The sequence below is a fragment of the Pseudonaja textilis genome, chromosome 2 (genome assembly GCF_049901715.1).
Source record: "Pseudonaja textilis isolate UNSWEBS1 chromosome 2, rPseTex1.2, whole genome shotgun sequence".
Classification (NCBI taxonomy): domain Eukaryota; kingdom Metazoa; phylum Chordata; class Lepidosauria; order Squamata; family Elapidae; genus Pseudonaja; species Pseudonaja textilis.
In genome coordinates, this window is record NC_141991.1 from 172,158,863 (window position 1) to 172,303,041 (window position 144,179).

Below are 144,179 nucleotides of genomic sequence, written 5' to 3' on the forward strand. Positions count from 1 at the left end.
TTCTTAGGTTAATAAACTGTTACAATTAACCTATAATTTCATTTATCTCACGCATTTTGTCTAAAATTCCCATTTTACTGTAATCATAAACTTGATGTATATAGTATACTGAAAAGTTGTCAAATATATCGTGAAAGGTCATAGAATGAGCTTTATGACTAGCTGAAGAATTGAACAAAAGTCTTCCAGTGTTAGCCAGGAAAGTCTGGCCATGATAACACAATGGTCTGAAAAAAAATTCACCTTTGCCGTGACTTATACACTTAGAATAAGTCATGCTGACTAGATAAATGGTCATTTATCCCGTGTCATCTGCAATGAGAAAGTAATATTAATTTAGTTTAGTTTTTTATAATCTGTCTTCCCCCATTAACCTACAGAGTGTGATTCTGGCAGACTACTTTGGTCTCAATATTTCTGGAAAAATGCCAGCTTGGGGGAAAAAAAGACTGGGAAGATTTTAAAACCAAGATACAAGTAGTCCTCATTTAGTGACCACAGTTGGAACCAGCAAATCAGTCAAGAAACAAATTGCTACTATTTCAAACTCAAGGAGGAAAAGCAATTATCATTAGTATCAGTATAAGAGAATTTGCTTAGAAATAAGGCAGCTATGCAAAAATACAAATAGCCCTTCTCTTTGCTGCTCTCTAGGGATCTTCTGAAGTTCTGCATCCCAGAACTGCTAGCCTTATTTTTACCAAACTGTTCTTGGTAAAAGTAACCTAGTTTTTTCCTAGTTAGCTGATTTGTTGACGAGCCTGGTTTTAGAATAGGTAATTTAGAAGAATATTTAGAAGGCTGTATCTATAGAACTATTACCACTGAGATGAAATTGGATAAGTTAATACAACTGACGCTAGCAAGTAAAAATTAAACTGACAATCTTTTCCAACCTCCAACAGTGTAGAATTGAATTCCCATTACACACATTAAATTTCCAACATGGAAAAAAGCTAAGAAGGCTAGCAATTGCAAAATGTTGACAAGGTACTACTGATATATCCAGTGCAAAAAAATATTTTGTATGCATGCAAAAGCATTTTTATAACTACAATAAATGAAAAAATACAGTGTCAGGATTAAACTAACCTCCAGAGTGAGCATCCTTGGGTACCTTCTAAATCTCCAGAACTTCTACAGGCAGTCCTCATCTTATGAACTTGGTTAATTACAGTCATAAGTTGTGATGGTCCTTAAGAAGGTCTCCATGAGATTGTGCAGATTTTATTACCTTTTTTGTTGTTAAGCAAATGCCACAGTCATTAAGTGACTGCGTCACCCCCCCAAAGCACCCCTAAAGCAATTATCCAGGCTGCACAGGAACACAAGGCTGTGCCACCCACATGGCCTGCATGAACACAAGGCTTGCATCCCTTGCATTGCGAACAACACAAAGTAGTGAAGGGAGTGGGGGAAAGGGTGGAGGGGGGAACTTGCCCCACTCACGCTATGCACCTCACCTAGCCCCTGGGCTGCTTCTTTCCCCTTCTTACTTCTTCTGCTTTTGGCTGCACACAAGGAAAGCAGCAAAAGTCTTCTTTCTCTCCCCCAAACTCTGCCAGAAATGAGTCTTTGGGACCCTGCAAGGCATCCTGCTCCAAGAAGCTGCGCCAGCATGACAAGTCACACAAAGACTCATTTCTGGCGGAGTTTGGGGGAGAGAAAGAAAGACTTCTGCTGCTTCTGCTGCTTTCCTTGCATGGAGCCAAAAGTCTCCCCCGCTTGAGAATGGAGAATGGTATCCTGCGATCCCAAATAAAGAATGATCAATCAATAGGAAAACGGGGTAGGGAATTTTCCTGCAGTCTTTTGGGGGGATTTTCCCAGGGTTTCTGGTCCATGGGATTTAAAATTATGAGTTTGGTGGCCCCCGAGGTCCAAAAGGTTGGCGACCCCTGCCTTAAACCAGTTCATACAAGCAATCCTTTCACTTATCATCAGCCATGTAACCACCATTTGAAGTTTCAACAGACTTCAAAAAAGCTCATTATAACCTGTCCTCGAAATTAGTACTGCCACCTCCTCAAAGTCACATGATTGTGTTTCAAGTGCTTGGCAACTGGCTCACATTTACAACCTATTGCAGTGTTCTATGGTCACATGACCATGATTTGTGACTTTTTCCCATTTTCTGGCAGAAAATGGCAAAAAAAAACCCACCACCCATTGGATATGTTGGATTCGCTTAACAGCCATCAAGTGATTAGTTTTACAACGATCATAAAATGTTCATAACATTGAGTTTGGTCACTTATGCCTCAACTTATGACTGCAATGACTTATAACCAAAATTCCGATCTCCGTTGTGATGTAAATCAAGGACTACCAGTTCTTCCTCTCCTTGCAAACCATTTTTGCTTTGCCTACCTCCCCACAATACTTGATAGTTTGCCTTTCTTCTTCATGTCTTATTCCTTGACTGCAAGGGAAGCAAATGTACCTTCCACGTTCATTAAATCCCATTCTTTAATCTTCCATAATTTTAAAAACACAATGAATTATAGCCGTTCCTTGGAGGTAAGGTTTTTCAACTAATTACTCTGGTTGTCTTTTCTCTCTCTTCCTCCTCCAGAAGGACATCCTTTCTGAAACCAAGCAATTAAGATTCGAGAGAACGTTCCAAATAGGATTGAATTTGGGAATTTGTATAAAAATGTTACCGCGTTGAAACTTTTACCTCTCAATAAGATGCCTCTTTTGACCCATCGGCTTCCTCATCTTCCCCTAACAGCCACACAGAGGCACCGTGGCATTGTCTTTTCTTCAACTGCTTCTCTACAACGTTCACTTCTTCATCTCACCGCCCCTCTCCTGCTACACTGTTTCTCCAACAATAAGGCCTCCCCCAATAGGAAGTCCCAGCATGTGTTATAGGCATGAAATGAAATTAAGCCCCTCCCCCCCCCAAATTAAGGCCTATATTAAAACATGAGAAATGGGGGGAATGGTTGCCGTTAGGAAGTACTTTTGTTGCACACCGGGATATGGTGCTGCCTGCGTTGACCCCAATATGAAGTGCCCCACCAACGCTGACGTCAACATCCAAGCCATCGCTGCCCGCCCACCTGAAGATGCAAGGGCGGGGGGGAAATTAAGTCACCCCTGAAAAGATGGCCTAGCCAATTTTTCGGGGCTCAAAAAAAAATAAGACCCGCCTTATTACATGAGAAACACGGTGGAGGAGGGCTGTCAAACTCACGGCCCACGGGCCAGATGCATCACGTGTCGGCCATGCCCATACCCGGTTTAGTGAAGGAGGAAAAAGTCATAATATCAGTCACGTGATGATGCCATGACGACGCAAGTTTGACACCCCTGCACTAGGGGGGCACCTGTTAGAACTTATTACCTATTACCTTGAAGAGAGGTCAGGTGATTGGAAGTAGTCTTTCATACTAGTGTTTTTTGCTTATTTGAGAGTGGGTAAGTATCCCCTTTAAGCCAGCAGCAGAGAAATTAGAAAGCATTCTGCTGTATGCATCAAATCTTTGCACAAATACAAGGACCAAAATTTAGCTCATGTACTGAAGTTTTCTTCTGATTAAACATGTGTAGGATTGCTCTGAAATGTAGTTAACTGGAGGATCTGCTTCTTCCAATGTGCCTCGGTTTACCAGTGAACCCCACTTCTCCATTTATCTACTTAATTTGTGAATTAATTCATGACATGTGGACTTTTAAGAACCTGGGTTTTCTCCACCAGCAAGAGTAATGTGAGGTTCATGCAACCCTGATCACATTCGTCCTCCTTGCATTTATGACCAAGATAAATTACAAGTAAGGCTATGGAACTTCAATGCTCAATGGAATGTAATTACGGCTATCTCTGCTTCTGAAATCATTCTAAAGAATGATTAACTCATAACTCTTCTTATAAATCTCAGAGGCGAAGCGCATTGGCCAGCATTTGGTAAGCCCAATTACATAATTTTAAAATAAGGGATTCCAAAAAAACTGAAGCGCTCAGGCTTCCCTTGCAGAAATCACACTGATACTACCTGAATAGAATTTTCCCTATTTTGGAGACATCTTAATGCTCCTTATGATATCAGAGAAAAACTGGAAAGTCATCTTTTATAGGGAGAACGAACTGCAAAGAGGCATTAGATGTTAATTGTCAAACACTAATCAATTCAGATAAAAATTTCTCATGGACTTCGTGTAAGGGAGGACTTCATTGTTCTCCTACTTGGCTCAGCTTATGGATTTGGTTGTGTGGATGTGGGCTGTTAACTTTTAATTACACAATAAGCTCTATTTGATTAATCATATTCATTTGAATCCTTAATCTTCCATAAATTGATGGACCTTATGCTTCATTTTGCATTCCAGAACCAATATTCAACACGGATTGAGTTCTTTGTGATGGATTAAATACATAAACCTCAATTAAGAAAGAAAAATGTTGCTGAAAAAGTAAAAAAAGTAGTGAGTTTTTCAACTCTTTAAAGTGCAAACTTTAATAAATATATACTATATTAAAGTACATACATACATATATATACGTACATACACACACACACACACACACACACACACATATAAAGTACATACATACATATATATATACGTACATACACACACACACACACACACACACACACACATATATATATATATATATATATATATATATATATATATATATATATATATATATATATATATATATGTTTTCTGAGGTTCTCAGAGGTATTTGTATGTGTATCTTTGTTATGTTTTTCCGCGTAAGATTGGAAGTATCTAGGCAACGTTTGATGAAGTCTCATTCATCATCTTCAGGCTTGTGTCTTCGGCTCTGTGCTTCTCAGAGTGAATGTGCTTCACTCTGAGAAGCACAGAGCCAAAGACACAGACCTGAAGATGATGAATGAGACTTCATCGAAACGCTGCCTAGATACTTCCAATCTTACGCGGGAAAAAACCCGAATAACCAAAGATACACACACACACGCACACCACACACACACACACACACACACACACACACACACATATATGGCAGTTCAGATGTTCCATGTTGTCATTTGAATCTTGATATCTATTTTTTCCTTCAGTTTATTAAAAACATTTGGAAACTGTTTTCACTTCCATAGAAGACTCTGGATATTTACCATCAGAACAGAAGGTCTGTTTTTTGCATTAAGGCTAGGCTTTCAAATGTGTTGGTTTATAAATCCATCATCTCAAGGCAGCAGGGTCAATGTGTTAGTTACAATGATGGGAACTGAAGTCCTTCATATCTGAGGCTGCCAAGTTGAGTAAAGCAGCATTAGGTGGTATTTGTTAAAGGAAAGGAAGATTTGGAGAAGCAAATTATGCTTCTAGATCTGTGGGAGGTTTTTTTTTTTGGGGGGGGTTATCCAATTCTTTCCTCTGTCCCTTTGCCATCTTTCTGTCCCATCTGCTGGACCAAGTTCCAATGGGTGAAAAGAAAAAATGGGCAAGAGTTAAAGATGTCAAGGGCCACAGCTGTATTTTAATTCTTCTGCAGCTGGAGGCTGTGAGAGAGACAGCTTGATTTTTCAGGCTGCAACCTGGCAACCTTATTAGCAATTAACTTAATGCATCCACTCCCACTCTCTCCCCCCTCCTTTTGTTACTGATACTGTGGCTTAATTCAATTTACACTACAGAGTAATTGGATTAAGGGGGAAATTCTGATCAGTTTTTTTGAATCAAATCAAGTGGATCCAGTCCAAGCTGTCGGTTTCAATCCATCACTGTTGTGCTCGAAGGGAAACTGTTGCTGTGTACAATCCTAAAAATGCAAGCTGGCTATGATACTTTTAGCCCCTACCCCCGCGCGCCCCCCGCCCCCGCAAGGAAGCAAAATTTGGAAGATAACTCTTCCTTTTGTATGGATGGGCATTTATATAGGAGATGTTAGCTACTCAATTTCTGCTCATATAAAAAAAAGTGACTCTTGGTAAGCTTCTGCTTGGATTAGGAACAGAGGGAAAGGATAATTCCTTGGGGAATAAAACCCAATTCTCAAGTCCCTGGTCTTCAGTTTTAGATAACTAATAGCCCTCAAGGGACCCAGACTGGTGTAAACGGTTAATGTGCTGTTCCAGCCAGTCTATGGGAATTGGATAGTTACTTAGGAATTATGAGCTGTCCCCTTAAGGGTAAATGTAGTTCAAGGTATCCTGGGAAATGTAGTTCATGTCACGTGGCCGCATCTGTAATCCTGATTGGTCACTAAATTGACCCTCGAGGGGTTGGGGGAGGCTTCCCTCCATTCTTGCCTGGACTCATGAACTGATAGCAGCTTTTCTACCGCGACGAGATGGGTTAGGAGATAACCATCTTTTACTGTCCTGTCTCATGCGCAGAGGTGGATTTGTAGCTGTGCAGATGCAGACAGATAAATTCCACAAAACATCCATAACAAAGTACATTTATTGGTACATCAGGTATCTTCATAACTCACATTTGTGATGAAGTTCTTCTATAATGACCAATCCTTTGTATATCAGCCTTGCAGGTAAAAGATGGTTATCTTCTAACCCATCTCGTCGCAGTAGAAAAGCTGCTATCCGTTCATGAGTCCAGGCAAGAATGGAGGGAAGCCTCCCCCAACCCCTCGAGGGTCAATTTAGTGACCAATCAGGATTACAGATGTGGCCACATGACATGAACTACATTTCCCAGGATACCTTTAACTACATTTACCATGATGCCTTCCCTTAAAGGGACAGCTCATAATTCCTAAGTAACTATCCAATTCCCATAGACTGGCTGGGACAGTACACATGAGACAGGACAGTTAAGGCACCAGACAAAAAACGGTGAGGCCGTAAAACTTCTGCTTCCTTACCGCGCAACAGGACCAGAAAAGATTCCAGTCTGAAATCCTGAAGAATTCCTCAGACAGCGATGACAATGTTGAACTCACTGCATCAGGGCTCCAGCTGTTAAGATCACTTTAAAAAAAAAATCCTATTTTAGAAAATTCAAATATTTCCAGACTAATTCTATGAAGTCATGTTTGTTGAGGGAGGGGAGGGGGTGAGATTTGAGTTTCCCAAAATTATCCACCAGCACGTTTGAAAGAAACACAGACAGGTAAGTTAAAATGCAGCTTTGCTTCCTTCCTCTATTTGTCATTCCACCACCCCCCCCCGCCCACCCCCCGGTTTCTGAAGGCATTTGGGCATTCATCAGCTCATTCGGGCAAGAATGCTGGTATCACGAGCGACGATGGTTTTATGAATGGTCTCAGCTAATAAGCTTTATGATGGCTGACTAGCTTCATTTCATCCTGACTTTATTATTGTCTCCTCCGCATCAGGCTCCAAACTCCTCCAGTTCCCATTGGACCCAGTCCCCAGTCACGGCAGCCATGATTTATTCAATAAGCCATAGTCAGGCACACAAGGGCTTAGCTCTTTAGGCAGCTCCAGGGAGTTGTCCTCAACAGGCAGCCCAGCAAAGACTCAGAAGGGCAATTCCCAGCCTACTTGGCCAATAGCGAGGGAGGCCTCCAGATGTTCCCGCACACCATCTGGAAGGCAATCTGTTGGAAAAGCCTCACCTTCCCTGCTGAATGCAGCAGCGCTGCTGTCTCAGAGACAAGGGCTTGTGCTAACGTGATACCCAAGAACTGAATTCATACTGTAGGTGGGTGTAATGTTTTATAAGTCACTGGGAGGGAAGCGTGGCTGCTTCGTGGAGTTGCAAAGTGGAGCTTTCCCTGAATCGTTGTGGAACTGGGTCCGCAATTGGTCTGCAAAGAATCAGTGGACAGGAGCCTGTGGAAAGGGATCAGCCCATCTTTAAAACCTTGTGTTTCCTTTTCATTGCCCTTTTCCCTCTCTTCGTCCTTTTACTTCTTTCTGCCTTTTCTTTCTTCTTTCCCTTCACAGCAAAGGTTGGTCTCCATCCACCATCTCAGCTGCTTCAAACTCTGCCTGAAGAAGGTTCTTTTAACTGATAAGATGCTCCTAGCTAAATATGCACTCTGCACCTTCTCAGAGACCTCTGATGCTACAAAGGTCAGCTTTAGAACAAAGTACCGTATACCAATGATTTGTATGTTCTGACTTGCTTTCTCATTTCTCATTTACTTCTCTCTCTCCATCTTTCTCTCACACGAACTCACAGTCTCTCTCTCTCTCTCTAATTTCTTCTCTTCTTTCTACATTCACCTCTCCATCCTGTACATAACTTACACTGTAATTTCAATAATGGCTCCAATAAATCATGGAAGATGACAGAGCATGATTCAATCGGAATGGTTTTTAAAAAGGCAGCGCTTCCTTCCTTATCAGAGGAAATTATCCTCCTTCATAGAGTCGGAAAACGAACTCTTAGTTGATTTCAATAGTTCATTCCACTTTTACACGGGGCCTCTTCCACTTTACAGTGTTGCTGGTGTTTTGTGAAAAATTTAAAAAAAAAAACAGGAAAATGTCTCAGCATCATCTTCTTTTTAAAGAAAAGATTTTATTTCGGAATAATCAATGGATTGCCAATATTTGAAAACACGTTCCTTTATCAGATCACAAATATGTTAGGTCTCCTTCTTGGAGAATCTCTCTCCTTGGAGATTGGCCCTATCTCCAATGTCATTCATGTACACCAGATTTAATGAGGCCAAAAATAGGCTGTTGGATGCATATTAATGCTGTTCAAAACCTTAAGGCTTCAGAATAGATTCAGGAAAGTTGTTTTGTTTAAATAGCCCCCAACTATCAGGGGTGGGATTCAATTTTTTTTACTACAGGTTCTTTGGGCGTGGCATGGTGGGCGTGGCAGGGGAAGGATACTGTAAAATCTCCAGTGAGGTGGTATTTGCCAGTTCTCCAAATTACTCAAAATTTCCACTACCAGTTCTCCAGAACTGGCCAGAACCTGCTGAATACCACCTCTGTGAAATATGCTAAAAATAAATTTCTGGAAGCATGTTCAGAAGATAGCCATGAAATCTTGAGCAATGTTTTGAAGAGTTTATATGCTTAAATGTCCTTCTCTGAATTATTTCCATAGCCCTGATGCTCATTGTCCCAAGAAAACCTCTGTTGCTGCATTCGTGGCATCTTAGGGACACCAGAGACTGCGAGAGGAGGCAAAGCTGCATTTGACTTCATTATGTTTGATCTGAATTCTTAACAAACTCTTGAAACTAAACGTCTGTAAAGGTAAGCAAAAGGTTTTCCCAGTCAAATCATGTCCAACTCTAGAGGGTGGTGCTTATCTCCATTTCTTGGCAGAGAGAACCAGCATTGTCCAAAAACCCTTCCATGGTCCTGTGGCCAGCATGACTGTATGCTGAGATGCACTCACTGGAGTGGTACCTATTTATCTACTTGCTTTTGCAGGCTTTCGAACTGCTAGGTGGGCTGGAACTGAGGCAAGAACAGGAGCTCCCCCCATCATGTGGTGCTTGGGTTTTGAACTGCCAACCTTCTGTTCGACAGGCCCAGCCCAACCACCATGATGATCCTAAAACAAAACAAAGTTCCTGCCCTAAATTTGAAGTGAGAGAGATCATTCATTCATAGATAAACATCTTAACCAGGGACCATAGATAACTGTGTGAGAAGCTTCCTGTATCCAGGCATTTTTATAGCATCCTCACTTTCAGTGGGCAGAAGCAATAGCCAAGTCTTATCTTCTACCTCATGGAAGATGTGAAGCCTACTGTATCAACATGTCATATCATATGTATCAGAAACACGACTTCAGCAACAGAGTGGTCAATGTCTGGAATACTCTACCTGACTCTGTGGTTTCTTCCCCAAACCCCCAAAACTTTAACCTTAGACTGTCTACTATTGACCTCACCCCTTTCCTAAGAGGTCTGTAGGGGGCGTGCATAAGCGCACCAACATGCCTATCGTCCCTGTCCTATTGTTTCTTTTTTTTCTTATTCATATCCATTTCATGTATTCATAACCATGTTTATACCTATGCCTGTTATCTAATAATCGCTTGACAAAATAAAATAAAGCAGAGGCAGCCATGCTCGTATAAATTCTCCTTCAGTCGAAATAAACTGTTGCTGTTTCATATCTGAATAGGACTAGAGAACTACATGTACTTGCTTGAAATCAAGAACCATTGACTTCAAAGGGACTTCTCTAAAGTAAGATAATATATAGACCTGGCCATTTTATAGCTTGTGGGCCAGTGGTGGGATTCAAAGAATTTTACTACTGGTCCTATGGGTGTAGCTTAGTGGGCGTGGCAGGAGAAGTATACTGTAAAATCTCCAGTCGGAGGTGGTGTTTGCCGGTTCTCTCAACTACTCAAAATTTCTGCTACCGGTTCTCCAGAACTGGTCAGAACCTGCTGAATACCTCTGCTGTGGGCCACAGGAAAGCAGGAAAGAAGGCTTCCCAGTGGTAACTGTTATATCTGGGAGGACTGTTCAAGAACGGAGGCAAGACTCAGATAGCAACAACAGCTCTTTATTTGTGACTTCAGATCTGAGCAACTAACCCCAGCCGCAGCAGCCCCTTATATAGGGCTGGCTGCGGCTAGGCAGCCAATGAAGGCGATTTGAGTTTGCCGCTCTTGGCAGGGCCAATCGCGGCAGCCCGTTTACTGGCCAATCGCATCAGTCTATGGCGACCAATCACGATCGGCTTTCAGCGGGCCAATCAGATTTGCAGGCTACGAGCCTGCTAGTCCGGAACAGTAACTTAAGTAAGTGGTGTTTCTGACTATGTGCTTATGCACATGACTTCGGCTGTAATAAAATACTGGGTCCTGTGTTGGTCTATCAAATAATGTACTATAGTTTTCAGGACGGATCTGCAGTGAATGATGGGCAAATTTTCATACAGCTCCTTGTTTATGTTTTGTAGATGAGACAAACATGGAAGACAATTGTTTATACCAGTGATGGGATTCAAAATATTTTACTACTGGTTCTGTGGGTGTGGCTTGGTGGGCATGGCAGGGGAAGGATACTGCAAAATCCCCATTCCCTCCCTACCCCACTAACCTGATTTCCAGCTCCATTCTCCTGTGCAGGGCAACAAAAGTAGATCCAGCTGATCTGGAGGCAGGGAATAGATGAGGAGAGGCCAGTTGGAGGTGGTATTTGCCGGTTCTCTAAACTACTCAAAATTTCTGCTACCGGTTCTCCAGAACTGGTCAGAACCTGCTGAATACCTCTGCTGTGGGCCACATTTAGCCCTGTGCCTGTCCCTGTCCATCCTGCAGCGTCGGTTTGGAATTGGCAGGGGGCTGGGAGCAGTGGGTGGCATGGGCAATGGAGCAGTGGTGGGATTCAAATTTTTTTATTACCGGTTCTGTGGGTATTGCTCGGTGAGTGTGGCAGGGGAAGGATACTGTAAAATCTCCAGTCAGAGGGGGTATTTGCCGGTTCTCCAAACTATACAAAATTTCCGCTACCGGTTCTGAACTGGTCAGAACCTGCTGAATACCACCTCTGCAATGGGGGCAGGGTAGTTGGGGAATCAGGCAGGGAGTGGGACAGGGATGGTGGGTGGGTAAGGGAAAGAGCATGGTGGCAGGCCCTCCACAACCGCTCCCATTTTTCATGTGACCCCTGAGGAAACTTATTTGCCCAGTCCTGCTTATATAGATTTAGGTGTGCTGATTGATTATGGGCCACCCAGTCGGTGTTGACTCTTAGTAATTGCATAGGTTTTCTCCAAAGTGATCTATTTATTCTTTTAATAATATTCAAAGCCATCCATGTCATGTTACAAAACAGGGGCAAATCTTTTGATTTAATTAATTCATTAAACATATAAAGTGCAAAGTGGCACTCAATGAACAAAAAAGTGGACTGTGGACCTGAGGGAATATGCTAGGAAGAAACAGGAGGAGGAGGAGGAGGAGGAGGAGGAGGAGGAGGAGAAAAAGAGAAGATGATTAAACATATAAAGTTGCTGCCTCTGGCTATTCCTTCGGTGCCAGAAAACAACAGTGAAATCAGCAGAAGTAAATTATTGGAAGTTTCCCGATGAGGCCATCCAATAATAATAACGCCTGGTTTGGTCAGAGCTCCCAAATCATTGGAGCTTGACTCCACTTTCCATCCATGTTGAGCTACAACCTCAGTTCTTGGGATCAGGACAATTTGCCATCAGAGGAGGACAAAATGGCGGCCCCTCCGCCATTCTAGGCATTTTGCTTTGAGAGCACTGAGGAGACACCATCTCAGGCCAGTTCTCAGGATGACTCAAAGTTTATTCTCTGCCAAAAGTAAATTCCCAAGAGCCTCACCAAAGGAGCCAGGGGGCTGCTGCCCTTTCCAGCCACAAACTAGCACCTGCTGCCTAATGGTCACTCTACTACGTGGCCAGCCTGCTTGTGCTGCGCAGGGAGAACCAGCCGTGGACTCAAAGCTGCAACCTCCAGAGGAGGGAAGCTGTGGGCGTAACTCTTATTAATGTCCATGTGCAGCACCTTATTTCCATGCTGACCTTAGTGCACGTGCCAGAGGTCCATTAAACTGCTGATTAAATAGATCAACAAGTGCTTTGGCAATAATTTGATATTTAATGTTCAGCTTGCTATTAAAATGCTAATTAAATGTTTTAACATGCCACACATGTTTTATGTATTAATAAGCAATAAGCATTCAACTTACACTTCTTGTGTGATTTAGAATTAATTGAAGGGTAGTGAGGGTTCCTCCGTTATATACCTATTAAACCCCTGTAACTGCTGTTTTTACAGTTGATTGGTGTTCATTTAACATACCATAATTGCTCTTTAAATACGTTAAGTGCGTCTTTGAGACAATTTACAGTGTAGCAGTTTCCCAGCAGTATTCCTCAGAGGTATATGCAAAGTGGCTTCTGTGCTGGAATTCTCCCCGAAATGCATGGCAGAAACCCTCCTCCCACTTTGCATTGTGAGCGAAGTGAGAGGGCGGAGTGGGAGAGGGGGCAGACTCTGTCTGTGCAAGCTGAGAATCTCAAGAGGAGAAACTGGTTCCCTGGGTGCTAAAACAATGCATCACACCTCCCATAGGCTGGGGGGGGGTGGAACTAGAGGAGGGGGGTGGGGGGTGGCGGCTAATAGAGATGTTTTGCTGGCAAGCCAATTAGACGGCATGAGATAATGAAGGCATCTGTAAGTATTCTGTGCTCTTTGGGCAAAGCTGTGTCTGCTCGTCGTCTGTGCTAATCTTGCCAAATCTTGAGAATGCCATCATTGCAACAGCCGGGAACTGTTGTCTAACTTGGCTGCTTCTGTTGTTCTTTTATTATTATTGACTTTCCCAAAGGAGGGAAGCACAGAACCAGGTTCATTTCAAATGTCTCCATCAGGCTGATAGTGCTGGACTCTTTCTTGGTGGGGATTTTTTTTTTTTGGGGGATTCTTTAATTAATGTTTACTTGAGTTTTTAATTGCCTTTGTAGTCTTAGCAAAGCAACATTTCTTTAGCAATGGAATAGTGTGCGGTGTTTGTAATCATGGCGTCGCTTTGGAACGATGCCTTTGCAAATGGTAAGGGGGCAAATTTATGTCAGTCGTAGATCCTTTCCCTTCCTCTGGTCTAAAACAGTAATAGATTTGGCTTGCAGTTATGTTACGTTCAATGGGAGTTCAAAATATCCATAGGTTTAATGGTATGTGGGGAAGACCTTGGGGGACAAGGAGAGGAGCCACAGCCAGGAGAATGGATTGGATAAGAGGCAGCTTAGCCCACAGAAGGAACGTGGGCATGGCAATATCTCAATATCTCCCTTGTTTCTTGAGCTAATAAAGATGATGGGAGTGAAATGTACTTTCAGACTTGCAAGATTCTGTTAATGTAGCCTTAAATAAAGGTTACATCAATAAAGTAGAAATAGTTCATGTTAATGTGCTCCTTGTCTGGACTGTTTCCCAAGGTTGATGCAAAGGTAGGTGAGAAAAAGCTTGGGAGATGTGTGGCAAAGACACACTGTCTAGGGAGCAGTCAGGTAAGAGACAGCATCGCCCACAACTGGATAGCGGGTAGAGACTTGGAAGGGACTCTCCTTGGGCTGTAAAGGAGATGGTGGGAAATTTGTATTTTCAGACTTGTAAGATACTGTTAATGTAGCTTTATAATAATGTAGAATTAGCTTATCAATTACGTTTCCTGTCTGGTCTACCTCAGAAAGCTTACTGCTGACGATAGGATTTCTGTGTTCCGAAATCAAAGTATCAGTTGTGTTCAAAGCAAATAAGTAGCAATAGCAATAACATTCAGACTTACATACTGCTTCAGTGCTTTACATCCCTCTCTAAGCAGTTTGCAGAGTCAGCCTATTGCCCCCAACAATGTTTGGGTCCTCATTTTACGGACCTCAGAAGGATGGAAGGCTGAGTCAACCTTGAGCGTGGTGGGATTTGAACTGCCAAATTGCAGTCAGCCGACAGTCAGCAAAAGTAGCCTGCAGTACTGCACTTTAACCACTGCGCCACCCTGGCTCATTAATAAGTAGCTCATGCACACCAGTGACAGGTGAGCCACATGGGGAGTTTTGAAATGGCTGTGTTGCACCATGCCTGGTTGAACAAAACACTAAGATATAAATTGTGGGTTTATGAATAGCAATAACTGGAATCACTCCATATCTTGCTAGTCACCAAGAAGCAATTCACATTTTGGCTTAGTACCTGGTTGTTTTCTCATAGTTAGAATATGTATTTTGTTTATTCATTTAGTAGATTTATACCCCATTTTTCATTCAGGAGCTCAGAATATACTTTTGTGAGATTGAGAACAAATGGGTCAAAGTCACTCAGGATGCTTCCGTGGCTGAGGGGTGATCCTAGACCAATAATGAAAGTTCAGCATTCTTGCCGATTGATTTCACATCGCCCAATTCTGCCAATGATATTTTTTCTCTCTGCTGTGCTATTCCCCCGTAGTACTGGCTTCTTGTTAGTTCAAAGATCAAAAGAAACAGATCACGGTCTCTGACTATGGCATTCAATTTCAAAGAGTCTAATTCCTCTTTTTTTTTTCATTGTGCTACTAAAACACGATCTATAAAGCTTGATACAATAAATTATTTCAGTACAATTATATTTAAATGCTTAAATTCTTAACATTCAACTGTTTAGGCCTCCTAGAGAAAAACCGAGAATACAGAGAAAAACCAAAAGACTGGAGCCTCTTATCAATATCAGTTATAGTTTTTATTGCTTTTAAAATAAAGACCAAAAAGGAAAACAAAACCCCAAAAAACTACAAAAATAATAATGATAAAAATACAGACATTATCAGAAGAAAACACACACGCATAAAAAGTGGTTGAGGAAAAAATGAAGAAAAACAAACAAAAGAAAAAAAAGAAAAAAATGCTTTGGAAATGAGGAGACGAATGTCTGGTTTCTCTTCAGACATATGACTCTTTCACTTCATCAACTCTTCTGTTGATGAGTTTGGATGGCTAGTTGAGGAACTCTGGGAGTTTAAGTCCCCAAATCTTAAAAGTTGCCATGTTTGTAGACCTCTGGCATAAACCAGAGGTGGTATTCAGCAGGTTTTGACCAGTTTCAGAGAACTGGTAGCGGAAATTTTGAGTGGTTCAGAGAACCAGCAAATACCACTTCCGACTGGCCCTGCCCCCATCTATTCTCTGCCTCCAGATCAACTGGATCTATTTTTGTTGCCCTGCATAGGAGAATAGAGCTGGAAATCAGGTTAGTGGGGTAGGGAGGGAATGGGGATTTTGCAGTATCCTTCCCCTGCCATGCCCACCAAGCCACACCCACAGAACCAGTAGTAAAATATTTTGAATCCCATCACTGGTATAAACAATCGTCTTCCATGTTTGTCTCATCTACAAAACATAAACAAGGAGCTGTATGAAAATTTGCCCATCATTCACTGCAGATCCATCCTGAAAACTATAGTACATTACTTGATAGACCAACACAGGACCCAGTATTTTATTACAGCCAAAGTCATGTGCATAAGCACATAGTTAAGTTACCACTTAAGTTACTTAAGTTAAGTTACTTAAGTTACCACTGGGAAGCCTTCTTTCCTGCTAGCCCAGCTTAGTGCATGCGCATGATTGATAAACGCTCTGGACCACTTCTTCCTGCCATATATTCAGCAAGTTAATGTTTTCCTTGGCTGAGAAATGGGACTACAGTTAGTAGTGGGATTCAAAAATCTTTACTACCGGTTCTGTTGGTGTGGCTTGATGGACGTGGTGTGGCTTGGTGGGCGTGGCAAGGGAAGGATACTGCAAAATCCCTCCCCACCCCACTAACCTGCTTTCCAGCTCTGTTCTCCTGTGCAGGGCAACAAAAGAAGACCCAGCCGATCAGCTGGGATGCAGGAGGCAGAGAATAGATGGGGGCAGGACCAGTCAGAGGTGGTATTTGCCAGTTCTTCAAACTACTCAAAATTTCCGCTACTGGTTCTCCAGAACTGGTCAGAACCTGCTGAATACCACCTCTGACTACAAGACTTAGTAGTTCCCAACAGCCAGGCCCGACTCCAGGCCTACCCATCTTGGGATTCGCTTTCAGCCTGGCTGACTTCACACCCAAACACCCCACTTCTACCCAGGAAGACATATCAGCTTAGAGACGCAGAGGCTTAGAACTGCAGAATAACACGGGGCCCTTCCTATTCCTGCTGCTGTGCTGACTGGTGGAAGATTTCCTGCAGGCTGGAGACCTGCTAAAGAGGCACAGCAGCAAAGCCAGAGGGGAAAATCAATCAACGTGCCTAGGATAACAGGTATACTCACAAATCAGGAGAACCCAATTCAGCAGTGACTTGAATGAGATGTAATAGAGGCAACTGAAGAAATTGGCTGTGGCAGCGGATTTACTGGTGACATTTTTGTGTGCCAACACCAAGTGGGTTGATGGCACCATGTTAATTCCACAGTGCAGAAATGACCACAGCTGAAAGACATAACGGTTTAATACAGAGATGGGGAATCTGTGGCCATCGATGTCGCTGAACAACAGCATCAGGCAGCTGATCGAGCAGAGTCAATCCGCTGCCTGGTGACTGACATTGGGAGTTGTTCTTTAGCAACATAATCTCTGTCCTTCGCTTAGATTAGAAGCAGATAAATTTATGCTGAATTCCCCGGCTTTTCACCATCTGAAGATTCAGTTAGCATTGCATATCGGCTGCTGGATTGCTGTTATTTCTGGATGATCTGCAACTGTCCCTGGGAAATGGAATGATGTAATCCGTAAGATCCCTCTGTGGTGGTGATCTTAGGCATGGAAGGCATTGTTGGGATCACCACTGGGTGCAAGCAATGCTCATTTTATAGAGCCCCGAAGGAACAGCATTTCTATGCATCCATGGACATGCCTCCATTTCAATGTTATTTTGATGCAGACTAAGACAATCCTATTCTTCTAGGACTTTTATAGCTTTTTCTTTAAAGGCATACATTAAAATGCCTTCATTTTTTAAAAATTGTAATATTACCTGATGATATTAGTTTCATTGTTTTTACTACTACTACTGCTGCTGCTGCTGCTGCTATTACTACTACTACTACTACTACTACTACTACTACTACAGCAGAATTCTGGTTATTGGATAGAAATATTGGGTTAAATATAGCATCAAAATACACCTTGCCAAAATGGAATCTGCTCGTCCAGTCAAAACATCTCAAAAATGTCTGTTGAGAATATCTGTCCTCATTGCCCAAGAAATATGTGAAGTATGAGACATAGTCTTTTTTTTTTAAATGTGGCTCCAGGGTTTTATGTGGCTCTTAAAAGGAGGGATTAATTTTGCCCCTTACTTGCACTCTGTAAAGAACTAACAGTTACCTCACTCCACTGAGCTTCCAGCTCTGGTTAATTGTGGGGGGCATTTATCTAGGCTGGCTTGATTTGTGTGGCAGGGTTTTTTCAGAGGGGAATGTACACTTAGCTGTATGCTGTTTATGTTTACACTGGGGGGGTGGGGAGGAAGGAAGGAAATCAACTGCCACCTCATGTTTGCTTGTGTTTTGCTCTACTCAGTGGCAGACTGCATAGACTCTGGGGAGAGGGGAAATAGAACAGGGAAGACTTGGGGGAAAACTAAAGTAAGTGCTGTATCTCGTCCAGACGCTGCTACAAGGTTACCTGGAATATCATCTGCATACCAAACTGTGCCTGGATTGTCCGTTATGAAAACATCTTGCCTGAGCCCCATTGGTTGCCCGAAGGTGGGTAATGGGAGGTAGCTAAATGGGAAAAAGTTGAATTTAGGGCTTCTGGCGCATGATTCTCAGTTCTGGCTTTGCATTACTGCAACACACTTGACTTCTACTAATATTTCTCAACAAATGCAGCCAAAGATTGTTTCTACTTAGGAGTTTAAACTATGTCAGATCTGAAGGAAGGGAGGGAGGAAGGAAGGGAGGGAGGAGATGTAAACAAAATAGAGAGATAGAAATATGTCTCTCCACCATTGTGCAAAGTAGACAGCACATAAATGACATATTGGAGCAGTGGTGAAGTGAGGTATTCAAAACAGAATTGTGTGTAATTTGATTACTTTGGAGAGACATCTCACTGCTTCACTGCAAGCCATTTAACACTCTCTATGGCTCTGCTTCTGTAGTTTCTGTTCACATCCTAGGCCAGTTTCTCTCGCTCTCTCTTTCCCTCTCTCCCTCCCTCCCTCCCTCTCTCTCTCTCTTGTCCTAGTGCTCCTCAGATGTGTTCAAGCTACAAGTATAAAATTCTCACTGAAATATAGAGAGTTGAAGTTATAAGGCATATGGTGGGCATTGCACTGGGGGAAAGAACAAATGTGGCCAACAGCTATGCTGGCTTAACATTCTACATTTGGAGAAATTGCATTTCACTCAAGGGAGATTTCCCTTTTTTACTCCACATGTCTGGAAGGCATCAGGCTAGAAAGGCTGAATGAAATCTATGAAGTATGGTCAACTGGGAGTGCTTACAATAATGGGTTCATAGCTAAGCCAAAATATATCTGTCTTTCTTTGCTGTAAGCTTGTACGAAGCAACACAGTCTGGTTTATAGGTCACAAGTTTTGGGTAGCACAATGTAGTAACCCAACCAATTTTGGCTTTATCAACCCAACACTGGTAGGGCCATCACAGTTTAGCATGAACAGAGTCATCATTGAAATAAGCCCTTCTTTAACTAGCAAGGAAGCAAGGTGGGAACGATTAACACGTCTTCTCTGTATACTTTAATGGACTTCTTTAAAGGCTAAAATAGGCTGATCGAACAACTTCCTTTCTATAGGTGTCTTAAAATGAGGACTAATAGATTGAGAAACAGTTTCTTTTCCAAGGCAGTAATTGTCTTGAATCAAACAGTGCATTTGTGATTTAGTCCTGATATTATTATAATAATTATTTTAATTTTTAAATACTCTGTAGTATGATTGTGATGTCGTGTTTGGGGCACTGTGCTGGAGTAGCTTTCAAATTTCATTGTATTCGTGAAATTCAATGACAGTAAAGGTATTCTATTCTATAAGAAATCTACCATGCTATTATTTTTGAAAGAGCACCACTGTTTTATACATAATGTGGCATAATATGGAAGCAATTTGGAATGTCAAATTCCCTGCCTGTGGGAAGATGATTAATGACATATAAAGACATATAAGACCACATTGTGACTGCTTTCATTTACCATTAGGAAACTACAAGGCAAATGAATGAACCTGTCTAAGAGATCAGATGCCCCTGCACTGTCCTTTAGGATTGGCCCAGCTCCACAAACAGCGACAGATCTAATTTAGAAGGGAGCTGCAGGCCCTGAATCTCTCCGCGATGGGGCATTGTGCTCCTTGCTAGGTCACAGCACGCCCAAGGAAGGCAGAGAACCACAGGGAGGTGATTTCTCATCTGCTGGCGGCTAGTGGATCATCGATGACTTTTGGATCAGCGTGGAAAATGCACAGGCTGAGAAAGATTGAAAGAGCTGGAAAAGCGAAACTTCATGCCTTCCAAACCAATAATAATTCCGGCTTGTTGGCGTCGATGTGCTAAGCGCTCTTGTGGCCAATTTGCCTTTCCAGTAGCTCTGTCTGACTTGGCAAAGTCTGAGAGAAGTAGTAGTCGGCATGCAAGCCCAACATGGTGTATTTCAGGGCATCCTTTAGTTGAGGGCCATTTCATCCCTTCACTTCTGGGAACGCTCAAAAACTGATTGAATTGACCTTTGCCTGTGGAACCATAAACAGAACTTTAATTGGAAGGAAAAAGAAGGAATTATTTGGCTTCTCAGTCAAAAACTAATGAAGGTTGGCATTTTCTGTTATAAGGAACCGGTTCCGTGGAGATTGGTTTTTCTGGGGACCGGAGGGGGTGTGGTTTTGTGTGCTACCTGCATCCCGCTGATGGGGCTTCACTTGTTTGCACGGCCCAGCTTCTGGCATGCCGTGGCCCCAGTGCCAGACTGGGGATGAGGGACCCTTGTACTAAAGGAAAAAGAGAAAGGAAATAGCCAGATTTGTCTTTACTGTGGCAAACTTGGAGAAAGGAGTTTGTATAAGAAAACTTGCAGGTCAAGAATTTGGTGTTTTTATTTTTGGCACTTGGGAATCCCCCCTTACAAATCAACGGTATCTGCAGGAGGCAAAGCAGACAATATGACATCCATGGTGTCTACCATCTTGCCTGTTTTGACCTCCATCCAGTGGTGGGATTCAAATTGTTTTTACTACCGGTTCTGTGGGCATGCCTTGGTGGGTATGGCAGGGGAAGGTTACTGCAAAATCCCCCATTCCCTCCCCATCCCACTAACCTGCTTTCCAGCTCCGTTCTCCTGTGCAGGGCAACAAAAGAAGACCCAGCCGATCAGCTGGGACTCAGGAGGCAGAGAATAGATGGGGGCAGGGCCAACCAGAGGTGGTATTTGCCGGTTCTCCGAACTACTCAAAATTTCCGCTACCGGTTCTCCAGAACTGGTCAGAACCTGCTGAATTCCACCTCTGGGTCCATCTCATCTTTGCTCCTGTTTTTTGATAGCTTCTTTCTCTTTCCGAGATTGCCCGCACTTACTGTATTTTCACATCAACTCATTTTATTTGGTTAAAAAGCGAAGATGATTGAGATGGAGCCAGAACTGAAAGGGTTAAATAACCCTGTATTCCCATTTCTGTTTTTCCACAGCTTGTCTCTCTCTCATTTCCTACCTGCATCAACTCAAATCAAAAGGACACTCAGGGAGGGGAAGAACAATGTTAGTTTTAAGGCTTTGAGGAATTTGCAGGCCTTGACTTCTGAAACCCCACCTCAGTGTGGAAGGCCAAGGGGGTGTTTTAGGGAAGTAAGGAAGCAAGGCAAGCAAACCACAAGGCATTCTGTAATTCCTAAAGGGGGAAGGCAGGGTTTTCCTAAGGAGAAACAGGGCATGCTAAAACTATCGCACTTGTTTGGTTTGTGATTAAAACCGCCACTTCCTGGTATTTACGCTTCTCCGATTACTCCCTGTAGTAAGGAAAGAAAAACAACATAGGAAAAGCAATTTGGCAACAGATAGCACTGCCAAAACTTGTAATATTAGTTGTTGCTGTATGATTTAAGGGAATCTGTGTCCCTTTGTAATTGGAGATGATGAATTGGTTGTCTGCATCCGCTAGCTATATCAACAGTAGAAAACTCCCATAAGGCTTCTGTACTCTTGTAGTAGGTCTCGTTTCTAATGGGACTTCGTTATTTATCATATTTATACTTTGTTCTGCTCCACGTCCAAACAGTACAGGTAGTCCCCGACTTATAACAGTTCATTTAGTGACCGTTCAAAGTTACAACAGCCCTGAAAAAAGTGACTGATGACCATTTTTCACACTTACGACCATTGCTGATCCCCATGGTCAGGTGATCAAAATTCAGGTGCTTGGCAACTGGTTCGTATTTATGACGGTTGCCATGTCCTTGGGTCATTTTGAGACCTTCTGACAAGCCAGATTCACTTAACAACCATGTTACTAGCTTAATAACTGCCATGAGTTACTATGGCTAGAAAGGTCGTAAGATGGAGCAAAACTCACTTAACAATTGTCTCACTTAAGAACATGAATTTTAGGCTCAGTTGTGGTCATAAGTTGAGGACTACCTGTATAGCAGTCCCCACACAGAAGTTAGCTGGCAGAAGTTAAGTTAAGGAAGGGTAAAGAAGAAGATAATGAATTTTAGAAGAAGATAATGAACTTAAGAGCTTAGCAAAAACTGGAGTTGAAGTATTTTCATTTCCTGATGCCATCAGAAGCAAGAAATAATTAAGCCAAAGAGAGCGACCTGCCCATTTGATACTTCCCTGTTGTACAATATTAGGTCAGAACCAGTGGTGAGATTCAACTTTTTTTACTACTGGTTCTATGGGCGGGGCTTGGTGGGCGTGGTGTGGCTTGGTGGGCGGGGCTTGGTGGGCATGGCAGGGGAAGGTTACTGCAAAATCTCCATTCCCTCCCCACCCCACTAACCTGCTTTCCAGCTCTGTTCTCCTGTGCAGGGCAACAAAAGAAGACCCAGCCGATCAGCTGAGACTCCAGAGGCAGAGAATAGATGAGGGCAGGGCCAGTCAGAAGTGGTATTTGCCAGTTCTCCGAACTACTCAAAATTTCTGCTACCGGTTCTCCAGAACGGGTCAGAACCTGCTGAATTCCACCTCTGGTCAGAACCAACATATTTATTGCTGTTCAAATTCAGGGTCAGGCCCAAAAGTAGCAAAAAAACATTACAACTAGGAGTCTTTACAGAGAGATGAAAAATAAAGTAAAAAGGAACGGATGAGGTTGCAAAGAAAGATTCTAGCAGTAATGTCTCCAGATATATTTGGAGAGCCCAGAGGCCCAGCCCCTTCTCGTCCTCCTTCCTCCCAGTTCAAATCTTTCTCAACCTGCCATATTAGCTGATTCATACGTTCAAAGACCGCTTTGGTTTGCCTACTCATTTCACCCAGTGTAAAACGACAGGGAGGACCCCTTCCATAAAAATAACAGGATCAATTTTACAATTGTTTCAATTACATTCATTTGATTTAAAATCACCGGTTTTGCTAATTCATTTACTGTATGCCGGCTTTCTTTTTCTTTATTTTTGGCAACCTCTTACGTGAGTCAGTTTTAGTAGCTATGTCTCTATTCAGATGCCATTTTATTTTCCAAGAATTTCCTGGGCTATGTCAAACTGTGGCATTCTAGGAAAATACCCGCTGGCATTTTTTACTTCCAGAATGCCCTGGAGCAAGTCATTGTCCAGAATAATCTGCATTCAGTTTTGGTCACCACGATGTAAAAAAGATGTTGAGACTCTAGAAAGAGTCCAGAGAAGAGCAACAAAGAGGATTGGGGGATTGGAGTCTAAAACATACGAAGAACTGTTGCTGGGATTTGGTACGTCCAGTCTGATGAAAAGAAGGACTAGGGGAGACATGAGAACAGTGTTCCAATATCTCAGGGGCTGCCATAAAGAAGAGGGAGTCAAGCTATTCTCCAAAGCACCTGAGGGCAGGACAAGAAGCAATGGGTGGAAACTAGGAATCAAGGAGAGAAGCAACTGAGGACTAAGGAGAAATTTCCTGACAGTTAGAGCAATTAATCAGTTGAATTAATCCCACAGAAGTTGTGGATGCTCCAACACTGGATGTTTTTAAGAAGAGATTGGACAACCATTTGTCTGAAGTGGTGTTGGGTTTCCTGCCTAAGCAGAAGGTTGGAATAGAAGACCTTCAAGGTTTCTTCTAACTCTAATTAAAATTCTATTCTAATTCTATTCCACTGGTGTCAAAGTCGATTGCGTCCCATGGTGTATTGTGACTTTTTTTGCCTTTGAGGAGTAGGGGTGGGTGTGATGCCTACGCGTGGTGCATCCGGCCCATGGGCTGCCAGTTTGACAGGTCTATTCTATTCTATTCTATTCTATTCTATTCTATTCTATTCTATTCTATTCTATTCTATTCTATTCTATTCTATTCAGACGTGGTATTCAGCAAGTTCTGACCAGTTCTGGAGAACCAGTAGCGGAAATTTTGAGTAGTTCGGAGAAACTGGCAAATACCACCTCTGACTGGAGATTTGCAGGATCCTTCTTCTGCCATGCCCACCAAGCCACACCCACAGAATCGGTAGTAAAATATTTGAATCCCACCACTGATTCTATTCTATTCTATTCTATTCTATTCTATTCTATTCTATTCTATTCTATTCTATACTATTCTATTCTAATCTGGGAAAATAAAATGGCACATGCCAATATTTAGCTCTTACATAGGTGATAAGTGACACAACCAGTGGTGGGATTCAAAAATTTTTACTACCGGTTCTGTGGGCATGGCTTGGTGGGCATGGCAGGGGAATACCACCTCTGACTGAAAATCTCCAGTCAGTGGTGGTATTTTCCGGTTCTCTGAACTACTCAAAATTTCCGCTGCTGGTTTTACAGAACTGGTCAGAACCTGCTGAATACCACCTCTGGGCATAACCCATACAAATCTGTTGAGGTAATTCCCCGTTAAGAGAATGAGCACACATAGGGAGACCTAGTGAGGGTAGTGAAGAATAACACACAACCAGAACACAGATACACCGTATAGTAAAATGTAGGTTTTTACTTCCAGTAAAATGGTTAAGCAAAGTTCAACAAAAAGTCCAAGTCATTCATGGTTAAAGCAGTCAGTTTTCAGTCCAGGGATAATCCAAATATCAAAGTCCAGTATCAAAAACAGTTCAGTAAATAGACTCACATCAACGATCACCAACCGTCAATAGGGAACGGCAACACTCTCCAGAAAAAGGACAGAATAGCACAAGCCAAGTTTCTGGGTCCATCTTATGGCCGTTTGAGGAACCACACCCAATTACAATTTTAGCATTCCCTTAAAGAGACAGTATTAAAATGTGTATCCTGGTTTATATATTTTCCAACCCAACTGTTAGGTGTCTTACATTCCTAACATTCTCCCCTTTAGGTAGGACAATATATACAACCTTACATTCTAAGTCCATAATCCTCACAGCAAGCCTTATGCTTTACAGAGCCTTGGGCTTTCATAAAATGATCTGCGATGTTATTTTCTGACATACAGTATTCCAGCTTAATCATCTTACTTTGCACACATTGTCTCACATTTAAATATCTTAAATCTGTGTGTTTTGTTCTTGTCTTTACAGCAAGATTTGAAGCCATTTGTATTGCTGATTGGTTGCCTTCATAAACAACAATAGAATCTGTTACATCAATTCCCATATCAATCAATAGTTGCTTATAAAAAACTAAATCTGTACATAATAAAGACAAACATGAGAATTCAGCCTCCACTGTTGATGGACTTGAATGTTTCTGTCGAATAGACCTCCATCCAATCAACACCTTTCCTAATAATACTACAGTACCTAATGTAGATTTACGTGTATTTATGTCTGTAGCAAAACTTGCATCGGCATATGCAGTTAGACTTAGTTCATTCTTAGGCTCCAAATACGATACATAATACACTGTTTGTTTCAGATATCTTAACACGTGCATAGCAGCTTGCCAGTACCTTTCAGTTGGCTCAGTATTAAACCTCGCTAATTGGTTAACACAGTATGCTATATCTGGCCTTGACCAATTACTGAGATAAGATAAACTACCAACCAAGGACTGATAAATGTTCTTATCAAAAACAGGACTTTGAACATCACTATGGCTCAACTCCTAGCTCATTGATGTCTTAGCCAGCTTACAAAGTTCCATTTTAAAATTCTTTAGTAATTGGTTAATTTTATATGCCTGTGAGATTTTGCATCCTCCCCTAGTTCTATCTATCTTTAAACCAAGATATTGTTTAATTTCTCCTAACTGTTTTATCTTAAATTTCTTCTCTAACAGTGGTATTATTTTAGTAGCTTCTTGTTCAGTTTTGGTGATTAATGCTATGTCATCAGTAAACAATAGCAACAATGACACTATACCATTACTTTCCTTTTTAAACAAACATGGATCAGCCATGCAAGCTACAAAACCTATCTTAGTTAATTCCTTAACTATACATTGGTTCCACTCATATCCTGATTGCTTCAAGTCACCAAGACTCTTTTTCAATCTCCAGCAATCAGGTGTGTTATCGTTTTTGATACCTAAAGTTTTCTTTAAATATATAGTGTGCTGCAATGGTGCTTGCAGATATGCCGTCTCTACATCTTATAATGTATTATAATTGCCGTCTCTACATCTTATAATGTATTATAATGTATATAATGTATTTCTCCTTAGCTGCCCACATTAATGCTGCTCTTAATGTAGTAGCCTTCAGACTAGGTGCAAACAGCTCATTGTAGTCATTTGCTGTCTGATCGAACCCTTGTGCAAATAACCTGGCTTTATGGGTAACAGTCCCATCTACACTAGTCTTAAGTTTATAAGCCCATTTACATCCTATGGCTTGTTCATCTGGTGGTAACCTGACATTTTCATATACCTCCAGTTTTTGTAAGGATTTCAGTTCCTTATCCATTGCTTCCTGCTAAGCAGCCTGATCCTTAGCAGGATACAGTTTCAGTTCATTATAGTTATTTGGAACTGTGTTCACTTGGCATACAACACTAGCCTGATATCTATCAGGTGGTTGTGTTACTCAGGTTGAAGGTCTTGGTAATACAGGGCTTACTGGTGGACTCACCTGTTCCACCTGCTCCTGTTCTTCTACTTCCTCCTGTGCCTGTTCTTCCTCTTTAATAGCTATTCATGGTTTACTTATTTCGTCTTTAGGGACTACTTTGGTTCAATAATAACATCATTGCTGGATTCCTGTTCCAGTTTATCCCACCCAATGTGCTCAAGAAATTTAGCACTAGCGTTACAATAAACAAGAGCTGTGCCTTGATCCCAGAATCTAAACGATCTATGGCTGGCCTCATAACCTACGAAAAATAATTTCCTAGCTCTATGTTGCCCTTTCAGTCTTACTTGTGAGGGAATATGCACCCATGCTGGAGCTCCAAATGTGTGTAGATAACTTAAATTTGGTTTTCTGCCATTCCAACAAGTGAATGGCAATTCTCCAGTTGTTGTGTTAACTACATTGTTTAAAACATGGTTACTACGCATTATGGCTTCACCCCACAGTGTTTCAGGCAAACCTGAATCAGATAACATAGTGCAAGCCACTTTGCCCACTTCGTTCTACAAATGAGTTATGTTGTGGTCTGTAAGATGCAGAACGTTTATGCTCAACACCAGCCAATTTTAGCATAGTTTGGAATCTTTTGTTAACAAATTCATTCCCATTATCAGTTACTAAAGTAATTACTTTACTTTTCATTTTTCTCTCAGCAAATCTTAGCCAGTTAAAGAAATGTTGGAATGTTTCTGTTTTGCTTTTCATGAGATAGTAGAAACCATACCGTGAGTAATGATCCATTATACTCAAAACATAGCAGGCACCTCCCAAACTGGGTTTCTTAGGACCAATTATGTCAGCAAACACAACCTCTAAAGGTTCTTTGGTCTTAAACCCATTAAGTCTGTTTGCTGGAATAACCTTGCTTTTCTCTTGGCTACAAGCATTACAGTTTAAATACTTGCTACAGGGTTTTAATTTTACTCCCTCTGAAAATTCAACAGTTTGTCCGAGCATTTTGAAAGTAATGTGCCCCAGACGTCTATGCAGTAAATATATACATTCATAATGTGGCTTAACATTGTTATAAACCGAGTTAGCCATCTTCAACTGGTCATCATGTATCACATATAAATCATTCTTTAAATTAGCAATAACACTTCTACCCTCTTTCTCTATTATACAGTTATCTCCCCTAAAGGTTAGTACATAACCAAGATTAACTAAAGCCCTAGCTGCCGGTTCTTTATCTAGTGTTGGCCTTCATATGCATCCAGTTCTTCCCAAGATCCTAGGAAGTCATAATGTACCAGCATATTATATGTGTAGATCCAAGCAGTGTGACTGTCAAGCCTGAAATTGACATAAGTGTAGCCATTTTAGTTTGTCTTAGTATATATATTTTTTCTTACTTTCTCTGTGGCAGTCATGGGGGGGAAGGGTTTCGGGCTTGACATATTCCTAAGTGGGGAGGAGTGGAGATAAAGAGAGTGTTTTGGCTTGGTGATCTTTCTTCTCGTGGGAAACAAGTTGTCTGTGCTTGGCCCCCTTGAGGTGGAGATTCATGATATCAAGCAACAGTTGAATTACTTCTATTGGAGAATGTGACTTTTGGGAGTTATTTCTAACTTCTAATATTGTGGGGTAATTCCGGGTTGGGTCAGATCCAGAATTACCATGGACTTTGCCAATTTGATGCTTTCCTAAATAAAAGAAATCTTTTTGAAGATGGACTTTGTTCTTTTCTTTTAAAATGGATTTCATCACTTGGAAACCTGACAGTGACCTTCTGTAATTGACCAATGGAAATTTGGTCAATGCATATATTTTGTAAATGCCATCCAAAATATTTTTAGCATGTGCTGATAACCACTGGAACTACCATGGCCAGTCTCCCAATGTTAACAGCACACCAAGTGCCGTATATTTATTATTACTGCAGAGGTGGTATTCAGCAGGTTCTGACCAGTTCTGGAGAACTAGTAGCAGAAATTTTGAATAGTTTGGAGAATGGCCAAATACCACCTCTGTCTGGCCCCGCCCCGTTTATTCTCTACCTCCCGGGTCCCAGCTGATCGGCTGGGTCTTCTTTGGTTGCACTACACAGGAGAACGGAGCTGGAAAGCAGGTTAGTGGGGGGGGAGGGAATGGAGATTTTGTAGTATCCTTCCCCTGCCACTCCCACCAAGCCACCCCCACCAAGTTACACCATGCCCATAAGCCATGCCCACAGAACCGGTAGTAAAATTTTTTGAATCCCACCACTGTATTACTGTACTGCAGATGTTGCAGAGGATCAAGTTAGAGGTGATGTAAGATTGCTGTTTCAGTGACAGGTGCCCAAGTTTTGTTTTCTAACCTCTGTGATTTTATGGATTGGATCCCTAAAATATCCAGTGATTGACTTTGAATTTGTAATGTTGTTGGTAATTTGGGACCTTGGCTGAATGATCTTTTTGTACTCCTTCAGATAATTCTATATTGTAGCTTCTGTTAGGAGCTACGTAACTAGCATCCTTTCTCTGATACTGTATATCAGGCATCTCCCAAACTTGGCAACTTTGAGACATGTGGACTTCAACTCCCAGAAGTCCATGCTGGCTGAGGAGCTCTAGGAGTTAAAGTCCACAAGTTTTAAAGTTGCCAAGTTTGGAGACGCCTGCTGTGTATAGGATGGCTAAGGACCTAAACTTCTGCTGCCTTGTTTTGGAAATATGTACCATACAGAAAAAAGCTATCAAAAGATAAAGTCAGAAATTATAAAATAGCGTTCTTGAAAACAACATATATAACCACATTCTAACAGCCAGCTGGCTCATTAGAATATATATCATTACAAATTGGAGCGGAGCTCAGTAAGACAGACCCTAACAGACATGGAACGAGATAACTCATAGCAGCCCCACTAGCAGTGGGACAACTAAACAATTCAGTGCAATTATTTAAAATAATTTTTAAAAAATATTTTAATTTTGTCATTCACATTTCAGTTTGTCCCTCCTTTCTTTAATGATTCTATTCCATCATTTATTGATAATAATGTAACTCTTGTCCTGTGGCGAGATGTCCTGTGGTGACTGGGCTGCAACAAAATGGCAGGGCCGAGTTGGCCACGGTAAGTTGTCCTAGACCCTAATAGGCAACAGGCCTCTCTGACGGGGTCCTCATCATCTGTCACTCAGATTATGGGATTTTTGGATCAACATCTAGGTCACGGGTATCAAAACTCACAGCACCATGTTGCCGTCATGTGACACTTCACGATGTTTTTTTCCCTTCACAGAGCTGGGGTGGGCGTGGTCTGTGTGTGACGCATTCGGCCTGTGGGCTGCCAGTTTGACACCCCTGAGCTCAGTCCATTTCCAGCTGCATTAATGATTGCAAAAATAAAATAAAGCATCTCAATGCTGCTTCCCTATCCTCTTTTTTTTCGAGTAGAGTACACATTAAATATAAATGACGTTGTTTTTTTTTTAAAGGGAACAAAGATCTCTTTTTCTGCTCTTAAATTGGCCCATCCATACTGCATTTTACTCTACTTAAGAATAGACTTGGGAAAAAAATTGCCAAGGAACAATTCCTGCAAGCGTTTTGAACGTATACAGCCCCGGAAGCTTTTAGTAGCTTCTTGCCTTGCTCATTTCGGAAAGTAAAAGATTTAGTTTAGATGACAGCAGTGCTTGAACTTCAAATGGTTTCCATGGGAAGTGGAGTTGGCTGTGACAAGGCAGTGGGGAATGTGCTGATTTCTAGGGTCGAGCATTGCTTGACAGAGAGGAATTCATTAGCTGGTAGAACAAAGGCGGCATTTGCATTATCAATCTGGATGTGCCTTTCATGGCTGCAGACAAGAGGAACACCAACATTTGACACCGTAAGTGCCCTCCTGCCATGCAACCTTTTCATTTGAAATGAATCTCTTTTGAGCTAGCAGGACAAACTGAAGTGACGGGTATCAAGAGGTGGCCCCCATGGCCCCTCTGGCTCTAATTGCTTTCCTGGCAAATCTGTTCGGTTTCACAGGATGAAGCTGTTCGTTTCTTCATCTGCCACCTTGAATTTGGAAACGAAACAGCCCTTCCAGGATTTAGGCGATGTCGAAGGAAGCACCACCTGGGCATTTTAATTTGAGTGAGCGTATTAGGAAAACAAAGAGACCTCTTTAAGAAAACGCATCTGGTCATAGGCCAATAAAACGGCAAGGTTTCTGCAAGGAAGAAGCTTCAGTTAATTGGTAGAAAACCCTGATATTTTTTAACTGGATTTTGAACCTGTTGCTTTCGTGGTGTGGAGACAATAACTTGGTCCTCAACACCAATAAGATCAAGGAGCTTATAGTGGATTATAGAAGGAACAGATCAGACATCCAGCCCTTGCTTATCAATGGAGACCAAGTGGAGCAAGTGGCCAGTTTTAACTTTCTGGGTGTTACCCTAAAAAAAGACCTGGCCTGGGGTGTTCACATTGCAGCCCTGGCCAAAAGGGCCCAGCAGAGATTATACTACCTGAGACTTCTCAGAAAACAACAACTGAATGAAAAACTGCTGGTGACCTTCTACCGCTGCACCATAGAGAGCATTTTAACATACTGCACCTCTGTATGGTTTGCCAACTGCAGAGTGGCAGATAGGAAAGCACTCCAGAGGGTTAATGTCATTGCCCAGAAGATCATTGGTTACCCTCTCCCCTCTTTGGAAGAGCTTTATAACTCCCGCTGCCTTAAGAAATTCAAAACGTTCTCAAAGATCCATCTCATCCTGGGAACCTTTTTTTTTAACTATGTCCATCTGGCAGACGGTACAGAATAATAAAAACAAGGACAAATAGGCTGAAAAACAACTTCTATCCCAGGGCAGTAGCTCTTTTGAATTCTGCTGTATAGTGCAGTGTTGGTGTAGTGTCGGGGGTTTCCGGTTCAATGTGTGAAAGGTGAAGGATGTGAGTTTGTGTTTATTTTCATGGCCATGGTCATGATCATGATGTGCACTGAAGATGGTGTTTGATTTCGTTGTACGAGGTGCAATGACAATAAAGTAAACTAAACTAAACTAAATAGAACTCCAAGCGCTTCCAAGAATTATAAAGTGAGACATGCTTAGAATCAAAAAGACCACGTTTGAGAGGAAGATCTTTGGAAAGGTTGTTGAATACAGTGCATGGATACCCAAGGAACTGAATTATGGATTTATCTACGCAAATCTATCTCAGGACAATATTGGACATGAGAAATTAATCACGGAAGAGATGCAACTTAGAGCGAAGGAGAAATTTCTTGACAGTTAGAACAATTAATCAGTGGACTAACTTGTCTTCAGAAGTTATGTGGGTGCTCCAATACTGGAAGTGTTTAAGAGATGGGACAACTATTTGTCTGAAATGATATAGGGCAGTGGTGGTTAACCTTTTTGGGCCCCTGTGCCAAAAATTGTGTGTGCGCTTGCATGCTTGTGCTCGCGTACCAGCACCCAGAAGGCAATATGCGCCTCCCCATGCCCCCTATGCATGCATACGCAATCCCCACCACCACCCCACCCCCCACCACCCCCTTACCTGCACTGCACCTCACAGTTGATTTTTGGTGGATTTGAGGCCTTTTTCAGCTTCCCAAAGGCTTGAGGAAGGCTTCTGCAGGCTTTGCAGGCCGAAAACTAGCACTGTTTCACCACTTCTGGTATTTCCAGAAAAACAGGAAGTGATGAAACGGGGCTAGTTTAGAGCCTGCAAAGCCTGCAGAAGACTTCCTCAAGCCTTTGGGAGGCCGTAAAAGGCCTCAAACCCACCAAAAATCAGCTGTGAGGCACACACATGCGCAGAGAGGTAAGTTTGCCTGCAGCTCATGTGCTGGCACAAATGTCTCTGTGTACCACCTGTGGTATGCATGCCATAGGTTTGCCATCACAGGTAAAGGGTCTCCTGCCTGAGCAGTGGATTGGATTAGAAAACCTTCAACTGTTGTTGTTGTTGTTGTTGTTGTTATATTTCACAATTTGGAAGGGAAGATGGTATTTTTCAAGACCTCTATTCATGCATAATCTGTCAAAATGAGCTATTATCTCCTCTTTGACAGACAGGAGAATTTATAAATAGGAAGAGTATGAAAAGAGAAATCCGGCTGGAGTCACTTGAACTTTCCAGAGTAGTCAGCTCAGCTTACTGAGTCTCATTTGCTAGAGGCATTAAAAGTGGTTCCACTTTTAATGTAATTGAAACAGGACAGACAAAAGTATAAATGTGATGACTAGAAAGGTATTGAAACTTAGAAAAAGATACATATAACTGAATTTAGAAAGGAATGAGATAATTAAAAGTAAGATTGAGAAAACTAAGGGAAGGGAAAAATTACTGAGAAAATGTTAAAATAGTAATAAGATATGGAATAGAACACAAAGTTGAATATGAAATTGAATTTGTGTCTGTATGGAGAAGTGATAACCCGGGACCATGCTATTCTCAAAAAAAAAAGAAAAAGAAAGAAATGTTACTTGTATTATGTTTTGTGAAAACCCAAATAAAATTTTCATATATATAAAAAAAGTGGTTCAGCTTACAAGAGTTAACATACAAATGTACGAGCCTCTTGATTGTATGAATGTTGTGCCATGCTAAACTAAGTGTGTACTTCATTTGGATACTCCTTTTACTTGTGGGAGAACTGTGTTTAGTAAAAAGAGAGGTAGCTGTGGTTTGCCTTGGAGATTGATGTAAAATGCCACTTTGTCAGAGGTGTCTGACAGGGCTAAACTAGTCAAGGCAGCAGTTGCGATAACACAACTGTGGTGCATGTCAGAAAAAGCATGCCTGACATCCCATCACTGAAGTCTACATCTTAATGTTTTTGACTCTCCCTGCAAATGAATGTCATTCTGCCTTTAAGGAATGTTGGTATTATACCTGAAAAATCGTTCCAGTAGATTTGTATTCTTCCAAAAAAAGGGGAGGAGAGAGGTGGGGAAGGGAGAGAGGGAAAGGAAGAGGGAGGGATGGGGAGAGAGAGGGAGGGAGTGAGAGATAATCCAATATCAAAATAGGCACAAAGAAGAGATTGTTTAGCCAGTTTTCTCTTTGGGTTGTAATCTTGACTTCTATTTCCAAAATCAAAACTTAAAGAGTTCCATTGTTTTATGTGGCTCAAAGTGTATTGTTTACAAATAAGGTAAAGCTTCCAACATGTTTATGAGACCATCAATAGTTTTAAGAAATCTAAAGACAGATGTCTCTAAAAGCAGGGGACAACGACGACAAAAATGCAATACAGTATCAGAATGTGACGACTGATCCTTAAAGAGAATAGCATGTGTTCAGTAGCCATGAAATACTGATTAGTTTGCCCAGTAAGTGATTTTCCAGTGCAAATTTAAACTGCAGCACTCCATGCTACTGTGCAGCTGGCTCCACCTATTTTTTCTACATTAAAAGATCAATATTTCATTCTGACGTTTTTTTAACCCTTCCACCAGGAGTGTTATTATTTCCCAAATGTATACTGCATTCTGTAGGAAGCTCTCCCCTGCCCCCTCACTTAGAGAGAATTAAATATTTGGGGGGATATTAAAAGGGCAGAGTATTATGTTTCCCCAAAGGAGAAATTGAGAAACATGTTCTAAAAGGCAGGAAGCAGCCCCAGTCTTCCTGCATAGTAAAAAGCCTCAAGCAAAAGAATCTGGTCTTTAGGAATGTAGATTTTGTACCCATTCATAAAGGCTGGGCCATCCTATTTATAAACAAAACAGCTTCAGCCACAGCTTCCCCAGGCTGGGATTAAGAATTTACATCCCTCACCCAAATTCTAAGACCAGGACATGATCTGTAGGACATAATAGGATTAACCCACCACCATTAGAATAGCAAAAGGCACATTGGACAACTCCTGGAGCATCTCAGAACCATATAAAAATTTATCCATTCCTAAGTCAAAGGGTCAGCCACCCCAGAAACACTGCTGTTGCCAATGAAGTTTCTGGAAACCAAATAAACTTTCTTTCCTTGCAGCTAGTCAGCCTCCATTTTATTTCTCTGCGCCATTCTCCAGACCAGACCAGATTTTCCTCCTCCTACAGTTCCAAAAGCTGGAAGGTCTCTTTCAGTTCTGACCAAGAAATTATCTACAGGATTTAGCTTCTAATGATGTATGCCTCTGTTACTGTCCATTTTCTGGTTGGACACTGATAAAACTGTTTTGTTGCAAGCTCTTACAAATTGTGCTTCCTTGCCATTGTCTGAAAATTGTTTGTGCCCTAACTCCTACCCCACTTCAGTGGTGGGTGAAATTGGTGTTTCAGCAAATTCCACTCTCTGCATTTGTATCATTTGTTATTTCTTTGAGGAGCCTGTGAGAGCAGTAGAAACTCCAGAGGCAGGACACTCAACAGGGAGAAGGAGAATTAGCTAGTATTCTCTGAGCAAAGTGACTGGCTGATTAATGGTGAGGTGAAGATCTAAAGTACATTATGAATGATGTGTAAACGAGACTGGTTAGTGGCAAGGCAAAGTTTGATAAGCCAGCTCAAGTCTTCTCAGACTATTAGCACATAATTGACATAATAAAAGATGGCCAGGCAACTTTCATTAAATAAACTAAGAAGAGAAAGATAAATAAATAAGCAAATGTAGGTTTATTTGCATGTGAATGTGTGAGAGAAAAATAGTGATCTAGGAATAAAAGTCACATGGGGTTGATTCAATCTGAAATTTGTTCTAAAATAGGTGGAAAGAGCAGGGCATAAATGCTGAGAAAGGATACTGTTCACCTTTTCAATATCCATCAAGACATTGATTTTTTTTCTGGAAAAGGAGGCATAAAAATTTTGTGTGTGTGTGTGTGTGTGTGTGTTATAAATGGAGGACAATGTCACCTGGACTCTTGTAAATTATAGAGGGAGTATCTTCCAGCATTTATTGACGTAATGGCCATGACAGGAGATAAATGATGTATGGGCTTATTGGGAAAGGAAAGAGGTCATTGAGAATAAAAGGATCTCATCTCATCCAACCAAGTCATTAACTTGGAATTAGCTAAAGCAATTTTCATAATCCAGATATATCTTTAATTGGGACTTATGTTCCACTTTGGCAGAGGAATTAAGCCAATCTGAGAAGTATGGCTTTAATTGCAATATTTCTCAGCATCTCAGAGCCTACTGACCGCAAGACAGTGAGATATAGATAGGTTGAAGAATTCCTTCTGTGTTGTTCAATCTTTATCTCCTTCTCTGCTCTTTGGCGGTGACATTCTAATTACAGGATGTTTCCTTCCTGACTGTATTGTTGCAAGCACATTTGTTTTCTTACCTCTCCCCTGAAACTAGGTTGTTTGTGAAGACAGGTTTCCCTTCACTAAAGTGTCACAAAAGATACACAAACTAACACAAACTAAGAAGGAGCAATACAGCAAGAGGGGAAAAAAGGCAAAGTGCAGAAAGCAAGAATGGAAAAGAAGAGAGACAGAAGGACGCTTATGATTTCCCTGGCAGGAAATAGAAGCAAGAAGTTAAGATATAGGTTTTCAACCTATTCTGTGTTCCAAGAGAAGAGAATTTGGTAGCTCATACGTGTATTCTTTGAAACTGTTTCTTCAAACCTGACAGCTATTAAAATGCTAGCTGGGGGATTTGGGGAATGGAACCACACATCTTAGCATTGCCAAAGTTTGATAAACATTGCTTTAAAAGGTATTGTAAGGTCATTTCATCACTGCTGATCTGTCAAGAGCTACAGTTCCTGCCTCCTCTCAGTCCACAGGAAGGAAGTAGATAAATGGTAGCCTTCAAAAGAGTGGAGGCTTTTAAGAAGAGAGACTGGACAACCATTTGCCTGAAATGGTGGTAAATCTATGGCATGCGTGCCAGAAGGGGCATGCAGAGCCATTACTGCCAGCACGCAAGCATTTGCCCAGAAAAGGTCTACTGTGTATGCGCGCGCCTGACCGACAGCTGATTGTCAGATATCTGGCGTGCATGTGGGGGGGCGGCGCATAGGAGACACTCACGCATGTGCAGAAGCTCTGGTCGTGCGGGTTGCACGGGTCGTGTGCGCATACACTGGAGGCCCTGCACGCATTGCCTTCTGGGTGATGGCAGGCAAGCACGCATGCAATTATCGGCAGTTACCTAGTTTGGGTAATGAAACATCTGCAAGAAAACAACCAAGCTCAGAATGTACCAATGACACCTTGTTTCAACCCTGAGTTACACATATTCTCCTTTATGGGCAGACTGGAATAGAGTGGTGCTCCGGCCTCAAGGTGGAGCTCTCGCCTCGCAATCAGAAGGCTGTGAATTCGATCCTAGGGAGTGGCAGGTAGTTCTCTCTCTGCGCACGTTGAGAATATATCTGCTGAATACAACTCTGCATTGGTGACAGGAAGGGCATCTGGCCAGTAAACACTCAGCTCCATTCAGTTGCCCAAACTCCACCCTGCAAGGGATTATGGGGTCGTTAAAAGAGAGAGAGATTATGAGTATCATCAGGAATAGCCGTGGCAGAACTGGTGGGACATTATAGGGGCAATGGTGGCATGGAATCACCAAGCGGTAATCACACCTTTGAATAGATAGGAAGTACCATTACTGCTGTTTGTTCAAGAGAACCACAGGCCAGCCAAAGTTGGCAATGCTGATCATAAGAAAGGTTGGCTCTCTTGCCTCAAGAGTCAGGATAGTTGATTTTGCTAGCTGATACATGATGAGCAGAAAAGCAAGGTGCGCTTCTCCAAGGAATTCCAATTCTTTCCGTTTTTTTACTTCTTTGACAAAAATATATTTGAATGACCCCTGTTAGTATATGTCAGCTTGGAACATATGGAGTGGGATGGAGAAACATACTTGCTTTTTTTGGTAGAACACAGTTGCTTTTCATCACAGTTTTACTTTAATTTGAAAACATAGACATATTTGAGGTAGATTTCTGTATTTCGAAGGCCAATAAACATGACTTCAGAGAATAACCCGGTAGAGAAGAACTCAATTTTGTCAAGCAAAGTCCCTTGAATTGGGCCATTGGAACAGATATATAAATGGGATTATTATTATTATTATTGTTGTTGTTGTTGTTGTTGTTGTTGTTATTATTATTATGCACATCCAGGTTACAGATTAGGGAAGCTTCTGTAAACTGAAAACAGTTCCCTCTACTCATTCTGCCCCACAGATGTCAGTGTGTTACAAAAGGCCAACCCTCACATCTGCAACTATTTTAAATATTTGCTAGCAATTTGATCTTATCCGAGAGTGTGCAATTCACGGGTTAAGCTTAACACAGAATATTTATATCTGATTTGTTTCTTGACAGCTCATAATGACATACCTGGTAGGTTGGGAAGGGAAGAGAAAAAAAATAAACTGATTTGGATCGGCTCAATGTTTCAGGATTTGTAACTGCTTGTACTGACTGATTTAGATTTTTCCAACCTCCTGACCTCACATGTGTTGGGCCTGCTAACCCTCACCACCCTCAAATCTCTTGCCACATCTGGACAGGCCAGGGCAGGGAAGACAGCATATGAATGCCATTTCTAAGCATTTGATAACTCAAGAGTTTTCAAGTGCCTATGGAGGTTCTCAATCATCCAAGTCATGGTTGTCCCAAAGGGACTTTTTCAAAAGCCACCTGGACTTTCTTTCTTGGATAATAATAATAACAACAATAACAATAATAACAATAATTATTACAACCCTGGTGACAGCAGAATTGACGAGGAACAACTTGAAAAAAATCACCAGATATCAGGACTTGAGAATCGAACTGCAGAGACACTGGCATAAACCAGTGCAGGTGGTTCCAGTGGCACTTGGCACACTGGGTGCTGTGCCTAAAGACCCAGGCAAGCACTTAGAAACAATTGGCGCTGACAAGATCACCATTGGTCAGCTGCAGAAGGCCACCTTACTGGGATCTGCTGGCATAATCTGCTGATACATCACACAGTCCCAAATGCTTGAGCAGTGTTCGACTAGTGATTTGTGATATGAAACCCAGCATAATTATCACGTTTGTTGTGTACACTGTCATTTTTTATTATTGTTGTTAATAATAACAACAACAACAACAACAACAATAATAATAATCTATCGTTGTTGTATGTTGTTGTACACAGCATACACATACAATGAAATTCACATAACGCCCAGAGACTAGACCCAACACACACACAGACATGACAACCCCCAAACTTCCCCCACCCGCCAAATTCCCCGCCCCCTAAAAACACACAAGCATCCACACAACAGACCAAGTAATACTGTCCAACAGCTCACCGATGGTGGTCTTTTTCCTTGAATACGTTTCGCTTCTCATCCAAGAAGCTAAGAGAACTGAATCGAAGACGCTTCTTGGACAAGAAGCAAAATGTCTTCAAAGAAAAAACAACAACAAGAAAGTCCTGTTGCCTTTTGAAGAAGCATTGTTGGCTCAGAATTTTCAAACGCAAATTCCATCAACAGCAGTGGGTCATCTGCAACCGCCAGTTATTGTTGCTGGTTGTTGTGGTCATCAAGTATAATCAGCCCACAGGGAGCATTAAACTAGGTAATTATCTCAGTCTGTATAATTCAGCTTTCATTTGGGATGACTGTGAAGTGATTGATTGCCTGAATCTTAACACCTTTAAGATGTATGGATATCAACTCACGGAATTCCCCAGCTGGAACACTTAAAGGACCTTAGATCTCCACATATCTGAATGTTGCTAAGGTGGAGGAACACTGGTCTACAGCGTGTTTTCTCCCAGGCATTCATTTGCAAAACAACCTTCTGATGAAGATGTAGAGTAACAGAGTTGGTAGGGACCTTGCAGGTCTTCTAGTCCAGGGGTCGCCAACTTTTTGGACCTCGGGGTCTACCAAACTCATAATTTTAAATCCCGCGGACCAGAGACTCTGGGAAAATAAAAAAATATTCCCCACCCCGTTTTCCTACTGATCGATCATTCTTTATTTGGGATCACAGGATACCATCTCCAGCTCCATTCTCAGGGGGAGAGAGAAAGAGAAACTTTTGACTTCGTGCAAGGAAAGCAGCAGAAGCAGCAGAAGTCTTTCTTTCTCTCCCCCAAACTCTACCAGAAATGAGTCTTTGTGAGACTTGTCATGCCAGCGCAGCCTCTTGGAGCAGGATGCCTTGCAGGGTCCCAAAGACTCATTTCTGGTAGAGTTTGGGAGAGCGAAAGAAAGACTTTTGCTGCTTTCTTTGTGTGCAACCAAAAGCAGAAGAAAGAAGCGGAAAGAAGCAGCCCGGTGTCCAGGCCAGGTGCATGGGGCAAGGCGGGCAAGTTTCCCCCCTCCCCTCACTATTTCATGTTGTTCGCAATGCAAGCGACACAAGCCTTGTGTTCACATGGGCCATGTGGGCAGCGCAGCCTTGTGTTCCTGTGCAGCCTGGATTAATTGCTTTGAGGGGGGTGCTTTGGGGGGACATTTCTCTGCGGACCACCAAAATTTTCTTGTGGACCACCAGTGGTCCCCGGCCCACCAGATGCCGACCACTGTTCTCATCCAACCTTCTGCTTGAGCAGGAGACTCTACACCATGGCTATCCAATGTCTTCTTAAATACTTCCAGTGATGGAGCACCTACAACTTCTGAAGACAATCTATTCCCCATTGAATAATTGTTCTTAACTTCAGGAAATTTCTTATTTCTGTATTTTCCTGAAGTTTCCATGCATTGCTTCATGTCCTGACTTCAGGTGCTTTGGAGAATAGGTTGACTCTCTTTTCTTTGTGGCAGCCCTATAGATATCAGAAGACTGTTTGCTGGGGAATTCTGGGAGTTGAAGTCCACACATCTTAAAGTTGCCAAGGCTGAGAAATGCTGAGCTAAAGAATGCACACAGAAAGTTCTAGATTGCTACCTGGCTCCTCCCATGTAGTAGATTGTTCTGTCCTCACTACACGTTAGTCTGTGTGCACCTTGACATGCAGCTAAACCTACCTATTCTCCAATAAAACTGACCATGTGGGTAGATCTGAATGCTTTATTGAAAGAACAGGATATGGCAAAACTGGGGAAAATAGGGATACATACAATGAGAACCAAATACAAGATAGACAGTATTAAGTTACCACTGAACATAACAATAAATACAAGCAATTTAAATCTCACTAGCGATGCTCTGTGTGGAATGTCGGTTTGTCCTTGAATGACCCCATGCCACAGATTAAGTTGGATGCTTCTTTGTGCTCCTGCCTTCTCCAAATGCTAAAGGAAATGGAGTCTCGCTTCCCAGAGTGCACTTGGTTTGAGAGTGAAGGCTGATGGGTAAAATGGGTTGGGTCATTTTAAACAATATACTTGGTATTTGTCCTTCTGGCCATTAGATGGGGACAGAGCTACAACAGTATATAAAGATTGTGTGTTGGGGCATATTTGTCCCTCAGGCCACTAGATGGGGCTAGAGAGCAACAACAGTATATAAAAATCTTATGTTGGGGCATGACAAATTTTGTGACAGAAGTGGACTTCTGCATAAGACTTTGGAAAACCTTTGTTGATTTTTAAGCAGACAATATTGGCATGGCCCTGGATGATCAGTTTAATAAATTAGAATAGAATAGAATAACATAGTTAGAAGGGACCTTGGAGGCCTTCTATTCCAACCTCCTGTTCAGGCAGGGAAGCCTATACTAGATTTATAAATTAGATCTACTTCTAGCCAATAGTCTAGAGCAGGGGTGTGAAACCGGCGGCCCATGAGCCGGATGTGTTACGTGCAGGCCATGCCCATCCCAGCCCCATGGATAGGAAAAACGTCACAAAACATCACGTGATGGCAACGTCACATGGCGAGTTTGACACCCGTGGTCTACAGGAATGAAAAGTGGGACTAAAATATGTAATGATGTGTCATCTGGTACAATCTCAGCTAATAGGGGTAATTATGATTCAAAACCTAACTACCCTGCTTAAATAGTGTTATCTCATCGGACTAAGTTTCTCAAGAGAGATTTCCATTTTCTCCCCAGTGGTGACCGCAATGTTGGAAAATTAGAATAGAAATAAACATAAGCTTTAATCTTCATCCTGTTGGTGATATTGATTGAAGTCAAGTCTGTTAGAGTAGAATTATTCTGTGTAGTAGTAGTAACAGTATGAAGATAATGTCACGCCCCTGTTGGAATCTGATTCCGAGGGAGAGGTGGAACGGCTGACAGGGAGTGGGAGTGTGGCTCCAGTGGCTGTGGAGCAAACTGGGGAAGGGCACAGGCCGGCTAGGCATTCAGAGAAAGACCCAGGCCCACCCCTTCTTCATCCTAGGGCACACGGGGAGGAATGGAGAAGAGAGCAACGTGAGTTGTATGGTTTACGGGGGAGGAAAGGACTCTGATCTTCATTGGCTTCAGCTGGGAAGACCGTTTAAAAGGGCAAACTGCGCATGGCAAAGTTGTTGGGAGCAAAGTGTGAAATTATTCTGGTTTGTCAAGTCTTATCTGAATTCTCGCGTGCTCCCAAGTATGTGTATTTCGTTATCTTTTGACGCCTTCAATCCCTTATCTTGCCCTGTCACGTTAATTGCTGCAGTGTGGTTTGTGTTGGTTTTTCTTTTAATTTATATGTACTTTGAGTTTGGACGGAATTTCTTTCCTTTAAAAACTGTTCTTGGGAGTTTTTTCTCCAGCCAATGATAATTGGACATTGGAGGCCAGGTTGGAGGAATTAAAGGGACTTTACCTATTTTTGTGACTTTGTTGCTTTTATGTCATCACAGATAAAATGTAATGGGGAAAATACATTGTTTTAGGATCCTAGATCTTAGATTGAGATATACATGTATGTGAATAATGTATTTTACATTACGTACATGTACAAAATGTTTATTTGATGTAGCCCATTCTTCTGCAACCTTGGGCTCTTCTGATAAAAACATATGGAATCCAAGTTGCAGAAAGCTTTATTAGACTTTGTATGAAAATCTAAGATAGAAAAAGACAAACCTGGTTCTTTTTCTTTAAACTTACTCATGGCTATATCTCCCTTGCCTTATAAATCAAAGATGAGTGAAAAACAAATCATCATGAAGCTAATATAAGATCTGTATGAATTTCTAGGCACCTTTTACTGTAGATATGCTCCATTTTAAGTATTGCCAGTTATAAACATTTCTTTGAAAAAACAACGTTTAATCTCAATATAGTTGGACAGGATTATTTAAGTTTTATTAGATTGTTTCCAGGTGTATTTAGCATTAATTAAATCACTTTTTTGAAATGTGCTGTAAACTTCCTTGCATATTTTTGACCAAGTGATATCTGTTACCTGCATTTATTTTCTCTGGCTAGTAGAGGCCTTTTCAGTGTTGTAAAAGGAAAGTGCTTATGTAAACCTTATAGTCCTTATATTTTAAAATGTGTACAACCTCAAGTGTTTGGCTTTTGAAGGCACCACCTAAGGAGCATGATAATGATGTATATAACCTTATCAAGATTCTTTGGAAGAGGACTGAAATGATATGGCCTATTCATTTCAACTAGGACCGTGCACATTTTCATTATATGTATGTTCCCTGAATGCTCATATTATTGGGCACTAATAAGAAACATAAGGGGTTGATATAGATTTACACACTGCTTCAACTGCATACAACTGAGAGCCTATTATCATAATTACACTGAAACCTCTGGGTAATTGTAGATACCATACGTTCATAGAATTATTTCAAGAATATCTAAGGGAAATAGAGGTTGTCCTTGACCTACAGCCATTCATTTAGCAAATGACTACCTGTCCTCACACTTATGACCACTGCAGCATCCCCCACAGTTACGTGATAAAAAAAAAAATCAGGGTTTTGGCAACCGGCATGTATTTTACAACGACTACAATGTCCTGGGATCACTTCGTTGTCATTTGCAACCTTTGCAACCTTCTGTCTTCTAACCATCGAAGTCAGGAGGGGAAGCCAGCTTAACGGCTGCGTTATTCACTTAGCAACTGCAGGTGATTCATTTTAACAACTGTGGCAAAAAAAAAAAAATTGGGTGTATGTGTGTAAAATTGAGCATGATTCCCTTAATAATCGCTTGCTTAGCAATGGAAATTATGGTCCCAACTGTAGCCGTAAGTCGAGGACTACTATCAGTGAAATTCTGACCTTTAGAATTCCTAATTCTGAGCCTTTGGGTTTCAGAGCGATCATTAGCTTGATCATCTGTCCGGTGATACAGACTGCCAATATATTATACCCGTGGCAGGGTTTCTAATCAGGTCTGTAACCGCCTTTCCAACTTTAGTGCTCTACCAATACAATTGGACCCGCTCCCTGCCAGCATGGCTGAATATTGCAGGAATTTGGAGGCTGTTTATCCCTTGGAGCCTACGGAAGGCTGATACTTAGATCAATCACAAGGATTGTACCCAGCACTTCACTTTAATATAATGGCGTGGGTGGCATTAACATGACACCAGACCATGTGATTTACATCAGATTAAGGGAGAGAAGACGTAGGAGTTATCTGGAAGAATGACACCTTACGAAGGGGATCACGGAGCTTTCACTGTAGGTAGAAATAATGTCATCAGTTAGTAATAGCTGTAGACTAATTAATAAACCCCCTTCTAAACAACGGTAATATATTCCCAGAGAAGGCTACACCAATATATCCGTGTACCTATTACACTCTGCTAAAGGTACAGTCATTTATCTTGCCACAGCGTTCCTCCTTTGTTATTGGCCATACCCTCCCCACCTGGACTCTCCATACCCAGATGGACTATAATTAACTTGAATTTGTGCCTGGATCAGACCTGCTGCCTATTTTTTCTTTTTTTTCATTTCTGCAATTAACCTTTGCCCTTTTGCCCCTCCCCACCTGTGAGAAATTTGATCTTGTCTCAACATTTCCCACCAAATGCAGGATTTTCCAAAAGCTGCTCACAGCTTGACAAAAACCGTGAATGCATCCCCATCCCGGCAAATAATCCCGATCCAAATAATTACACAGCCAAACGGGTGCCAAGTTAAACAACACACAACAGCTTTCGGTGAGATGCCAAAGTGGGTCCTTTTTGTTTCATTCGCAGGGCAGGTCTTACTTTGGCCCCGGCCACTTTATTAACGCTAATATAATTCTTTGGATTGAGTTGCTGACACCTTTTACTTTTCTTTTTTTTCTTTTCCCCCTGCTTGGCAAGGAGTAATCATTTGCTGTGATTGGAACCGAACATGAATTCCAATCGAGGCTAATCCCACCGTGCGATTTGGAAACATTCCCCTCACAAAATGCATTAGCAGCCAAACAAGAACTGGCCTTTGGTAGTTCGAGCAGTTTTGGGAAATTGACAAAGCCAAAGAGCCAGCACTGTCCAAACACATCTCCATGGTCCTATGGCCGGCATGACTAAATGCCGAAGGCGCACGAAACGCTGTTACCTTCCCACCAAAGTGGTCCCTATTTTTCTACCTGCATTTTTACATGCTTTCGAACTGCTAGGTTGGCAGAAGTATATAAGCCTTATTTGTATATAAGCCTTACTTATATACAAGAGTAAATAAGAGCGTCAGAGCAATGTACTGGTGTAGGCTTTCCACAGTCAATATATGTTGGGCAGTGTTGAGCTTCAGGGTTTAGTGACCTCACAACTGTGGCTGGCATCTTCTGAGGCAAAGTGTTCTGTCATGCCCCTGGTGGAGACTGACTCTGAGGGAGAGGAGGAACAGCCGACAGGGAGTGGAAGTGTGGCTCCGGAGGTTGTGGAGGAGGCTGGGGAAGGGCAGAGGATGGCTGGGCAGTCAGAGGAAGAACCAGGCCCATCCCCTCTTCTTCCTTGGACACGCAGGGAAGAACAGAGAAGGGAACAATGTGGTTTATGGAAGAGGAAGCAGCCATGATCCCCCTTCATTGGCTGCAGCTGGGGGGGAAAGTATAAAGGAGGGGCGTTTAAAACACAGCTTTGCTAGAAGCAAAGCTTGTTTTATATCTGGCTGAGATTTATCTTGGTTGGTGCTCTTCCAGCGGACCGTGCCTTGTTATCTTCTTGAAGTTTGTAATTAATTGTGCTGGTCTGTCGTGGAAATTCCATCAGTGTGGTTTGTTTTTGTTTTTTATTTCTCCCTTATCTGTTCTTTGAGTTTGGACTGTATTTCTTTCTTTTGGAGACTATTTTGGAAAGAGTTTAATCTCCAACTGCAAACAATTGAACAGTGAGGCCAAGTTGGAGGCATTAAAGGAAATTTATTTACGTTTGGGGATTTATTAAGTGTGTGCTGCTTCCTGGATCATCACAGTGTTCTGCTACACACAGACAATGGACAGCTAACTGAGCAGGAACTGCCTGAGCACCTGTCTTTATAACCAGGTAATCTGACTTCTGATTGGTCTTTAGCCAAGTTCATTTCCAATTGGTATAAGTCAGAGAGGCCTGGCCTTTTTTTTTTTTTATTGGTTCTTTGTTGGTAACAGGGTCTGAGAAGTTACCTTCTCTGATTTCCGAAACATTTCTGAGAATAGAAGCTTACTTAATACAGGTAGTCCTTGACTTACAACAGATCATTGTCAAGGCTCCATCTAAGGAATACAAGCAAACCAGAACTCTGAGAGTAGGACCCTTCTCAACATTCTTCTTTATTGAGTACATCATATTGGCACAGTTTCAAAGGAAAACCAACTCTAAATCTTTCCCGTGGTTTCAATATAATTAAAATAGAAAATAACCCCATCCCCAAGTGTCACATTGGCCAATTGGGTTAATTGGCGGGCTCTCCAGGCACTCCTTCCCCAACCTTATCCATTGCAAGTAGAGATTACCTTGATTTTCACGAGAAAGCTCTCTGTTGTGTCTAGTAAGGCATTCCAACTTCCTTCCCCGCTCCCCCCTCTATGTGGAACTGAGGGAGAGAAAAATGGCTGCCACCAGGTTTGGTTTGAAGTTGACATTCATTTAGTGACAGTTCAAAGTTACAACAGCACTGAAAAAAGTGACTTATGACTATTTTTCACACTTACGACTTTTCTCATGATCATGTGATCATATCCAGATGCTTGCCAACTGGTTCACACTTATGAACATTGCTGTGTTCCAAGGTCATGTGATCCCCTTTTGCAACCTTTGGACGAGTAAAATTAATGGGGAAGCCAGATTCACTTAACAACTGGATCACTAACTTATCAACTGCAGCGATTCACTTGACAACTGCCGCAAGGAAGGTTGTAAAATGTGACAAAATTCCCTTAACAAACATCTCACTTAACAACAGAAATTTTGGGCTCCCTTGTGGTCATCAGTCGAGGACTACCTGTAGTTTAAAATCTGTAGTGAGAAGAGTGGTTACTGGTACTTCCCAGGGCTATCTTTACTTCCATCCTTTAGATGTAGTTCATCTTGAGTCCTGCCAATGCTAAAAATAATGTTATGTAGATCAAAAAGAGACACAAAGGAAGAAACATGTAGTCTGACGCTTTCAGTGCTAAAATAAAAACAAGAACCATCCAAACTCCTGTCCATTGAGGTCCTGCTTGTTAAGTCTGATTAAGGAGAGCCATTTCCCCTTTCAGGACCTTATGCTTGAGAGCCAAAAGAAAGGCAAATCAACAGTCCTCCCAACATTTGCAAAAACTGGAAAAAAAAAACCTTCAGCCTTTTGTTTTGTAAGTACAGGTAGTCCTTGGCTTATGATTACAATTGAGCCCCACATGTCTGTTGTTCAGAGAAACATTAGATTTGCCCCATTTTGTGACCGTTCTTGTGATAGCGGTTAAGTGAATCACCTCAGTGGTTAAATTAGTAACCAAGCCGTTGAGTGAATCCGCTTCCCCATTGAATTTGCTCACCGGAAGGTCGCAAAAGGCAATCACACGTCCATGGGATATTGGAACTGTCGCAAGGATGAATCAGCTGCTAAAGCATCTGAATTTTGATGTGATCATGAGGAGGCTGCAACCCTTGTGTGAAAAAAAGGCCCTACCAGAGGGAGTATTCAGCCGGTTCGGACCAGTTTTCAGGCGTACCGGTAGCAGAAATTTTGAGTAGTTCGGAGAACAGGCAAATATCACCTCTGGCTGGCCCCGCCCACCTGCCCTTTCCCTTTCCTTCCCTAAATTCCCTAAAGATATAGAGGGGAGCAGGCCCCGAAACGCTGCTCTGTCGAGGCTCACTGCCTGGCAAAAGCCATCCATGCACGCATGCATGCACCCTCACATTTTCGGCAAACCAGTGGTGGGTTTATTTGAAACCCACCACTGGGCCCTACGTCACTTTCCCCCCAGGGCTGTGGTAACTTAGAAAAGTCACTGAATGAACTGTTGTAAGTCAAGGACTACCTGTAATGGAAGATTCTAAAAAGGGTCCATGAAGGGGAGGGTTGCCCCAAGCTTTCTTCAAGAGCTGCAAAAGCTGACAAAGTTCCCACAGAATCTTCTTCCTTTTTTCCCCACAAATGTCAATGTTTGCAGAAGAGCCCCAAAAGCAATGGGACCAGATCACTCTTAGAAGCAAGGGGCTCTGAAGATTCATACAGATCAGGTTTGAGAAGGGCAGTTATTTATTTGCGCAGTGGTGGGATTCAAATAATTTAACAACCGGTTCTCTACCCTAATTATTTCTTCCAACAACCAGTTCACCAAACTGCTCAGAAAGTTAACAACCGGTTCTCCCTAACTGGTGCAAACCGGCTGAATCCCACCAAGGGGCTGCTCTGTCCCACCAATTCTGAGTGACACAGGACTCAAACCTGGAACTGGGTTAGGAACAAATATATAAACAAATTTTTTTTATTTTATTTTAAGAAGCATATAAAATAACACGAAACGTGGGAATTAAACATCCAAGCCTCAAATAAAACTAATCCATCATCCAGGGGGATGGTTGTAGCAGCCCTGCCCTTATAAACTCTGCAGATTTTCTAAAATGCAGGAGGAATGGGGCCACTTGAATAGTTATAGTGCCACGCGGGAATGACGTTGTGAAACAGGAGAAAGGCTGCAGACGGGAGAAGGGTCAGACAAATGGCTACGGAGTCTGCAGAAGGAATGGGGAGGTGGCAACCCTAGAAGTGGCACACATACATACCAGGTTTTTGGACTGCAAAACTGTATTGCTTCCACAAAATGAGTATATTAGAGTATGTTAAAGCTCTGTGGAATGGTATATAAGTCTAAGTGCTATTGCTGTTATTTGTTTCTTAAATAAATTTCTGAAATGCATTCAATTACATTGGATTAATTTACATTTTAAGCACATTTAAAACTGTATTAAAAAATTTTTTTAAATGTATTTGAAGGGGAGAAAGATATGCTTTCAGACTTGCCAGATTCTGTTGATGCAACCTTTGAATAAAGTTAGCACTGGTACTCCTGGATGTGCTTCTTGTCTGGATTACCTCACAAGGCTGACGTTGCCTGAGGAGATTCTATCCCAGAGGAGGAAGCAGCAACTGAAAAGGCTCCTACAGGGGGCAACCCCCAACAAGAAGACACGGAGGTCTTTTTAGAGCAAGTCATCTGGAGAAGATTCAATGCATCCCTCAAAGAAATTGCACAGTCCCATTATCCATCCTAACACGGGATTGCCAACATCCTAAGTTATTTTTAATCAGCAAAGGGAAATATGTTAGATGTGTATCCCTAGCAATGCTCAACAATGCCTGTAATTCTGATTTTTTTTTTCCAGCAATATATATTTATGGGCTAATCAGCTGAAAAGCCTGTGGAGATTTCTCAAAGTAGCAGCCTTGTCATTTTTCTTTCCTTATCCAGGTAACTCCCAACTTCCTTTTGCTTTATTTCCTTTCATCTGGTTTATTTTGAGGGACTGTAAGAACTGGGAAAAATCTGATTGGCACAGAAATCTTTTTTCAAATAGAAGCAGGCTGCAGAAACTGCTGCATCAAGGGAAGTTTTAAATCTATAGGGATCCTGGATACACACACAGACACACACACACAGACACAGACACACACACACACACACACACACACACACACCAGTTTCCTTCTAAGCAAACAAGCAACCAATGCTGGTCTTAAAAGTATTAACTGGAATCCATGGAGAAAACAAGGAAAAGATGATTAACTTCCTTTGGCTTAGTCAGTGGTTTGTGAATTGGGAATCGGGAATCTGTGTTGACATGCAACAAGTTGCCTATGAAACAGAAAAAGAAAAAAATCTAACAATTATGAGAATCACATCCTTATATATTTAAAAATATATGCACTGCTGCTTCTTGATAAGAAACATATGGATGTACTGTAGTTCACTATGCATGCATGACAAAGATAACATACATGGCTTAGATTAAATCAAATCTGGATCAAGATGAATTTGATTTGTGTAGTATGTTCTGCAACAATGTATATTGCCTTCTGCAACAGTTCCCGCGTACATGTACACTTTACATATGTATTTAAGTGAGCCATTCTTCAATATTTCATGCTAATTTCCATTTTATGCATTCCCCTTGATACCTGAAAAACACTAAGAAACTTCTTCAAATGGTTCCTTGCATCCTCTATTTCTTCCACAAAATGAATATGTTATATATTTGTTTCTTAAATACATTTCTTAAATGCAGTTGAATTAATTACATTGAATTCATTCAAATTTTAAATACATTTCTTAAATAGGGGGGGAAAGGCTGAGTTCAGGAACAGTATGATATTATAAGTTAATGGCTGAAACAATTAACTTGTTTTTCTTAACAGATTGTCCATTTATTTTATCTTTTAAACCATACAAAACCCATAGTAAAATAATCCACATGATATAGAAATCAAATGGTATAATATAAACATAGATAAAATATGAACATAAAATATATAAAAGTAACATATATAAAAGTAACATGGGCACTTCAGTTAAAAAAAAAAAAGTATTATTTAAACAAGGATCTAAAACGGGGGTAAAACATAATTTAGACTGGGTGCCAGTTCTACTTCTTTAGTGCAGATATTCCACAAGTAAAAAGATCTTTTCTTGAAATCACCTACCTAGCTTCATTTGTTTGGGCAAACAAAAGAAATCTCTAAAGATGGCTAGAGTCACTAAGCAGGTATAAAGAGAAAGTGATAAGGCAGATCCCAAAGGTGCTTTTTCAAGAAGCAACTGGGCTTTCTTTTTTTTTCTTTGAAGATGTTTCACTTCTCATCCAAGCAGCTTTTTTGGCTCTGAGCCAGAAAGTCCAGGTGACTCTTGAAAAAAAGCGCCTTTGGGGCAACCATGACCAGGATGGCTGAGAATATCCACGTTAAGGCAGATATTACAAATATCTGAGACAATTTGGATAATTCTTAACAATCCCACAATGCAACCAAAAGTTAGTAAACAACAGAAAACGAGTGCCCTGATTATCCATCATCGATCAAACTTGGTTCAGATCAGAATCTGACCCTGATACTGAAGTGAGATGAGTCACATTATCTGGGTCTATTGTGCGTAGTCTTTCCACCAGTTTTTAAAACTAAAACTACAACAGCAATACCGTGTTTCTCCAACAATATGGCCTCCACCAATACGAAGGCCCAGCATGATTTCTAGGCATGAGGTGAAATTAAGCCCCACCCACAAAATTTAGGCCTATTTAAACCATGTGTTTCCCTGCCATTTCTCACATTGTTCTTTTCACAGGAGGTGAAGAGAAATGGGGGGGAAGGGCGGGGGGAGAGAAAACTTGCCTTTAGGAGTGCTCTGCAGGTAGCCTAGGCTAGAATACCCCGATAGCCGATAGAAGCTCCCTGAAGGCAGAGTCCCCAGCTGCTTCAGGGCATGGCGTGGCTACCCGTGTCCCCTCGCCTTTAGGCAGTCTCTTTCGGGCGATGGAAGCTCCGCAAGTGCAGTCACCAGCCACTTCGATCGGCTGGTAGAAGTGGCCTTGGGGTAAGGGGAATGTGTGTGCGTGCTTGCCCCGAGGCCGCTTCTACCAGCCGATCGAAGTGGCCGGTGACTGCACTTGGGGAGCTTCCATTGCCCCAAAGAGACTACCTAATGGCAAGGGGACACGGGCAGCCATGCCACGCCCCGAAGCAGCTGGGGACTCTGCCTTCGGGGAGCTTTTGTTGGCCAATAGAAGTGGCCTTGTGGCGAGGGGAGTGTGTGTGTGCTCTCGCCCCGAGGCCTCTTCTACCAGCCGATCGAAGTGGCTGGTGACTGCACTTGGGGAGCTTCCATCGCCCAAAAGAGACTACCTAATGGCAAGGGGACACGGGCAGCCATGCCACGCCCCGAAGCAGCTGGGGACTCTGCCTTCGGGGAGCTTTCGTTGGCCGATAGAAGTGGCCTTGTGGCGAGGGGAGTGTGTGTGTGCTCTCGCCCCGAGGCCTCTTCTACCAGCCGATTGAAGTGGCTGGTGACTGCACTTGGGGAGCTTCCATCGCCCAAAAGAGACTGCCTAAAGGCGAGGGGACATGGGCAGCCATGCCACGCCCTAAAGCAGCTGGGGACTCTGCCTTCAGGGAGCTTTCGTTGGCCGATAGAAGCGGCCCCGCGGTGAGGTACGTGCATATGGGCCGCTCTAGTTGGGGGAGGAAATTAAGTTACCCCCGAAAAGATGGTTTAGGGGTCAAAAAAAAAAAGGCCCGGCCTTATTTTGTGAGAAATACGGTAGTTATCGTAGAAGTATTCAGTGCAATAATGCACGGTATTGTTTTGTACTGCTAATCAATTCATTTAAATAATTGTATGGCCACCATCTCACAGCAGCGGCTTTGGGAGGCCTGCAATGTTAAAACAGCATTTAAAATAATTCAAACCATGTCTGAGGTTGCAAATGGCAAATTTCAACTTAAAGTAAAACCACATTAGCTGGCAGAGCTCACTTAACCTCCTGGCCCAAACACCTGGAGGAACAGCCAAGTCTTTTTATGCCTTGCAAAAGGCTAACTGGGTCAGGGCCATCCACATGGTTGAAAGGATGCTGTGTTACAGGGCAGTTGCTGCAACAGGGAAATCATGATGCTTGGATCCAACATGATGACATGGTTTAATGGGAGGGATCCAGAGCAACCCCTCTGGGATCTAACAGTGCAAGCAGAATTGATGGGAGACAGGTATGGATATCAGGTTATTTCTATTACACCATATACAGAAGCTAGTCTTTTGCTCAATTCCATGGCTCATAAAGTTCTGTCTTGCTTCCCCTTTCATTTTATACCTATAGGAAACTACGATGTTCAGCCACTCCACTCTTTTGAATGTGATTGTACCAATATATTATTGATATTCAGCTCTACTCTTGTTTGTTATCCAGTATCATGGAAGCAGTCTATATCATTTGATGTTGCTTTTTGATCTTGGACTGGAGAAGGATAAACATGCTAAGTTTAAACTCGGACAATCTGGAGATGCCATTGGTCACCATTTTTAAGATGAGAGCTGAGGTTTGAAGAACTGGGACAAGGTGAAGAGGTATTATCCTAAAACATTGCAATCTATCTTTTTGACATATTACAGATATATATGTGGCTTTTAACCACTAATGCCCTGCAAACGATGACGGATGTGTTCGCTCTTTAACGAATTATTTTTGGGAGGAAGCTCCTATATTAGAGCATGTTATCCTACGCAACTTCATAATGAATGTAGACAGGGTACAAAACCATGCATCTTTTGAGATTACCTCCAAAAGCCTCCCTTTGTGAGACCAAACTCAGATGAATTGACAATCATAATTGGAAGAGTCCATTAAGGCTTCAGTTTCTCTACACTCAATTTTATAACCAAATTCCATCTATGCAGCTATTTCATATTCTGTAAGCTGCAATGAATTATGCAATTGACATCCTTTCACACAGAAATCGCACCATCCCCTTTTCACACATACATACCATTCCCATGCATTCACTATACACTTTGCTACACACCATCCATCTTCCCGCCCCCCTCTCTGTATAGAACAAGATGCTTGTGTTTAAAATCAGCTAAAAACAATTCATGTATCTGACAAAGTAGCCTTACATTTCCCTTTGAGTGCCTAACACTAGAATAAAAATCTCAAAGGATTACGAGGAAGATATTAGATTTTATCAATGTCTATTCATCCTAGATAATTTGGCTCTCTTACACATTCCTTGGTCATCAGTACATGCTGTTTGACTTCTCCAATTTAGTTCCACCTCCTGCCATGTGACATATGAATAAGTAATTCTGATTTGTTCCCTCCTAAATAGCTAGCAAAACCTTGGCATGTTTTGGATTTTCAATTCCTAAAAGGATTTCTGGTTTATTGCAATGGGTGAACATAATCAGTTAGTTGATGTTCTTACAATCACAGGAGGAACTATTTTTCTGCATTTTAAATTCTTTACTTTGAGAGTGGCCAACAGCAGAATTAAATTATCTTCCATTTGTACAAGCCATATGAACATTGCACTCCACATACACCAAAAGATTCCAATCTGAGGAGCCTGTGACATATGCATCTGATTAAAGTAGCTGCTGTTTTCTGAAGTAGTTCTGCTGGCATCTGAAGTCGGAGATGGTGGATGGAGCGTGACTGATTGGCCATGAATCAGCCTCATGGTAGAAACCAGGGGTGATCTGGCCAACACCAGCAAGCATTAAATTTGGAAAGCATGCCCTTCAGTATGAATATTAAATCTGTGTTCTACTGACCCATTTTCCTGTTGCAATGTTACTGACTTCAAAGGAATAATACAAAAGGAGAATGAAGCCCCAGTATATGTTGGAATTTGGATGCATTTCTTTGCCTTCTCATCTCACACTGTTCAATCACATTAACAAATCTGGATAACAAGCCCCTTATTGTACTTTTGGCATGTACACAAAGTTACACTTGTTTGCTGTAATGCTAATTAATACAGAACAATTGCCACCCTAGAAGCCTCATTAGCATGAACTGGAATTCCCTCTTGGCTCCTACAAGTGCATTAAAAGGGTAGAAAAATCTTACCAGGCAGCTTGGTTATTTCCTGAAAACATTGAACAAACATGCAACTGACACTTCTGAGACTTTGTAGCGAAGGGCCTAACCTTAACCTCATCACTTCATATTTTGTGTTTACACTGAGAACATAAAGTGTGTTTTATATCTGAATCAAGGATACCTATTAGTTCTGTGATCCAGCCCAAAGCAAAGATCAAACTTGGAGCAAATGGGGGCAATTCAAGATAGAATCTGACTTAACAGATAACAGATAATCAGAGTTGGAAGGGACCTTGTAGGTCATCTAGTCCAACCCCCCACCCAAGCTGGAGACCCTACATCATTTCTGACAAATGGCAGTCCAATCTCTCCTTGAAAGTCTCAAGTGATGGCGCTCCCACAACTTCCGAGGGCAAGCTGTTTTATTCGTTGATTGTTCTGTCAGAAAGTTTCTCCTTATTTCCAGGTAAAATCTCTCCTTGTTCAGTTTCCATTCATTATTCATTGTCTGGCCTTCAGGTGCTTTAGAAAATAGCTTGACTCCTTCCCTCCCTGTGGCAGCCCCTCAAATATATTGGAAGACTTCTATCATGTCACCCCTGGTCCTTCTCTTTACTAGACTAGCCAAGCCCAGTTCCTGCAACTGTTCGTTGTATGTTTTAGCTTCCAATCCCCTAATCATCCTGGTTGCTCTTCTCTGTACTGTTTCCAGAGTCTCAACATCTTTTTTATAATGTGGTGAACAAAACTGGATGCAGTACTCTAGGTGTGGTCTTACTAAGGCTTTATAGAGTGGTATTAGTACTTCCCTTGATCTTGATTGTATCCCTCTGTTAATACAACTTAGGATTGCATTAGCTTTTTTGGTAGCTGCTGCACACTGCTGGCTCATATTTAGCTGGTTGTCCACTAAGACCCCAAGATCCCTCTCACAGTTACTGCTATTGAGCCTGGTTTCACCCAGTCTATATGTGTACTTTTGGTTTTTCTTGCCTAAGTGTAGGACTTTACTTTTCTCTATATTGAATTTCATTTTGTTAGATATGGCCCAGTGTTCTAGTCTGTCAAGATCCATCTGGATCTTGAGCCTATTTTAGCCAATGCAGGAATGAATAACTCCAAGCCACTCATTCCGATTCAAAAACGTCCATGAAATTTCAATCCTATTTATAAATGTAGATAGTGCTGTGGAAATTGTGACAGCCAGTTTGATGTGCTATAGCTCATCAGGTTAGAAACTGGGAGACTGGGAGTTCTAGACGTGCCTTAGGTATGAAAGCCAGCTGGATAATTCTGGGCCAGGCCTTCTCTCTCAGCCCTAGGAAGGAGGCAGTAGCAAACCACTTCCCAAATCTTGCCAAGAAAACTGCAGGGACTTGCCTAGGCAAACACCAGGAGTCAGCACTAACTAGAACAGAACACACCCAGCCAAGTTTGCCCAAAAAGGTTTAGGAAGATTTACGCAAAAAGTATTTTGGTGTTTTATACCAAATTGAGGTAACTGAATACTGATTTAGGTATCGACAGATCTGCTCTTAGATCAAATATTATTGGTGACCCCAATAACAGATTTTGAATGGGTAACAGGATTAGGAATTCAATAAAAACATCCAGGTAATTGTTGGCACTGAGGAAGCAGGGTGAATATCTGCGAAAGTACATTCACAAAGGCTTACTGAAAACTTTGAGAATGGTACAGAGGTGGTTTAAGTGCTAGTTTAGTCCAAAGAAAGCAACATGAGGCACCTGGATATATCCTTTAATTACTTTCCCAATTAAAGAAAAAAAATACACCTGCATACATCTTTAAAGGAAGGTTTATTTTTTTAAATAATATAGGGGGAATGCTTCCAACAATAAATTCCACAGAATCAATCAGGGATAGTATGAGTTTCTGGAGCACTGTATCCAGCTTAAAAAGATGGCAGCTTTAAGTCTTTGAACAGTGCAAATTCATAAAGTCCAGTTCTGAATATGTATTTAATTATTCCTGTATCAGTGAGACATCAGCCTTCCATTTAACAGATGGCAAGGGCTCGCATGGAAGGCCAAAACAAAGATGGCAAGACACAATAAATGCAGGCATGAAAATTGCCCAGTTGGATCCAGATGTTGCATTTGATTGTGTAAGATGCCATTCATCAATTGAAAAACAGACCCTGCCCCTGCAGGAATAACGCTAGGAAGATGATGTATCAGTGAGACGTCATAAAGGGTTGAATATTGGTACAAAGCTTCATTTCAAGTATTAGACTGAGTCACCTTCAAGATGACTCAATGTTCTGAGTGAATCTCCAAATCAGATACCTGCATGAATTGGATGTATCAGACTGAACTAGGTATCTCTTGAAGGTTTCAATGTACATATCAATGTTTATCCCACAGAACCATTATTGAAGTTACGTTAATGGAAAAAAAATTGGGCTGCAAATCCTAACTGGATCTTGGCTTATTTATCCTTAGCAAATATGCATCACAAATCATCGTTGTTGCCCTGATTTAACAGAAATCTAATTCAAGTGCACAAAATCGGAGATTCCAGAACTACAAGGAGTCCATGAAAACTTCAGGTATATACCCTAAAAACCTCCATAACTAGTCTTTGAATTTTAGTTTTTCATAGAAGGAAAGTCGGGATTTCTAAATAGTACTAAAATGATTAACTATATGTAAAGCAATGAACTCAAATCCAATGCAGCCTTTCTTTAGGCCCCACGTTCTGCTTCTTGGAGTAAACTTAGTATTGCATTCAAAAAACCAAGCGTGGCTCTAAGTCCAGAAAAAGTATTGTACCTTTGCTTTTTAGAGCAGAAGCAAGCAAGCAAGCAAGTGCAAAAATTATTCACAGACTTCTCATATTTGTATATACATATACATAAAAGAAAACAAATATACATAAAATTGTACACAACTGTTTCAATGTATTTTGCTTGTTGTATTATGTTTCTTTATTCAGTTTCAATAAATAAAGGCAAACAGTAGAACTGGAATCAATGATGCCAGAAATTCCTGGGCATAGTTATCGGTGACATCAACCTTCCAAGGTATTCCATATGATTAAAGAAACAGTACAGTAGTTGGAATTGAGTCATGTAGACAAAAGCAATATATGTATCTGATTTTCAGTGCTTGCTATTAACAGAAAAGACACAACCAGGATCTAGTGTATTTTCATTCAATCCACAGGGAAAAAATAGGATTTTGCAGTTTAGAATATTCAGAGGTTTATGTCATCCTAAAATCCATTGTGCACAGGTATATGGACATTAATTCATAATCCAAACTCCACAAAAGCCACAGCAGAGTAAAATATGAAATTAAAAATAAACCAAGAGGGTAATGTGTAACAGGTGTTAAGCAACATGGAAATCTAAAAAGTGAAATCCACTTTAAATTAGACACCCATTAACAGAAAAGTACACATATTTTAAAGAGCTATGTATATCATCAAAAATACATGAATCAAATTGTGGTGAATTTTCTGGTGTGGGCACTTTATAAGCAGGTTTCCACCTGCTGCATATGAGGTTACAGATATGTGCCATTTAAGTATATAGCTAATGGACAAAATTTGTTATCCAGGTTATTGGCTCCAACTATAAATATGCATTGCTATAAACTACTCCAAATTAAGGTAACAGTCCTATTATTGTCAGCCTGACAAATGTTTACCAAAATCTTCTATTTCAACCTTTGCTCTGCTTTAACATTACCTTGTACAATGACTACATCTCTGACATTTCTAACTAGGAGGGGGGGGGGAATCAAGTGTTCATTACAGTAATTATCCCTCAAGTAGAGGAGGAAAATGTGATTATGCAATTTATAAAAATGCGAAGAGTGAAGCTGCTCTGATTATGACTGATTAATTTTGCTCACAAGCTCTGGCATTAATCAGAATAGGCTGACTCTTAGATAATAAGAACAGAGACAGAAACCTAATCTGCAGATCACCTACAAGGAAATCAGTTGCGTTTTATCACAAATTTGGGTAATATCTCCCTGTGTTGAAACATTGTGCATTTGTTTATAGATGTAAAAAAGCTTCCCTGCCTTCTTTGAAGAAATGCATTTATGCTCTATTATACAAAAATGACCATGAAAACAAACTTTTAGAATATTCAAGAGTATTTTTTCTTCAGAGCAGATGTTATTCTTGGACATGAAACTGAACAGCAAACTAAGGAGGGCTCTTGTCACAGGACAAAGTATGGAACTGAAACAGAAATTCCTTATTAAGTACTGTCCTGATTCTGCTTGGACTGAACTATTGGCTACTACCTTGAATCTGGTATGCAGTGCAATGGGATACCCATATTAATCCTTAGGTAGCTGAAGAAATTACATTACATTACATCTCAGGATCAATCTGGGCACAGATTTTTTTTTTTTCTCCATGTAACCCTTGCTAGCAAAAGCAGGATGCATCTCACTGCTTATTTTTCTGCTTTACTAAAGCAAAGTTCAAGTACAGTACCAGAGTAGGCCCATCACACATTTTCAAACCAATCTTAAATCTATTCAGAATCTATTTTCATATACAATTGAACAGACCATAGCTCAACAATTAAAGCTTACAATTCAATGTATATGTTACCTTGGAATCATTTCACTGAATTTAATAGGGACTGACTATATAGCATTAGGCTGGGAGGGGAGGAGGTATTAGGATTTCTAGAATTTCCTTAATAAAATTATTTGGGCTCCTCAGAACTAGCTCAATTATCATACAAAATAATAGATATTCAGGCTCTCAAAATAGTTGAGATAGCAATATGTATTTAGTCTCTGAGCATATCTTCTAATTGAGAACACAGAATTGTACCTAGACTACCATTTAATTGGAGACTTGTAGGAATCCACCCAATCTTACAAAAGCTATAGCAAAGTTCTAATTTTCCCTCTTTCAATCTAAGGATTTTTAGAGCTGGAAGCTGTAAAGGAACTGGAGAGATCAAGGAAAGAACATTATTAGCATTTTCCCCAAATTAAGAAGATAGGAATGCAACTATGTGGTGTCACCACAAAGTAGAATTTTGGGCAAAATTTGGGGGCAAGATGGGGTTGTACAGTATTTTATCCCTATTATCTGGGACAATATTTACTGTTATGTATTACAGACCACTCAGGTATACCAATAACATTCAGACCAGAGTTATTGATTTTTCCTCCTGTATCTATCTCTAGTTATTGTGATAGGTTATTCAGTCTCTTAACTGTCTCAGGTTTAAGGCACTTTCCATTACATTTTCAGAAAATCTCTCCTGAGGCAATGTTTTTTATTAATATATTCTGACATTGCTGGTGAAATGTGTCTATCAATTCTGCACACTATATCAAGTTAGAACTTTTTAGCCATCATCTCTGACACGGCTGCTCCAAAACTATTAATTTAGAAAAAGGTTCAGAGGGATAAACTTGAATCTAAGTGTTTCTGAGGTAGCTACTGCCACCTACAGGCTTAAATATTAGGCTCTGTTGGAAAATTTGGGATGCAACTAAGAAACTTCCTTTCACATTTGGAAGCTGCGGTAGTATTCTCAGAAAGTACAGCCCTCCAATTAATAAGTAAAACTACTGATTTTGGCTTCTGATGACTTTTAGAAACTATCTGCATGTAAAATTATTTCCAGCTCTATCAATATATCATTGGTTTATTTTATCTCCAATCTTTTATTGTCTATTAGGAAATCTATGTAAGGCAGGGTTCCAAACTACTGCTGAATGAACTATTGCTTTATTTTTTCGGTATTCTAGTTTCCTTAGAAGAGCCCTAGGTACAACCTAAAACACCTTATCAGTTCCACAAACTTTAATATTTATGTCTGCAGCCTGTTTCCCATTCTATCTTAAACCTGTAACTAAATAGACCCCCCAAATAAGCTAATCCTTTGCTTCTTCCGTTTTTTGCTGTATCACCTGTAATAATGACGACTTCTACAAAATGCTTTGTTTGCTTGTTATACAACGATGCAATTAGTAATTAGAATGTATGTGCACATAATTAGTTGATAAATCAAAACACTCTGAATCTATGCTGAGAGACAGTAAGGGCGGGAATGTAACTCTCCAAGATAGATCTGTATCGGATCTGGCCTTAAAAAAATCTAGACAACCACTGCAGGGCATCAAAGAGATAAATGAAACTAACTCTTGCTTGCCGCCTGGTGATTATCTAGATTTCTGTAGCCAATATCTGATAGACTTACCTCAATTTGAAGTCCACAAGCTACTTACCAAAGCCCAAAAGAAATTTACTTGCTAGTTTTCTTTTTCCTTTTCTAGTATTGTTAAATACAGGGGGAAACAGGCAGCAGGTAAGTCACATATTTTTGGCTCTAAGTTTAAAAAGTTATATAAATTAACCAATTCTGAATTTCCAGTACAGCTCATTTTGGGAATGAGAACTCTATGGAAAATTAATACACATAACAGGAATTTATAGAACCAAATTCAGAATTTTTGATACACATATTACTTTCTTTTCTAGATCAAGAGTATGTGAGCTGACTCCTCATTTTTAGAACTGCTGGATTTGCATAGTACTTATTCATTCACAGAGCCCTTTTGGCCAAAAGTGTTTTTAAGTGACTAATGACTATGCAGTTAAAGGAGAGTACACCCAACAACCCCCCCACCCCAAATAATTTTTCTATCTAAAATAGTCGTGTATGACATCTTGAAACCAGTGGTTGCTGCTGCAAATACCCCTGTATGAAATTCAGATTTGTGCATAAATTTGAGAAGAGATGCGCTGTTGATAAAAATTGTAATATCAATAAGGGAAGAGGAACCTATTTTGGTCAAAACTGAACTGGAACTGGCTTTGCACCAGGAGCCAGCATATATTGGTAACCACTATTCTCTAATGGCCCTTCAAAAAGACTGCCCTTTATAAAATACAACACAAATCAGGGTGATAAAATTCGATGACTTTTTTAAAAAAAATTAAAAATGATTTTTAAAAAATTTAAATCAGATTTTTAAATTAAATTGGATTTTTTAATTTTTTATCAAATTTATTTTAATAAAATGCTTCTGGAGAAAAATCTATCTAAAGAGTTTTCTATTTAAGATACATTAATAATTTAGTTTATTCAGCATGAAATGGAACTTAGTTATGTAGCATGAGGCTGTATATTCTGCAATATTTACATTTTTGGTAAACTCATTCAATGAATCCAACATGATGCATTCACACAATTTCACAATAACCATGAGATAAATCATAAAACAAAGTTCAGGAATATTTCTTTATCCCATTGTACTGCAAATCTATGTACATTCTTTGAAGAGAAATGCATCCGTACCACCAGGCTCTAAGTGTGAGGAGGAAGGGCAAGCAGTAAAAGTGAAAGCTTCCAAGCAGCTTATAAATATATTAAAGAGTATCTGTCATTTCAGATCCATCATGGCAGTACCTGTTAGCGGACATCCACTCACCTGCTGCCCACCACGTCCCTCACCTTGTTGTGTCACTGCCGCATCACCAGCCATCCCATTAAAGTGAATGGGACTGTTGGTTAGTCAACAGGTCAGAGGAGGAGCCGCTGTGGGGCAGAGATGAAGGTTGCTCCTTAAAAATTATGATTTAAATCAATTTGATTTAAATCAATCTTTTTTACTACCGGTTTCTAATTAGTTGCCTCTGAGAAATCATATTAGGGAAACAGCCCATTCATTTCATGTGCTCCAGAAACTTAATCTGATAGTAGACTTAATAGTTATGATGATGATAAACTTCTAATAGCCTTGTGCCCATGAATATGCCCAGTACTCCTTTAAATCTCTCCACATCGATGGTTGTCTCAACAGCTGAGGACAAATTCCCTAAATTAATGACAGTAATTATATGAAACAGAAAGATGAAATTTTAGTCAGAGTTAAGCTACAGCTCTTAGGCACAGTGAAATTTATCTCTAGAATGTGAAGACATTGCTCAGTTACCATCACCCGTAGCCTATGCCCCTGCTAAGATTGCTGGGCACTGTTATGCAACAACATCTGGTACCATAGATTCCCCATCTTTGTAATGGAAAAGATTTATCTTACAACCACATGGCATATGATCAATTCAATCTTAATGTTTTCATATTGCGACATTTAATATAGAAGAATGTTCAGAATACTATTCTGAATATGTAATCTAAAATAGCAAAGTACTGGAATGAATTTATTTTGGAGATTTGATTCAGCGAGTCTTTGCGAGGATGTGCTTCTAAATATAAGCATAGAGCTGAAAGAATATTGAGCAATTACGCTGCAGAACACTCCATTAGAATTAAAATAATACAGTTGTCTTGGATACAGACTACAGGCTAAGCCCAGCTAACAGTAAATCTAACTTCACTTCTGCCTAAAGTATGTCTGGAAGAGAAGGAAGTACAAAAGAGAAAGACAGGAAGTTTCCTTTGTTTCTTAAACATATAGAAAATAATTACTAACAATGTGCCTGGGGAAAAATAAGACACAAGGACAATCTGTGAAGACCCTTCTCCTTAAGTGGTCTCTTCCCTTTGTTCTTGTGATCAGAAAGGCTCATGAGTTCCAAGAGATAACACAAACTCTAAGTTTACCAGATGACCTGCAGTTGCATAGACTAGGTTGTGGCTACATGGGTACCTTCAATGTAGTTGATGCAATGTCATGATATTCTTGACACTGTGATCTAAAACAGGGAATTATTCTTTATTTAAGTAATAAAAAAAATCAAGAAGCTAATCCTAGATAGCATGTGGTTTTTGGCCTTCCTCCTTACAGCAGAATGTGCAAGTTTGTTCTGGATGCTACATTTTCTTCTCTGGATCAAGGAAATTCAACAGATGATTTGTAATAACTTTTATTTAATTGTGCATTACATTTTCAGATAGAATGTCTGCCTATTTATCTTTTAGTGCGGAATTGCCATATTTTTTGCATTATAAGATGCTCCGGATCATAAGACGCACATAGCTTTTGGAGAGAAAAACAAGGGGAAAAAAATCTGCCTCTCCCTCCCAGCAATTTACCTCCTTGCAGCAAATAGCCTGGTCACCTTCAGCACAACCTGATTTAGCATGAGCAGCTAACTGACGGTTGGATCAGCATCCAGGAATACCACCGATTAGCTATTCCAGGCTGCAGAATCGCCACCGCCCATCTCTACCGCCGCCACTGATCACCGCCTCTGTGTGCCCCATTTCTGGCCTCCAAGCACCCCATTTTTGGCTCATTCCAGGCGGTGGGAATTGGCGGGGGCTGTGACCTCCACCATCTGGAACAGGCTGAAAGTGGGATGCGCGGAGGCCGAAAATGGGGCACACCAAGGCAGCAAGGGAAGGCAAAGGCAGTGAGGGGAGGCAGCGATCCCCACAGCTTGGAATTGGCAGTATTCTGGGAGGCCGATCCAACTGCTCATGCTAAATCAGGCTGTGCTAAAGCTGACCAGGCTGTTTGCTGCAAGGAGGCAAATTGCTGGGAGGCAGAGGCCGAAAGATGGGGACTGGCGGGTAGGCGGGGCTTTGGCAACATTTGCTCTAAGACGCACAGAAATTTCCACCCTCTTTTGCGGGGAGAAAAAGTGTGTCTTATACTGCGAAAAATATGGTAATTAAATCCTGAGTACCAGGTGGTGGAGGTCACAGCCCCCGCCAATTCCCACCGCCTGGAATGCACCAAAAATGGGGTGCTCCTTCCAGTTTAAATGAGGCAGGAGACAGATTTCATAGAAATCATGAGAACAGCCGAAAGAAAATTATGTATATTATTATCATTGTCTCCTATCTTTATTTTATACAATTCAAGGTGGCATACCTGATTTTTTTTCCACAACAGTAACAGTAACAATAAAAATAAAATAAATAAAATGAGGTAGATTGGACGTGGAATGACTGGCTGTCACCCGGCCAGGTTCTGTGTCTATGGGAGAAGTAAAAGCTAATCCATTACACCAAAGTGGCTCATCACAAATTCTTGACAATGAATTTATAATATGAAAGCAGATATATTCATGTAGTCTGGGCTCAGCAAAACTATTTTTAACTCACAGTACTCCCATTCCAGAATCTTCACTCAGATGGAAATATTTTTTCAAACTATGAAATTGCAAAGGTTAAGTTTTTATTTTTTTCGCATGTGTATAGCTACTACAAAATAAAGTACATAAGTATTGCTATAATCCAATTCAAAGCCATAATTAAAAAATGGTGCATCAGTAGTCTGAAAAGGCCAAACAATAAAAACAATAATTATAACCTGTAATTTAATTTCATTCATTTTAATGTAATGATTAGGTATTGCCCAAGTCCAGGATGTTTTTGGGGGGCTCATAATATGAAAAATAAAATAAAAAACAATACAAAAATACAAAATTCAACAAAAACAATGGTGTAGGGACAAAATAAAGAACAAGATGGCAAACCTGACCGACCAAATATAAATCACAGGAACCTCAATGGGCTCCAACCACCTAACCCAAGGACTGAGAGAACAGCCAGGTCTTGAAGCCCCTGGGAATCCCAACAGGGTGGGAACCATCTGGATCTCACAGGGAATTACATTCCAGATGGCAGGCACTATAACAATATATGCTGCATTAATTTTAAATCCAGCTTTACAAAAGCTAATTACAAATGCTTTAAACACATTTTTTTTCAATTTTGTAAACCACACTCCTGGCATAGGGTATAATTTTGGTGGAAGCCGATTCCAAAGGACTGGCACTAGACAGGGAAAGCTTTAAGCTATCATGTGGCTACTTTACTAGGTTGAGATCCAGCTGGCTCTGCTTAGATGATCTGGTCAAATGCAAGGCAGGTAAGATGCAAGCCAATATTCTAAGTCACTAAGTACTCTGGCATGTAACCACTAGCCACTTAAACTGCTACTCCAATATTCAGAGAGGTCCAGAATTGTACTGGATCAGGGACCAGAGAGAATTATTAGGTTAGTACTGTTCCAACAGTCAACAGACTGTTCCAAACACCCAAATATAAGATAATCAAGACATAAACAGCTGCTGTGTTGTCTCTATGGCTAAGAACCAATGTAATCTATGAATGCACATTACACAGAAAAGCTTCAGAATGGCTTTATTAATGAAGGGCTTTAAAGGATCCCCAGATTCCTAAAACCAAGGAAGCCCACAGTTGGTAGCAATGAAGGTATAAAGGGATGGGTTAATCAGAATGGAAGACAATCTCCATTCACATTGAGCTTCAGAGGATAGTTGAATTCAATCAATCCAAAAGCCCACAAAGGTTATTTGGAACAGGATGCTGACAAAACAGGAGCAGAGAGACATATTTGGGACTTGTCAGTATATGTGCAGTAAACTGATGCAAAGAAATCAGATGATCCAAAGGAAGCTTGTGTAAAATAAAGTAAAAGGAACTCGACACTAAATCTTTGGGAATATCTACCTATGATAAAGGGGTGGGAAAGTAATCAGGGGACAAAGATAATAATACATAAAATAACAGTAACTTTATTCTATATTGCACAAAAGCAACTGAACCTATAGAAAATCAGTCCTCCCCAAAACACTACAGTAAAACATATTAAGTTCCTGTTGATTTCTTACAAAGGCTATAAAGCAGATTTTCCAGGCACCTTCTTAAAATTCACCCTTTGCTTTTCCAGTCTTTACAATCCTCATCTCTCTTGACCTGTCCATTGCTAGCAGTTCTAGAAATTCTATCACAAGTTTGTGTGTGTCCCCCCACCCCACTTCCCTGTAACCAAGTTCTACTTGTGTCCCATCTTAGAATTTAAATTACTAAAATATATGCTGGTTGTTATAATCATTGGAGTCCCTTGATAAGTCAAATTTTTCATCTTCATCACAGAGAACAAATTAGAGGACGTTAACACGATAGAAGATAAAATCCTCCTTGAGTCCAACTTGATTTCCTGTGACTTTCATGGCCACGGCCATGTAGTTGTCTTGATAATAATTTATAAGTGACTTGCTATTTATTGCCTTGTAAGATTTTTTTCCCCCCTTCTCAATGGTCTACAAGTCTAATGACTTCCTAGTGATTCCCTATCACACCAGTAGCAAGCTTGTTTAGCTTTGAAATAGTTAGCAAGAGTGGTATATAGTCTGCTAGCTGAGGAAGAATGTACATTTTATATACTTTAGTACATCCATTTGGAAATTGTGATCTATAAATATGCTCAGAAACCATGGTTACCAAAAGGCAAATATTTTAAAAGTAAATACTTTTATACACTTTTAAGCCATCTCACTACATTGCAAAATCAAAAAGGGTTTAAAAACTCCAGGGCCTTACAGAATACCACCTGTTTAATGAGTAAAGTGATTTATCTTCAAATTGGGTTGGGCACCAGCGTCCTGTCAGATACAGCAAGCCACTGCAATCCCAAAGGCATTTAAGGTTTGCTTAACACAGACGAGCTCAGGGCAACTGCAGAAGACGGTACGTAATTTGGAAGCTGCCCAAGGGGGACAGGTCTATAAATTAAGCTGTCCCCCATGGTTATGACACTCCCACGTGAACGGCTTAAAAACACCAGAGCGAGAGGAAAAAATCTGCAGAGTAATCGTACGTGCTTAAGAGTACGGAACCACAGCACGGACCCCCAAACGGGTACAAGGGCTGCAATCCGAGCGTCTCCCTCACAGAGCGGTTTTCCCTCGCCATTGAGGGAGAGGAGCAAAGCATTTGGGCTGTAAAAGGGAGGTTCTTTTTCCCTCCCCCTTCAGGGAACATAACTCGATGGTCACAATGCGAGTACGGTACTCAGTCCGCAAAAGCAAGGAAAAATATCCTCCATCCTCTCGCGGGCTTCAGCACTCCTTCCGACCGCTTTCCTCGCCTCACCGCCGGCCGCCTTCCCGCTTCTCTTTCGCCAAGCCGCCTCAGCGCGGGGAGCGTCGTCTTCCCTCAGCCGACGTTCCCACCCACACTGCCGAAACTCTTTTCCGCGCGTGCGCAGTTCTTCCCCTGCTCCGCGCACTTCCCAAAGCCTTTCACCTGGGGCTTGGGCGGGCGGTCACGAGGCGATTGCGTCACCGCCGTCACGTCGGCGGCGGGAGCAGCCGTTGCCTTTGGGCCGCGAGCGGAGCGCGAGAAGTGGGTTAACGCCCCCTCGGTGCGCGAGACTACGGTGTTTGCTCCGGCTTGGCTCCTCCCCCGACCCCTCCCCCTTTCTCTCACCGTAGCCTACGCCAAGCTAGGCCGGAGAGGACTGAGAAGATCGGGGGGGTGGGGGGAAAAAAAACTGCCGCTGCCGCCACCCAGTCTTGAGGCAGCTGCAGGGGGGTGGGGGGTTAGCTTCCGCCGGGACCTAGAGGCCAGCCGCCGCCATGCAAATCACTCTGAAGACCCTGCAGCAGCAAACCTTCAAGATAGACATCGACTGCGACGAGACGGTACGTACGGCCTGAGGGGAAAAAAAAAAGGGGCGAGAGGTCGGGTTGGAGCTCGAAGCTGGTTGTGCGTGTTGTGTGGGGCGCGCTGGCGAGTGGAGGGCCCGCATTCGGAAGGACGAGATCCCCAGGCCCGTTTTCCGCAGCCGTGTGGGAAGTTCTGCCGCGAAAAGTTGGGGCCCTGTCAGCGAAGGGATGGGGAGAGAGAGAGAGAGGCAGACCCTGGAATCGTGGAGGGCCTCAAGGGAGGGAGAGAGAGAGAGAGAGAGAGGAGAATCTTGGGGCTTGCTGAGAGAAAAGGAACAAGCCAGCACGTCCGCCAAAGGCCTCCCGGGCGACCCGAGCCTGCCGCTTCCTCTTTGGCGCCAGGCCTTTGCGCAGCTTTGGAGTCCTTTGGCGAAAAGGGACGGGTCTCCTCGCTTGCTCACCCTCCTCCTCCTCCACCCCCCCCCGTGGGAAGTGACGTTTAAACTCAACGTTCTCCATTTCTCCCCCCCCACCCCCCCACCCCTTGTCGTCGTCCCCGCGTGCGAGCGGCGGGGATGGTGGTTCTGGGTGTTCAGAACGAGGCGACTTGGAGCGAGGAGTTCGCCGAGCGGCTGGCTCCCTTGCGGCGTCCTGGAATAGGGACTCTCGTGCCATGACTCTGCGTTATTTCGAGGAGGGCGGGAGTGCAAAACGCGCGTGTGGGACCCGCGCGCGTGCGCTCTCTTTCTCTCCCGCCTTCCCCCCCTCGCCCCCCCCCTTCCCCCTCGCCCGTATGTTGGCAAATAGGCCGCGTTGCGTGAAAAGGTGGGCCAAGGAGGTAGGCCGGCTTTCGCTCCTAAAGGTTTAAAGGGTGTCTTTGGTCGGACAGGCAAAGGACACCGCGCATCGGAACAACGTACGTAAGAGTGTGCGTTGGGGGGGGGGGCGGAGTGGGGGAGTAAACAGCCGATTTATGCTGCCTAAACACATTCTGCTGGGATCTGGGAGAAGTAAAGTGCCTTTAATGCAGGTGGTCCTCCACTTGCAACGGGTCATTTAGTGTCATTTAGTGAGCTGTCATTCGTGTCCCCATGATTGATGTTCCTTCATTTCATTCCCAGCTCCTGAGCATGGGGATAGTGTTAAATCATCCTTTGGTTTGTTAGTATTGCAGTGTTTAGCCTTCTTAATCTGACATTGTTCAAGGGGAGGCCAAGAATATGCAGGTAGTCCTCGACTTACAACTGTTCGTTTAGTGACCAAAGTTATAGCGACACTCAAAAAAGTGATTTCACACTTACGACCTTGGCAGCATCCTTTCCATCGATCCATGTGATCAGACTTCAGAGACTGGGCAACCGGTTCCTGTTTATGACTGTTGCTGTGTCCCAAGGTCATGTTATCCACGTTTTGCAACCTTCTGACAAGCAAAGTCAATGGGGAAGCCAGATTCATTTAACAACCGGGTTGCTAATCTTTCAGCTGCAGTGATTCACTTAACATCTGTGGCAAGAAAAGTCATAAAATGGGGCAAAACTCACTTAACAAATCTCACATTTAACAACGGAAATATTGGGCTCCATTGTGGTCATAAGTTGAAGACTACCTGTATTAGATGCACTAAATGGGGCATTTGGAGCTAAAGTTTATTGGCAAATCTGAATAGCAGAGTGTAATTTCTTAGCCATGGTATAGGGTCTGGTTACTTAAGGGACTGCCTGTTTCCCATAACATCTGCTGGGCTGATTTGATGTTGCAAGGTTGGTGCACTCCAGTTTTCTTCGATTAAACAGTCTCCTCTCTCAGGACCCCGGAAGCACTCTTTATCTGTTGCAGTGGAGCAAAGTTCCCCTGATAACCAGATGGCCCCTACTCTTCTGTTGTTTAAAAGAGCTGTGAAGATCTGGCTCTTCACCCATGCCTTCAGGGAGAGAGAATGAGACCAGTTGCTTCAGTGCGCTTGTTCTCTTTTGTTGTTCTTTTATCTTTTTTTCTTGTTCTCTTCTATCATTTTTATCTTTTATGATTTGATTGTAATTTGTTGTGAGTCAAAATCAGACAGCCTAGAAGTTTAATAAATTATTATTCTTAATAGCTTTGTTGCATATCGGGTGTTTTTTTCTTTCCCAAAGTGAGTTCCTTCAGAAAGATAATTGGGAAGTGTTGGTGTTTCCCAATGTTCACTAGTAGAGCTTTTCTGTTGCCTGGTGGGCAATTCTGTATTTTTGAAAAAACGAAAAAAGAAATGGTTGATGTTTAAGCTCTGTTGTACTTGGGATTTTAGCTACTAGTAAGTCTGACTTCTGGTGCTAACAAGTTATTCAAAGTTCTTTGTGTTATTTAAACACAAAAGATTATGGTTTAATATCTTCTTTATTTTACATTGCGTATTTATCAATAGCTGGAGTGTGGCAGATAAAGATGCTTTAATTTACTACTGCGGTTAGCTTATCTTATGTTTAACCATAGACTTGTTCACATACTTGTATTGCAGTTTGGGCAAGGACAAGATTGTTTAAAATGTTGGAGTTGTGTATAGACAGTTTCATTAAAAACTTTAAAAAGATGTTTACGCACAGACACACCCACCCACACACCTTCCCTGTTCCTGGGTTTCTGTTCCAAGAGTGATATTTGAAATTCTAGCAAATGTCAGCAAGAAAGTATATTTTGCAAAATGTTGCACAAATTGCAAAATTACGTTGCAGTTAGTGGGATTTCAACTAGATCCAGGAAATTTAATTTCAGCAAATTTGTTGAAATGTTGATGCATTATTCATCTCATATCTATGTACAATATTAAGAGAGATTGTTTTTTTAAAAAAATATTTAAAATGTTTTGGAGTATAGAACATATGTGCAATTTTAGCTTTGGTAATATATCTCAAAACTTAAACCTTTCTGGCTTACCTCTATAATCAGAAATATAGATTAGTAGATCAATTTTCTTTAAGGTTACATATATAATTTTTCTGCCACAATGAATGTGTGAAATGTTAGTCTGAGAATTAGTAATTTCCCAGAACTACTCATTAAATCTCATGAAACTATCTTACCCCGCCGTGTAGCAGCACTTGGGTCTCGAATATAGGCTTGCTCACTTCCAACCCAGTGTCCTAATCACGTGAGCCACCACACTCTGGAATCATAATTCTTTTGTCAGCTGAGGTTATAAGATTCCTTGAGAGGTCACTAGGGGGTTCCTTGGTATATCATGATTTATTTTAAAACAGCAGAGATCAAACAAAATTCCTCCAACATTAGGATGGCCCGCTGAAGTGTGTGTGTGAGGTGAAGAGCAAGGAGTAACCAAGGGAGGAGCAGCAGGTGCATGTGAAAGGCACATCCAGGGTCCGTGAGCTGGGATCTCCTTGTCAGTGCACACTTACCTTTCTGAGGTGCAGTAGTGTGGGGGATTTCACCAAGATTACCAATCTTTAAAGGATTAAGCAATGAGTGTGTTACAGTACTCCCAAAAGCAACAGTGTTTGTGGCTTACTGTATGGATTTGAAGTTTGAAAACTTTGTTTTGGATGCTTAATTTTATCTGGCATAATATAGTCTTTCCATAGAGAGGTTACAATTGGTTTACTGTTAAGCTAACACAGAAAATATCAACTGTTTGCTGGCATTTTGAACATAAAAGAGTTTATTATCTTAATGATTTATGTGAAAGCTACCGAACTTCTTTTAACTAAAAATATTTATTGTAGGTGAAAGCATTGAAAGAGAAGATTGAATTAGAAAAGGGAAAAGATGCTTTTCCAGTAGCTGGCCAAAAATTAATATATGCAGGTAATGTAATTATGACATTTTTATGGGGATATGTGTAAATAATTACCAATCCTTAGTAAAACATATCTTATATTCAGTCCTATAATTCCGCTAAACAAACCCCTGTATGGTTCTCTGCTCCCCTCCCAAAAAATCACTAATCCTGCTCTCATCCTTCCTGTATTGAGCCTGAAATGCCCCTTTGAGATTCAGAATCAAACATGTGTATTTTGAATATTTCATTAGGAAAATAATCTGGGAATAAGCTGTATTGGATGGTAAGAGGTTTTTTTTCAACTTATTCCAGCAGCTGCAGTTTTTTTCCCCTTTAAATTTGGTTTGGACCAATTTGCTTGTTTTTGGGAAAAACTTGTGGAAAAATGCATGTGTCTTTCTTAATGTGTGGCAAGATGAAATTAGACAAATTGCTGGTCACATATAGGGAGATCCTCTGTGCTTGTAATAGGTTAGGCAGGCTATGTCTGTATATTTGTCTTAAAGAACACTAAATTTGTATCCAAAATTATCCCAGTTCATAAATCATGTGTACAAAGAGGCATAGCATGAAGTCGGAATAATCGGCCAATAACAGTAATACTTACAAATAATATCATCCAAGAAAGTCTTTCTAATTAATATGTGGTAATAAAAATTGAAGCTTAAAGTTTCTCTGAATGTACTGTACAAGGAGTAGTTATGAGGAATATAGGAGGGAGCATTAATGGATGCTGGCTTGAGTTGTGCAAAATAAAAAGGACATAAATCTAATAATTAAATAGTTAATCAGATTTAAATAATGCTATTTGATTCCACCTGTAGATTTATACATAGAATGAGTAAATTATTGCATTTACTTGAAGTTAAAGCTGACATATGAAATATAAAGCTGACATTATATGAAATGTCTTTTTAATTTTCCAGGTAAAATACTTAATGATGATACTGCTCTTAATGAATACAAAATTGATGAAAAGAATTTTGTGGTGGTCATGGTAACAAAAGTAAGTTATTGTTTATACTTTTATTTGTAGATACTGTTTTGTTGTCAACCTTATTGTTTTTCTGGACATATTCTTGAGTAATAAAGAATCTTGATACAGTCTGTTTTGTGGTACCACTAAATTGTCTTGCAGTGATGAAAGTTTGTGAACTTCATGTACTCTTTCTATATTATGACCTACAGTACAACTTACAACAGTTTATTTAGTGACCGTTCAAAGTTACAACGACACTAAAAAGTGACTTTTAACGTTTTTCACAGTTACAATCTTTGCAGCATACCTCTAATCATGTGGTCAATATTCATATGCTTGGCATTTGGTTTATATTTCCCAAGTGTCCCAAGATCATGTGATCAACTTTTGTGACCTTCTGACAAGCAAAGCCAATGGGGAAATCAGATTCATTTAACAACCAAGTTACTAACTTACCAACTGCAGTAATTCATTTAACAACTGTGGCAAGAAAGGATGTAAAATGGGGCAAAATTCATTTAAAAAACAGCAATAGCACTTAGACTTATATACCGCTTTACAGCCCTCTCTAAGAGGTTTACAGAGTCAGCATATTGCCCCCAGCAATTTGGCTCCTCATTTTACAGACCTTGGAAGGATGGAAGGCTGAGTCAACCTTAAGCCTGGTGAGATTTGAACTGCCAAATTGCAGGCAGTCAGCAGAAGTAGCTTGCAGGACTGCACTCTAACCACTGCGTCACCGTGGCTCATGTCTCACATGTCTTTCGTGATCATAAGTCGAGGACTACCTTGACTTAAATTGACAAAGATGGGCTAAAGGTTCCATTAGATGATCACTGTGCACTATTAGCAAACGTTTAGTATGTAAAATCACTCAGAAGCCGAGAAGACTCTGGTGCATGAATCCCTTAAGATATCTTGAATTATATATATCAGACAACTGAACCAGAAAACTATCTCCTGAGTTCAGACCCTGATGTGTCATGGAACTGTTATATACAATCTGTCTCAGAACATAAGTTGGGAATGAATTTGTCTTATAAGATCTCTGAGTTTTTGTTACTTTGGTATCCTTCTGAATTGGATATTGAAGGCACTGTTGCACAGTGGTTCTAAACCTTTCTGAAGGATTGCATTCAGTGTGCCATAAGTTTGAGAAGTTGAACCCTGGGGTACTCCAGTATGAGGTACCCCAAGCCTAGATGCGTTAGCAAAGTTCAGTTTAACACTTGAGGTTGCTGGACTGCTAGGAGATTATTCAACATTTGGAGTACTGTACCCAAAGTATTATGAACATACAGATAATATCCGGTTGTTTATCTGCACCCCAGATGTAGGGATATAAATATTACAATAGAAGTTGTATAATGTAATGATTTGAAATTAGATATTTATTTTTATATGATTATATTTGGTTTATTGCTTTGGTAAGTCACTCAAATTTGTTTGTGACACCAAATCACTTGTAACTAAACATTCACTGCCTTTGTGGGGAAAAATATATATGAAACTTTAGGTTTGGTTTCTTTAACAGTAATGATTCAACCAAATGTTTCTTGAACCTTTTCATCAGTAGACACTACTGGCTTGGAGGGATTTGGGCCCATTTGCAGAATTCCCTGCACTTATTGATTATTTTGAATTGTCTTGCATGAACTGCTGCTCACTTCAGGTCATCTGAGAACATTTAATTTTGGTATTAATGTCGGGGCTTGAATTGGTTATACCAAAATATGAAATTTCTTTGGCTTCATCTGTGTTCTAAATTTACTGATGCATTTAGGATCATTGTACTGCATGATCCATATTTATTTCTTCTTAGACTGATGGACATATATCTAACATTCTCCTGTAGAATATGCTGGTATAATTTAGAATTCATTGATCCTTGATTATTGAAAATTGTTCAAATTCTAAAGTTGCAGAGAAGCTCCAAACCATGATATTTCTGCTACTGTGCTTTATTGTAAATGTAAATGTTCATGAGATGAAATTATTTTATTGCAGTGTTCTGCTTTTTAATATATAACTTTCCTCATTAGTTCCAGAAGTTCCACTTTCATTTGATCTATTGACAAGCTATAGTTGGCTCATCCAAGGGGTCTTTAGCCATCTTGGCATTGTGCTTCCTGAAGAAAATATCATTTTGATATTTTTACATCTTGTTTTGTGTTTTCCCTATCAGAAACTCATGAACATTAATATTAGACATTGAGAAGCATCCTGTCATTACCTTGGAATTCTTTGTTCCATTCTGGAATACTGTACACCAGGGGTGTCAAATTCAATTTCACTGAGGGCCACATCAGGGTTGTATTTGACCGGGGGGGGGGCATGGCCAAGGTGGGTGTGGCCAGCTCTACATAAACTTTTGTCGGGGGCGCTTGTGGTGGCCGGAGCACTCTGTTAGCGAAAATGGGCTCCCGAGCTCTGTTTTCACTGGAAGAGGGTTGCAGGAGTCAGTGGCAGCCGAAAACTGAGCCCAGGAGCCTATTTTTGCTGCCAGAAGCATCGCGGGCCAGATCTAAGTTCCCCATGGGCTGAATCCAGGTCCCGGGCCTTGAGTTTCACACCCTTGCTATACACTAATAAGTACTTCTATGAGTAGTAAAAACTGGATAAGAAGATGGGTGGCATCTCCACTTGTACACTCTGCCTGATGATCATGGATCGATGAAGGCCACATTTTTTAGTCCTTCCCATCTTCCCAAATATCAACAAACTTCTGGTTCAGCTTACCCACATTAGAAAGATGATTATTCGTGAGGGTTTCAAACAGAACAAAAGTGTACGCCATACTTTCATTAAAGACATGACACAATACATGTGCATAATACAATACATTTTAAAGCTTTTGTGGTGTTTACCATTAATCTGTTTCATGATAACAGGTTCAGATCATACAGGTTCAGGTCATGACACTGCAATATTAGAAATATTTCTAAATGTTCTCTTCCCATGCGAAAGTAATCTCGCTAGTATTTGTATTGTGACATGCATTATTAATCACTTTGATGTGTTTACCGAATTCTCTTATTGGGTTTATGGAAATCATAATAAACTGAATATAGATTTGCTTTTTCAGGTGGTAAAGCAATTGATTAAAAGCTTATTGTAGCTGCTTTGAGGCTTCAGGGCATGCACATATTGTATAAGAATTTAGGCCTTGGAAGAGCTATGCCGGGCCTTCAGTCTGATTTACAGCTTTGAGGAGCATGTTGAAAGGGATGGTTGAATCATTGAATTATGAGTACAGACCTATTTCTACTGGAGAAAACTATTGTAAATGCATGTGAAAAGCTGTGCATCATTCACATGAAACAATTTAAACTGAAGGAAAGAGGGAACTTTTAAATGAACTTCGAGAAAGACCTAATTTAGGAATTTGCCTTCTTCACCTTTGTAGCCCAAAGCAGCAGCCTCTCCATCTCCATCTCCAACTACAACACAGCAGTCAAATGATACCACCACCACTGTTACTTCTACAACACCTGCTGCTGTGCCGAAACTAGTCCCTACTCCTGCTCCTGCTCCAGTTTCAGTACCTGCACCCACTGCTTCAACACCAGCTGCAGCAGCATGTGAGTCTACACCTGTAAGTGCTACTGTAGAAGAGAAACCAGAAGATAAACCAGTAGAAACGCCACCAGCCACCAGCCCAACATCTACGGAAAGGTATTGCAGAACATTGGAAATGAGAATTTTGCTTCTTATTCAAATTCAGACTAAATGCGGTGGATATTAAAAATTATATACAACCAGAAGGGAACTTCTAGTCTTAGGCTTTTTAACACAGTAAATATCTGAGTTCATATTGAAAGGCAATGTGGCATGCAGATGTATTTTTATATTCTGTATCATTTTAAAGCTTTTGTGGTGTAAAGTTTTAGCTGTTGAAGCCACATTGTGCACTTGGTAGCTCTTGCTTGCCTTTTAACTTAGAGATTTATTATTAAGAGACCTCAACTTTGAGTTGCTCAGGTGGGAATAGGATTGTGATTGTTCATGTATTAGACTTGTAAATGGTTATAGTCATACATTTCAGTCATATAATTCTCAGCAATTTTCTAAGAAAAAATAATTCAATAATATAGCATTAAATTATCTAAAAATAGAATGATTGTGATGTCCTTTTAAATATTTTTGCCATCTGTTAAATAAATAAATCTAAAAACTCTAGCATATAATTCGAGGCTGTTGTCTTAATTAAAAACAGTGGGATCCAGAGACAATTTCATAAGGAAAAAACATGAAACGCCATTCAGTATTACAGTGTAAATTATCTTTTGGATCCAACTGACTGCCCCTTCTCCTGGCTCTGTGTATGCTGATAAACATGCTAAGCCCATGTCACTTTGTGTTGACAGCTAGTCAGCAATTGATGGAACAGTATTAATGTGAGATTTTTGTAGACCTCCCACATACTTCCTCCACCCCCTCCCAGTAGCAAGGTGGTTGGTATTCAGACATAATCTTTTTGTCTCAGCTATCCAATTTAGCAACGGAATCATATCTGGTCACCTCAGGCACAAAAGTCCTGGTCCAGATGTCCAGCATTGGTGCAGCTTTACCACTAGTAAAACAAGAGGATAGTTTTGTTATCTGGTTCTGCAATATCTGTATTTCAGTGGTTTGCAAATTAATGTGCTATGAAACTTTTTTTTTCCTGAAATGGTAGCAGATGGATGCTTGTCAGTATTAATTTGGAAAGTATTAGTTTCTGCTAAGTGCTTTTCAATAGACAACAATAAAAGTGTATTTATTTTAAATAAAGAACCATGCTCAAGTTCACACAGTGTGACATGATTAAAACTCAGTAAACTCCTAAATGTCTACCTTGTGCTGTTCTGTGTCACTCGTTGATTTCAAAGTTAAGCTTTGAAAAACATCAAATGTATGCCAATGAAACTTGGTTTTTATTATACAACTAGCCCTATACTCGTGCTTTGCTACAAAACTATGTGATCCTGGGCTTCGTTTTTGGGGAGGAAAATAAGGGGGAAAAAATCTGCCTCTGCCTACCAGCATCCATCAGTATTCATCTGGCTAGCGCCCTGTAAGTGGGAGAGAGAGTTGAGGGCTGTTTGGAAACTGAAACAGTATTTGCTGTTGAAGGAGACAGCAAGGAGCCTGGGCGTGGCTTAGCTCAACTGTTCTGTACTAAAGCTGCTTGGTGCTCTGAAACTGAAACTCCTCTGTGTTTTGCATTTGGAACAGATTTCAGGGGGGGAGGGGGAGTAGAACTTCTTAGCATCAGAATGGGTTAATAATAATATATGAAATACTAATGCTCTGATGGTTATTTCAAAAAATCCTTTCTTAGTGAACACCTAGAAGCCAAGAGCAACAAATGTGCCAAATTTCAAGTTTGTAGGCTTTACGGTTCTGAAGATTTTGTGATGATGTGTGAGTGGATTCCTAAGTCACTTTAGATTCTTCATTAGCAAAATTTTAATCAGAAAAATACCTTTAACTCATGGGACAGGTATTAAATATGTTTGTTTTGTTCCACCACAGTACAATAGGAGACACTTCTCGATCAAATCTTTTTGAGGATGCTACAAGTGCACTTGGTAAATATTTCCTGATGATTGAGTGTACTAACCACCATTTTCCTCTCCCCTCCTCAGCTACTATCATTTTAAGATGCCAATTGCTTCTTAATAATAATTTTGTTTTCCAGAACACAAATTGCCTGTGTCTTGGATTTCTGTGTGAAATATGGCTGGGGAATAATGTAGAAGGGAACTACATTGAATACTTCTGGTGGCCATATGAGGGATTTCTGTCAGTTGTATATAATTCAGTTTTTATTTTATATTTTTACTCTGTTGTATGCAACCCAGGGTGTGGAAATTACAATGGTTTATCATCATAATCAAATAAATTTGTTTCTAGTACTAAATTATTCATGAAGACAAAAAAGCCACATAGATTTTCAACCTATGTGGTAAACTTTCTGAATTTCTAAATTACTTGCAAATTGTTCTAACTTGAATAAATTCTCTAAGCTGTTACTGTTTGATATCTTGTGATAAAACAATTTTTAGTAGACATTACTTATGAGAAAACCATCTATTCAGAGAAGCAGTTCTGAATTGTAGTCCAGTGAGGTGTTATTGCCTTCCACCCCAGCTGCCAGTGTTGATCCAACAAGATCAGTCTTTGTAAGCAGAGATGTCTATACATTTTATATATAATCTATTTCCAAGCAGATACCAGTTGATTGATGCAGTAGAGGGGATGGGCATTTTTTAATGTTTGGTTGAACTATTTTAGTGAGGCTGTTTGATTACTGGTTTCTAGTTGTTTGTTTTTGTACTAGAATATGCTAGTCCAGTTACATTTACTTGAGAGTACTTCCTTTTTAAATCTGCTGCTACAATCCAGTATTTCTCCAGGATAAGATCTGCAGTAATTTTAACATGAAACAGGGGGAAACCATCTGTCAGCTTCAGCTATCTTCTCAGCCTCTCTTTCTAGGTCCATTCCATTTCACTTCTTTTTCTGCTGAACTGGTTCCAGTTAGTTCAACTTGTTCGATACCCCTGAATAAAAAACAATCTGAAAAATGTCTTTTGCTGCTAAGTTTGCTTGTAAGAGTTAAGAAATAAAAGCATAATGGCCAGCAGGGAAATATAACTGTCACAGCACTGCAATGCTTACTACTAACATTTGGTCTCTGGAAAATTATCTCTGAAAGAATATAGTCCTCGGGCTAAGAAAGATTCCCTACCCTTCTATACAACATTCCTGATTAGACTGAATAGAGTTGGTAAAATAAACGGGAGTCCTGATGATTACTGTAAAATGATGGAGTGTGACAGCTGAAGCATATTGTGGCATTTTATCCTTTCTTTTAAAATAAAACCAAACCCTGTTTTTTTATATGGTTGAGAATTCTTAAAGGTCATCGTCACCTGTGTTTCCTTCAGCTAATTTTAACAGTACGGATCTGTCCTCAGCTATTGATCAACTGCATGCTCTGTGATACTGTTTTTAATTATTTTAAAAAATGTACAGAACACTGTCTGTATAATACAAACTTAATGATTAATCAGGAAAGGAGTTTTATTATAAAAGTGGCAGAATGAAAAACAAGATGATTTAGTTATCTAGGAAATCAGTTTCTATTTTTCATTATAATTAAGGTCAGGCATAGATTATTGCAGCCAATACATATATGAGTTTTATAAAGAAGAAATTGGAATGAAAGATGAATTATTTTTTAATAATATACTGAACTTGAATAGCAGAAAATAACATCACTCAGATTGCTTTAATGAAAACTAAAGGAAATCCTGTTGTATTATTTTCTTGACAGAATATGCCAGTAAAGTTATTTTCTCTCTTCTTCCTTCAAAATTTGCATATATCTTATCTGTATCTTTTCTTTTTACTTGTAAGTGACAGGCCAGTCGTATGAAAACATGGTGACTGAGATTATGTCAATGGGATATGAAAGAGAGCAGGTAATTGCTGCATTAAGAGCCAGCTTCAATAATCCTGACAGAGCTGTGGAGTATCTTTTAATGGTGAGCATGTTTCTTATTATTTCACGATTTGCTCTTCCTTTTACATTTAAGTCTGATCATGACAGGATTTTTTATGGGAAGGTGAGATGTAAAGACGTAAGGCATAAAGTAATGACTCAGTAATGGATTTTCATTTTTAATGAAAACTTTAACATAGGTTGGTTTAATTTCTTTGTCAGTACAGCTATTCTTGGTGTGACTTTGAACTACAAACACATCAGTAACATTAAGAGGTACATATATATCAATATAAAAAGCTTATCTATTTGTATTCATTTAGCAAAACTGTTCAATGTGGGTTTGAATTTCTCACATTCAGATCTTTCTGAATGGAAGACTCCTAGAATAGATTTACTCAATCTGAATTTAGTCTTTTAGACGAGTGTTTCTCAAGCTCAGCAACTTTCAGATATGTGGACTTCAACTCTCAGAATTCCCCAGTGACACAGGGAAGTTGGTGAGCTTGAGAAATGCTGTTTTAAACAAATACTTTCATAATCTCTAATGATAGACTGTGTGGCAGGGGTTAAGTCCATTTATATATTTAAATGTTCTTATTTCAATAGAAGTAACAACAGATGGCAGATTTTTTTTAAAAAAAATGTTAACAGTAAAGAATTATTTCTTTGATTCAAGCTGAGTCCTTAGACTTCCTGGATACATCAACATCATGAAGATTGTGTTCATTTTAGGGTATCCCTGGAGATAGGGAGAGTCAAGGTATGGCTGACCCTCCTCAAGCAACCAGCATTGGGGCTTCTCCATCTTCAGCAGTAGCTGCTGCTGCTGCTGCTGCTGCTGCAGCAACTACCACTACCACTACTACTACCACTAGCTCTACAGGAGGTAAGATAACCATTTCTATAAGCCTGAGTCTGACTCACACTAGAGAAATGGTGTGCCAAACAGCCCATAGGACATTTTTTGTAGTATAATTCTGCAAACATCTCTATTCTTGATAGTTCTTCTTATAGGATGGTAGGCTTTTTTGTTTATTTGTAGAACATTGCATTGAGGTTTATAAAAGTTTTGGGTTTTCCAGTTCAGATTTCTGTACCATTCTGTCATAAATTTTCTCATGGAGCTGTTCCAAGCAGACAGATTAATCCGCTCTTTCCTGTTATTAGTAATTTGTGGTAAAATTAATGCTAGGCTGTAGCATGAGTCCTACAAAAGCTTTTGAGAAAGGCTCGCCCTTTGCTTGCAATATTATTCAAAATATGCCACCTCTTTCAGGACATCCTCTTGAATTTTTACGAAACCAGCCTCAGTTCCAGCAGATGAGACAAATTATTCAGCAGAATCCATCACTTCTGCCTGCATTATTACAACAAATAGGACGGGAAAATCCTCAGTTATTGCAGGTGACTTTTAAATCCTCTCGATTTATCTTCTGTAGTTTCATATTCTTTTTAAAACCAAGGTTAAATGAGGAAAGAATGAAATGAAGTGAGTTGTAAAGGTAGCTCTCAGTATAATAATTTCACCATATAGGCATATCTGTTACTAATATTTGGTCTCTGTTGGTTTGCATATTACTATTTATACTAGTAGTTCAAATGGAAATAATTATTAAGGTAAATAGGAATACATATTTATCGTATTTATGTGTCTGCCCATCTTATGAACAAGTAATTCTGGACAGGGTACAGCAGTATTACAAATCGTATGTACAAATATTATTAAAAACTTTAAAAGGAAATTATAAAAGGAACACAAAAAAATATTAGGTGAAGAGCAGGTGTTATTTGCACTGGAGCCCTCTCAATTTTTTACCAGTCACTTGGGGTCCCTAGGACTGATGACATAACCAAGGTCTTGAGGGACTTCCAGAAAGTTAAAAGACATGAAGCCAGCCTCACTTTGGGGGAAAGAAGGTTAGATGGGGCACACCAGAAAAGGCCGGCTACCTAGGAGCTGCCAGGTGAAGCTTCCTAGCTGATGGGACCTGCCGCATGTCCTCTTCTGCTGGATCTGGTGGGACAGTCAGATGTAATCAGGAGAGGCAGTCTTTATTTCAGTATATTATTTGCTTTTGTCCTCCCATGCACCATAGCAAATAAGTCAACATCAAGAACATTTTATTCAGATGTTAAACGAACCTGTTCAAGAGTCAGGACAAGGAGGTGGTGGAGGTAGTGGAAGTGGAGGTGGTGGAGTAGCTGAAGCTGGAAGCCGTCACATGAACTATATTCAAGTAACACCTCAGGAAAAAGAAGCTATAGAAAGGGTGAGTTTGAACATATTTATTATTTTCTCAAACCCATTTTTTTTTCTTTTATTTCTTAAGTTCAAAGATTAAGTAAGCCAAAATCTACCTAAAGCACATGTGAGTAGGCCATAGGCTTACAGAAAAACAACAACTCTGCAGTGGAGTATTAACTGCATAAAATTGTGAAAAAATCGCCAGAATATGCCACAGAATGAACGCTGCCTGATAAAGAGGATGCAGGACTTTGAATAGAACTCTTCAGTCAGCAGCAGTTAAACAGGAAAATTATCTACTTCAAACTGAAACTATCTGTCCAACACACACACACACACACACACACACACACAAACACACACACACACGTTGAAAGCCCTCCCATTGGACAGCCAAGGTAGATGACTGCTTTTCAGTTTGTGACACTAGCCCTCTGAACCATCTCTTCCTAGAGATCATGATGACATTCTCCCCTGTGATCAATTAAACCTTCAGGATGATCTTTGGAGGGTTAAGATCTTGCTGTTTCAGGGTGTCTAGTGGTTTTGAGTTTTACATTTTTAATGGCTGAGATTTTGCTTAAGTAATTATCACTGAAACTATACAATTGCATGTGTCCTTTGGATATAGGGCCACATAAAATACTAAATAAATTCAGTTTTTGATTAATACAGACCATATATTTATGTTCTCCACATTTATTTTTCAATTTCTTCTGCTGTCTTCATAAAATTAATATGCTTAGTAGCATATTCCCCAGTATTTGAAGTTCATTAGCTAAAGTGTTAAGGCACCAGCCTAGAAACCAGGAAACTGAGTTCTAGTCTCAGACATAAAATACAGCCAAATCACCTTGAACCAGTCACACATTCTCAGCCCAACCCAGATCACAGGATGGTTGTGGGGAAAATAAGAGGAAGGATACTTCATACATTCACTACTTTGATAGTAATAAAGCCATAATTAAAATTAGGGTATGTACCCCATACCTATTTAGTTGTAATATGCAATTACAAGTATATATGCCGTATATCAAAGTTCACTTATACTTGGTTTCCAGATTTTCAAATTGATACATTTAATCAATTTTAGTCAATCAGAGCTTCAGGCTCAGCATTCAATGAAGTTTAGCCGTATCAAGATTTTCGCGTAACAAATGTGTATCTGCAACAATTGTGTCATGCATTAGTACTGATATTGCTAATTTACCATTTAAAATGCTAATCTTTAATACTTGGTCTAATACTACTAATACTTTAATACTTGACAAAGAAGCTTATGTTATAAATATGAATTCTAATAGCCTTTTCTTTCCTATAGTTAAAGGCCCTAGGATTTCCTGAAGGACTTGTGATACAAGCATATTTTGCATGTGAGAAGAATGAAAATTTGGCAGCCAACTTCCTTCTACAGCAGAACTTTGATGAAGATTGAAAAGGAGAGACTTTTAAAATCTCACACATCACACCAGTGCATTACACTAGCTATTCACTGGATTGTCTGGGATACTTGGGCTCATATCCATGATACTTGGTGTAAGGGGGAAGGGGAGTGGGAAATGGGAGAAGAGAGGAAAATATAGAAAGGATACAGGAAAAGACAGGCACATCTGTTATAAATCAGCAGATGCAGCAGATCAAAATGTAAAATACTATACACCAAAAATTAGCTTTTTTGCAGATATTTAGTTCCTTTCTTTTATAAAAACTAAATTTGTGCCCCCCTCCCCGCCCCGAATTTTCACTCCTTTAGTATACTAGGTCCCAAAATTAGCGTGGTGGCCTGCTTTTAATTCTTTTTAAATAACATTTGGTCTTGGAGATAGCAAAGACTACCTAGAATCAACAGTCTGTATTTCATGGTAACACTGGATGATGGCTTCATAAATTTAAGATAAAATATATTTGAGTAACGTTTAAAAACATATGCCAAAAATAGTAGGTGGGTGGGGTTTTGCTGCTTCAGGTGTATCTAATTTTTGCAGGATATGCCCATTATTTCTTGCTGAAGTGCTAGATCTAAGCCACTTATTGTTTTAGATTCTTGATCATTGATTTGAGAGAACTTTTCCTATTCCCTATCCCTTTGCTCCTTTCATAATAAGTAATAAATAGAATGACTATATACACATAGGAAACAGTTGGAGCAAATGCCAGATAACCTAATTACTGCTTACTTTAAGATTGGGTTATAGTAAAGTTTTTTATTAAAAAAAAAAAGCAAACAGCTGTCTTTGCATGTTTTGGGTTTGATGTATCCCTTTTTGTGAATTGAGCACTTTTTATTGCCAATGAAGAAAATGTAAACTCTCCAATCTAGTGAAAGTATTTATGAAGAAATCAGATTACATCCTACCTATATTTTGTTGAAAGTCAAAACTGATCTGATGAATACAGCTGCAAGTATTTCAAAACTAGGTGTCTTTAAATGCTTGTAATCTTATAGTTTCAATCTCTGGGCCTCTAAAGGCTATTGTCATTTGTATGCTTTAATAAGGACTGTCCAGTAACTTGCCTTCTCTTCTGTTTAAAAGCATTGTGAAACATTTTACTCTTGAAGACATGTTCAGAAAGTGGGGAAAAAAATAGATGAACAATCAAGTTATTGGATCTCTAAAGATTATGCACATCCCCTTTTACTTCCTATTAAAAGTAACATTTAATTGTACCGTTGTGAGTATTTTTTTTTTATATTAATGGGGTGGAGGGTGGGGAGACGGACGGGAATGGGACTGATTTTTGTAGAATGACTCCAAATAACTCACATAGTGCTATATTATTGCTGGAAGAAAACTCTCATTCGAAAAGAACAATTTAGGGATTAAATGTGGCATCATCAACAACACATGTACAATTGCTCAACCATAAATTTGGATAGTGCTGGATAATTAATTGGACTGGCTACTAATGCACATATTTTGATATTTAATGGGAAGCCAACTAGGGTACATAGAATGTTCTCCTGTTTTGGTGCCTTGCTTAAATTTGCCTGAGGTTAGGCAGAATGATAGGAATAAAATGCTAGAGCTCAAATCCATGCTATTTTAGCTTGGAATTTTATTGAAAGTTTTTCAGTTATGAAAACTCTTTGAACGAAAATTTTTCATTCTGGTGTTTGATTCATATTAATTTTATTTTGAAATATAGCTAAATTATACACACATTTTATTTAATGCAATTGTGTTTCTGCAAAAACACCTCAAACTTTTTACATATTATAAACTGCTTCATTCAAGAGCCTTTAAATTCTATAACAGATCCAATTAATTAAAGATGCAAGGGATATGCAGCACTAATTAAATATCCAAAATACCACACTAAAATTTCACCAGCATCCTAACCTACAATACACCTATAAGAAAAGTGTTCTTTTCTTTTGGTTGATTGAGGGGATCTTGGGAAGAATTGGATATGTATGAAAGTTCTCATCAGTTAAAGAACTGGCAGCTGTGATTTCACTCTATATAAGAATAATAAGTGTAATTAATTTAATTAAATAATTGCTCCCTTGTTTCCAAAGAATACCTTTCAAGAAACAAGAAAGATTAAGCAAGCACTAGACATAATAAAGCAGAAAATAAGTACAACCAAGAAGATTAGATATGAAACTCAGATTGCACACTATAGGCCCAATCATCCAATTTCAGTCGAATCAGAAATATTTCTACCAATCCAGTGATGGAGATAATGTAATGAACCAATCAACATCTGACAAACTGCAGTTCTGGATGGTTCTTGTAAAAGTAATCTCATCTAGAAAATAATTTTGCAATAATAGGGATTATATGTTACAATTTGCTATTGTGTATACATTTGAATAGAACATGGAATACAGATTCAGCTCCATATTTAAACATGCATGTTCAAATTTCAATTTGGAGATTGAAATACCTTCCAGTTGTCACCTGATGGAGAGTGGATTAAATTTGGGATAGAAAAAAGCTGTTTAGGCAGAGCTGGCAGATCTTAAAAAAAAAAATAGGAAGTGTCTAGGACCGTGTTGGCAAACCTATGCCATGTGTGCTGAAAGTGGCATGCAGAGCCATCTCCAGGCATGCCAGCCATCACCCGTTGCTCTTCTGGGTTCTGGCGCACCAGTCAGCTGGTCTTCGTGCAAGCATGCATGTTAGAAAACGCAAAACCAGATGGCTGGCATGCATGCACATGTGCACTAGTAAGCTAAGCTTCCAGTTTCTGGCGTTCCTGCATGCGCATGTCAGGTAGCTTCTCCTATGAGCTGCTCTGAGCATCCAGTAGTAGTGGGAGGTGCTTCAGTCTCCGCTTTCTTAGGCTGAGCTTGAATTGAGGAATGCTCCTCCTCCACGTGACATCACAGCGTTCCCCAGTTTTTGCTCAGCCTCATGCGAGACAGGCAGTGCTTTTCTTAGCTCCTTGGCCAATTCAGGATTACATTGAGTGTGTTTCTAATCAGGTTTGAAAACTTCCTCTCTCTTTAGCTCCTGCACAATCATATTGTTTGCGAGTCTTTCAGTTAGAGGGGAAGCGCAGTTGCGCCCTCGAGGAAGGCGACGGGAGGCTCAGTAGCGGCTTCGCACTACCTCCCAAAGCCAAAAATTGATCCCTTTCCTCTGCCTTGTTGTTTGCCGCTTTTTCGTTCTGTTTACGTTAGCGGCTTGTGTTAGGTTCTGAGTCGTACCGCTGTTTCCCCCCCCCCATCTTCGAACGCCGTTTCTTTGAGGGAGAAGAGCCTTTCCCTCTCTTCCCTTGGCCGACTTTTCAGAGCTTCAGCTTGATTTTGCTTGGTGGGAAATCGCTGCTGAGAGGCGCAATCTATCCCACTGCTGGCGGACGCCATTTTGGGTACCACCTCGTGGCCACGCGCCATTATGTTCTCTGTAATTCTTTGCTGTGAGTGGAATTTTGAGCTCAAAGCAGCAGGTTCCCGCCTAGACTCCCAAAACCATTTAACTTTCTGGCTAGATTGCATTCGAGGTGATTTCCTCCTCATTGAGACTTGTTGGCTAACCCTCACAGTTAATTCTCAGCAGCACAGCAGCAAGCACCTAGGCCTTGTGTCCGCCTGTGCGGGTAGGCTGCTGAAGGCCCCATTTCTTTTTCCTCTTCTGACTGGGCCTTAGGCGTTTTGAAATTTGGCTAATTGGCCTGTCTATTATCTTATTGATACCATCCTTAGGAACAACTGTACCAGCAATACTTTTTGACTGATTACAAGCATATTACCTTCTTGACAGTATAATATTTTAATTCACTAAAATATTATCACTGAGGTACAACTCATTTGTTTACAAGTATGTGTATGTATGTATGTATGTTGTGAGATACCTTATCAGGGCAACTGTTCTTGCCTCAGATCGGACCCTGGGCGTGCCAACCGCCTCATCTTGATTCTCTATCCTATTGCTATAATATATAAATTATCAAAATGGCAGATGGTAACACCTCTAAAGGCCCTTCATTGAAGGCTAAAGCCAAGACTCATCATTTGCGCAAGCAGGCTAAAGAGACCTCCAGAGCTTCTCAGAGGTACGCCTTAAGGTGCCACAAGGCCTTGCAAAAGGAAATTGATAAGCGCACCAAGGAAGCCCTCACGGTGCCTCAGGCCTTACCATCCTCCAGTCCTTCTACCTCTGCTCAACCCCCCCCCCCCACCCTAGATCTTTCCCTCTCATCCAGGCGCAGCTTGCCTTCTCAAGGACAGCAGCCTCAGGCTCCTGGAACACCAGCTAGGAGGGCTCCAGAAGCCACCTTCACCCCAACAGCCACTGGCCTCTGCCAAGAGGATTCCCTCATTGAGGAGGTTCCAGAAAGAGTAAGAACCTGGATGGAGCTGGCTATCCTCCAAGGGATCGCAGCTGGACTCCAACAAGCAACCAGACCTAACCATTATCCGGTGGTTTCTGATCACGAGTCTCACTCATTAAGATCCTTGCCCAGGCCGGATCAACATCAAGTCCAGGTATACTCGCAGAGGGAGAGCCCCATTCAGGAGCTGGAGGAGGAGAAGGAGAAAGAGGGGGAACTGGATGAGATCCTGGAAGCAGACAAGTTTGAATTGGGATCTATACAGTATAGCGAACCCCTATCAGAGACAGACCCCTTAGAAGGGGAAATGTCTGAGGACGAGGAGCTTATCCCTGATCAGCCCGCCTTTGAGGGTTTATTCGGGCCACACCTGTTCAAATCCCTGTTATTCAAGGCCAACAACATTTCAGGCCTAAGTAAGTAATCACCAACTGTCAACCCTGCACCATTAAGGGAAGGTCCAGAGGACCTAATTTTTAACCAGCCCGTTGTTGAGGCCGAGGTTATCCCAGTCCCACCCATCTTCTCTGATCTGGTGTAAAGACAGCTAGCTTCAGCAGCGGTACACCCAGCCCCATCTGGTCAAGACAAAAAATACTTTAATTTGGATCCAGAATTTTCAAAATTACTGAGTACCCCTGAGGTAAACGAGCCCATAGTGGGCTTAGCGTCCTCCTTGACTCCGACTGATGCGCTGGAGGCTCTAAAGCCAGAGGAAAAGCAGGCCGAGCTGGCCTTGCGCAGGGCACATCAATCGGACACATGGGCCATCAGATCGGCTACAGCCGCATCTTTTTTCACAAGGTCATCTATTCGATGGCTTCGCCAGCTGAAGCAACACGTCCCTACATCCAACATCAGGGCGCACCAGGACATAGCAAAGCTCACTGCTGCAGCCAAGTTTTCTGCTGATGCCACATACCACACAGTTAAGTTTTCTGCAAGAACAATCACATCACACGTCACAGCCCGTCGTTTACTCTGGCTGAGACATTGGCAAGCTGACTTTAAGAATAAAGCCAAGCTCGCCTCCTCCCCCATCGTGGGAGACAAAATGTTCGGCCCTTCCCTGGATCCCTTACTAATGGAGGCCTGCAGTAAGAACAAATTCCTCCCCTCCCTTGCACAAAGGTCAGACTTCAGAAATCCCCAGTCCTTTAGGAGAGGCTCCTTTCGGCCTTTCTATCAGTCTCCCTTCTCCCCCAGGTATCAGAGGCCCCCTTCGTTTAGACCTGGACAACCCCAGGACAGAGCCGATTCGGGAGACAGGAGCAGAAGGGGCAGTCAATACAAACGATCCTTTCGGGGAGCAGGAAGCAGGCCCTTCCGACACCCAAGATAGATCAAGGGACACTCTCCCCTTTGGTGGATGCCTTAAGTTGTTCGCCAACCAATGGGACTCCTCTACCTCTGACTCTTGGGGACACCATTAGATTTGGATTTGCTCTCGAGTTTCATTCCACTCCCCCAGATTTCTTTATGTCACGCCCCCCTTCCAGAGACCCGATTAAGCATAATCTAATGGATTCCGCTATCCAACATCTCCTAAACATAAGAGCCATACAACCAGTACCGACCGAACAATGAGGACGGGGTTTTTACTCTCATCCTTTTGTTGTACCAAAACAGTCGGGGGGTGGGGTGGAGAGCGATTTTAGATTTAAAAAGACTCAACCGTTTCCTGATATATCAAAAATTTAAAATGCACACCCTACAATCGATATTGATGGGCATCAGGCAAGGGGACGTGCTCACGTCCATAGACTTGACAGAGGCGTATTTACATATCGCCATTCGGCCTTCCCATTATAAATTTTTAAGGTTCTGTTACAATAATCATCACTTTGAATACATGGCCCTTCCCTTTGGATTAGCCTCTGCCCCCAGAACCTTTACCAAGGTCCTTGCAGCGCTAGCTGCCCATCTTAGGAACATCCCCGTTCATCTTCAATGCTATCTGGACAGCATTTTAATCCTGTCCCCCTCTACCCACCAAGCAGTGAGGGACACCCAGGCCACTTTAACATCTCTCCAAGAGCATGGGTTTCTAATAAATTGGAAGAAGAGCCAATTATCGCCTTTGACTCGAATAACTCATTTAGGGGCAGTTATTGATACAGTGGAAGGCAAGGTCTATCTGTCCTCAGATAGACTACTTAGTATCCAAAAATCCATTAGGGAGATCAGGCGGCTTAGGAGGATAACATTACTGGATCTGTCAAAATTATTGGGAAAAATGATACCATGCATTTGTATTGTTCCCTGGGCCCGTCTACACACCAGATCCCTCCAGTGGTTCCTGCTTCCGTACCAGAGATCCGGCAGAAGCAACTCCAAACTCATGGTCAGGGTACCTCCCAAGGTCTGCATGTCCCTTCTCTGGTGGGCCAAACCGGTCATCAACAGGCTGCCTCTTCAAGGAGCCTCAAAGACTCACTATCACCACAGATGCCAGTCTGTTTGGATGGGGCGCCCACATCCAGTCACTCACATCCCAGGGCAGGTGGTCCGCAATAGAACAGTCCTGCAGTATAAACTTCACACTGTGCACCTGGCCATTCGCAGCTTCCTTCCCCAGGTACTCGGTCAGCACATTCTCATTCTAACAGACAATGTGACAGCCAAAGCACACATAAACAGACAAGGGGGCACACAATCAATACAATTAATGAGGGAAGCTGAGCGCCTGTGTCGCTGGACGGAGAAAAATCTTCAGTCCATCAAGGCGGAGCACGTTTCAGGCCTATCAAATACACAAGCAGATTGGTTAAAGCAGAGCCACCATAGATCAGTCAGAGTGGCGCCTCCACCCATTCCTGTTCAGAGACGCAACAAGGATATTTGGTCAACCGGAAGTGGACCTATTTGCTTCCCCCCTCAATGCTCAGTTCCTGAGATTCTTCTCAAGGTACCCATCCCAAGGGGCAGAGAATTACAATGTGTTCTGCTGCCCATGGCCCACGGGGCTCTTGTATGCCTTCCCACCACTAGCACTGGTACCCAGGGTCATCCAGAAGTTGCTACACAAGAAAGCAGAACTGCTCCTAGTGACACCTTATTGGCCAAGAAGGCCGTGGTTTGCGGACCTTCACAATCTCTCAGTAGCCCCTCCCTGGAGGATCCCACCAGACGGGATTTCACTATCTCAGGGTCCCCTCCTGCACCCGGACCTTCAATGGTTTCAATTGACCGTCTGGAGGTTGAGCGGAACAGTTTGAGGAGTGAAATTCGATTAACACTATTCTAGCTGCCAGACGGCCGTCAACCATTCGAATTTACAATGCCACATGGTCCATTTTCTGTAGATGGTGTGGCAAGTTTCAAATTAACCCCGTTTCCCCTTCTGTCACTCAGATTTTGGAGTTCCTTCAGGAGGGACTTGACAAGGGGCTGTCTCCTAATACATTGAAACAACAGGTAGCTGTACTGAGATCAGTTCTTTCTTATGAGGGTCTCAGTTCATTCTCTCATCACCCGCGTATACGGGCCTTTCTTCGAGGGGCCACCAATTTACACCCCCCAGCAGTGCACCGTTACCCCACCTGGGACCTTAACAAGGTCCTTCTTTCTCTCACCAAAAAACCTTTCGAACCTTTGAGGGAGTCAGGTCTCCAATTTTTGACATATAAGGTAGTTTTCCTTGTAGCCATCACCTCCGCTCGTCGAATATCGGAAATCGCAGCCTTGTCTGTCAGACAAGATCTCTGCGTTTTTCATACCGATCGGGTGATCCTCCGTCCTGATCCCACTTTTATGCCCAAGGTCAATTTGGTTTTCCACAGAGCACAAGAGCTCATCCTTCCAAATTTTTGTCCAAGACCCTTGCAAGAAAGGGAAAGGCAATGTCGCACGCTGGATGTAAGGCGCGCTCTGCGAATCTACATCAGATGCACAGAGCCTTTCAGAAAATCGGAGGCCTTATTTGTTTCCTTTCAGCCCAAAACACAGGGTCACAAGGTGTCTCCGTCTACCATAGGCCGTTGGATAAGAGCGGCAACAGCTAAGTCATATCAGTCTCAAGCCCTGCAGGTGCCCAGAGGCATAACTGCGCATTCAACTAGGAGTGCTGCAACTTCAGCAGCTTGGGCCACTCAGACACCAATAACTGAAATTTGCCGGGCAGCGACTTGGGCTTCCCCATCACCTTTCATTAGACACTATAAACTTGATGTGTTTGCCTCTGTGGAGGCCTCATTTGGCAGATGGTTTTCTGCAACAGGTTCTTAGAGACACTGAGGAGATTCCGGACCAGACAGAGTCCCTCCCGTAGGACAGGCCAAGCTCTGTTATGTCCCACTACTGGATGCTCGGAGCAGCTCATAGGAGAAGGGGCATTGGTACTTACCTGATACGCCCATTCTCTTTGAGCTGCAAAGAGCATCCAGCCCCACCCTTTTTTTCCGTCTGGTGGGGTCTTGTTTCAGCCAATGAACCTTTTAGAGAGTAGGGATGAGAGCATTTATTCCTCTCGTCTTCACAAAACTGGGGAATGCTGTGGAGATGTCACGTGGAGGAGGAGGAGCGTTCCTCAATTCAAGTTCAGCCTAAGAAAGCAGAGACTGAAGCACCTCCCACTACTACTGGATGCTCTTCGCAGCTCAAAGAGAATGGGCGTATCAGGTAAGTACCGATGCCCCTTTTCTTCTGGTTTCTGGTGCATGTGCGCTTATGCCTGCTGCTTACGCTCCCGTTTTGGCACTCAGTGCCAAAAAGGTTAGCTATCACTGGCCTAGGATGATAAAGTAATTTTACTATAATAAAGATGGGAAATTTTGGCTCTATCTCACTAGAGTTACCAGATCCCTGACAAAGGAGGACCCAGAAAATTGGAAAGGAGAAACAGGAAAAGAAGAGGCACTACAATAACAACTTTCTTGCAACAAAAATTACAACATCAACAAAAGTATTTTGACCTGCATTTGTATCGAATTACTTTTTCCAGCCTCAGAAAAACTGGTGTTTCAATTGCAATATTTTGCAATAAATATTTTCAAGAACATGTGCTAGCAATGATGTAGAATTATCAACAATGTTTTTCAAATGTTGCCTTACAAATGTCTGGTGGGATTGTGATCTCCAGACTAACATTGATTTTAGATTTGAAGAGGCTAGATTGAAACTGAAGGCTGGAATCAAGAAATCGAGGATGTCGAGCCTGTTCACCAACAGGGAAAGGATCAATATACGAAGTCATAATACAGAAAAGTTTGAATGGGTGTGATTGTGAAAATCCAATTAACCCCCCCCCCCTCAAAAATCTAGACATTTGAATTTAAATCCATGCCTGCTGGATGGAGACAGATCCTCCTTTTGGCTGAACATCTGGGAACCCTAGACCCAAATGAATATATGGTCTTGTCTGAATTCTGCCAAAGTTTTATCAAGATAAAGACAGTATTGGAAGACCACAATATATCAAATCTTAATTTGCTTTTGCAGGCTGGATAGATGTCTAATTCAGGGGATGGCCAAACCTTTTGAAACGTTCTTTAAGGTAGGGATGTCAAACTCCCAGTCCACGGGCCAGGTGCATCACACGCTGGCCATGCCCATACCCGGTTTAGCGAAGGGGAGAAAACTCCCGATACATCACATGATGCTGTTGTGATGACATGAGTTTAACACCTCTCCTCTAAGGCATCCAACAAACAGGAAACCGAAATGTTGAATTAGTCAATTATTAAGTCTCGTCTTAAGATCATAAGAATTGTCTTTTATTTATTTCCCCTTTATTTTTCCTTTTTCGTCTCTTTCCTTACTATAACAATAAAGAAAGATTGCACTAAACCACCACCTAATTTTTCGCTTCACTTTGCATGGTATCAGTCTAGCTCGGGGGTGTCGAACTCGCAACGACACATCGTCACGTGACGTATCGCAACTTTCCCTCCCCTTTGCTAAACCGGGGGTGGGCGTGGCCAGCGCATGATGCATCTGGCCCACAGGCCGTGAATTTGACCCCCCTGGTCTAGCTGGTGTGATGTGTAAATCGTGACTCATGGTTGTATGAAGTGATTCCATAGTGGGTTATTCATCAAAATACTATTAAAACAAACCATAGCTTAATATGGAATGAAGCTTTGAAACATCTTGTATGTGCATAAGGGTTGAGATTTGATAATAGAATAGCAGGTTATTCCTATGGACCCTGGATGCAGGTGGCAAGGTATCTGGGTTATTACTGACTATAAGACAGCTTCCCTGACATGTTAAAGTGACAAGGATTTTCTAACTAAGCTAAACATGATTTTTGGATGGTTTGAGGCTTCAAATAACATTTCAGCTAGAAAGGCGGTTCCCCTTCCTGATGAACAGGTGCTCAGGTTTGATACAACTGCTGTTTGGAAGATCTAGTTTTATAATTGTTCGGCCTTCCATCCTTCTGAGGTAGGTAAAACGTGGACCCAGATTGTTAGGGGAATATGCTGACTTGCAAACCACTTAGAGAGGGCTGTAAAGCAGTGGTGGGATCCGACAGGGTTAACTACCGGTTCAGTGATTTACAATGTGCTTCCCTGCATGCTGCACGCGCAAGTGTAAATCTTCATCAGTGCGGTGCCTGGACAGCTGAGCAGCGCAACATGCAGGGAAGCAGCATTTGAAAAAGCACTTTTTTTCCTGCTTTTTCAACCGCAGTTGTGCCTCGCACGGTAGCTGAGGTTGAAAAAGCAGGAAATAAAGGTCAGGTAAGAGCCCGGGCAGGTGAGTGGGCCAAAACAGCAGCAGAGGTAGAACTGGTTCTATGTCTGCTGCTCTTCAGAGCTACCAGTTCTACGGAGCCGGACAGAACTGGTAGAATCCCACCCCTGCTGTAAAGCACTCTGAAGTGGTATATAAGTCTTAGGTGCTATTGCTATTTATGAATGAGCCATTTTATTACTCACAAAAATGGCTACAGTACTAATAGAGCAATCTTTCTCCCATGGTAGTGATTTGGGGAAAGAATGACCATTTTCCCTTTTATAATTGTCCATACACAATCCAAGGGATGCGGTGGCTCAGCAGCTAAGATGCAGAGCTTGTTGATCAGAAAGGTTGGCAGTTCGTCAGTTTGAATCCCTAGCGCCGCATAATGGCGTGAGCTCCCGTTACTTGTCCCAGCTTCTGCCAACCTAGCAGTTCGAAAGCATGTAAAAATGCAAGTAGAAAAATAGGGACCACCTTTGGTGGGAAGGTAACAGCGTTCTGTGCTCCTTTGGTGTTAAGTCATGCCAGTCACATGACCACATACAAGGCTGACTCTTCAGCTTTGTGATGAAGATGAGCACCGCCCCCTAGAGCCGGAAACGACTAGCACGTATGTGCGAAGGGAACCTTTACTTTTATCTTATACACAACCCATGTCTGTAAGTTCAGAAGTTGCAAATAACATTGGGTCTTCAATCCACTGAGGAACATGGACCATAAATGGCACACACATATGATAGTCTAATACTACTCTGATTGTTTTGGTGAAAACGTTGGATCTTCAGAGTAATTCATGATTCTGGATTCCTAATTCTAACTCCCTAGCTCTAACTTCAGTGTTTCTACGTGCCTCCTTCAAAAGCATTGACTTTCATAATTCCTGCTCAATGTGTCCAACACCAAGGATAACAGGTACTGTATTCCCGTACGATTAGAGCATGCCAGATTGGGATGGGATCTGAACGTTGAAAGAGGGGAGAAGGTCAAACGGTTGCCGAACCAGAAAGCCCTCTATTATTCCCGTGTTATTTACTCTGTGGAACAAACACGAAAGGACAGAGACGTGTGAGCCGATTCGGTCCATTTATTGCATCTCGAGCAGTTCAGGCTAAAGATAGCACCCGCTTGGTTCTATACTGTAAAATCTCAAATGAAGGGAAAGTAGGGCCTGTTGAATCCAAATTTACATAACTAATGTAATTTAGGCCATGTGCAAAATTACGTAATGGTTCTAATTACATTGAGTAAGTGCATAATTGTGCAACCCAAGTACATTCCATCAAGCATATCACTTGGCTGGACTGTTCTGAAAACAACAAAGTTTGCTATTTACGGGTGAAGCCTGAATGGCAACCATCTCCAAAGCCCACTGAAAGTCCATCAAAAAGAAGGTTCTGCTGGAGCAGAGGTCTCCAAACTTGGCAACTTTAAGATTTGTGGACTTCAACTCCTAGAATTCCTCAGCCAGCATAGCTTCATTCAGCCTCCCAGTACTTCCTTGCTGAGACAGAGGTAGATTTTCTTGCCATTGCTGATCACAGAAGAGAGAAGGTGGTTATGTTTTATTTGGATCAATGTCATTTAGAAGGCTTGTTTACCAAGCCGAAGTAGGAATTTGGAAAATGATGCCGAGTTGTTTTCCTATTAGATACTGATAGTAGCATCATCCAGTCATTGCTGTGACAGTATGCCAAGACAGGTGTTATGTTGCTACAGCAATGTCTGGGTGATCTTATCAACTACTGGGATAGAACTGGTGCTAGAGTGTTGCCTTACAGAAAGATCTGTGCACGTTTGGGATTAATGGACAGAAGCAAATCATATCTCAATAGGGCTAGTCTCTCTGGAAAATACAGCACAGCTGTGATCAGACTCCAAAGCAGTGTGATTTCAACTGTCATTTAATACCAAGCATTTGTTTCCACATCAGCAGAACATATGGCAAAACAATGAATCATTAAATGTACACTTGACTGGCTTTCCTCAGCCCCCATTGCAGCTTTAGCTGTACATTGAAGTGTTAGGCGTATGACCAAAGGTTTACAATACATGCTGAAGATCTGCTTTATGGGATCTGCAGATTTAAAAAGTCTTTAGAAATGTCCTTAGCAGGGGAGCCTGAAACCAACAACAGGTGCAAATGAAGTTTTAATGAGGGAAAATGTACCTGTCTTTTGCTTTCTGCAGCCTAGAGAAAGCGTATTAACTTTCAATATTTAAATAGCACATTCTGCATGTTTCAAGCAAGGAAATGTTGAATTGGAGAAGAATCAAGTCTGTCACACAACAGTGGCTGTAATTTCTGTTGGAAAGTATCCACCAGACCTTGGCTGACCATGGAGACATCTGAGCAACGTTAGACTCAGATAGAACTTGGATGAAAGTCTAACTAGGAAACAGAAGACTCTAAGCTAGAGCGGACAAAACAGAGCAGAACAAAATAACTCCAGAGTTGGAAGGCACCTTGGAGGTCTTCTAGTCCTACCCTCTGCTCAAGAGTTGCACTTCTCTGCACTCATTCTAGAGTCTCAACATCTTTTTTGTATCATGGCAACACTGGATGCCATATTCCAAGCGTGGTCTTACCAAGGCATTATAAAATGGTACTACCACTTCACGTGATCTTGATTCTATCCCTCTGTTAAGTTGAAGAAATATTCCAGGAGAAGCCAACAACAAAGAATGCTGTGCTGGCTAGGAGATAAATTTGATTCAAGAGAAAATACTTTTACTCTTTCAGAAAAAGGTAATATATGGCCCTCTTGGGCAGTATCTCCCACTCATAATTCATAACTGACCATGGTGTCTAGGACTGATAGAAACAGGACTTTAACTCTATTTGATTCTTCTGCTCTATCAGAAATTTTACTTTGAATATATCTTACTACAGGACAAGAAAACCAGGTTAGCACAGTCTCTTTGCAGTTTTTAGAAGTATCTCTTTGTATTTACATGATGGCAATGCTTTCTAAATTGCAAACTGTATGTATAAATTAGCATGAACAAAAATGCTGTTATCCATACAGCCGCATATTCCCAATTGGAAAAAGAAGGTAAAATACTTTTCTCCATAAAGGATAATATTTGATTCATCTATTCCAACCAGCTGTGGCCAACAAAACTCAACCAGATTCCAGTAAATACTCACAAACCCCATCTTCCTGCTTTTCCACCCGAAATGCTCGCTGCTTTGATGATTTCTTTAAGAGGAAAGCTATAGGTGTAAAGAGCTATAAAGCAGTATCCAAAGTGATTGCTTTTGCAAAGCTTTTCTTGCCTGAATGTTTGAGAGCACTGAGAGACAAGGAGAATTTATTTGTCTCTTTAAAATTTAATTTTCTGGCATAAGGCACATTTAAAATCCACTTCAGTGCCAGCCAAAATTTGTAGAAGTGATTCTGCTGGAGGAAAAAAAGGAAAGGAGAAAGGATGGAAAGGGAAAGGGAGGAAAAGAAAGGAAGGGAGAGAGAGAGAGTGAGAGGGAAGGGAAGGAAAGGAGGAAGAAATGTATTGTAGTCAACTCTTTTTTTAAAAAAAATTAATATCCCAAAACTATGACTCTGGATCTTTCTGATCCAAGTCTCACCACATGGCCTAATTTCCCAAGTTTATCTTGTCCCAATATATTGCATAGGTAACATCTATCGTTTGCTAAAAGGTATGGCTCCATTTGGAGAAAATCAAGCTGCTACCAATGACATCTTCTGGGAATAATTATATTCCCAGCTTGAGTCCAGTTTACTTAATTCTGGATTTTTTTTTCCTCCGTGAAGCTGTTTTTATACAAAATATAAAACATATGAGTTTTTCATATGTGTACGTGTGCATACACACAAACATAAAGAATATTATAGAAGCAGACTTTCTCACTTTGATCATTTTTTGCTCTTTTTTGGCCTTTTTGAAAATAAACTCTTTTGGAATCAAGTACTTTGCACTGAGCTGATAAATGTAGCAGTAAAACTATTCCTTTTGGGGGCACTGTAGCACAGCTTTTAAACTCTTGGAGGCCTCATATATATATATACTTGAAAAGCAGCAGGAACCTGGATTTTTTTTCCCCTTCTAAACCATATAATTATGTTTGGAGGAGATTTTTTAAAAAATTCTCAGAGAAAATTGGCAACCGTATATAGGTATGCATCCTTCCCACTCCTTTAGCTGTTATATACAGAAAGGTCAAGAGAGGTAAACGCTGACAAGAGAATGCAATGATAGCCCAGATACAGACATTAGGAGGCTGTCCTATGGGATAAGAATCTCAGTTCATCAGTGTAGACTTCAGTTCATGTTGCTCATAGCTCTCTTCATAGGGCTAATACCCTCCTCAACCCTGGCAGCCAGGCCATTAAATAGTATCCTCAGAGGAGAGGGCTTCAATTGCTAATGTGTGCTTAATCTAGTCATGCTTGAATTTTCGATAGATGTCTGGTCACATTATTGCTACTTTTATGCTCAACATCTCTTATCTGCTATCTGTTTGCTATTACCATATGCCAAGAACATTTTTGTTCACTGTTGTTGCAATGTCTGCTTGAAAGGCTTACAAAAGAGAACAACCACAACTGAAGGGCATTTCTTACCCAGTAGTAAAGCAAATATTCCACTAAAGAACCGAGTGATTAAGCCATCTTGTACACATCCCAGAACTGTGGCACAATACCATGGCCAGAAGCAACTGAAAAGAAGCCCATATTAAACTCGTCTTCCCTCTCAATGCGAAGCACGCAAACAGTAAGACGGAGATGAAACTGATGAACCCAATCATATTTCAATACAAAGACTAAAATAACGCATAATTGTTAGAGACATTTTAATTATGACCTATGCAATCTGTCTTCTAAGATGTGTTTAATTAGAGATGGATAAACAGGTTCAGAAAACTCACGAAACCACCACGCCCAAAAATGTTGCTCTCTAGAAATAAACTATGTTTATATATACACATGCACATTTTTTTTAAAAAAAAAATTACCTTGAAATACATGTCTCTTTTCATCTGAATAAACCGGGTGACATACACCTTGCTCTTTGCTTATTTTCTGCAAGCAATTCAGGAATGTATCCGTGGAATGTTCCAAGTTACATTTTTCTCTCTCAAGCCAAAAAGTAAGAAGATCTAAAGGCGGATGTAGGATTCCACATTTAACGAAATATGTGAATAAATACATATAAATGATCAGCCAGATGTTTCCAATAAGTGAAAGATTACTACAATTTTTAAATATATACTGTATATGTTTCTATACGTTTGCTACCATTGTTTGCCTAAAAGCTCTAATTTTGCTTTTCTGAAAGTTAAAATTGGAGTTCTTCCAAACACCATTCCCTAATTTTTCTTTTGTTACCAAAGGGAAAGAAAGTTAAACCCTTCAAAATATTTGAGACCTTTGTATAGAACTGAACTCTAATTTAAAATATTTATATATATTTTTTGACATTTTTTTTTCTTAAGTCTTACTTTCCAGTGTCTTTCCCAGCTATAGTCTTTCTTGAAATGAAAAAAGAGCATCATTTATACAGTATGTCACTGGTAATCAGGCCAAATTTTCTGAAGAAACAAAATTTCTTCAGATATTAACAGGGATTCAGGGTTTCAAAGATGCTAAAATAGGAAATTGTCATAAGTACAATAGTTTCCCGAAGAATCTACAACATGAAACTCTTTGAGCTCAAAGACTGACTTCTAGACCTTGGTGGATTTTCAAAAGACAATTTCCAGACGAAACACCTGTGACTTCTTGTTTTTGCTTCAGATAAGAAATTGTTTACTTATGAAGATGCAGTTTCAGTTATATTTTGACCTCTCCAGCTTCTAGGTAGGTGAGTGAGAGATTAGAGGAGTAAGGTTGGATATGAAATTGTTCTGGATGTCTCATTCTAGGGTTTGAATTGTGTACATGTCCCCTTGTCTATTTTAATAAAGGGTTTTAGTGGGAAGCTTCCAAATGTGATATGTCTTTTTCTACTTGATCAGTTACTTTCTCATATAAATATATCCTCAGAGAAAAGAAACTCTTAGACAATGCTAATGTCAGGTTTCATCTCATCAGCAAATCAGCAATCTGGCAGCCAATTATTTATTAACAGAAAGAGCATGTCTACAGCATGTCTGTTTTGGCTAGCTTTCCTTCTGACCAGTATCCCAATCAGCTTTGTAATTGCACGACACCGTTTGTTTCCATTCCTTCCGTTTCCTATTTGTCAATTTTATTTTATTTTTTCAATGAACCTTCAGCGGAATGTTTATGAATGGGAAAATCATGGACAGGATGAGTTGCTTTCCCTGCCTTGTATCCCCACTGCACACATAATGTATCTCAAGGCCGTGGAAGAGGAGACTACGAGGAGCGATAGGGACGCTGCCACTGCCCTACTTTGCAAGCTTTCCAGCCTCCTGTCACTCACTTCAGAGACCACAAAACTGAAACATAGATTAACTGAAACATAGATTAACTTAACACACACTCACATACATACACAGAGAGGCACCTGATCTGGGTTCGGATTACATATTGAACTGTGGTTTCTGTGAATGGTGTGCATGTATGCTTTTGAGTCAGTTTTTAACTGCTGGACAAGTTTCTACAGTTTTCTTGGCAAGGATTTTTGGAAGTGGTTTACCACTGGCTGAGAGAGACTGACTGGCCCAAGGTCACCCAGCTGGCTTTGTGCCTAAGGCGGAACTCGAAGTCATGGTCTCCCGGTTTCGAACCCTGTTGCTTTAACCGTTACACCAAACCGGCTCACTTCTGTGAATTAGCATCCTGCAAACCATGGCTTCAAATGAAGGACATCACATTTTTTAAAAACATGGATTAACTTACAGGTTGGTAGGTAAGGTAACAAAAGAGACATTAAGAAGTCATAATGGTGATGGTGGGGAACTTTGTAGGAACAACCAATTTTGTAATTCCTCCATTGCTCCCACCATCTTCTTTTCTTAATTATGATTATGGCTCCCTTTATGATAAACATACACTTATGATTTAAATGAGACCCTTCAAACGCTTTAAAAATTAGATCTTTAACACTTTTCAGAAAATTAAGCGCTGCTACTTCTTTCCCTGTCAGTACTTGAGAGTGGTGGGAACAACCTTTTTTTCCCTCAGAGCGGTGGGTGACTTTCAGTTTTTATAGTTTCACGGGATAAGCCTGCTCCATGTCAGACCTTATGCTAGTATTCCATTCTTGACCTTGTGTTGAGTTATAAAGAAATAAATAAACCTCATAAGTCTTTTTGTTGAGCTTGTTACAAATGCAAGAACTGGCAATTCTACAAATCTGTCAAAAAATGGAATGAAGTGTCTTTAGTGTAAACTGAGACTCAAGTCTGCACAATGACTATGAAAACCTGGAAGAACATTTCTAAGGTTTTGTTTTTTTTAAAAAATAGCTGATGGAGAGATGAATGTTAGTGCTTCTAACAGCCGAAAAAATATTCATTTATTATGCCACTAAACCAAATCCAGGGAGAATTAAAGGCTGTTCATATTTTTAGGAAACATATAGGAATGAGCAAAGCATTTAAAATACCTGAGTACCTTATGTCACTCATTGAAATGTTTTCAACCATCTCTATAAATGTCAGGCTATAATCCTTGTAGATATCAACCCCCTCTCCCCGTCTTTTTCATCTAGCAGTATGTTTCCTTGTTTGTACCTGTTGAATATTGCAGAAACATACAACTGTTGTTTTAAGCAAATATAGTGTCTCCTAGCCAACAGGAAAATCCTGTTTCAGATAGCTTTCTTTTACCAAGATGCCATGATGCATGAAAATATTTGTGTGTTGCCACATCAGAATAGGGAACTGCTTTTCCAATTTTTTTCTCTCTCACTCCAACACACCCCACAATTCTGTCAGTAAGATTGTAGATCAATTGGACAATGCGAGATGACAACAGCAACCTATAGTTACTTCTATGAATGCCATGTTTATTTCTAATATGTTTTTGGGTCACCTTGGAAGAGACTCAAATTAAACCAGATTTTCTTTTCCCTTTCCCTTTTCCCTTTTTCTTCCTTTCCCTACTGTTTTACATCTGCTTTTAGCAAAATATATTGACCCAACCAACAGCACTTCAGTGAGGTCATCCTTTTGCTCAAAAGTAGCACAGCCAGCCTTATCTAGTATATGGTTGGTCTGATTGCTTTAGGGCTTAGTTCAGACATGCTACTTACCAAACGAGAGAATGTCATTCTTTGCTAGCTTGGAATATGAATATTCTGGGCTTAAAATATGGATTAACCTATGACTGTTTGTGGAGAGAAGAAATGATGAGGAAGCAGGAAAAGAAGTCAGGTTCTAACTAGCATCTCTGATTCTCTACATCAGGATGGAAAATCTGTAGCCAACCAGATATTGTGTGATTACACTTCCAACAGGCCCAGTCAGCATACGGTATTTATTGGTGAGAGATGCTGAGAGAGATTAGTTCACCAATATTTGAAGTGACTCTCTATTCTACAAATATTCCTTTACTTAAGTATCATTTGGTTCAGTGGAACATCTGAGTGGGCCTGTTGGAAGTATAATTCTAAGGGTAATCCTGCTTAAGTACTTAACTGCACTAATTTCAATGGGTTTTTAATTCAGGTCCTTTTTTTCTGAAGAGATGCTGATTTCCAGCTTTGGATTCAAAGTCTTTCAGAACATGGCTGTAAGTTAATAACTCGCAAGTTAGGTAACCACCCTGATATCAGTTTCAGATGGTTTGTATAGAATTCTTTTGAGATACTGTATACATTTGGATAGAGGGTGATTTCTATGGGGAAAATAGCAGAGCATTGTAGTCTCCCAACCATGGATTCCAAAGCCCCAATCTACTATAATCTTGAAGGAAAAAATAAAATTTGCCACCCGCTAAACATAACTAAAGACAAATTCCAAATCATATTACATTAAAAGCACAATTTGGCTCAAGTGTGGCACAAACAGGATTGAAGAGTTCTAGAGCCACTTGTTTTTACTTGTTTTCAGAGCTTAGGTTGTCACTGCATGCATTATTCTTCCAGTGACGTTTTGGTCTTTTCAGTCACCAGAAGTGGCATTCTGACAGTAAATCAAGATGTCACTGACATGCAGGGACTTGTCAAATATGCAATCCTCTATGTGTAAATCAGATGCAGAGGCTCAAATATTTTTTTGATGTCAGTTCTGAAGATCCTTTATTGAAGGTGTGTGGAATCTAACTAGGATTGCTCAGGGCTGATTAAAATTACCTTTGCTTAGTTATATCTCAGTATTGTCCTTACAGGGCTAACTTAGGAGTTCTTATTTTAAATTATAACTGATAACATAACAATCAAGATATGTTCACTATCCTGGCATATTTAAGATAATATGCCTAAAGATTTACTACAGAAAAATACTGACAAACATTTTGTCTCCTAAGAAGTAGAAAGAGTAGGAATAATCATGTATTTCATCTGCTCATGACCTCTTAGAACTTCATAGTAATTTTGGGGCCAAAATATCACAGTAATATGATAGAATTGCTTTGGTAAATCTCAAAATTTAAGATTTGATCCTGAACATTGAGTGAGATATATCTACTATCTACTTCTATTCAAGGAAGAAATGAATGGGACACATCCAATAATGTAGTATAAACAAGCTTTTGTTTTGGATAAATGTGCAATTTGTATGTGGAAATAAATTCTCATCCGCTCTTGTATTTTGATTTTTGTCTCATGTTGGAAATTTTATTTTTTTAATTTTATTTTTTTAATTTAGGATTGTTCACCAGCCAGAGTCACTTATTGAGATGGGCGGCCAAATAAATAAATAAATAAATAAATAGCCACAGTTGTTTTGGAAGACATGCCAGTGAGATCATTCCTGATTAAACCTTTGTTGAACTAGTCTCACTGGGGTGTTTTGGTCAACCCTCATGGATTATCTCTGCTGGAACAATAAGACATACCACCATGTTGATTCTACTCAACAACTTTTCATTCTATTGTCCATCGGCTTTCCCGCTCTGTCCCCATGATGTTCCTTCATCTCATCCCCAGCTCATGAGTGCAATGCCTTTAGAAGGAGCAGAATAGAGAAAAAGGATGGGTCGACACATTTCATGCAGACTCAATTTTGATTCCAAGGTGAGTGGAGAGCATTCCAATTTAGCAATGGGAAGGGACCTTATGTTGTACATCAGGATCAAGTGGCTGGGTAGCACATATGCCAGGATGTCCTGTTAGAGTGGTTTCTCTCTCTGAAGTAAAAGGCTACTATTCTGTCCTATGATAGTCACGGTTCTGCAGGGTTTTGTCTTGTCTGCTATGCCTAACATCTGTGTGAAGTTTCTAGGAGAAAGTTTCTCCTGTGTAAAGTTTCCAGGAGAAAGCATTTAGATTTTTCTCTCTCTAATGCTAAAAGATAACAAAATTGAAAAATGCTCTCGCTTGTTAACTAACGCAAGGAAACATAGGGATAGTTCTTGATGTGAGGGTAATTTGGCGATGAAGAGTTAACAAGGAAATGCAGCCAGAAAGACTATTCTGCAGCTACCAATTGCAATATATCTCACTCCAGATTCAAAACATCATGGAGGACGTCACCCAAGGAAAACTTTTACCATGAAGGATAATCAAGAATAGCCAATTCTGATTGGTTGAGTAGGGGCAATTAAATCTGCTCACAACAGAAAAGGGACACGGCTTTTGGTTTCTCTGGCTAAAGATTTGAAAAATATTAATTGTTCTAAATACCTACAACTAATTGTTCCTTCCCAAATGTTGTGGCACAACAGAGATAGTCCTTCTTCTTGGGTGACGTCCTCCATGATGTTCTGAATGTTCTTTCAGAAGGGAAGTACGTTGTGATTGGTAGCTGCAGAACAGCCTTTCCAACTACCTTGTTAATTCTTCATTCCCCAAATCACTTCGATATCACAAGCAACTAAATACAGCTATCCCTGTGTATCTTTGTGTTAGTTAACAAGTGAGAGCATTTTTTCAATGTTATCTTTTAGTATTAGGAAAAAAAACCTACTCATGAGACTTCCTAAAACTTTGGCTAGTTTATAGTTTCAGGGTTCATCTTATACCATCAGTTTAGTGTTTTAACATTGCAGCAACATTTAAGATTCCTATAATTTCATTTACATTTAATCACTTTTCTTGCTTCATTTATTTTGCTTATGCCAGGGGTTCCCAATCCCTGGTCTGAGGACCAGCATCAGTCCGTGGCATGCCTGAAACTGGACCGCAAAAACAAGCGAAGCCCCATCTGTGGAATGCAGGCAGCACATGAAACCATGCCCACTCTGGTCCATGGAAACACCTCTCTCCATGGAACCAACTGGTCCCTGGTGCCCAAAAGGTTATGGCTTATGTCACAGTCTGTGGAGACAGAATAAGAGAATAACAGAGTTGGAAGGGACCTTGGAAGTCTTCTACTCCATCCCATTCTCCATCCCATTCTCCATTCTCAACTTGATTAGTTTTCATGCATTGTTTATTGTCCTACTCTCGGGTGCTTTGGAGAATAGCTTGTCCCCCTCTTCTGTGTGGCTGCCCCTTAGATATTGGAACAGTATTATCATGCCACCCGTAGTCCTTCTTTTCATTAAACTAGACATATAACTACCGTGCTAACATTATAACTACAACTGGACTTGGAACAAGTGTACCCACCTATCTAATGAATAAATTAGTTAAGCTGAACTCCATCAACACTTCTGTAGTGAGCAAGCAGACTTTAGCTTAACCTACTAGTTTGATCTTTCAACTAAACACTCTGTGCTTTGTTGAGTCATTGTTTTAGAGATATTTCCTTATCTGAACCAGGAAACTGAATGACCATGACCAAAAAAGCAGTGAGAATGGACGTGAGTTCCTACTTCCTGCTGGCTTGACTGCAGGTGATCATCCCCCAACAGCCAATGGTGGGATGGTCTTTGAAGGGCTACGGCAGAATTGGTCTATCTCATCTCTAGCAGCTGAAGGAGGGCCAGTCTACTGAAACTGGATGGTGGCATCCAGAACTGGTAGCAGCACGGAAATGACAGCAAATTTGTCAAATTTCAAATCCCATGGGAGTCATGGCTCCCCAGATTTTAGGTGTATCCTGTAAGTTAGCCCATGCGTACCCTGGTTCAAAAATTGTTGCCTTATGATGCAGTGCTAAATATTGCAGGCATGAGAGTTCAGTAGTATATCTATCAGGTTCATATCGCAGCATCTCTTTTTAGAAAACAAATGTTCAGGCGCTAAAACAACTACAAATATAAGTGTACACTATTTCACTCTTAAGAGAGCAGCAACAGGGCCAAATAAAATAATATTGGAAAAGAATTTGACCAGTGAAATAAAGAGGGAATACTCTTCGGCAACTCTTAGCACCTTGGAGCCAGTTTAGACTAGTGGTTAAGGCACCAGGCTAGAAAGCAGGAGATGTTTGAGTTCATGTCCCATTTTAGTCATAAAAGTCAACTGTGTAACTTTGGGCCAGTCGTTCTCTCTCAACCCAACCAACCTCACAGGGTTGTTGCAGTGGTGGGATTTAATTTTTTTTACTACCGGTTCTGTGGGCATGGCTTGATGGGCTTGGCTTGGCTTGGTGGGCGTGGCAGGGGAAGGTTACTGTAAAATCCCCATTCCCTCCCCACCCCACTAACCTGCTTTCCAGCTCCGTTCTCCTGTGCAGGGCAATAAAAGAAGACCCAGCCAATCAGCTGGGACTTGGGAGGCAGAGAATAGATGTGGGCGGGGCCAGTCAGAGGTGGTATTTGCCGGTTCTCCGAAGTACTCAAAATTTCCACTACTGGTTCCCCAGAACTGGTCAGAACCTGCTGAATACCACCTCTGGGTTGTTATTGTGGGGAAAAATAAGAGGAAGAAGGTGTGTTTGGATATGTTTGCTACCTTGAGTTTTTTTTTTTAAGGTGGATTACAAATACAAATAAATAATAACAAATAGGAATATACAGTGTCTGCATTTTTCTAGAAGGAACTCCCAGATCTGTAGCACCTAATTAGGTTTATGACAGAAAGATATGTGTGAAGAAATGATTCAAAATTTGACTTTAAAAAGGGTGGAATTCAAATCTAAATACCACTGTTGCAAGTACATAAGAAAGCACACGGCTTCCCATAGACAAATAGAATATATTTCTGCTGTAATTATCTTATGATGTCTTTAAATTCTGTACACTGCCTTGACCATAGTTATATTAGCTGTGTTGTGTTGTGTTATGTTAATATCTTTACCTTTTCCTAAGAGAAAGCTTCGTGAACACCACCATAGAACCTTTTTGGGAAGAAACATATGCAGAAACTTTATTTACAACATTACACATTTTTGTTTGCAATTCTCCAGAGGGCAGCACAGAGCTATTTTAGTAGTTGGCTATATCAAGTACTCCAGTTCCTTCTTAGCTGGTAATGCTTCATCTGCAGACCAAAAATTGAGATGACCATTTTCTTTCTAGTTTTACTCTGCTGGATGCAAACAGCCTGATGCTGTTGCTTAATTGCAAAGTCACTGGACTAGAGGCTCTTAAGTTGCACTGCAACCCTAAATGATAATAATATGATTGCAATCTCTTTAAGAGTTTCACTGAAATTTAAATCATGAACACATGTCTGGAAGCCAATGTCAGTTGGCTACAAAGAACTCTGAAAGCAAACAATTATGATATAGTTTACAATTTTAATTTGGTATTGCGTAGAAAAACGGCTTTCTCTAGATTCTAATTAAAACCTTTTATATTATGCGATGTCCTCTACTCTGAGGACTTTACTGAAGACACAGAAGAGTTACAGCTGCATGCACAACCATGTACTGTATATGTCAACGAATCCATAAGCAAATAGAAACAGAGAAATCTTTTGCATGGCGCAAAGTTTCATACAAGGCATTTCTGCAGATTGGAATCCATGCCTTTACGTGCAGTGATTTACAGATTCAGAATAAGAAAACAGTGACTATGGCAGGTCCAAAAGTCTGGACAATATTTCAGTGGATATTTTATAACAGCTATTTTGGCAGAAGGAACAGTGCCTACACATTTCCTGTCCTTGGCTAAAAGTCCTTCCATTCTCACTTTGGGAATCTTTTCACATTTGCCCTTGCAAAATTCTATTAGCTCAGAAATATACTTTGATCTCCTTATATAGCAATAGCACTTAGACTTTTACCAACCATGGAAGGAGGAAAGGCTGAATCAACCTTGAGGATCGAACTCTGCAGTGAGCAATGTTAGCTTGCAATACTGCATTCTAACCACTGCACCACCACAGCTCTTCTATCCTATCCATATTGGATCTCTCCTTGCACAGATTTTCATTGTTATTGTAACTGTTGTTATTTCATTATTCACATTCAGCATCTGTGAAGGGCCTTCCAAAACATGTTTATACGGTGGATTTGGAAGTCTGTTTTTATGCTGTTTTACTATTCTCTCATCAATATTCTGTAGTAGTATCTACATATCACATTAAGCTCCCCTTTAGACCATAGTTTGTTGAAGAAACACAAAGTTAGATTAAGCTTTATGATTGAGCAAAGGAATAATGGTTTACTTGGCCAGTTTCTGATTTGTTCTACTTCCTTTTAATTGTTTATTTGTTTGTTGTTGTTCCTATGATACTCTGAATTGCTAGGGATTAAAATAGAATGGATGAAAAAGGGAAGATATGTGTCTATATTTGTATATCATGTACTCATAAGCCAACAACAAATTAATAACAAGTGATTATTTACTGTTCTCAAATATCCCACAGTTGTCTGGGGATTGACGTTCACATAAGAAGGTAAGCCAAAGTCAAACCATTGGTTGTGGCTTAGTGGGACTTCATAACAGTATACAATGTTTTCATGAAAAAGTATGAATTGGTTTGTTGCAGAATGCCTGCTAGACTAAACTAAGATATCTCCAAACTGAGGATCCCATTTTCAAGCAATACATGGCATGTAAATATGGTTGTATTTGGAGTAAGATTAAATAACTACTTGGCATAATCATTTGTGAAATATCTTTCAGGTTCCCAGATTTTAAAAGGCAAAGGGCCACATTTGTACTTCATTTTGTCTGAATTCCACTCTTTCATTACATCGGATAAACTCTACCCCAGCTGAAGATTAGAGAACACATATAGAAAAATGGTTCCCAGTTTGTAATACCTTGTTCTTTCTCTTCAGCTTTAACCACAAGGACCTTCAGTATTATATATGGCAGCTCTCTAAATACGGTAGTTTATACAGGTAATCCTCAACTTATGGCCACAACTGAGCCCAAAATTTATGTTGCTAAGGGAGAAATTTGTTAAGTGAGCTTTGGCCAATTTTACAACTTTCCTTGCCATGTTGTTAAGTGAATCACTGCAGTTGTTCAATTAGTAACACAGTTGTGAAGTGAATCTGGTTTGCCCATTGACTTTGCTTGTCAGAAGGTTGCAAAAGGGATTCACACTGCAACCGTCATAACTGTGAGTCAGTTGTCAAGCATCCAAATGTAAACCATGTGACCATGGGGAATACTTTAACAATCATAAGTATGAAAAATGGTCATAAGTCCCCTTTTTCAGTGCCATTGTAACATTCACTAAGCAAGCTATTGTAAGTTGAGGACTATCTGTAGTTGGGTATTTATGAATGCAGATATATGCCAGGGAACCATCTGTTATTGGCAGAAATCAAGACCGATCGCCTTTTTTTACAGCATAAGATAAGATGACATGAAACATCCGTCATTTGGGTTTTTACCGTTGGGGATCAGCATTGTGTATTTGGGAGGGAAAGGGGAGAATGCTGGGGAATTCTGGGAGTTGAAGTCATATTTCTTCAAGCTGCCAAGGTTGAGAAACAGTGGCCTAAAAGAATACAGAAAATGAAGAAAAATATAGAAAATAAAGAAAAATATATAGAAAAAATATAGAAAATCTGCTTTAAGAGTCTAATGAGGAGTGGGGCATAGTTTAAGATTCCCATCCATGTGATGAACTTTCTCTCAGTTCTCCCTTAGGCATCAGGGGTGTCAAAGTTGTGGTGTCATGGTGGCATCATGTGATGTATTGTGACCTTTTCACCTTTGTTAGAACGGGTGTGGGCGTGGCCAGTGCATGACGCATCCGTCCCGCAGGCCACGAGTTTGATAGCTCTGCTATACATGAATCAAACTGATGGGTGCTGGAATACTGGCTGAAGGGCCACGAGCCAGATCTCCCTTCCCCTCCTCCAAGCAGTGAATGAATGAGCCCAGTTTGTAAAAAAAAAACCCGCTTATGGTGCCAGAACATATACCTGCAGGCCCCATTCTTACAGATACAAAAGAACTTGTGTTTTTTGTAATCATTTATGTCTGCAGAAGCTTCCCTGAATGCCATGGTTGTTTTATTCTGTTTGGGAAGAGGTATACATACATCCTGTCAGAATTGCATTTAACAACAGCATAAGCAACAAAATGGCTACCTAACCAAATCAAGTCTAAAACCCAGCTGGCAGTTTTAATAGTTTAAAACCGATTAAAATAGTTGTAACAGTTTTAAAAAGCAAAGAACAATTTTAATGACCAACATCACCAATTGGAACCACCTAGAAATTTAGGATCAGGCAGCATAGAAATAATCATAATAATTGATAAATAACCTTTGGAGGGGGTTTTATCAGAAAATTCCAAGAATGGACATGACTTGGAAGTTGGGGGGAAAAACACTTTGAAGGTAAGGACCAAACAACTTTGGTCTTGTTGCCAGGATAACAATATGGAGAGAGACTTTTATTAATGGGCCATGTGAGCAGGCTGCCAAGAAAATTGCCACCACCTGTGTTGTTCTTGTCCCGTCTCTTCCTAGCTATGAAAGCTGTGCTGTGACAGAGCTGAGTGTGTTTGTGTATGTGGGGAGAAGTAAAGCATCCTAAAGCAATTAGAAAGGGATATCTTTTCTCTAGCAGTATTGACAAGGAGCAGGAGCAATAGTCACAAGGAGCAGGAGTTGGAGTAGCTATAGGACTGGGGAAGATTAGCTAAGAAATGAGAAGGGAATAATAATATGTGAGTACTTGTGTGCATTGTCTAGGGGACCTCTGTTGTTGTTGACTCTTTTGTGTCTTGAGTCCACCAACAGAAGCAAGCCCGACAAGTGATGAGCAATAGAAAACTTGAGTATATGAACTTGTGCATTTAGATTAATATTAATTACTATATATATTAAAATCTCTATGTTTGCTTATTTCTACTATAATTACAATAGTGGGATATCCATAAAGAGGTAGACTATCCAAAACAAGATGAGATACTTATGTAGATTGCATCCATACTGGTATGATTGACTCAAACCTGAGGAATTCATTAAGTACTCAATCAAACAAAACAAACCTTAGCTGCAAAAGGAAGGTAGTTACATCCTAGTAGAGCTTAGACTTCACAGGTAATAGCCAACATCCTGGCTGCAGAAACCAGCTCTCTCATTCTAGTTCCTATACCAAACAAATGGGGATGGAAAGCAGGGGTGGGATGCAATTTTTTTAACAACTGGTTTTGTGGGCGTGGCTTAGTCAGTGGGCATGGCATGGTGGTCATGTGACTGGGTGGACATGACTTGGTGGTCATATTATTGGCTGGGCGTGGCCAACTCAATATCACTCACATCGAGGCATGCATCTCCTTGCCTGGTCTCTCATGACTGTGGGGATGCTGCAACAGTTGTAAGTGTCAAAAATGGTCATAAGTCACTTTTTTCAGTGCCATTGTAACTTTGAATGGTCACTCCACACAAGCAAAGTACCAGCAAAGGAGGGGAAAAAAACTCCAGAGAAGTTCTTGAGACAGGAAGTCTAGTCCTGCCAAGAATGTAATATGGGTTAATGGAGAGGCAGTTTCTGTAAGCAACACCAGAATGTTTCCTTCCTGCCTTCCTTACAGGATTAGGCCAGTAATTTCTTCTAACAACCGGTTCTCCGAACTGCTTAGAATGTTAACATCCGGTTCTAGCGAATAGGTGCGAACTGGTAGAATCCCACTCATGATGGAAAGGGTAGAAGGAACAATTCACCCTTAGATGTGGAAGAGACTACTAGTTTGATAGAAACAGATATCCACCCTATGATGAAAGGAAAAGCTAGAAAAAGGGACTAGGCTGAGATTCTTGGGCTAATATTATTACAGAAATCTTGAAGCAACAGCAAGAAGAAAAGCTTCAATTAATTAAAGAGAAAGAAGAAGGAGACAGAGGAAGGATAAGCTGGTATGGGAAAAGAATGAAATGGAGGCAAGGAGGGAAGAGTTTTAAAAGCCCGATAGGCTAACTTAAAGGGCTTCAGTCATCAGAAGGGCATATTCAGCTCTAGGATTTTCATAATGTATATATTGAGAGAAGGTGGCCTGAAAGATATAAAAATATCTATGATAACAGGGGGGGAATATAGAAGCTTAATGGCCTGAAAATGAATGGATGACTAGATTAGCCCCATCTTTAACAGAAAATGCTCTAAGAGTTTATAGCAGTCTTCCAGCTATGGATGGATTAATCGCACATAAAGATGGTTAGAGGTAATCCTATATAGGTCGGACGTAATTGCTTATAGACAGAGAGGTAGAAGCTACACGCACAACAAACATAAAGGGAATTCGTGAATGGTGGGCAAGCTTGGAAAACCTAGGTAGGAAATGGTTTGAGGCCAGATGAAAGGAGAAGCCAGGAGTAGCCTACAGCAACTACGGTAGAACAGATTGCAAAACTTGCAAGGAGTAGGAATAGCAGTACTCATAAGGAACAATAGTTGGAGGAGCAGTAATAGTACCATAGTAACATTACAGTAGTAGTGATGAAGAATGAATAATGAGTAATAGTGCGTGAGTATGTGTACTTCTATGTGTTGTCTAAGAAACTGTGTTGTTGGCTCTTTTGTATCTTGAGCCTACCAAATTGAGAATAGTTCAATATAAACCATAATGGACTATTAAGAAATCGTTAAAGCCGAAAGAGGCAGTAATAAAGGCGTCTCTCAGGAAGAAGTTCCCAAACCCCAGGGATTGCTCAGTCTCCCAGAGTTTAATTTTTCTTCCTATGAAGAGAAATCTAAGGCAGAAATAACCATGGTTTCAGTGGCATAAATGCAGCCGACAAAAGTAACTACATAGCCAAAAAGGCATTAAGAATCGTTAACCTAATCCTACGTAGCTTTTTCTCTGGTAATATCACATTACTATGGAGAGCATACAAAATATTTGCTAGACCAATACTTGAATACAGCTCATCAATCTGGAAACCGCATTATGTATCTGATATTAACACAGTTGAGAAAGTCCAGACACATTTCACAAGAAGAGTTCTCCACTCCTCTACTCGTTGCAGAATACTTTATGCTACCAGACTCGAAATTTTAGACCTAGAAAACCTAGAACTATGCTGCCTTCAGTCCGATCTAAGTATAGTGTATAAAATCATACATTGCAATGTCCTACCTGTCCATGAATACTTCAGTTTCAATCATAACAATACAAGAGCACACAATAGATACAAACTCAAGGTAAACCGCACCAAACTTGATTGCAGGAAATACGACTTCAGCAACAGAGTGGTCAATGTCTGGAATACTGTACCTGACTCTGTGGTTTTTTTCCCCAAACTCCAAAAACTTTAACCTTAGACTGTCTACTATTGACCTCACCCCTTTCCTAAGAGGTATGTAGGGGCGTGGATAAGCACACCAACGTGCCTATTGTCCCTGTCCTATTGTTTCTTTTTTATTTTTCTTATAAGTATCCATTTCATGTATCCATAACTATGTTTATACTTATACCTATTATCTTATAATTGCTTGACAAAATAATCAAAATAAAATAAAATAAAAAAATAAAATAAAAAAGTAGTGGCTATGTTGGGACACAACATGCTGTGATGATTTGGACCCTTTGAATCTGGTGCTACTGTTTTCTACTATGTCATAGTCTTGATTGTTGCAGGAATGTTAAGTTGTTCTTTTTAAAAGTTGATTTGAAGATCGAATATAGGAATGTTAGCAGATGGCATGGCACATAAATCTAATAATTATAATATTTTGGAGTATTGTTTTATATTTAGGTTCATCTCCCTCTTCAGAGCAGCACTAATTAAAAGAGGAAGAGAAATGAAAATGAAATGAAAACTGAAATAAAGAAACTCAAATCCTGTTCACACATTCACACAGGACTGGCTACCTGTTTACCAATTCAGCAAATTCAAATAGCTAATTTGATTGAATATGTGACAAAATCCACATGAAAATGTAAACTTGAATTAAAAAGGGATAATTGTATTCTGACTTAAATGACAATGGTTCTTAAATAATTTAAAAGAACAACAGTATTGGAAGAACCTTGGAAATCTTATCATCTAATCCCCACAGAGGCAGGAGACAAATGACTGTCCAGTCTCTTCTTAAAAGCCTCCAGTGAGGGAGCAGCCACAACTTCTGAAGGCCAGCTCTTCCACTGGTTAATTGTTCTCACTGTTAGGAAGTTTCTCCTTAATTCTAGGTTGCTTCTCTTCTTGATAAGTTTCTATCCATTGCTTCTTGTCCTGCCTTCTGGTGCTTTGGAGAATAGGCTGACCCCCTCTTCTTTGTGGCAACCCTTCAACTATTGGAAATCTGTTATCATGTCACCGCCTAGTCCTTCTTTTCACTAGACTAGATAAACCCAATTTCTGCAACCATTCTTCATGTTTTTTACCCTCCAGCTCCCTGATCATCTTTGTTGCTCTTCTCTGCACTCTTTCTAGAGTCTATATATCCTTTTTATAATATGGTGACTGAAACTTAGTATGTAGTATTCCAAGTGTGGCCCTAGTAAAGTTTTATAAAGTATTTTAAGTACTAATGCTTTATATGTTTCACAACTTTCATATTTTTTAAATACTGTATGAAAATTTGTTCAGCCATCCTCTGTGATTTAAAGGAACACTTTGTCAAAAGTAGGACCCAGGTTAGATTAACATAGGCAGAATTTAAACTGCACGACCTTTTGTTTCTATATCAATAATTTTCCAGTTGTGGTTACTGTTTGGTGGGGCACATGTTAAAAAATAGCAATGCTTGACCAAATTGATAAGATACTTGCATGCTGTTAATACTGTGCAGCACACACCAGCATAGTATTCTACATGAGTCAGATAGTCCTATTTTATCATTTGAATTGATAGCATTAGAACGTACCACCTACAATACAACCTATGACACAGAAATTAAAGATTTCGTGCCAGATCTGGAAGAACGTTCGTGACTTTGTAGGCAATGCAGTTCCTGCTTAAACTCAGTAAATTCATGTTTTCCTAATTGCTCATTATTTTACGTTCCTCTCTAATTCTGCTACTATTCTACAGTAGGTGTGTGTGTGTGTCAATTCTGGTAACTACAGGTACAATTCTGCAGCAGATGTTAAGGATAAAGTTAGCATAGTTATTCATAGTCACAATGAAAAATAGTTTTGAAGATAATGAAGTCATTGATTTTTTTTTTGTCTAAAAAGCCTGTTTTCCTTGCCTTGGGTGGGAGAAAAATTGTAAAACAGGTTCTACTCATTTCCAAACACTCCCACTTTGATGAACAGATTTAACTTGGGGAACCGCATTCATAAAATTGGGATAAATTTAGTTAAGGGGGAAAAATGGAAATCGAAAAATAGCATTGGAAGAACAGATTGGGAATGTCTCGTGTGGCATCATGTGAATGAGCCAGACATTATAGTACTGGAATAAACCTCTCATACAGAATCGTACCAGAAGCCAAATATAGACCAACCAATGCATATAAAGCAATGCTATGATCAGAAACTTGTGCAGCTATTTAAAAAATAAACTTCTTCCTTTTGTAGAAGCAGCGATCAAAAGTGTGCAGAATAAGCAAGATACTCTACATCATGGCAACTTTGGCTGGCTGGGGAATTCTGGGAGTTGAAGTCTGCCAGGCTTAAAGTTGCCAAGGTTGGAGACCTCAGCTCTATATGGAATCTTTACTGTATATACATAGTTTAACATTGAATTTGAGGGGAATGAGGTATTATATCTTCAATCAATGGCCCCGAATCTTTTGGTCACCAGACCAACTGCCTTCCAACAAGCGAAATCAATGAGGGAATCTTGGTTTGTTTTACAACCGCATGATTTGTTTAACCCTAATGATTTACTTAACAACTATGGCAAAAAGGTCACAAAATTGGGCATGACTCACTTAACAATGGTCTACCTTAGAAATTCTGGTCATAGGTTGAGGATTACCTGTGTGCGTTTCAGTTTAGAGACTGGTGGGGTGGAGGCTAAAAGAGAATTTTCAACCAAACAATTTTGTTGTTTCCTAATTTTAGATCAGGAAGAGCCATAAAGAAGCAGATAGAAAATGGTTCCTATGACTTTTAAGGAAGATAAGGTTTAAACTTAGGGTTTTTTTTTTCTTCTTCATGAAATTTTTTTTTTGGTTTAATTATATTTAGGATGGCTTGGATTGGCCCCATCAAAGTCATCCTCCCAGGTTTCTAAACATATTACAGGTGTCAGATTTATCTGAGTAATATAATTTAGCTTAGAAATAAATAATTAAAATAGCCTAGAGTCAAGAAAGTTTAAAAAAAGTCTTGGCTTGTTAATTTAATTGGTCATCTAGATATGAACCACAGCCATGATTAAAAATATATGCTGGGTCTAATCAAAGATCTACCACATTAAGTATCCTTTTCCCAACAGTGATAATATCATTTTGAAGCTTATGTGGTTTTCACCCAGTATTGGTCTCTGCACTTAGTGTTCAAAGTTTTATTACTTCTCAACATATGGGTTCAAGTTGTATGAGGACTAGCTATCACAACTTTTCTACCTTGACAGAAAAGCCTTCACAAGTGTGTATAAAGACTTTTAAAACATGGTGGCTCTTATCTGATGGTGGAAACTCAGCTTCAAAACTTAATTTACATTTCCCTTGCAGAAGAATAATCAATATTTTCCCATCAGCAGAAACACTGAAAGCTGCTGATAGGAATCTGAATTCTTCTGTGGCTGGATTTGTCTTACTCTGTTCTAATTCACTTTAATAATTCTAATCAATTCTAATGCTCTCTTCTCAACTACTTTCCCATTGACAATTGGAATTATATGGCAAGTAAAAGAGGAATGACCTCACTTTAGAATTTCATCAAGCTCCAGGGTGGGATTTTAGCTATGTTCAACCACGCTGGGCAGGAAGGCCTTTTCATTCAGTTAAACCATATACTTAGATAATCAATTGTATTCACTTTATACAGTGAATATACTGTATATATATACAGTGGATATAAAAACTCTATACACCAGGTTTAAAATGCCAGGTTTTTGAGATGTAAAATAAATAAAAAAATCAGATCAAGATAAGTCATTTCGGTCTGTTTTCCAGTTGAATTGTACAACTTGTATGTTATATTAAAGGTAGAAAAAATTCTGAAGTGGAATGATTTTTTTCAGATTCCCCCCCCACCTTTAATTTAACATATAAACTGCACAATTCAATTGAAAAATAAACTGAAGGGTTTTATTACATCACAAAAACCTGGCATATTCCAGAGCTGTAGTAGTCACAGGACTGGCCTTTGGTCATCCCAGAGCAGCTCCTTCATGGCAGGCCTATGCACCCAGTTGTAGGAGCAGCTCGAAGATGACTAAAGGGCCAATCCTGTGACTACTGCAGCTCTGGAATATGTCAGCAAGCCACTGTCAGTCAAAAATATTAGTGGTCCACCTGATGAGTTTGGTGGTCCCTGTGGTCCAAAAGGTTGGCGACCCCTGCTCTAAACAATTTATGTGGAAATCAAGAAAGTAGAAGAGGACACAAGAAAAATCATGAAATCAAGAAATCATGACTTGAGCTAAAAAAGCAAATCATAAAACTTAAACCACAGATCCTTCCTTCCTTCCTTCCTTCCTTCCTTCCTTCCTTCCTTCCTTCCTTCCTTCCTTCCTTCCACCACTGAACACGATATGCATTTTATTATTTTCAAAATATTATTCCTGTTCTCTAGCTATAAATAACAACTCAAAGAATCAATAATATTAACAATAATGCAGCCTGAACAATGGCCACCAATAACATAGTTTTCAGACGCACAAAGCATCTCCTGTAGGTTTTATATTAGGAACATGGGAACTCTGACAAAGCAATTGTTAGTTCAAAAAGCTGTTTACCCAAGGGTAGGAAATTAAACATCTCATATAGAAGGTAGTATTGCATTATGCATCAATAAAATGTAGAGAAAAATGGATGACAGGGCAATTGTAAGTAGCAAAATATGAACAGCACCTGGGAAAGGGCACCATTTGGTTTGCTCTTCTTTATATGATCGCCTCAGATAATACTAATTTTAAAATAGCAAGAAGCAGTAGAATTGACTGAAACACATTGATCAGTAAAACAGTTTTGAATTAACACAGTAACAGAATTAACCAAGTGAAATGCTAATCTTGTGTGGATTTTTTTTTTGGAGTGTTGGGAGAATATATGAGGAAAGTATACAATCCTGACAGATTGTAAAATTCTATTTCTTGTTTAATCAAGGTGAATGTTGTATTCCTCAATGCACAATGATACATTCTATTAGTGTGGATATGGGGATGGGTGGAAGGAGACTCACAAAGTTGTGCTTTCTCATCCTGATATTAAACAATGAGGAAAGGCTGATCCGTTCACCCAGGCCCCAGATGTTAATTGAAATTTTGTAAGTCAAGACAATTTTGGCTACTTGATTTTTTTTTGATGGTCAATGTTCATAATGATAGGAATGGGAAATTCAATGTATTAACAAGTTCTCTCCCATCAAAATTGCCTAAGGGCACAGACAGCTAGGATCTTTTCACTGATTTTTAAGGACCTTAATTTATTCCATCTTTTAAGTCAACAAACCAGGTTGTTAACTGCCAAAGTGAAATATTTGTTTTCTAATGAACAATCAACACCCCACCGCTTTCTTCTTTCCTTCTAGACAGTATTTCCCTCCCCCAGATCACACCTCAAATCTACAATTTAAAAACATAACTTATAAAATGAGAGGAATAAATTAAGAAGAGGAAAAAATCGGCACATTCTTACATATAGGGTGTTATTCCTGTCTGCTGGTGACAAGGCAAGTGGAGTTTTTATGTGCAATTCTATAGGTCCGTTGCAAATATTTCCATATTTTCCAGCTTCCTGGTTTTGGATGGGAATAAAATAAATCATTTAGCATTATTCATTTGTCTATGTTAGCTTTTAATATTTGGTGGAGATCTTTGCCTTTAATGCTAAGTATCTGACAAATACCATCATTAGTGAATCTTTTTGTTGCATATTTGTGTGTAAATCTAAGCTGGCTTTAGTGATATGGGGTGCATGGCATTGAATTATTTATTTCATTAATTTGCATGCCACCCATCTTTCTACCAAGTGTCCCTGGGCAGCTAATAAAATCCTAAAATTTGGGCACAGCATCACCATTTGCAGGTTCCCATAGTTATATGCATGGGTGGGATTCTAATAGTTCTGTCCAGTTCTATAGAACCCCTTGTTAACTTTCTAACCAGTTCTGAGAACTGGTAATTAGAAGCAATCTCCTTTTGTTTTTTTCCACCCTTAATTACATTTTTGGCAGACAGCCTAGACTTCCTGTCTTTGGAGCTTTTGAGGCTTGACTTTCTTAAAGGGGAAAAGTTGCTTTAAGATTTTTACACTACTGTTGGGAGGAAATATTTCCCTGGACAATCAGCACTTTGAAGAAATAATTGAATAATGAAGCAAAGCTTTTAGTGACAGGGAACCAAGATGAGTGACATTCAGCAAGGCTACCTGGCTAGCTAGAAAGATTGACATTCAAACGTGACTTTACATACCCCTTCTGAGTTTTGGTCTAAAACTGGTTTTGGTGAAGGTTTATTCTGTGCTTGGTGATATTTAATCCTGTTTATTGATGGGATAATTTTCCCTATTCAGCTTCAACAAGCAACAGCTACTGTTATGATTTAATTATTTGTATTGTGTTTGAATTTTTTCCTGCCTCATAGTTTCTTTTTCTATCTGGGGAGGAGGTCTTCCTCACTGCTTTAGTACTATCTGGCACTGTCCTTTTGAGGTATACTTCCAAGAGGCTGGATGCAAGCTTGGCACTGATTTTTTTTACTGCCTTTCTGGAAGGCATGTGACCTTTCCTTCAATCTGGATGATTTCCTTAGGATATCTTGTCAGGTGAGTGAGACCAGATGGTATTTTTAAGTGGTGCAAATGGATCTAAGGATTGCTTTTCCTGGGTGTGCTCTTTCTGGAGAGCTTAAATGACCTCTCTGCTAAAGGGTTTCACTTTATGAGCAAGAGTTGGCTGCTTGATAGTTATCACTGCATTTTACCTATTTTCATTTCTCAAGGTGCTCTGGCACCCTGCCTGATTTGTAACTCTGGCTTGCAGGCATTTTTAATTTAATGATTGGTATTTAGGGCAAGCAAAGAAGCCTTTTGTATTTTTGTACAGGTAATCCTTGACTTACATCAGTTCATTTAGTGACCATTCAAAGTTACAATGGCACTGAAAAAAGTGACTTATGATCATTTTTCACACTTATGACTGTTGCAGCATCCCCACTGTCATGTAAGGCCAGGTGAGGAGAAGCGCCTCTTGACACGAGTGATGTTGAGTTGGCCATGCCCACCCAGTCACATGACCATCAAGCCACACCCACCAACTAAGCCAGGCCCATAGTATTGGTTGTTTAAAAAACTGAATCCTACCCCTGGTAATATGGCTAATTATTGAGAGGTTTTGATGGTTTCCAGCATTTATTTTCACTTTTAGCAAAACAAAAAACTCCCCTTGAATTTGCTTAACAATTGTGGCATTTACTTAATCAACACATAAGCAACTGCAGTGTTCACTTAATGACCAACACAAAAGAGGTCATAAAATTGGGTGAATGCCTGATTAATGTGCATAATGACTTGCAACCAAAATTCTGGGCTCAATTATGGTCATAAGTCAAGGACTACTTGTATACTGAACTAAAGATGAATACATGCTAATAAGAGAAACCACAAATACTAGGAAAAATAGAATATGTTTTTATTTACTTATGAATTTATGTGATCCTCTCTTCTTCCTTCTATGTGGAAGTCTGAAAAAGCTAGCCTTACAGAAATAGTGTTAACAATGGCAAAATAATAAACCTCAGAAATGACATCAGTAACTAGAACTTGATTGGTTATATATTTTTTTCTTTTGACATAAAAACATTCCCTTTCCTACAGAAATATTTCTCTTCCTTAGGAATGACTGACATAGCAGATTTGGGTAGGCTTTGTTTGGAAGGGAGTTACAAAATGATAAAATTGTCATCTAGTTGATAGATATAACAGCTGTCAGCTTTTCAAGGAAGACCCAAGCAGGAAACCAAAGTCATGCATGCAAATGGAACTTTTATTATAAAGGTTATAGAATTTTGCAAATCTTGAACGTACTTTCTTCTATTTTCATTTTATCTGTGAGAACCAAGGAGAGTTTGTCTGAGACAGGGGTGTCAAACTGACGGTCCATGGGCCAAATGTCATGCTCAGGCTATACCCACCCCAGCTCCGTGAAGAGAAAAAAACATTGTGATACGTCATGTGACAGCAACATTACACGGCAAGACACCCGTGGTCTGAGCTGTTTTCTCAGCTTACAATTCTGCCTTGCACACAGATATATTTTCTCTGACTATTGTCTTGATTGCATTTCTTCCTCCTGTTCTTCAAAGTTATCCCTTCTGTCCATTACAACAGCAGCATCCACAGACAACTATGTTGTCATCAAAGTGCCAACACACTGCAATGATGTCATCATGCAAATGCTTTGTTGTGTGGGGGTATCATCACGAACTTGTTGGCATTGGCTTCCTCTTGCTCCACCTGCAGATGCCTCTGAGCATAAAACAATCAGGAAGCTATGGATGGTGGAACCGGTTTATTTCTATCACTCGCAACCATACTTCTCAAATATTCTCATCAATACATCAGGGATAATCCCTCTTTCTGTAATCTTTCTGTTGGTTAATCACTGCTGGGAGGAACTCTGAGAAATTGTTCTGAATTCAGTTGACTACCATGAACCTGGAGAACTAAAATGGGAGGTATCGGGGTGGGAGGAGATACGGGAATTATATCAGACCAAGGACCATTCTCCGCCATCTTGCCCATCAAAAGCAGGTTACTTTATCTCGGTGGTATGTGGGAGAATTTATTTTGGGGTGGGAAAGCAAGTCAAAACAACTCCAGAAAAACATATCCTGAGGTACTTTTTGAATTTTAGCTTTTGTATTCATTATCTTTCTCCCTTCCTGTTTATCAATGAGTATCAACAGAGAGCAGAAACCTTTATGGAGTATGGTCCCCAACTTCTTTACTGGTAATCCTCAAGTTACAACCACAATCGAATCCAAAATTTATGTGAGACATTTGTTAATTTTACAATCTTTCTAGCCATAGTTGTTAAGTGAATCATTGCAGATGTTAAGTTAGTCACATGGTTATTAAGTGAATCTGGCTTCTCCATTGACTTTGCTCGTCAGAAGTTTGCAAAAGAAGAGTACGTGACCCTGGGACACCGCAACCGTCATAAATATGAGTCAGCTGCCAAGCATCTGAATTTTTTTTAACATGACCATAAAAATTAACATAATTTTTTTAATATTAACACGCTGCAATGGTCATAAGTGTGAAAAATGATCCTAAGCCCCCTTTTCAGTGCCGTGGTAACTTTGAACGGTCACTACACGAACTGTTGTAAGTCGAGGACTACCTGGATTTCATTCTACCTAGGTAATACTCAGTACCCTCCCTTGCAAATAGTCACACTGACAGAAGAAAGCTGATTAGTATTTCATGTATCCAATTTCACTTCTGAATTCCTCCTTGGGGTTATCTAAAAGAAGACATGGCACCATCGCTTTAACATTAGCAAAGAAGAAGAAGTTGTCCAAGAATTGAGTCCAACAGGAACGTGTGACAGGAAAAAGGAGTAAGCTTAGGTCATCATCTTTTGCATGGAGACCGATTGTGTCTACAATACTGCCATGAACAATTGGAGAGTTATCCCGAAATATGTTTGTTAAGTTTGAGCAATGAGAGGCTGAACCAGAGCATGAGTGCAACAGTACTTTATTTACAAATAAAGGGCTGACCGTGCTTGCCAAGCCTGGAACTGGCTCGCAGCAATCAGCAGCCAGTTGGACCCCGCAGCCTGCTTTTATAGCTGGCTGCTGGGGAGAACCAACCAATGGGAATGGGGGAATAACGCCCACACAAAGTGAGTGGACCTGAGTGAGAACTCCTTGAGTCCTCAGGACATAACACCCCTTCCCCCCAGATGCGAACACGCATAGTCCTTGAGGTAGATGGGGGGTTTGTGTTGGCGCCCGGAGCGGCGCAACTCGGGAACATTGTCTGACTGTTCGGTATCAGTCTGTGACGGTTGAGCTGGCATAGAGTCGCCAACACTCTCTCTGGATTGGGCATCCTCGGCAACCACCGGGTTGGTTTCTGGAGTCAAACTCTCGTGGGTTGGATCCGGTTGGTCAACTCTCTGGGCGCTGTTGTCCGAGTTTGGGCTGACCGGAACGACCGCTGGCGCAGACTGGTCACTGGGTGCGGTGTGGCTGGGTGGCGGATGGGACGGTTCCCCTCGACTGGAGACTCTGGATTCTTGTTTGCGAGGTTGCTGAGGCGCCTTCTGAGTTGGTCTATGTGTCTCCTCCAGACGCGACCATCCTCCAGCCTGACTCTATATGATCTCGGCCCGGTGACGGCGATGACCTCGCCCGGAATCCAAAGTGGGTCCCCAGCGAAATTCCTTGCGAATATCGGCTCCTATAACATAAAATGTCTAACCCCCGAAGTGGAAGCGAGGGGAGAGTCAGGGCAGTATTGTGGGTGCAGTCTATCTAATACAGTCCTCAGGCGCCGGCCCATCAGAAGTTCCGCTGGGGACTTATTGGTGACTGCACAGGGGGTTGAGTGCTGGCTCATCAGGAACCGTGAGAGTTTGTGGTGCCAGTCATCTCTGCCAAACCTAGCGAGGGCCTCTTTGGTGGTCCTGACGGCCCTTTCAGCCAACCCATTACTCGCAGGGTGAAATGGGGCTGTGAAAATGTGGCGAATGCCTAGGTTGGCTGCAAAACGGCTGAATTCTACTGATGCGAACTGTGGGCCATTATCGGAGACCAAGGAGTCGGGTAGTCCATGGGTAACGAACAGGCGCGTTAACACGTTGGTGATTGCTAGTGTGGTGGTCGTGGATAGCTGCGCCACGTCTATCCACTTGGAATAAGCGTCCACGACCACTAGGAACATCTTTCCATGCACGGGCCGGCCAGATCGATATGGATTCTAGACCAAGGCGCTGGCGCTCTCCCATCTGGTAGGGGTGGCGATGGGGGAGCAGGACGGGATTCCTGGCAAATGCTGCAGGAACTTACCCAATTGACAATGTCCTCGTCTAGACCCGGCCACCACACGTAGCTGCGTGCCAACGCCTTCATTCTCACAATGCCGGGTGTCCTCGTGCAACGCTTCCAGGACTCGGGTACGCAGCGAGGTCGGGATGACCACTCGAGTGCCCCACAGTAGACAACCCTGCAAACTGGACAGCTCCTGCATGCGAGTCTTAAAGGGTGCGAATTTGTTATCAACATTGCCTCCCGGCCACCCCCTCCTCACCCAGTCGAGCACCTGGGCGAGCGTTTGGTCTGCCTTGGTTTTGGCGGCGATGTCAAGGGCGGTGATGGGCAGGTCCAACTGGGTGATTTCAAAAATGGCATTGACAGGAGCTGGGTCTTCAGCCGGAGCGGGTAAGGGGCAGCGACTGAGTGCGTCAGCGTGGGATAGAGTTTTGCCCGGGCGGTGGATAAGTTTGTATGAGTAGGCCGCTAGGAAAAGCGTCCACCTTGTCATCCGAGGGGAGAGGACTTGAGGTGTCTGTTTGTCGCCGCCAGTAGGCCCAGGAGGGGCTTATGGTCGGTGACCAGTTCAAGAAGTGGCCAAAAGGAATTCGTGAAACTTTTTCACGGCTGCAACAGCTGCTAGGGCTTCCTTGTCTATTTGGCTGTAATTTCGCTCCATGGCCGAGAGCGTCCTGGAGAAAAAGGCGATGGGGGCCTCGGCGCCATTGGCGAGTCGGTGACTAAGGACCGCCCCAATTCCAAAAGGGGATGCGTCTGCTGCCAGTACTAAAGGAAGGTTGGGGTTGAATTGGATGAGCACTGCCTCTGACGTAAGTAGTGATTTGACGGCGTTAAACGCCTGGTCTTCTTTGTGCCCCCAGTGCCATGGTGCCTTTTTGTCTAGTAATCTGTGTAGGGGTTCGGCTACTGAGGCTTTATGGGGCAAAAAGGATGCATAAAAGTTTAGGAGTCCCAAGAAAGCTTGTAGCTCCGTTTTGGAGGTCGGTGTGGGAGCTTCGTGGATCGCCCTGACCTTGGACTCCAGGGGGTGAATGCCAGAGGCGTCAATTTTATAACCCAGAAAGTCCACCTGTCTAGTGGCAATGGCGCATTTTTCTTTTTTTAACTTGAGGCCATGCTGTCTGAACCTTTCTAACACTGCTCGCACTCTCTGGAAGAGTTGGGGTCTGTCCCTGGCCGAGACCAAGATGTCGTCGAAGTAGGGTACTACACCAGGGAGGCCCTGTAAAATCCGCTCCATGAGGGATTGAAAAATACCCGGGGCAACACTTACGCCAAATTGGAGACGCTTGCATCGGAAGGCACCCCTGTGAGTGACGATTGTCTGAAGTTCCGCTGTTTGGTTATCAACAGGGAACTGTTGATACGCTTGAGACATGTCCAATTTAGCAAAAATACTGCCCGGTTCGAATGTGTGCAATAAGTGCTGAATGACGGGCACGGGGGTAGGCGCTAACTTGTAAATATTTATTGATTGTTGTCTTGTAGTCCGAGCAAATTCTCAGGCTACCATCTTTTTGAGGGGTGTGACAATGGGCGTCTCCCACTTGGTGAAATCTGTTGGCTCAATGACCCCTTGTTTTAGTAGTTTATCCAATTCAGCGTCTAGCTTTGGTCGAATAGCAAATGGAACTCTACGTGGTTTTAATCTGATTGGGACTGCCTGGGGGTCAACGGTGAACGAGATGGGGGTTCCATTATAACACCCCAGCTCCTCGCTGAACACATCTGCGTAGTCAGCGAATAAGGAGTCAGTGTCTGAGGTTGAGACAGCATGGACTCCTGTTAACCCTAGGCCGAGGTGGGGAAACCAATCGAGCCCCAATAAGGTGGGTAGATTGCCGTTAACTACCACTAGAGGTAGGTGGCCTTTAAAAGCTCTAAAACTGACAAAGAACTTGCCTCTGCCGATCACGGGAATGGCCTTCCCCTGGTAGTCCTTCAGACCGAACTGGCATCTCTGAAGCCGGGTAGTAGATAGGCTGGGGTGGAGTCTCTTGAGGGTGTTCCACGAGATTATTGAGAGCGCTGACCCTGTGTCAACCTCCATGTGGCACGGTTTACCTTCTAGGGAAACGGAGAGAGAAATTTTACTAAGAGAGTGGCAAGTACGCCTGGCAAGGCGGTGCGTGCGACAGTTTAATACTTGCCTCTGTGGTCCCGAGTGCGAGGACGGGGGTCTTTGTGCAGTGCTTTGGGGGGCTTGGCAGACTCTCGCAATGTGCCCCCTCTTATGGCAGTTGTTGCAAACGGCTCCTTTAAACTTGCAGGTGGCCCTTTGATGTGATCCCCCACAGGCTAGGCACAGGGTGATGTGCTTGGGTGGACCGGTGTATTCTTGTTTGGCCCCTACCTGCGACCTTCTGTCATTGGTGAGGCGATGGACATCGTTCTCATCGTTGTGGCCTTCCTCCGCTTCCACCTCTTCGGAATGGACTGGGAACGCTGCTAGCTTGGCGCTTGGGCCCTGAATTTCGGTGGCTGAGTTCGTTGCTAGCTCGGCTGCTAGGGCCTCCTCTACCGCTTGCGCGAGGTTGAGGTCTTTTTTAGCTAGCAGTCGCCTCTGTAAGTTGAGATCCTTGACCCTACAAACCAATTGATCGAGGAGCATGTCCTCCAGGTATGTTCCAAACCCGCAGTGCAGGGCTGCTGTCCTGAGGGCGGCCATATATTGGTTGATGGTCTCCTTACTTGATTGCTTCCTCATTCGGAACGTGAACCTCCTGGCGATTTGTGAAGGCCTGGGAGCGTAGTGGTTTGTGAGGATCTCAAGCAACTCGGACCACGGAACGTTTTTTAATTCTCTCGGCGCCACGAGTGCTGCAGCGGTATCGTAAACAGTGGCTCCGCAGTAGATTAGGAAATAGGATTTTTTCCGATGCTCTCCCGCATCCGACAGGCCGACCGCATCGATGTAATGATTGAAACGGTTCTTATACGATTCCCACTTCTCTTCGTCTGGTTTAAACGCCGGGAATACTGGATTGGAACTCATGGTGCTGGAACGGCTGGGCTACCTGCGGGAGAAATCTCTCTGGGACTACGAACGCTCGTGAGTTACTAGTGATATCAGCTCTGGAGAGGTTTTTTGCTACCCTCTCTTTCTCTCTCTGGGTTACCACGTTGGCTGCTAGCCGTTGGAGGTGTCTTGATTCGCGCCAAAAAAAGTGGGCGTTAGTGACTCTCTACAGCGCTGTGCTGTGATTCCTACTGGCTCGAAATTCAAATGACACCCGTTTGAATTTCGCGCCAAATGCAGAGCGGCTGCGGCTCGCAGCGCTTCACTTTCCCGTGGCGAGGCTAACAAGCGGCTACAGACGCTTCTAACTATTTGACTCAGACCGCTTTCTCTGGCTGCGGATCTGCGTTTGCTCTTTTGATCGCTCGTTTCGCTAGCTGACCGCTCTCTCTGGCTGCGGATCAGCGTTTCCCTTGTCGCCAGCCGATCGCTCTCTCTGGGCTGTAGATCGGTGGCTAGTGACTCAGCGGTTGCAAGGTGCTTCTGGTAGCCATCCCATCCTCGTCGCCAGTGTTAAGTTTGAGCAATGAGAGGCTGAACCAGAGCATGAGTGCAACAGTACTTTATTTACAAATAAAGGGCTGACCGTGCTTGCCAAGCCTGGAACTGGCTCGCAGCAATCAGCAGCCAGTTGGACCCCGCAGCCTGCTTTTATAGCTGGCTGCTGGGGAGAACCGACCAATGGGAATGGGGGAATAACGCCCACACAAAGTGAGTGGACCTGAGTGAGAACTCCTTGAGTCCTCAGGACATAACAATGTTGTTGGTTTTTTTTAGCCAAAAGGGAACTGGACTTTCTTGGGGTTTTTTTTTTCCCTTTGAAAACATTTCGCTTCTCACCCAAGAAGCTTCTTCAGTTCTTGGATGAGAAGTGAAACGTTTTCAAAGGAAAAAAAAACCAAGAAAGTCCTGTTGCTTTTTTAGGGGGAGGGGGGAGAAGCACTTTTGGGACAACCAGGACCTGGATGATTGAGAGTCTCCATAGATCAGGGCCAGTGGTGGGATTCAAAAGTTTTTACTACTGGTTCTGTGGGCGTGGCTTGGTGGGCGTGACAGGGGAAGGATACTGTAAAATCTCCAGTCAGAGGTAGCGTTTGCCGGTTCTCCGAACTACTCAAAATTTCCGCTACCGGTTCTCCAGAACTGGTCAGAACCTGCTGAATAAAGATGAGTGCTGTCAAACTCCTGACCGGTGGGCCGGATGCGTCACGCGTTGACTGTGCCCATGCCATGCCATAGATAATTGGAGAGTTTAATTCTTCATCTTTTCAGGAGGTTCAATATGCCTGCAATGGCTCTATTAGATCGATTTACTGTAAATATCAATGCTGGTGACTCCTCACTTATTCTACACCCACCCATTCTTGATACCCAGAATGATGCAGTAAAGGAAAGTTACAAATCACTTCCTTGTTCCTTTTCACTCCCTGAAGTGAGCTGCTGTAAGAAAAGGATTGAACAGGTGGCAGTGGCACTCTTCCGAACAGCAGCTGGAAGGAGCTCTTTGCTCACATAATGCTGTTTTCCCTGATAGAACCAGATAGTAATCATCCCGGTTTATAGTCTCGAGTAATCCCATTCAGGAGAAGGAAGCAGGTTTCCTACACTTGCTTGCAACCTGCTGCGAAATTTGTAACTTGCGTGATGATGAAGAGGAGGGGACTTTGCCAATCTGGCAACGCAAAGAGGCTGCATTTTCATGGAAAGTCTGAAAACTTTTAATAGCACAGAACTTGAATAACAGGATTTAGCAAGCCTTAGCATGCACCTAGAACACATCTGCTGAGTCCAAAACAAAATTATGCAGAAAAGGTTTCTCAGTGGCAGCTAGCTCTCTTTTTGTTCTTGTTGTTTCAGCCTCACAATCTGACAGGAGCTCTCCTGAGAAAAGGGCTTGGGTTTTTTTCCCCTCTTTAATTGTTTGGTCATTCTCTACAAATGGCTGTTTCTGCAACAAAGAGAAGATCCGAACTTCCTTATGTCTCCCCTTCAAGAATCTGATCACAACCATCAAAAATATACCTCTGGAGGGATTTCTACACAAATATACCCAGGAATATGATTTCCTTCATTTTTTGAAGCTCATAGGGAAACTGTTAAATCTTTCAGGCAGCAGAGGGCGGTTGGCACTAAAAAACAACAACAACAACAACCAAAAAAAACAAAGCAACACTTTTGAACACACCTTTGAAAAAGGCTTGTTATTGTTTTCTATTTTCTATCAGGAATCCAGTTCATGGTCTGATACCATTTGAGGAATAAACCATACTCAGGTTGAGTCTTTAATGTTACGTTCATGTCATACACATTTAGTCCAGTCAGAAAGGATTTGGGCTTAGGGTCAAGGCATTAAAAGCATTTTAGTACAGATAAGTTCTGAGGACTCACTTAATATGATTGGATTAAACGTAGTCATTTTTTTTCCAGTATGGTTATTACCTATTATTTAATCTGATCTGACAGAGATCATGAAAGATTGACAGCCATTTTAACCCTGATTGTCAGACATTGGTAGGAAAATATAGTTTACAGAGGGAACATCTGAAAAGCAGAAAAGAAGTGGCAAATTTAAAAAGAAAAGCAGAATACTGAATATAATGGGGAAGTAGCACGCTAATGAATGCAGAAAGTTTTTCTTTAAAACATATGACTTAGTTTAACTTTTTTTTCAGCCACAGATGTCTGATTAAAATGGGTAGAGGGAACAAATGGAAGCTCTTCTTGAGGACTGGTAACCTCCATAAAATTATCTGCTAGGCTCCTTTAAGCCAATGAAGGTAAATTCCGCAGTAAGCCTCTTCATTATAAATCATTACTTTCTTGATGTGCATAACACTCTGATTCATGGACACATTCTTCCAACTCTTGAAAAACAGGTCCCTGATATATACATACCAGAAATGGGAGAGGAAGGTTAAAGGGCTAAAATTAATATCAAAGAATATATAACTTAATTACAGTTTGCTATATATAGAATTTAGAATATATTCCCACAAAATTTGCCAATGTTATGACAATATATGTCTTTTATGTTTCTATAAGAAATAGGGTTTTTTTGACATTTGGAAGAAAAAGCAAGATAACTACTGTCAGAAAAGTATCTTTAAAGCCAAAGGCAATAAAACTGATAAATTATAGCTTGTAGCTTGGACTTTAAGAATTTTTAAAATTAAAATGCTTAGTTAAATATTTTTTTAAGCACATCAATCTGACTGAAGCATTGTTCTAAGATGGTCCAGCTACTGATTTCCATATTATTTGTGAATTACTAACTTTCTAACATTAAGAGTATCTTGCAGCAGGAGTTTGCCTGAAATTTCTGAATTAAAATGTACTTCTTGGATCCCAGTTCAAGTGTAATTAACATTTTACATTCTTAATAATTAAGTTACACTTAATATCTTTTGTCTCCATTTCTTAAACAAATTGTGGGAAGTTTACAAATGCCAGATAAGGCAGTTTCACTATAAAAATCATTTGTGGTTACACAAATGACACACACTGATGCAAATGAAATAATTTGTGTCTATTGATCGGTTTGCTTCAGAAACAGTCTGAAACTTTGGCTATTTTTGGAGGGTAGAATCAAAAGTAGAATTTTTTCCATTACATTCAAAGTTCAAGGAATAGAGGACAAGGTTTACCTATATCTTATTTCAATCTTCATGATAGTATTTTGTGAATATTAGCTATGGAGTGGTAGAAATCAATCAGGTGAGCTTGGAATGACCATTAGACTAGTTAAACCCTTCTGCAATATCACAGTTCTATTGTGGTAGATGTGAAGTAAAACCCAACTAATTCAGCGAGATCACAGATTCGTCAACTCTGTAGTACATAAATTTTTATCCCCATCAGGCACAGCCGGTATCCTGGATATTAGTTATTATCTAGCAATACCTGGAGTGTCATAAATCCTTTACTTGTTTTTGCCTCTATCACTCCATTCTCCCTCCCACTGAAACAATTTTATGCGACAATGTACTTTTCAAACAATCATCTGAATGTACATACAACACATTTCCCCTATTTCTTGATATTGCCATCTTATTTCCAGACTTTCCTTCATATTTAAGGAATTCACTAAAGTCCAACACATATTTGAATGAATTTGTTCGAATTTGTTAGTTCAAAAGTAAATTCTGGTACTAAGGAAGTGATGTGGGTACACAGAATGGATGTAGTGTTCCTATCACTGTACTGTACACAATTTTGTAACTTTCTTGTCTTGAAGTAAATACTTACAGAGGACTTTTATATATAGATCTGATGGTAGCCAATTCATTTTTTTCTTTAAATACATTCTAGAATACTGTTTTGCTTCAGCTGTGATTTGTGGAATTAAACAAAAATCCTTCTGTTGTTTAACTGATTTAATTTATCTATCCGAGCTCATATTTTATTCTCATGCTGATGTACTTTTATGGGGTTTTTTTAGCGTGTTAAGCAGAATTAGATACAATGAGTGATTCATTCTGACTTAATTAAGTATTTTAGTTCACTCAATAACAACAATAGTGTATCTTCATTAGATTAATAGGTCTATTAGGGAAAAAAACTGATTTTATTAAGACTGAGGATTTTGCCCAACAGGGAAAAACTGAAATATGTTTGTGCTGAGCTACAAATAATTAAATTGTTTTGATATGCATGGGATTTCTCTCCAGGCTTTGTATCAGATATACAGAAAAGGTTAATGAGGAACAAAGCTCTTCATTGTTTTGCTTATTTTGTTTTTTTAAAAAAAACTGATTTGCCATTAAAAAAAAAGTCAGCACTTTTCAAACAGACGTGTATCATCCTGCAGTGAGCAATTTATTTGTCCTTGCAAATGAGTCGGGGTTTTGGTTTTTTGGTTTTCCAAAACTTTTCTTGGTTGGTATTAGGATTACATTTTCTAATGTGGGCACTTGAAGTAAGCTCACAATGCCTGAGATTTCTTAAGTAAATGAAGCAAGCACCAATCTGGACTGATTCAGAGAACTGTTCAGAGTTAAGTTCAGGTTTGGTTAATCAACGGAGCCATATTATTTTTAATGTAAGTACTGAAAAGCAGGCCATAAGTCTTCTCTTACAAACCAGTATTTCCCTCGTCTCTCTTTTAAGAACTGTAATTATTAAATTGCATGTGTGCATCCTCTATAAAGTATGCAGTTCATTAGCTGATACAGCCATGTAATTAGTTGAGTAAGATTTATTTAACAGAGTGACAGGTCTAGTTTTATTTAGAGTGAATAATAATAAAAAAACACATGCAAGAAAACAGAACATCCAATTGAATTAAAGCTTTCTGCTTGATTGTGAGTTATGGGTAAGCACCTTATAAGATTTGGTAATTTTATGAAGTTTCCTCCATTTTTTAAAATTGGATGTTTTCCTTGAACATATTGCCTAGGAGTATTGTGGATAGTATCCACTGATGGTACATTTCTAACCCCTGTTCAAACTTTTAGACTCTTGCATAAAATGACCTATGTAGGTAGCCAGTATACCGACTATACCTTTCCCTATAGCAAAGCTGGATGTTTGTTTTTTTAATGTGCTAATAAATGTAGGTTTGCATTACTGTAACATGCTTCACTCTTCCGTATGTTCAGAAAGCACAACTGTAGCCAAAAAGGCTGCCAAGGGGGCAGTGGTGGGATTCAATTTTTTTTTTACTACCGGTTCTGTGGGCGTGGCAGGGGAAGGATACTGTAAAATCTCCAGTAAGAGGTGGCATTTGACAGTTCTCTGAACTACACAAAATTTCTGCTACCGGTTCTCCAGAACTGGTCAGAACCTGCTGAATACCACCTCTGCAAGGGGGGCAATTGCTATGCATCTCTTGACACTTCCACCAAAGCAGGGGTGGGGAACTATGGTCTTTTTATGACTTGTGGACTTCAACTCCCAGAATTCCTGAGCCAGCTATGCTCAGTCAAATGCTCAGGAATTCTGGGAGTTGAAGTCCACAAGTCATAAAGGGGGCATTGTTCCCCACCTCTGTGCTAAAGCAAATGTTCTGCTGCTGCTTATTAACTTCCACATCATGTTTTAAGTTTTTACTTCTGATGTCTACAGCTTTAGGATCTAACAATATGGATCCAGAGCCTTTCTGATTGAAGACTGGAGAGGATTAAGATGGCACATCTTCATATTAGTCATGGGACAAGGCAGTTGTACCTTTGGTGCTACGTCTCTGGGCTCTTCAACCCTTTGAAATTTGTGAGGAGCCTCCTTTTAAAATACATATGTGTCTTTTACCATCTTCCCTCTGATCACCTTTTTAATGAATGTGTTTTTATTAAATACAGCTCTTCAGAGTGAATGGCAGAAAATTCTTTGGAGGTCAAAAGGGTGCAAACTGAAGTTGCAACTTGTTAAAACAGCAGCAGCTTTTCCTGGGATCTCAAAGTAGTTTGGACATTTAGGCAAAAGAAGCAGCTGCTCTAAAGAATTTCTAACAGGTAGAGCTGAAGTCTTTTTAAAGCATCAATATTCTATTTTATATTGCTTTTACTATTGCAATGCTTTTATTGAAAACTGCTTCAATATATGTAAATCAACTGAACAGCATCCTTGTACTTGTCAATGTAGCTTCAACTGTCCTTGCTTTGTTTTGTAACGAGTATACTATATATTTGGTTGCATTGAGAAAATAATAGTAATAATCCCCCAGTGGGGCACTATTTTGACATGGGGTTGTAGAGCTTGCGTGCTCCAAGGAAGATGAGAGTGAGGCCAGATGTTCAAGATACTGGACAGGTCCCAACAGAGGAACTAGACAAAGAATGCCTCTCCCATAAACAATATGGTAAGATATAATTTATAGAAACTTGTACTAGATCAGTCCTCACCTGGGTTGACAAGGAATATGCTAGGTGTTGGAGAACCTAGACATATGGTCTACAGGACTGAGGACCGTTGACTGAACAATCAGGGACACAGCTGTCAGACTAATAAAATTTACCCACTGCAAATATACAAGGAGTGAAAACAAAGACATAATGATCTGCTATTAAAAATCAAGTCCAATAAGAAGACAACTAACTGAAACACCATTTAAACACTCTGGGCATTGACAAAATCACCATCAATCAATTGGAAAACTTTACTTGGATCAGCTTACATCCTGGGGGGTATCTTTAACAGCATCAAACAACACCTGCCTATCCCATGTCCCTTGGGAGGACTCAATAGGTGGATAAAAAGGCCAAATGCAGTCTAAACATCTGACTAGCTGTGTGACCAACCATAACAACAACAAAACTTTGTATCCTGCTCAACAATGACCCTGGGAAGCTCACAACAATCAAATGGAATACAATAAATTTAATAAAACATAAAGATAGAAGATGGCAAGCATAACAAAGTGAGGGATCTCCCTCTTTTTCACCAAAGATCTGGGTGAAGATAGAAGTCTTTTAGAATGATTTCTCTCTTTTGTTTTCTGAACTTTTGCCTTTATTCTTTCCCTATTTCTTTCACCTCTTTTTAATCTAAACATGAGTCCTGTCTTAAAATTTTAATAAAGCTATATATAAAAAGGGGAAGTATATTACAATGACTTGTTTCAAGACACACGTTATAGTTCACATTGAGTTTCATCCAGAGGTGGTATTCAGCAGGTTCTGACCAATTCTGGAGAACCGGTAGCGGAAATTTTGAGTAGTTCAGAGAACTGGCAAATACCACCTCTGACGGGAGATTTTACAGTATCCTTCCCCTGCCAGGCCCACCAAGCTACACCCACAGAACCGGTAGTAAAAAAAAATAATGAATCCCACCACTGGTTTCATCGTATGGCGGTCACTGTTCAACCCAAACACTCAGCAATGTGTGATATTTGTAGAATTCTCTGAAGTAAGTTAGATTCAGAATTTGTCTCCTATGCATCAAGGGCTGATTTTGTCCACAGGATACTTCAGATTCAGAAAGGAGGAGAAAAACATTTGTTATTAAGGTCTCTTTCCCTATCAATCCCCTTTCAGAATCTGACTGCAGTAAGTCAGCAGTAAGCTTTGTGAATGAACTAAACTTTCTTTCAAAATTTCTTTTAAGTATAGGAAAGCAGGAATCTCAACTGTTTTTTTATTCTGTATCAAAATACTGTCAGCTCCCCCAATCCTGCACACAACCAGCATGCTATAAATTGGAGCAAGTGTTCATGATGTATTGTTGCTCTATTGATTTTTTTTTAAGCTCCGGGAACCACAGCATATAATGGAACAGGTGGCCAATGCAGCAAGTTATTTTTAGTTACACCTGCCTTTTAAATTACAATTGCCGATGTTGATATTCTGTTCTCATGCCTGGAGACCACCTAAAGAACAACGGCTCAAAATGAAGGAAGGCTGTCTTACATGCATTAAGGAGTGTTAGCTGGCACTCACCCAGAACAATGGGTGAAATAAAAAAAAATATTAAAGGCACAGTGAAGGACTTAAAACTTAGAATGGTGTTTCATTTTTATCAAAGTCCTACCCTGAGTAAGACATAGCTTTTGGCAGGGAAAAAAAGGAGCAAAAACATTTTTAAGCTTGGGAAAAATTTCAATAAAAATACTACCTTTGTATAAATATAAACTTAGGACATCACAGCTAGATAACATGCATATTGTTTACATTAATAATCAGCTGTTGTCAAATTAAAAAAAGATATCTTAAAGAAAATTGCTTTAATGTCATAAGCAAGAATGCACTTGCAATTAACAGCATGAAACATTTATCAGCATTTTACCCAACAATGCAGTTGAGCTGTTTTCTCCATCCAGCTGAATTTTAAAAGACCACACATATACTTTATGCTGTCTTGTGAAATTAAATTGGTTGCTGTATTATACATTCTCTTTAAGTGAAGATGTTGCAGATTAGATACTTTCATATATAAATTCTAAGGGGCAAATCTTTAGACAGCAGGATCCGGAGCCTGGATAGGCAAAAATGGGGATCAGATTTCAAAGTCTTGCTAAAAGTGCTGCAATTCTGTAGACTCTTATTTAGAAGTAACCTTCACTGAACACAGTGAGATTTCTCAAGCTGTTAAATCAGAGGTAAATATTTATGGATTTTTGTCTCATTAATTAGCCTAGTTTATGGAACTATAATGAACAACCCGGAAGTTCTGGGCAGAGGAAATGGAGATATGTTGTATATCACAAGGTACAAACTGTACCAAGTAGTATCATCAGAATCTGGCAAGCTCTTAAATAAGATGCCCTCTAAGAAGTCAATTTTAACTTGGAACTAGTGTCTTCCCTCCTCTCCCTCCAACTCTAATCTGCACAATTAAGAAGAGGACACAAAAGTATGAAATATTATTTCAACCTTTGAAGGTTGAACAGGAAAAAGAAGGAACAAGAGAACATTTAGTAATAGTCTTCTTCAAGAAATCTTACTATGCAGAGGTCAAACATAAGTCAGATTAATAGAACTAGACTTATGATCAGCCAGACAAATGGTTGTGAGATTATATACCTTGAGTACTGAATGTGAACTGGAAGGGGAACGATATGGTATTAACTGCCAAAAGAAAAACACTTCTAGTCCCTGAATAAACTATCGATAAGTGACAAGTTAAAAACCTCTACACAACAGCAGTTCAAACACATTTTCATTTTTCTGTTTTCCATTTTCTCAAAATTTATGCTTGAATTTGTTTTAGTGATATTTATGCACATTGATTGGAGTCACATTAATATGCAAATTTAGTTCACAAATTCAAACTCTATAGAGGAAGAGGTTACAGAAGTAGAAATTAAAATGAACACTGTTCAGAAAGTAGGCACATCCTTAAGTAAACCACTTTTAATTGTATAGGCTTCCTGCAAAAACTGATCATTCCATTTGAAAAATATAAACCACATGCTTTCCCTACAAATTCCTATGAAAGGTAAGTCTTCAATTCTATAAAACTATATGACTTAGTATTTTAAAAAACAAAGGCACGTTTATGGAAAGTACTATGAATTTTGGGAAATTAGATTCAGATAAAAGTTAAATGTCAAACAGTAATAATATTCCTGAAGAATGCTTCAAATGATAACTTACACCGAGTTTTGCTTTATCAGCAATCGGGAAACACAATCTGAACTTCAACAAAAAAGAAACCCGTACAGGTATTTGCAGTTTTAAGCTAAATCAACGACAGTCCTTAACCTATTTAAAGTGATTTGAAGTTTCATAGCCACACATTCTACCCGAGTCTTTAAAATATCATCAAAACAAATTGTAATTTGACAAAATTTCCTTTTGAAGATAATGTAATACTAGATCTAAGAGATTATAGGCTCATTTGAGATCTACTTTGCAGGTGACCAGTGTGCCCAATAAAAATATGTTTAAGTAATAAATACATCAAACTCTTAGAAAGTTTGGACATTACCAACTATCTCTGCTAGTTTTTCTCTCTAAATTACTACGAAGTATTACATTATTATTTAATCACAAAATAATTAAGGTACACTACAACATGGTTTATTTGCTCCACAAAAAATTGGCAAACTGAGTTATTTCAGAGAAACTGCAGCATTGAGGGGAGAAAAACCTTAAATATTTTAAACTGATTAAGCTGTGGCTATATGGGAGTGCATGGATTCTGAAATATATACATATATATATACACGGGGTGGGATGCTATCGGTTCTACTTAGGTCTATAGAACTGGTAGCTCTGAAGAGCAGCAGACACCAAACCGGTTCTGTGTTTGCTGGCGTTTGGCCCACCTGCCCGCCTGGGCTCTTACTGTCCTTTATTTCCTGCTTTTTCAACCTCAGCTGCTTTGCGCAGCATAGCTGAGGTTGAAAAAGCAGAAAAAAAAAGTGGCTTTTCAAACGCTGTGCACCTGCACACAGTGCTTTTCAGCTTAAGGTTTTTACATGCACCCGCAGCATTTAAAACGTAGTCACTGAACCGGTAGTAACACCGGTTGAATCCCACTCCTGTATGTCTATGTGAGAGTGAGAGAGTGAGAGGGAGGGAGGGAGGGGGGAGGGGGGGGGAAGAGAGAGAGAGAGAGAGAGAGAGTATATATATAAATAGCTCTTGAACATTATGCCTAAATATAAACTATTCATTAAGCTTTTCATTGCATCATATTAAACCGGTTTAGAAAAAGCATAAAAATCCACTCAGATAAAATAGGTTTATTTAAAAGTTATTTTCAGCAAAATGAATATGCAAAATACAAACTCTGTCAAAATGTTCATTTCACTTCATAGTTTACAAAATATACAAAATAGAAGTCTCCTTAAATTTATATTACATATTTAATATGTAAAGACCTATATAGAAAAAAATTTTGTTCTGCTCAAGGCATTTTTGTGAATAAACCATTGTACAAATTATTGCACATTGAAACCACAGTGCATTACAGACTGTCTGCATAGAAAATTAAACAAACACAAATAAACCAGGTTTATTAACCTGATTTAGGTCATCATTAATTGTAGATCGGAAGACAAATGTATTTCCTTGTCAAATATGCAGCAGTTTGAGAACTTTGGCTTCCTTTTTTGGTACCTTAAGAACCAAATGTCATTCAGCACCATGAAAATAGACTTTTAACAACTCTGTACCTGAATTTCTTCTTCCCCATTTGACAGTTTAGTAATGGCTTTTGGAAGGTAAAAGAAATTGCAAGATTATATCATGTTTACAATATTGCATTGAAAAGAAATTTTAAGGGAATTTAGGGTGAAGACAGGCATGATATTCAAAGAGAAATCATAGTGGATTTATCACTATTGCCACCAAACGAGCCAGGCTAGCTCAATGCTTTGGAATTAATGTGCCTTTTATAAAATCAAATGGTGCATCTGGGATCAAGCTCGTATTTCTCAACTTCCTTAAGGCATGCTGCTTTTCGATCCCATTTAAATACAATACGTACATTTGCTTTCTCCCCATAACAATACACCTTTTAAAATTGTTACAAAAGTGCTTTGGAAACTTGGTTTTCTCTCTTCCAAAGAAAAAAGTAAAGCTTTTGGCCCAATTGAGTAAAGAACCTTCAAAAACAGGGTTACTGTTCTACTAGTGTCATATCTGTCTTCACCAGTTGGTTCCCTACGTAATTTCCCATCCATCCATCCATCCATCCATCCATCTATCCATCCATCCATCCATCCACCCACCCATCCATTCATCCCTCCCTCCCTCCCTCAACATTTGTGTTAACCCTGATATCCTTGACTTCCAGTCAGTCCTTGGCATTCTGTAGTCCAAAAAGATTCAAGTCAGATTTTTTTAAAAATGGAATGATGATTTTAAATCCAGTCATTGTTCCCTTTATTAAAAAAAAAATCCACATTTGTTTAAGATTGTTCATTCTTTTTGAAACCCATCCCCCCTTATTTTTTTTTGGAAGACTTCACTGGGGTTTTCTGTAGTGCTTTAAAAGTGGAGTCCTTCCCTCGTGTGGAAGACAGTCCTTGTGCTGTCAAATACTGTATCTTCTCCATGCTGTAAGGGTAAAGTTCCTTGTGTCCTTCTCAAAAGTGTCTCTTCATGTGTAAGGCGAGGTGGTCAGACCTGGAAAATGCTCTGTCACACCTCTGGCATTGGAAAGGGCGGTGGCCCGTATGTTTTCTGTAGTGACGTGTAAGTTCATCGGAGCGGGCAAATTTCCAGCCACAGCCTTCCCAGTCACAGTGATAGGGCTTCTCACCTTCAGAAATAAAAGAGCCACATCAATTACTTCTGCATTTGGGGCAAATATTGGAACAAACCTCAATGAATGGATCAAGAAGTAAATATCAGTCTGTTTCAATTATCGTTAACAAATTCTCCAATGACTAGAGACACCTGTTATTATCCTTGCGGATTCAAGAAAACTGTCTCTTATGAACTTCTTTCCCCAGAATTCAGAAAAGTTTAATTATATACATGTTTTCTTTTAATGCATATATACATTTAGCTCACTGCCCTTTCCGTTCACTAGGTTTGGAAAAATTAAAAAGAAGCTATAATAATTACGTGATTGGAAACAGCCAAATAAAAGAAAATGAAAGGGAATAGGATACTAAACTTGTAAATGAGAGACACCTGTGGCTAATGAGAATTGCTTTTGAGCATCCAAGGAGACACGTTACTTTTTAAAAAAAATATTTTTAATATTTTAGGGCAATTCCATTTTCATAAGATTACACTAAATTCGTGGTTGGCCAGGATTTATTTAAAAATCAGTGCATAGGTAACAATGATTCAACTTTATCACCAATTATTGCAAAATATTATCCGTCAGCAGCCTCTATGTACTCAGAAATCAGGACATATAGAGAGACATAAAAGATAATAAACGATTTTACTGATTGTGTGGCAATATGACCTATGCACTTCTTTTCTTAAATTCTTTTCTGACTGCTTCTGGACTAAAGTAGTACAGAATTACAGTACTTCTATCATCTTTTAGCTACAGACAAAACCAACCAAAAAATAGCACAAAGAAACATCTTAGTGAAGCTTTCATGTTTAACTATATCTTGGTGATTTCATGAAAGTTTCAACCTATCAACCTTGTTAAGTTTCTTTTAAAGTTCATTCTCCTAAGCCACCTGGAGAACTGAAAAAGTTTAATTCCATGTCTGAATTGTGCACTTATACCACTGTTATCACAAATGAGTCGATAATCTCCACCATTCTTATAGTGAGGAAATGTCACTCAAATCAGTGAAAATCAGTGCTTCAAATTAGGATGTTATCTTGCTTTGTTTTTTTTTTTACAAGGCAGCCCAAATTATTTAATTGGAGATAAATCCTTTAGAATAACTTAGAAAATATTGGGGTGGATTGGTAGGTAGAGTGCATGTTCTGTGTGCACCTTTAACACACAGTTAATTGGAAACCATATGCACATTGCCATTTTAAATATATTGACATAAAATAAAGCTCCTTTGGAAACCAAAATACTTTCTTCCAAGGCAACATGGGGTATGTGAAGTAAACTGACAATTTTCAAAATAATATTTCATAACTTGCGAGCTATATAAAGCTTAGCAGCAAAAAACAATTAAATGGGTCATTTTTGTCACTTTATATAGGTGGCTTGAAAAGCCAGAACTAGAGATTTTCCAGAGCTAATTATCAAGGGGATTGTTGACTGGCAGCTGCTTTTATGAACTGGGGAAAAAAAAGAACTGTCAATACTTTGTGGGAGAGCAGTCTGGTTTAAATAAAATCAAAACAACTCCCATATAAAACTTGATTTCCTGGATCATAGTCAGTAAACTAACATTGGATGATTTCTAGAAAATGAGAATGAACAGGAATCATAAACCCCAAACAAGAGCAAAAAAATAAACAAATTGTGGTTATTTGCAGCATCCATTTCCCTGAAGAAACATGTCAATAATGTTATCAGGATAAACATGCTTAATTCAGTTTGGATTTCAAGCTACCTTGTAATTAACTAGCCACATGGCCACAGCCAGGCAGGCAGCGCTCAAGCATCTATCTGCAAAACAATTCCTCTGCCAGGAGTGAGTCATTTTGAGCCATTTTAACCAACACCTTCAATCTGAAAGCAAATCCATAATTGTAATGGGCTTTTGACAGTTAAACTCCTATGTTAATGGACAAGACTACAATGCACTATTTAATACAGTTGTGAAACAGTGCTATTCTAACTTCTTGTGTTAATAACAGAGTTGTGTTCTAATCCACACAAACTGAACAGTAGTATTTTTCCCCCTCAGGGATGGATGTGGTTTGAGAGCAAAACATGGCTCCTTAGAGTATGCCTGTTATCCATTGAACAGAATTTGCAGGGGGGGTTTTAAAGCCCCCCCCCCCAAAAAAAAACAAAAAACAAAAAAAAACCTAGTTAGGCAAGTACAAAAGTGTTCACTCATATATGCCATGGAGCATGCTGCCTGCACCTCTCAAATAATTCCCAGGACTTTTTGCTGAAGTTGGAGGAGTTTAAAACTGCAGTTCAAAGCACACTCAGAGCGAGATACCTCTTAGAAAACATTTATAGGATGATTGCTAAATAGTAGTGAAAAGTAGTGTGAAAGTGGTGTGCAATCTTTCTTTTTCCACCCACTATTCTCTCTCCTCAGACAAGTTCCACTGGCTCTAAACACTAGAGTGATAGTGGCTGGGTCCATTTCTGTACACTTTGCGTGCTGAAAAATATCTACAACATCTGGCCAGGTGGCAGAGGATCTCTAAATCTGTGTAAGCAATAAGTGTGACTAATCCCAATTGCCTTTCAGTAAAATGTTGGAATTGTCTACCTCAAAACAGTCTTCTCTTACTACTGGAGCAAAGCATTATTAACTCGCCCTTACCTGTATGGGTCCGAAGGTGTGCTTTGAGGTGAGAGCTCTTTGTGTACGTTTTACCACAGCCTGCGTATTCGCAGGTGTGTGTGGCAGTCCTTTTCCTGGGCCATGACCTCCGTCCCCTTTTGGGCTTGGTCTCTTCAGAGAGGCAGGTCCCCGAAGGCATCAGCTCTAGAGGTGAAGAGGGCGGAGTCAGCATCATCCCTTGTACCAAGCGAGGCATATTTAAAGGCTCTCCAAAAACATTTAGATAGCAAGACTGACCTTGATACTGGAGGGCGTTGGGTGGCAGCTGCTCTGGAAGAAAAGGAGGGTAGGCCGGGCCAGGATGGTAGCCTGGAGGAAGTGGAAGAGTCGAATGATTTAAGCCCTGGGGGGAAGGGTGGCAGTCTCTAGGAGACATCATCTCCTCTGGAGTCAAGGGAGGATTAGTCCTACTAGGTAATGGCCGACCCAAAGAGAAATCGTGCGGTTGGGCCCTTGGACTATTCCCATGGGATTGGCCCATGGTGCACGAAGGGGCTGCCTCTTGCTTGATTTTGGGGCACATTCTGGGCACATGGTTGTACACAGAAGGGGGCACAGGTCCATCCGTGCAGGGGGAAGCTGCAGAAGCAACACTGTTCTTGATATGGTTATTGCATTCTCCCATGTTCACCGTAGCCTTCAACACAAATTTCCCGTGAAGGCTGCCTAGTGGAAGAGGTGGTGGAGGAGGCGGCTGCTGAGTCTGTTGCTGTTGCATGTAAACAGGGTCCAGATCTGGCCTCATCAGTTCAGCTACAAATCCACCCGAAGGGGACACATCATTTATATCAGCCAGGTTGAAGGGGGCAGCTGGAGCATGTTCTCTAGTGTACATTATACCTCCAGGATGATCTTCCCTTTGCAGCTGGTAGGAAAAATC

General features: G+C 40.6%; 2 protein-coding genes and 1 long non-coding RNA gene across 11 annotated transcripts in view; 2 read left to right on the forward strand and 1 right to left on the reverse strand.

Annotated features, from left to right (window-relative positions):
- Positions 1-12,993: 12,993 nt before the first annotated feature.
- LOC113448034 (uncharacterized) lies at positions 12,994-61,290 on the forward strand. The gene is made up of 5 exons (XR_015742132.1): positions 12,994-13,068; positions 52,654-52,811; positions 58,431-58,579; positions 60,574-60,605; positions 60,779-61,290. It is a non-coding gene; the product is annotated as an uncharacterized LOC113448034 (long non-coding RNA).
- Positions 61,291-67,441: 6,151 nt separating this feature from the next.
- RAD23B (RAD23 nucleotide excision repair protein B) lies at positions 67,442-84,783 on the forward strand. 6 transcript variants are annotated; one of them, XM_026718571.2, is made up of 10 exons: positions 67,442-67,663; positions 71,341-71,422; positions 72,323-72,402; positions 75,782-76,050; positions 77,893-77,948; positions 79,783-79,910; positions 80,603-80,756; positions 81,147-81,274; positions 81,967-82,140; positions 83,437-84,783. In XM_026718571.2, the coding sequence occupies exons 1-10, from the start codon at positions 67,598-67,600 to the stop codon at positions 83,548-83,550; spliced, it is 1,251 nt and encodes a 416-aa protein (XP_026574356.1). In that variant the 5' UTR covers positions 67,442-67,597; the 3' UTR covers positions 83,551-84,783. The 6 variants fall into 6 exon arrangements, with proteins under 6 accessions (XP_026574356.1, XP_026574357.1, XP_087782611.1 ...); XM_026718572.2 differs by having other exon boundaries at positions 82,000-82,140; XM_087926487.1 differs by lacking the exon at positions 67,442-67,663 and adding an exon at positions 68,122-68,543.
- Positions 84,784-139,117: 54,334 nt separating this feature from the next.
- Positions 139,118-144,179, reverse strand: part of KLF4 (KLF transcription factor 4) — an 8,464-nt gene continuing 3,402 nt past the window's right edge. For 2 of the 4 annotated variants that reach the window (XM_026718569.2, XM_087926489.1), the window contains exons 3-5: positions 143,537-144,179; positions 143,279-143,443; positions 139,118-140,655 (exon numbers count right to left, since the gene is read on the reverse strand). The exon at positions 143,537-144,179 is cut by the window's right edge. In XM_026718569.2, the coding sequence (XP_026574354.1) occupies positions 140,480-140,655; positions 143,279-143,443; positions 143,537-144,179 (984 nt within the window). In that variant the 3' untranslated portion in view covers positions 139,118-140,479. Of the gene's footprint in view, positions 140,656-143,278 lie in introns of all 4 variants that reach the window. The other 2 variants (XM_026718566.2, XM_026718565.2) reach the window with 1 other exon arrangement.

Bases quoted from the DNA above. Each gene is read 5' to 3' on its own strand.
- RAD23B (XM_026718571.2), top strand. From the start codon at position 67,598: ATGCAAATCACTCTGAAGACCCTGCAGCAGCAAACCTTCAAGATAGAC. The intron at 71,423-72,322 runs GTAATGTAATTA...TTAATTTTCCAG, and splicing joins CCAAAAATTAATATATGCAG to GTAAAATACTTAATGATGAT. The intron at 76,051-77,892 runs GTATTGCAGAAC...GTTCCACCACAG, and splicing joins AGCCCAACATCTACGGAAAG to TACAATAGGAGACACTTCTC.